The sequence below is a fragment of the Bufo bufo genome, chromosome 4 (genome assembly GCF_905171765.1).
Source record: "Bufo bufo chromosome 4, aBufBuf1.1, whole genome shotgun sequence".
NCBI classification, from domain to species: domain Eukaryota; kingdom Metazoa; phylum Chordata; class Amphibia; order Anura; family Bufonidae; genus Bufo; species Bufo bufo.
Window position 1 is genome coordinate 60,464,605 of NC_053392.1, and position 144,179 is coordinate 60,608,783.

The 144,179-nt window shown below is 46.9% G+C and overlaps 1 protein-coding gene across 5 annotated transcripts; it reads left to right on the top strand.

Moving 5' to 3' along the window:
• The first annotated feature begins 21,694 nt into the window (after positions 1 to 21,694).
• LOC120997286 (CD2 associated protein) lies at positions 21,695 to 109,902 on the top strand. 5 transcript variants are annotated; one of them, XM_040427311.1, is made up of 18 exons: positions 21,695 to 21,927; positions 45,613 to 45,773; positions 58,407 to 58,554; positions 59,513 to 59,613; positions 62,058 to 62,178; positions 66,637 to 66,836; positions 67,130 to 67,217; positions 68,036 to 68,130; positions 68,673 to 68,771; positions 79,743 to 79,779; positions 81,372 to 81,437; positions 82,584 to 82,743; positions 90,744 to 90,886; positions 95,252 to 95,373; positions 95,688 to 95,777; positions 97,012 to 97,214; positions 100,440 to 100,503; positions 109,155 to 109,902. In XM_040427311.1, exons 1-18 carry the CDS (start codon positions 21,924 to 21,926, stop codon positions 109,194 to 109,196), a joined length of 1,944 nt encoding a protein of 647 aa, XP_040283245.1. In that variant the 5' UTR covers positions 21,695 to 21,923; the 3' UTR covers positions 109,197 to 109,902. The 5 variants fall into 5 exon arrangements, with proteins under 5 accessions (XP_040283245.1, XP_040283248.1, XP_040283249.1 ...); XM_040427314.1 differs by having other exon boundaries at positions 66,640 to 66,836; XM_040427315.1 differs by having other exon boundaries at positions 66,640 to 66,836; positions 81,375 to 81,437.
• The last annotated feature ends 34,277 nt before the right edge of the window (positions 109,903 to 144,179 follow it).

Consider the following 144,179-nt stretch of genomic DNA (forward strand, 5'->3'; position numbering starts at 1 on the left):
CATTGAAAAGGAATGTCTCCGTGATGACGTCACAATGTTATCAAGCTAGACAGCGCGGTGATGTGACCACTGATGACATCACCGCGCCCGCCCAGCGTGATAACGTCACACGTCAGTGCTCGCAAGATTTTTTCTTCAATCAAGATGGCCGCGATGGCCTCTACGCAAGCAAATGGATGAGGTGAGTATATACACTGCTCAAAAAAATAAAGGGAACACAAAAATAACACATCCTAGATCTGAATTAATTAAATATTCTTCTGAAATACTTTGTTCTTTACATAGTTGAATGTGCTGACAACAAAATCACACAAAAAAAAAAATGGAAATCATATTTTTGAACCCATGGAGGTCTGGATTTGGAGTCACCGTCAAAATTAAAGTGGAAAAACACACTACAGGCTGATCCAACTTTGATGTAATGTCCTTAAAACAAGTCAAAATGAGGCTCAGTAGTGTGTGTGGCCTCCACGTGCCTGTATGACCTCCCTACAACGCCTGTGCATGCTCCTGATGAGGTGGCGGACGGTCTCCTGAGGGATCTCCTCCCATACCTGGACTAAAGCATCTGCCAACTCCTGGACAGTCTGTGGTGCAACGTGACGTTGGTGGATAGAGCGAGACGTGATGTCCCAGATGTGCTCAATTGGATTCAGGTCTGGGGAACGGGCGGGCCAGTCCATAGCATCAATGCCTTCGTCTTCCAGGAACTGCTGACACACTCCAGACACATGAGGTCTAGCATTGTCTTGCATTAGGAGGAACCCAGGGCCAACCGCACCAGCATATGGTCTCACAAGGGGTCTGAGGATCTCATCTCGGTACCTAATGGCAGTCAGGCTACCTCTGGCGAGCACATGGAGGGCTGTGCGGCCCTCCAAAGAAATGCCACCCCACACCATTACTGACCTAATGCCAAACCGGTCATGCTAGTGGATGTTGCAGGCAGCAGAACGTTCTCCACGGCGTCTCCAGACTCTGTCACGTCTGTCACATGTGCTCAGTGTGAACCTGCTTTCATCTGTGAAGAGCACAGGGCGCCAGTGACGAATTTGCCAATCTTGGTGTTTTCTGGCAAATGCCAAACGTCCTGCACGGTGTTGGGCTGTAAGCACAACCCCCACCGTGGACATCGGGCCCTCATATCACCCTCATGGAGTCTGTTTCTGACCGTTTGAGCAGACACATGCACATTTGTGGCCTGCTGGAGGTCATTTTGCAGGGCTCTGGCAGTGCTCCTCCTGTTCCTCCTTGCACAAAGGTGAAGGTAGGGGTCCTGCTGCTGGGTTGTTGCCCTCCTACGGCCTCCTCCACGTCTCCTGATGTACTGGCCTGTCTCCTGGTAGTGCCTCCATGCTCTGGACACTACGCTGACAGACACAGCAAACCTTCTTGCCACAGCTCGCATTGATGTGCCATCCTGGATAAGCTGCACTACCTGAGCCACTTGTGTGGGTTGTAGACTCCGTCTCACGCTACCACTAGAGTGAAAGCACCGGCAGCATTCAAAAGTGACCAAAACATCAGCCAGGAAGCATAGGAACTGAGAAGTGGTCAGGTCACCACCTGCAGAACCACTCCTTTATTGGGGGTGTCTTGCTAATTGCCTATAATTTCCATCTGTTGTCTATCCCATTTGCACAACAGCATGTGAAATTGATTGTCACTCAGTGTTGCTTCCTAAGTGGACAGTTTGATTTCACAGAAGTGTGATTGACTTGGAGTTACATTGTGTTGTTTAAGTGTTCCCTTTATTTTTTTGAGCAGTGTATTTTTGGTTCTTTACCGACATTTCATGAAAAATTCATTAAATACCATGAAGAGCGAGAAAAAAGAAGTCCTCTTGGTTAACTTCAATTTGCTTAACACTAGTTACTACAATAAAACACAGTCTATGGGTGGTTACCAAAATGAGGCACAGGCTCTTGGTGGTTACCACATTGAGGCACAGTCTCTTGGTGGTTACTACAATGAGCTGCAGTCTCTTGGTGGTTACTACAATGAAGTGCAGTCTCTTGATGGTTACTACAATGAGGTATAGTCTATTGGTGGTTACTACAATAAGACACAGTCTCTTGGTGGTTACTATAATCAGGTACAGTCTCCTGGCAATTACTACAATGAGGTACAGTCTCTTGGTGGTAAATACAATGATGTGCATTCTCTTGGTGGTTAGCACAATGAGCTACAGTCTCTTGGTGGTTACTACAATGGGGCACAGTCTCTTGGTGGTTACTACAATGGGACACAGTCTCTTGGTAGTTACTACAATGGGACACAGTCTCTTGGTGGTTACTACAATGGGACACAGTCTCTTGGTGGTTACTACAATGGGACACAGTCTCTTGGTGGTTACTACAATGGGGCACAGTCTCTTGGTGGTTACTACAAAGGGGCACAGTCTATTGGTGGTTACTACAATGGGGCACAGTCTCTTGGTGGTTACTACTAGTGATGGCCTTGCGGTTCGCCAGGGGGTCGGTTCGCGGCGAACTTTGCTCGTTCGCGATTCGCCGAACATGCAAACATATGGCGATATTCGCGCCCGCCATATTCTTTTACATTGTGAAGAACTTTGACCCATGACACATCCATCAGGTGGTACAGGACAGCCAATTGAGACGTTTCAGCACATGGACATACCCCCTACCTTATAAATAGACCTGATCTGGCCGCCATTTTACATTCAGTCTTTTGTCAGTGTAGGGAGAGGTTGCTGTGTGGAGCAGGGACAGACTGTTAGGGACACCAAACACTATCAAATAGGTCCAAGGTAAAAGAGGAGAGAATATTTAAAAGAAGAAAAACTGCTACAAGAGGACATAGTTTTAAATTAGAGGGGCAAAGGTTTAAAAGTAATATCAGGAAGTATTACTTTACTGAGAGAGTAGTGGATGCATGGAATAGCCTTCCTGCAGAAGTGGCTCTTATAACTTTTTTTTTTTTTATATATAATTACTAAATGCTATCTTTTTGTTTTTAATGATTTTGGCCACTTCTGCTGAGGCAGAGCTTGTTAAGAGCTCATTTGCATCAGTTCCCTCCCAGAATTCCAGAGGAGCATGTATGGCCTATAAGTCTCCTCACACTGATTAAGGTGCTCTGATGCCTGACCCGGACACAGGCCTCCTACCCAGTTAAGCCAGTACTCTCTGCTCTGAACTGATGAGGGGCAATCACCCCGAAACAGCTGTCTGCAGATGAGGTGCTGGCTTATTTAATATCCAAGTCATGTCTAAAGGCTTATTTTAAGAGCTGAACATTGACTTACCGTATTTTTCGCCCTATAAGACGCACTTTTTCCCCCCTAAAAGTGGTGGGAAAGTGCCCCTGCGTCTTATGGGGCGAATGTTGGCAATTTACATCGCAGACTGCGATGTATTAGTGAGGAGGGACTGTAGTAGGCGGGGAGAGCGGCGGGGCAGTGCAGGCACTGTACTCTGGCCCCGCAGCTCAGTATGTACTGCATTATACCTAGTGTTAATCATCAGATCTAAACTGAATAATGATGCGCTCCCCCTGCTCCCCATTTATGAATGAAGTAGGCGGAGCAGGCACGTGACCTCAGTGAGTTACGGCCGCCCGGCCTGCTTGCTAGCTGCTAGTGCTTACTACAGGAGCGTGACGTGTACCGGTAAGTACGGTACACATGGGGAGCGCATCATTATTCAGTTTAGATCTGATTATTAACACTACGTATAATAATACAGTACATACTGAGCTGCGGGGCCAGAGTACAGTGCCTGCACTGCCCCGCCGCTCTCCCCGCCTACTACAGGATTCTGTGAATGGGATAATGATGGGGGGGGGGGCGAGGGGGGGGTCTGTGGATGGCATTATAATGGGGGGATCTGTGGATGGGACTGTTATGGGGGGGATCTGTGGATGACACATATAGCAGTGCCATCCACAGATCCACCACCCCATAACAGTGCCATCCACAGATCCCCCCCCATCATAATGCATCCACAGATCCCCCCCATCATCATAATGCCATCCACAGATCCCCCCCACCATCATAATGCCATCCACAGATCCCCCCACCATCATAATGCTATCCACAGACCCCCCCCATCATAATGCCATCCACAGCTCCCCCCATAACAGTGCCATCCACAGACCCCCCACATAACAGTGCCATCCACAAATCCCCCACCCCATAACAATGCATCATCCACAGATCCCCCATAATAGTGTCATGCACAGACCGCCATTATTTCAAACCCACCAAAAGCACACCTTTTGGTTAAACATTTTTTTTTCTTATTTTCCTCCTCAAAAACCTAGGTGCATCTTATGGGCCAGTGCGTCTTATAGGGCGAAAAATACGGGTATAGGATAGCTGCCTTACATCTGGTGGCATTAGATGCAGAGCTTGTTAAGAGCTCATTTGCATCTCTTCCCTCCCAGAATTCCAGAGGAGCATGTATGGCCTATAAGTCTCCTCACACTGATTAAGGTGCTCTCTCCCTAAGGAGAGTAGTTCCCCCCTGAAGAGGGGTGTAATACACTTATAATATACTTTCTAACATAGAAAGCATATTATAGTGGATTTGTATTGTGCAGCAGTGTTGAGCGATACTGCAGCTACACAGAGTGACAAACGCAATTAGAAAAAATTATTATAACTGGTATAATATACCAGTCGCCCCCCAAAAAAACGGATAGAAACGGGGTGTTATATACCAATAATATACTTTCTATATAGTGCATTTGGGTACAGCAGCATTTGTTTGCGGTTTTACTGCGTTCCCTCTGCTACACACAGTGACAAACGGTATTGTAAAAAATAATTATAACTGGTGTTCACATGCGAAAATTATATTGCCGATATTTCGCATTTTAAAAAATAATGAATGGAGATCGCAAATTTAAATAATACATCTGGTATGTCACTGTCCGTGTTGTGGGACTATTTGTGCACTTCTAGTAATTGTTTCTTGGCTGCAAATATAAGCCGAAGGTTTTTCAGGTTTGCCTGCCATTAAAATAAATGGGACCCACCGTGAACTTGCGGTTCGCGAACATTTAATCGCGTTCGCAAACTGTCCCGGCAGATGTTCGTCCATCACTAGTTACTACAATGGGGCACAGTCTTCTTGGTGGTTACTACAATGGAGCACAGTCTCTTGGTGGTTACTACAATGGGACACAGTCTCTTGGTGGTTACTACAATGGGGCACAGTCTCTTGCTGGATGCTACAATGGGGCACAGTCTCTTGGTGGTTACTACAATGGGGCACAGTCTCTTGGTGGTTACTACAATGGGGCATGATAGGAATCTCAACGTCCCACTTGGTACCCCTGGCACCAATACTTCTAGTATCGGCTTGGTTTGAGTCTTGTTCTGACGTCAGGAGAGCGCTTCACTCAGTAGGGAATAAAAGACACAACAGTGATGTACTGAATGAACACTCTGAGGTTTATTTTTAATGCACACAGGTTATATAGAGGGGGCTTTACCCCCCTTATTAGCATATCATCGTAAGTTATGTATTCAACCTATCATATTAACACGTTCTATTCTACAGACAGAAAAAGAGAAACAAAAACGGAACTTCCATATTAGGAATATTGTCCGGGAGTAGTGCCAAAGAGATAAAATTCAGGGTTACAGAGAAAACAAACTTAACAGCAATCAGATTAGAAGCAATCAGAGTTAGTTTCTAACAGAGAAATGAAACTACAGCAAAAAGCAGAATTGGTTTTGACATATATAAAAAAAAAACATGGATTCCTTTCAGGGCACAGTGTTCTTGGTGGTTACTACAATGGGGCACAGTCTCTTGGTGGTTACTACAATGGGGCACAGTCTCTTGGTGGTTACTACAATGGGGCACAGTCTCTTGGTGGTTAATACAATGGGGCACAGTCTTCTTGGTGGTTACTACAATGGGGCACAGTCTTCTTGGTGGTTAATACAATGGGGCACAGTCTTATTGGTGGTTACTACAATGGGGCACAGTCTTCTTGGTGGTTACTACAATGGGGCACAGTCTCTTGGTGGTTACTACAATGAGGCACAGTTTCTTGGTGGTTATTACAATGGGACACAGTCTCTTGGTGGTTACTACAATGAGGCACAGTTTCTTGGTTGCTTTAATGTGGTATTGGTGCTGGTGGATATTTTAAATTGCAGTATGGTACCTGTTTGCTGCCTCTGGCGAGGTGTTTTGTGCTGCAGTGTAGTATTTGGTGCTGCTAGTGAGTATTATGTGTGCTTCACAGTGGTATCAGTTTGTCAATGCAATGTCCTATGGGTATTACACGGTGGTATGAGTTCATTGGTGAGGCCCGAGGAGAAAAGGTTTAAGAAGCCCTGAGGGAAACTTGCTCTCCATTATAATTTCCTTACATATTCTGTATTTTGCTTTTTGTCCATGTTTAAAATCTCGGTTTGCTGTCAGTGAATGTAAATACAGAGGCTGAAAACCTGATGTGATCACGTCCTGCTCACACAGGTTACAAAGCAAGAGCTCTGATCCACAAGTATAGAAGTGGCCTTTTCTTACATATTCGCTATGGCACAATACCTCACGCTGAGCATGCTTTCTGTGGTCATGATGGAAAGAAGCAGGTTTTTCCTGATGAGCTGTGGTTTCCTCTAAATTGTTGATGAACTCACAGCATTGAAATCTGAGCAGACTAGAAAAAAGAGAGAGGCTCTAAATATAAAACCAGCTCCCTGCATGAATATGTACCGTAGACGTGTATATAGGCTCTAATAACTGGTGGCGCTCGCTCAGCCCCCCCTGTAAAGGTCAGTCATGTGGTGCATGAAATCCTGGAAAACTGTGAATATAGTCATAGTGAGGGTTTATCCACATGACTGGTTGGGCAGCCTTCTTTAACCCCTTAATAAGTGCCTATGTATACTTTTCTTTATTCCAAAACAAAAAGAGAGAGTTTTGTGCATACAGCTCTGAGGCAGGCCTTTGTGTCGCCATAGTTACAGAATACAAACTATATGTAGTTTGTGCATACATGAACATTAATAATATGTAATATACAATGAAGGACTGTAAAAGGGTCAGAAAGTTATGGGGGAACTACTTACACACTCAGCAGGGGGTTGCAGGACACAGCCATAGCAGGGGAACAATCTCCAGGCACTTTTTCCTACAGAGAATAAGGTTCGGACCTACCATACTACAGCCTCCATGCCAGAAGTGGTCCGCCACCAACTGTGTACTCAGAGCGGTCTATCAATACTTGGGGTATTGTATCCGCCACCACTTGTGTAGTAAGGGCGGTCTATCAGCCACCACAGTATATATGTATTACTAGGGGTAGTCCTGCGGTATATATGTATTACTAGGGGTAGTCCTGCGGTATATATGTATTACTAGGGGTAGTCCTGCGGTATATATCTGTTACTAGGGGTAGTCCTGCGGTATATATCTGTTACTAGCGGTAGTCCTTCGGTATATAAGTATTACTAAGAGTAGTCCTGCAGTATTTATCCATTACTAGCATTAGACCTGCAGTATATATGTATTACTAGAGGTAGTTCTGAGGTATACATGTATTACTAGGAGTAGTCCTGCAGTGTATATCTGTTACTAGGGGTAGTCCTGCGGTATATATGTATTACTAGGGGTAGTCCTGCGGTATATATCTGTTACTAGGGGTAGTCCTGCGGTATATATCAGTTAGGCCTCTTTCACACTTGCGTTGTCCGGATCCGTTGTGTACTCCATTTGCCGGAATTACACGCCGGATCCGTAACAACGCAAGTGAACTGAAAGCATTTGAAGACGGATCCGTCTTCAAAATGCGTTCAGTGTTGCTATGGCAGCCAGGACGCTATTAAAGTCCTGGCTGCCGTAGTAGTAGTGGGGAGCGGGGGAGCAGTATACTTACCGTCCGTGCGGCTCCCGGGGCGCTCCAGAATGACGTCAGAGCGCCCCATGCGCATGGATGACGTGATCCATGCGATCACGTCATCCATGCGCGTGGGGCGCCCTGACGTCACTCTGAAGCGCCCCGGGAGCCGCACGGACGGTAAGTATACTGCTCCCCCGCTCCCCGCTACACTTTACCATGGCTGCCAGGACTTTAGTGTTCTTGCAGCCATGGTAACCATTCAGAAAAAGCTAAACGTCGGATCCGGTAATGTTACTAGGGGTAGTCATGTAGTATATATCTATTACTAGGGGTAGTCCTGCGGTATATATGTATTACTAGGGGTAGTCCTGTGGTATATATCCATTACTAGGGGTAGTCCTGCGGTATATCTGTATTACTAGGGGTAGTCCTGCAGTATATATCCATTACTAGGGGTAGTCCTGCAATATATATCAGTTACTAGGGGTAGTCCTGCAGTATATATATATCAGTTATTAGGGGTAGTCCTGCAGTATATATCCATTACTAGGGGTAGTACTGCAGTATATATCCATTACTAGGGGTAGTCTTGTAGTATATATCTATTACGAGGGTTAGTCGTGAGGTATATATCTGTTACTAGGGGTAGTCTTGTAGTATATATCAATTACTAGGGGTAGTCCTGCGGTATATATGTATTACTAGGGCTAGTCCTGCAGCATATATCGGTTATTAGGGGTAGTCCTGCAGTATATATCCATTACTAGGGGTAGTCCTGCAGTATATATCAGTACTAGGGGTAGTCCTGCAGTATATATCGGTTACTAGGGGTAGTCCTGCAGTATATATTGGTTACTAGGGGTAGTCCTGCAGTATATATCCATTACGAGGGGTAGTCCTGTAGTATATATCTATTACTAGGGATAGTCCTGTGGTATATATCTGTTGCTAGGGGTATTCCTAAGGTATATATTGGTTACTAGGGGTAGTCCTGCGGTATATATTGGTTACTAGGGGTAGTCCTGCGGGATATATTCATTACTATGGATAGTCCTGTGGTATATATCCATTACTAGGGGTAGTCCTGCGATGTATATGTATTACTAGGGGTAGTCCTGCGGTATATATATATTACTAGGGATAGTCCTGCAGTATATATCGGTTACAAGGGGTAGTCCTGTAGTGTATATCTATTACGAGCGATAGTCCTGCGGTTTATATCTGTTACTAGGGGTAGTCTTGTGGTATATATGTATTACTAGGGGTAGTCCTGCAGTATATATCTATTACTAGGAGTAGTCCTGCAGTATATATCCATTACTAGGGATAGCCCTGCGGTATATATCTGTTACTAGGGGTAGTCCTATAGTGTGTGTATATATATATATATATATATTACTAGGGGTAGTCCTGCGGTATATATCTATTACTAGGGGTAGTCCTGCGGTATATATGTATTAGTAGTGGTAGTCCTGCGGTATATATGTATTAGTAGTGGTAGTCCTGTGGTATATATGTATTATTAGGAGTATTCCTGCGGTATATGTTTTTTACTAGTGGTAGTCCTGCGGTATATATGTATTATTAGGGGTAGTCCTGTGGTATATACACTGCGTGCAGAATTATTAGGCAAATGAGTATTTTGACCACATCATCCTCTTTATGCATGTTGTCTTACTCCAAGCTGTATAGGCTCGAAAGCCTACTACCAATTAAGCATATTAGGTGATGTGCATCTCTGTAATGAGAAGGGGTGTGGTCTAATGACATCAACACCCTATATTAGGTGTGCATAATTATTAGGCAACTTCCTTTCCTTTGGCAAAATGGGTCAAAAGAAGGACTTGACAGGCTCAGAAAAGTCAAAAATAGTGAGATATCTTGCAGAGGGATGCAGCACTCTTAAAATTGCAAAGCTTCTGAAGCGTGATCATCGAACAATCAAGCGTTTCATTCAAAATAGTCAACAGGGTCGCAAGAAGCGTGTGGAAAAACCAAGGCGCAAAATAACTGCCCATGAACTGAGAAAAGTCAAGCGTGCAGCTGCCAAGATGCCACTTGCCACCAGTTTGGCCTATTTCAGAGCTGCAACATCACTGGAGTGCCCAAAAGCACAAGGTGTGCAATACTCAGAGACATGGCCAAGGTAAGAAAGGCTGAAAGACGACCACCACTGAACAAGACACACAAGCTGAAACGTCAAGACTGGGCCAAGAAATATCTCAAGACTGATTTTTCTAAGGTTTTATGGACTGATGAAATGAGAGTGAGTCTTGATGGGCCAGATGGATGGGCCCGTGGCTGGATTGGTAAAGGGCAGAGAGCTCCAGTCCGACTCAGACGCCAGCAAGGTGGAGGTGGAGTACTGGTTTGGGCTGGTATCATCAAAGATGAGCTTGTGGGGCCTTTTCGGGTTGAGGATGGAGTCAAGCTCAACTCCCAGTCCTACTGCCAGTTTCTGGAAGACACCTTCTTCAAGCAGTGGTACAGGAAGAAGTCTGCATCCTTCAAGAAAAACATGATTTTCATGCAGGACAATGCTCCATCACACGCGTCCAAGTACTCCACAGCGTGGCTGGCAAGAAAGGGTATAAAAGAAGAAAATCTAATGACATGGCCTCCTTGTTCACCTGATCTGAACCCCATTGAGAACCTGTGGTCCATCATCAAATGTGAGATTTACAAGGAGGGCAAACAGTACACCTCTCTGAACAGTGTCTGGGAGGCTGTGGTTGCTGCTGCACGCAATGTTGATGGTGAACAGACCAAAACACTGACAGAATCCATGGATGGCAGGCTTTTGAGTGTCCTTGCAAAGAAAGGTGGCTATATTGGTCACTGATTTGTTTTTGTTTTGTTTTTGAATGTCAGAAATTTATATTTGTGAATGTTGAGATGTTATATTGGTTTCACTGGTAAAAATAAATAATTGAAATGGGTATATATTTGTTTTTTGTTAAGTTGCCTAATAATTATGCACAGTAATAGTCACCTGCACACACAGATATCCCCCTAAAATAGCTAAAACTAAAAACAAACTAAAAACTACTTCCAAAAATATTCAGCTTTGATATTAATGAGTTTTTTGGGTTCATTGAGAACATGGTTGTTGTTCAATAATAAAATTAATCCTCAAAAATACAACTTGCCTAATAATTCTGCACTCCCTGTATGTATTACTAGGGGTAGTCCTGCTGTATACATATGTATTACTAGGGGTAGTCCTGCAGTATATATCCATTACTAGGGGTAGCCCTGCGGTATTTATCTATTACTAGGGGTAGTCCTGCAGTGTATATCCATTGCTATTGGTAGTCCTGCGGTATATATGTATTATTAGGGGTATTCCTGTGGTATATATGTATTACTAGGGGTAGTCCTGCTGTATACATATGTATTACTAGGGGTAGTCCTGCGGTATATATCCATTACTAGGGGTAGTCCTTCCGTATTTATCTATTACTAGGGGTAGTCCTGCGGTATATATATATATTACTAGGAGTAGTCCTGCGGTATATATATTACTAGGGGTAGTCCTGCAGTGTATATCCATTACTAGTGGTAATCCTGCGGTATATATGTATTATTAGGGGTATTCCTGCGGTATATATGTATTACTAGGGCTAGTCCTGCTGTATACATATGTATTACTAGGGGTAGTTCTGCAGTGTATATCCATTACTAGTGGTAGTCCTGCGGTATATATGTATTATTAGGGGTATTCCTGCGGTATATATGTATTACTAGGGGTAGTCCTGCTGCTATATATATATATATTACTAGGGGTAGTCCTGCGGTATATATGTATTACTAGGGGTAGTCCTTCGGTATATATGTATTACTAGGGGTAGTCCTGCTGCTATATATATGTATTACTAGGGGTAGTCCTGCGGTATATATGTATTACTAGGGGTAGTCCTTTGGTATATATGTATTAATAGGGGTAGTCCTGTGGTATATATGTATTACTAGGGTTAGTCCTGCTGTATACATATGTATTACTAGGGGTAGTCCTGTGGTATATATGTATTACTAGGTGTAGTCCTGCTGTATACATATGTATTACTAGGGGTAGTCCTACGGTATATATCCATTACTAGGGGTAGTCCTGCAGTATATATCCATTACTAGTGGTAGTCCTGTGGTATATACGGTATATATCCATTACTAGGGGTAGTCTTGCGGTATATATCTATCACTAGGGGTAGTCCTGTGGTATATATGTATTACTAGGTGTAGTCCTGCTGTATACATATGTATTACTAGGGGTAGTCCTTCGGTATATATCCATTACTAGGGGTAGTCCTGTGGTATATATCCATTACTAGGGGTAGTCCTGTGGTATACAGTACAAACCAAAAGTTTGGACACACCTTCTCATTCAAAGAGTTTTCTTTATTTTCATGACTATGAAGGCATCAAAACTATGAATTAACACGTGGAATTATATACATAACAAACAAGTGTGAAACAACTGAAAATATGTCATATTCTAGGTTCTTCAAAGTAGCCACCTTTTGCTTTGATTACTGCTTTGCACACTCTTGGCATTCTCTTGATGAGCTTCAAGAGGTAGTCCCCTGAAATGGTCTTCCAACAGTCTTGAAGGAGTTCCCAGAGATGCTTAGCACTTGTTGGCCCTTTTGCCTTCACTCTGCGGTCCAGCTCACCCCAAACCATCTCGATTGGGTTCAGGTCCGGTGACTGTGGAGGCCAGGTCATCTGGCGCAGCACCCCATCACTCTCCTTCATGGTCAAAAAGCCCTTACTTTCAAAGTTTTCCCAATTTTTCGGCTGACTGACTGACCTTCATTTCTTAAAGTAATGATGGCCACTCGTTTTTCTGTACTTAGCTGCTTTTTTCTTGCCATAATACAAATTCTAACAGTCTATTCAGTAGGACTATCAGCTGTGTATCCACCTAACTTCTCCTCAACGCCACTGATGGTCCCAACCCCATTTAAAAGGCAAGAAATCCCACTTATTAAACCTGACAGGGCACACCTGTGAAGTGAAAACCATTTCAGGGGACTACCTCTTGAAGCTCATCAAGAGAATGGCAAGAGTGTGCAAAGCAGTAATCAAAGCAAAAGGTGGCTACTTTGAAGAACCTAGAATATGACATATTTTCAGTTGTTTCACACTTGTTTGTTATATATATAATTCCACATGTGTTAATTCATAGTTTTGATGCCTTCAGTGTGAATCTACAATTTTCATAGTCATGAAAATAAAGAAAACTCTTTGAATGAGAAGGTGTGTCCAAACTTTTGGTCTGTACTGTATATTATTATCTATTATAAAAGCGCCATTCATTCCATAGCGCTGTACATATGAGAAGAGGTATACATACATAATACAGACAATTGCACTAATCATAAACAAGACGAGTTACAAACTGGTACAGAAGGAGAGAAGGCCCTGCCCGTGAGGGCTTACAATCTACATCAGGGGTAGGCAACCTCCGGCACTCCAGGTGTTGTGAAACTACAACTCCCAGCATGCATACTTGCTCTGCTCTTCTCAGAACTCTCATAGAAATGAATGGAGCATGCTGGGAATTGTAGTTTCACAACAGCTGGAGTGACGGAGGTTGCTGATCCCTGATCTACATGGTATGGGAGAGGGACACAGTAGGTGCGGGTGAAGTTGGTCATGGCGGTATGGAGGCAGCAGGGTCACTGGTTGTAGGCTTGTCTGAAGAGGCGGGTTTTCAGGTTTCTTTTGAAGGATTCCACTGTAGGTGAGAGTCTGATATGTTGGGGTAGCGAGTTCCAGAGTATGGAGGATGCACGGGAGAAATCTTGGAGGCGATTGTGGGAAGAGGCAATAAGAGGAGAGGAGAGAAGGAGGTCTTGTCAGGATCGGAGAGTGCGTGTGGGGGTGTATCAGGAAAGTAGCTCCGAGATGTAGGGAGGGGACAGGTTATGGACGGCCTTGTATGTATTTGTTAGTACTTTAAAGTGAATTCGCTGGGCAATGGGGAGCCAGTGAAGGGATTGGCAGAGGGGAGAGGCAGAGGAGTAATAGGGTGAGAGGTGGATTAGTCGGGCAGCAGAGTTGAGGATAGATTGGAGGGGTGCGAGAGCGCTAGATGGAAGGCCACAGAGGAGAGTGTTACAGTAGTCTAGGCGGGAGATGATGAGGGCATGTACAAACATTTTCGCAGATTCAAAGTTGAGGAAAGCATATCCATTACTAGGGGTATTACTGCTGTATATATCCATTACTATGGGTAGTCCTGCGGTATATATCCATTACTAAGGGTAGTCCTGTTGCATATATCCATTACTAGGGGAATTACTGCAGTATATATCCATTACTAGGGGTAGTTCTGCGGTATATATCTGTTACTAGGGGTATTACTGCAGTATATATCCATTACTATGGGTAGTCCTGCGGTATATATGTATTATTAGGGGTATTCCTGCGGTATATATGTATTACTAGGGGTAGTCCTGCAGTATATATCCATTACTAGGGGTAGTCCTTCGGTATTTATCTATTACTAGGGGTAGTCCTGCGGTATATATATATATATTACTAGGGCTAGTCCTGCTGTATACATATGTATTACTAGGGGTATTCCTGCAGTGTATATCCATTACGAATGGTAGTCCTGCGGTATATATGTATTATTAGGGGTATTCCTGCAGTATATATGTATTACTAGGGGTAGTCCTGCGGTATATATGTATTACTAGGGGTATTCCTGCGGTATATATGTATTACTAGGGGTAGTCCTGCTGCTATATATATGTATTACTAGGGGTAGTCCTGCGGTATATATGTATTACTTGGGGTAGTCCTGCGGTATATATGTATTACTTGGGGTAGTCCTTCGGTATATACCGTATGTATTACTAGGGGTATTCCTGCTGCTATATATATGTATTAATAAGGGTAGTCCTACGGTATATATCCATTACTAGGGGTAGTCCTGCAGTATATATCCATTACTAGGGGTAGTCTTGCGGTATATATCTATCACTAGGGGTAGTCCTGTGGTATATATGTATTACTAGGTGTAGTCCTGCTGTATACATATGTATTACTAGGGGTAGTCCTTCGGTATATATCCATTACTAGGGGTAGTCCTGTGGTATATATCCATTACTAGGGGTAGTCCTGTGGTATATATCCATTACTAGGGGTAGTCCTGTGGTATATATCCATTACTAGGGGTAGTCCTGTGGTATATATCCATTACTAGGGGTAGTCCTGTGGTATATATCCATTACTAGGGGTAGTCCTGTGGTATATATCCATTAATAGGGGTAGTCCTGCGGTATATATCTATTACTAGGGGTAGTCCTGCGGTATATATCTGTTACTACATATTTACTAGGAACACCATACTAATACGGTGTTGGACCCCCTTTTGGCTTCAGAACTGCCTTAATTCTACGTGGCATTGATTCAACAAGGTGCTGATAGCATTCTTTAGAAATGTTGGCCCATATTGATAGGATAGCATCTTGCAGTTGATGGAGATTTGAGGGATGCACATCCAGGGCACGAAGCTCCCGTTCCACCACATCCCAAAGATGCTCTATTGGGTTGAGATCTGGTGACTGTGGGGGCCATTTTAGTACAGTGAACTCATTGTCATGTTCAAGAAACCAATTGGAAATGATTCGATCTTTGTGACATGGTGCATTATCCTGCTGGAAGTAGCCATCAGAGGATGGATACATGTTCTCATTCTGTTTACGCCAAATTCGGACTCTACCATTTGAATGTCTCAACAGAAATCGAGACTCATCAGACCAGGCAACATTTTTCCAGTCTTCAACAGTCCAATTTTGGTGAGCTCGTGCAAATTGTAGCCTCTTTTTCCTATTTGTAGTGGAGATGAGTGGTACCCGGTGGGGTCTTCTGCTGTTGTAGCCCATCCGCCTCAAGGTTGTGCGTGTTGTGGCCTCACAAATGCTTTGCTGCATACCTCGGTTGTAACGAGTGGTTATTTCAGTCAACGTTGCTCTTCTATCAGCTTGAATCAGTCGGCCCATTCTCCTCTGACCTCCAGCCTCCACAAGGCATTTTTGCCCACAGGACTGCCGCATACTGGATGTTTTTCCCTTTTCACACCATTCTTTGTAAACCCTAGAAATGGTTGTGCGTGAAAATCCCAGTAACTGAGCAGATTGTGAAATACTCAGACCGGCCCGTCTGGCAGCAACAACCATGCCACACTCAAAATTGCTTAAAGGGACTCTGTCACCACTTTCTAACCCCCCCTTTTAAAAGTATTGTTCTCTCCATGGCGCCCTTGTGATTACAAAGGTGTTGTTATAACATAAATTCGCCGTCTCGTTTTGATAAAAATACCTTTTATCTAACCTGTCAATCTTGTGGATAAGGTGCCCAGGGCGTTTCTGAAGGTCTGAAGCTGCCGCCCGCCGCCGCCGTTGGTGCCCAGCTCCTCCCCTGATCCTTTCAGCGCCGCCTGAATGTAAAGAAATCCGCCTCCGGCTCTCGCTCAGTGCCCCCTCCTCCTTTTCAAAGATCCCGCGCGTGCGCACAGGCCTGTGCCTGATGCGCCCGTGCGGACATTTAGAATCAGCCTCATTGAGCGAAGTGCGCATGCGCGCACTTCGCTCAACCTCCTCATAAGACGAGCACTGCAGCCAGCCACTCAGAGCCTGCCAAGCGCTGTATGGAGCCGCAGGCTCTGAGTGGCTGGCTGCAGTGCTCGTCTTATGAGGAGGTTGAGCGAAGTGCGCGCATGCGCACTTCGCTCAATGAGGCTGATTCTAAATGTCCGCACGGGCGCATCAGGCACAGGCCTGTGCGCACGCGCGGGATCTTTGAAAAGGAGGAGGGGGCACTGAGCGAGAGCCGGAGGCGGATTTCTTTACATTCAGGCGGCGCTGAAAGGATCAGGGGAGGAGCTGGGCACCAACGGCGGCGGCGGCGGGCGGCAGCTTCAGACCTTCAGAAACGCCCTGGGCACCTTATCCACAAGATTGACAGGTTAGATAAAAGGTATTTTTATCAAAACGAGACGGCGAATTTATGTTATAACAACACCTTTGTAATCACAAGGGCGCCATGGAGAGAACAATACTTTTAAAAGGGGGGGTTAGAAAGTGGTGACAGAGTCCCTTTAAATCACCTTTCTTTCCCATTCTGACATTCAGTTTGGAGTTCAGGAGATTGTCTTGACCAGGAGCACACCCCTAAATGCATTGAAGCAACTGCCATGTGATTGGTTGACTAGATAATTGCATTAATGAGAAATAGAACAGGTGTTCCTAATAATTCTTTAGGCGAGTGTATATATATATATATATATATATATATATATATATATATATACCGCAGGACTACCCCTAGTAACAGATACAGTTGTGAACCCTTTGGAATGATATGGATTTCTGCGCAAATTGGTCATAAAATGTGATCTGATCTTCATCTAAGTCACAACAATAGACAATCACAATCTGCTTAAACTAATAACACACAAAAAATTACATGTTACCATGTTTTTATTGAACACACCATGTAAACATTCACAGTGCAGGTGGAAAAAGTATGTGAACCCCTAGACTAATGACATCTCCAAGAGCTAATCGGAGTGAGGTATCAGCCAACTGGAGTCCAATCAATGAGATGAGATTGGAGGTGTTGGTTACAGCTGCCCTGCCCTATAAAAAACACACACCAGTTCTCGGTTTGCTTTCCACAAGAAGCATTGCCTGATGTGAATGATGCCTCGCACAAAAGAGCTCTCAGAAGACCTACGATTAAGAATTGTTGACTTGCATAAAGCTGGAAAGGGTTATAAAGTATCTCCAAAAGCCTTGCTGTTCATCAGTCCACGGTAAGACAAATTGTCTATAAATGGAGAAAGTTCAGCACTGCTGCTACTCTCCCTAGGAGTGGCCGTCCTGTAAAGATGACTGCAAAAGCACAGCGTAGACTGCTCAATGAGGTGAAGAAGAATCCTAGAGTGTCAGCTAAAGACTTACAAAAGTCTCTGGCATATGCTAACATCCCTGTTAGCGAATCTACGATACGTAAAACACTAAACAAGAATGGATTTCATGGGAGTATACCACAGAGGAAGACACTGCTGTCCAAAAAAAACATTGCTGCACATTTACAGTTTGCACAAGAGCACCTGGATGTTCCACAGCAGTACTGGCAAAATATTCTGTGGACAGATGAAACAAAAGTTGAGTTGTTTGGAAGAAACACACAACACTATGTGTGGAGAAAAAGAGGCCCAGCACACCAACATCAAAACCTCACCCCAACTGAGAAGTATGGTGGTGGAGGCATCATGGTTTGGGGCTGATCTGCTGCGTCAGGGCCTGGACGGATTGGTATCATCGAAGGAAAAATGAATTCCCAAGTATATCAAGACATTTTGCAGGAGAACTTAAGGCCATCTGTCCACCAGCTGAAGCTCAAAAGAAGATGGGTGTTGCAACAGGACAACGACCCAAAGCATAGAAGCAAAACAACAACAGAATGGCTTAAACAGAAGAAAATACGCCTTCTGGAGTGGCCCAGTCAGAGTCCTGACCTCAACCCGATTGAGATGCTGGGACATGACCTCAAGAAAGCGATTCACACCAGACATCCCAAGAATATTGCTGAACTGAAACAGTTCTGTAAAGAGGAATGGTCAAGAATTACTCCTGACCGTTGTGCACGTCTGATCTGCAACTACAGGAAACGTTTGGTTGAAGTTATTGCTGCCAAAGGAGGTTCAACCAGTTATTAAATCCAAGGGTTCACATACTTTTTCCACCTGCACTGTGAATGTTTACATGGTGTGTTCAATAAAAACATGGTAACATTTAATTCTTTGTGTGTTATTAGTTTAAGCAGACTGCGATTGTCTATTGTTGTGACTTAGATGAAGATCAGATCACATTTTATGTCCAATTTGTGCAGAAATCCATATCATTACAAAGGGTTCACATACTTTTTCTTGCAACTGTATACACCGCAGGACTATCCCTAGTAATACATATATACCGCAGGACTACCCAGGGGCGTAGCTAAAGGCTCATGGGCCCTGGTCTAAAGGTTCAGCTTGGGCCCCCCCCCTTCCCTCAGTGTTTTGTTGCTAGGGAAGCACATAGCCTTCACGCTGCCTGTGGCAAAAATTTTAACAGTAGATTACCCTCCCAACCCCATCATGACAAATTCTTGACCCAAGCCCTTCCCTCCAGCCAGAGCTATAACTTGACCAGTATGCACTTTCTATAATACTGGTGTCTTCTTATGGGGCGCAAGGGTCTTTGGGCCCCCTCAGGCTCCTGGGCCCGGTAGCGACTGCTACCTCTGCACCCCCTATAGCTACGCCCCTGGGACTACCTCTAGTAATACATATATACCGCAGGACTACCCCTAGTAATACATATATACCGCAGGACTACCCCTAGTAATACATATATACCGCAGGACTACCCCTAGTAATACATATATACCGCAGGACTACCCCTAGTAACAGATATATACTGCAGGACTACCCCTAGTAACAGATATATACCGCAGGACTACCCCTAGTAACAGATATATACCGCAGGACTACCCCTAGTAATACATATATACCGCAGGACTACCCCTAGTAATACATATATACCGCAGGACTACCCCTAGTAACAGATATATACCACAGGACTACCCCTAGTAACAGATATATACCGCAGGACTACCCCTAGTAATACATATATACCGCAGGACTACCCCTAGTAACAGATATATACTGCAGGACTACCCCTAGTAATACATATATACCGCAGGACTACCCCTAGTAATACATATATACCGCAGGACTACCCCTAGTAACAGATATATACCGCAGGACTACCCCTAGTAATACATATATACCGCAGGACTACCCCTAGTAATACATATATACTGCAGGACTACCCCTAGTAATACATATATACCGCAGGACTACCCCTAGTAATACATATATACTGCAGGACTACCCCTAGTAACAGATATATACCGCAGGACTACCCCTAGTAATACATATATACTGCAGGACTACCCCTAGTAACTGATATATACTGCAGGACTACCCCTAGTAATACATATATACCGCAGGACTACCCCTAGTAACAGATATATACCGCAGGACTACCCCTAGTAACAGATATATACCGCAGGACTACCCCTAGTAATACATATATACCGCAGGACTACCCCTAGTAATACATATATACCGCAGGACTACCCCTAGTAATACATATATACCGCAGGACTACCCCTAGTAACAGATATATACCGCAGGACTACCCCTAGTAACAGATATATACCACAGGACTACCCCTAGTAACAGATATATACCGCAGGACTACCCCTAGTAATACATATATACCGCAGGACTACCCCTAGTAACAGATATATACTGCAGGACTACCCCTAGTAATACATATATACCGCAGGACTACCCCTAGTAATACATATATACCGCAGGACTACCCCTAGTAACAGATATATACTGCAGGACTACCCCTAGTAATACATATATACCGCAGGACTACCCCTAGTAACAGATATATACCGCAGGACTATCCCTAGTAATACATATATACCACAGGACTACCCCTAGTAATACATATATACCGCAGGACTACCCCTAGTAACAGATATATACCGCAGGACTACCCCTAGTAACAGATATATACCACAGGACTACCCCTAGTAATACATATATACTGCAGGACTACCCCTAGTAACAGATATATACCGCAGGACTACCCCTAGTAACAGATATATACCACAGGACTACCCCTAGTAATACATATATACTGCAGGACTACCCCTAGTAACAGATATATACCGCAGGACTACCCCTAGTAACAGATATATACCACAGGACTACCCCTAGTAATACATATATACAGCAGGACTACCCCTAGTAACAGATATATACCGCAGGACTACCCCTAGTAACAGATATATACCGCAGGACTACCCCTAGTAATACATATATACCACAGGACTACCCCTAGTAATACATATATACCGCAGGACTACCCCTAGTAATACATATATACCACAGGACTACCCCTAGTAATACATATATACCACAGGACTACCCCTAGTAACAGATATATACCGCAGGACTACCCCTAGTAACAGATATATACCACAGGACTACCCCTAGTAATACATATATACTGCAGGACTACCCCTAGTAACAGATATATACAGCAGGACTACCCCTAGTAACAGATATATACCGCAGGACTACCCCTAGTAACAGATATATACAGCAGGACTACCCCTAGTAATACATATATACCACAGGACTACCCCTAGTAACAGATATATACTGCAGGACTACCCCTAGTAATACATATATACCGCAGGACTACCCCTAGTAATACATATATACAGCAGGACTACCCCTAGTAATACATATATACCGCAGGACTACCCCTAGTAATACATATATACCGCAGGACTACCCCTAGTAATACATATAGTAACAGTATACTGCAGGACTACCCCTAGTAATACATATATACCGCAGGACTACCCCTAGTAATACATATATACCGCAGGACTACCCCTAGTAATACATATAGTAACAGTATGCTGCAGGACTACCCCTAGTAATACATGTATGCTGCAGGACTACCCCTAGTAATACATGTATGCTGCAGGACGACCCCTAGTAATACAGATATATAAGGGTGGTCTGGTCCCGCAGGACAGTATCGCGCAGACGAGCACACAGCCCACACAGAGAAGGGACCAGGCTTTGGGACTGATGACGTAGCAGGCGGTGACGTCAGCACACCTGGTAACAGCGGGCAGGCCGGAGTCTCCCTGTGTGGAAAGCAGGGAATGGAGCCAGGACTTGGAGAGGAGGGCTGCCATTGGCTGGCGCCCGTCACGTGACAGCTCCGGGGCTCCGAGCTGGCGTTCTAGTTTAGTAGTCGTCTCGTTGGCGGACGCTGCGGCTGTGTCAGCGCAGGGCGGCGGGCGGGAGGCTGACGTGACACGGTGTGGTGGATCCCGGGGACTGGACTGAGCGGATTTTGATGGGCTGAGAGCGCTGAGCGTGGGGAGTGAGAGGCCGGAGCGGGACTGCTCCCCGCACCCTGACGGCAGGCAGCATGGGTAAGTAGTTCTCCCGGACACGGGCCTGGGCGAGGAGACACACCTGGGGAGGTCACGTGACCCGCCCTGGCCGGAGGGAGGGGGGCGCTGTGCTCTGCCTGGCAGGACTAGCGGACCCCAACTTTTCCTGTCAGGATGGGGGGGCGGGTGACATCCAGGTGCAGTCATGTGACGTGTATGGTGAGGGGGGCTCTTAAAGGGCTTGTCTTGTTTGTACCTCCCCCATAGGGTGTGTGTGGGGGCAGAAATTCCCCTCTAACGCTTATTCCTGAGCTTCCTGTGCCTTGTATGACGTGTATGGTACAAATCAAGAAGAAGCAGGACTGTGGGGTCCCTGGTGGTCCGGCTGTGTGGGTCACTCTGGTATCTGATCTGCTTGGTTGCTATGGGCAACGTAGATCTTTGTAGAATGTTTGCCCCCCCAGATATTGAGGCCATAATATGGATGTGGGAGCGTGTCCTCGTTATGCCTGTCCCTAGTTTTCGGCAGGGCACTCCTTTTGAAATCTCTCTCCTTCTGACATCCCCTGTGCACATGCATGCTCGGCTCAGCAGCCCCTGTGCACATGCATGCTCGGCTGGGAAGAGGGGAATAATAACCCTCAGCCGGACTCCTAGTGGTGGCTTATTTCCTGGGAACAGATCAGGCCTGCTGACATCTCATCAGCCCGCTCCTTCTTTGCTTCACATTGGCCCTCAGGTACAGTCCTCCATACATATTAGATGGTCGCCCGGTGGTGCCCGCTGACGAGTCACCTGACTGGCATCTGGTCTTCCTCTCTTAGGTGCCAGTCAGGTGATTCGAGAGGTGTTTTTTTGACACGGTGCCAATAGTCAATGGCTCTGGCCTCATACATAGTGGGAATCGCCCCCACTGCATACAGGACTGGTCTGGGGTGAGTCGCTGGTCATCTCAGGCTCTGATCACTCGTTTATAGGGGTATCGGGGGGGCGTCCTATAATATTAGGTGACCCCCCCATCCCTTGTATCGGGGACTCTCTGGAGGTTTCTGTATGTGGTGGAACATTCTGTAGATTGGTTTTCTCTGTATTTGTCTGTGCTGCTCCAGGACTGAGGTCAGTGATGGACACTGTGGAGACGTCCTGGTCGGCAGCCGGTGGGAATAGATCTCGGCAGTAGTCCTGCTGGATCAGTCATGGGCATGGTTCTCACCTGAGCGTTTTACAGCGCGTACGAACGCGCTGTAAAACGCCCTATGCCCCAAGAAGTACAGGAGCTTTGGGGTGTACGCCTCTGTTGTCAATAGCAAAAACGCGCGTACGACTGCGTTTCCAAATACAAAAACGCCCCAAAATACGCCCGATAAAAACGCCTGTAAACAGCGCTTATCGGATACGCTCAGGTGTGAACCCAGCCTTAGGAGTGGTAGGTGGCAGTAAGGACTACTGTAGGTTGTATTATTGCCGATAGAGTCTCTGTGGGAAGTCTTCTCCAGCGTTCCTGTTCTATCGTGCGGCCCCATAGAAATGAATGGGTCCGCAATTCCGTTCCCCAAAATGCGGAACAGAATTGCAGACGTGTGAATAGACCCTAATGGTAACCTTATTTCTCAGAGGGTCCTAAATGTGGCGTCACTGGTACCCCATAGGAATGGGGGAGCGAGGCGGGGGCGGCCACCTCTGCCGGGGGAGCGAGGCGGGGACGGCCACCTCCTGCAGGGTGGGGGTGATGGTGGTGGGGGGGGGGAAGGAGGAGGATCGGCCTCTTCTCCACCAAGCTCATTACCCCTTTCCTCTTTGGGTTGAATATAGCATTGGTTGGAAAATTCCCTTCTGACACCTGACTTCTTAGAAAAAAAATTTGAAATTTCCTCTTTCTTCTCCCCTAAGGCCTAGTTCACACTTCAGTGATTTCGAGCCCAAACCAGTGGTGAAGCCTCCACAGAGATCGGTTGTGATGGAAAGATTTCCTCCTGTTCTGTGTGTTTGACCCGCACCTGGTTTTGGCTCATTCAGATGAGCGGGTGCGGACCCATGCATTTCAATGGGGCTGCGAAAGATGTGAACAACACACAGTGTATTGTCCGCAATTGCAGACAAGAATAGGCATTTCTATCACGGGGCCGGCCAGGTGCGGTCCGCAAAACGCAGACATCCGGAAGGAAGTTAGGTGACACTTAATGTGTTTGTTCATCAGGTGGTCCCATCCGTGGCACATGCAGCAGGTTGTCCCGTGCACACAGGGATGTGGTGCAGAAGAATGATCGCAGTAGTGATTGTTCATCCCCATACAGGGGAAGGGATCCCAGTCATTGGCTTACTTTCACCCATGTTGATAGGATGTATGTGCTGTCAATCCTCTTTTTAGGGTGTTTGATTCCGCACCCCGTGGAGGGTCAGCTCCTGATTTCCCCCATTGGATGATGGTGGGGGTAATCCTTGTGCGTGGGTCCAGCCTCCGATCTCGCAGAATCACGTTTGATTTTAATCCATTGTGTGAACCTGCCCTTAGGGTTTCGTGGTTGGATTTGCCTGTGGCCATCGGACACGTATTGACTAAAGGATCCATGACAGACATCCAAAGCTGACATTGGGATTTCTGCTCTGGATGTGTGGTTTCAGATGAATGCAGCTGTTTTACAGTGGCAGGAATTACTGCAGTAAGTGCGCTGTGTGTGAATCTGACATAGGAGGCCCTTCCGTGCCGTCCTGCCGAGCTCCCGGCGATGACGTCCCTTAGCGCGGCGGATTCCCTATAGCCAGGCCTTGCGTTTCTGAAGGGTTTACTCTCTAAACGGGGAAGGTGAGTGCTGGGAATGGACGGGCTGGCACATTCCTTTACCGGGGTAGGATGTTTGACAGTTAATGCAGCTGATCAATGACTACACGCCGGATCCAGACGGGCCAGCGATAAGACCTAGTGTGTATAATGCAACGAGATTTAAAGGGGGTTTTCCAGACTCCCGCTATCGATGACCTATCCTCAGGTGAGAATCTGACACCCCGCATCCCCATCCGACTCTGGAACTAGCACTTTGAATGGAACACAAAGCAGACAGCTCCGTTCACAGTGTAGTGGCCGTGCTGGGTACTGCAGTTCATCTCCCATTCACTTCAATGGTAACTGAGCTGCAGTAACCAGGTATGGCCACTACACTTTGAACGGCGCTGTCTGCTTCCTGTTCAATTCCAGATCTAGTTCTGGCGATGGAGGCTGCAGGTGTCACACCCTCACCGATCAGATATTAATGTCACCTATCCTGAGGATAGGTCATCAATATCAGGAGCCTGGAAAATTCCTTTAAATGCGTTGTGCACTTTTTTGTTGTTTGAAGGATCTCATGGAAGGTGTTCTGCTGTTTGAACCCCCAGGCGCCACCACAGGTGAACTAATGTATTACATGGTGCACATCATGTAATAAATCGGTGGGCTGGTTGTGCCGGGTCCTCCATTGTACTGGATTCGTGATGATGCTTCAGTACGGATATTTTTGTTCTTTGTAGGCTTACTACGGTATGGTCACGGGGCCATTTTTTGTTCAGAATATTCTTTAATGTCTTCACCTGCATTTGGATAGGTTGAGTTGTAGGGCTCGTTCACAGGAGCGGATGCCATGCGGGTAATCTGCTGCGTGAGAGAGAGCCAAGCCCCGCTCCGGACAGCAGAGACCCGGAGCAGTAACATGATTGATAATGCTCGGTGCCTCTCTGTGATCTTTTTACTACGAAATCACAATGACAGCTTTATCTGACTGTGATTTTGTAGTAAAAAGGCCACAGAGGGACGGAGCATTGTCAATCATGTTACTGCTCCGGGTCTCTGCTGTCCAGAACGGGGCTTGGCTCTCTCTCACGCAGCAGATTACCCGCACGGCATCCGCTCCTGTGAACGAGCCCGTAGGAAGAGTTCTCGCCGCTCAGAATCCTCCTCTTTGACCGGGGAGGACATGTATTTCATGGATCTTGCATGGTAGAAGTCTGGCTGGTGTCTCCTTCTTGCAGCAAAATCGTCTACACCTTCTGATGAAACAATCCCATTAAAGGGGTTGTCCTTGGTACAGGTATTGATGACCTACCCTTAGGATAGGTCATCAATATCAGATCGGTGGGGTCCAACCCCCGGCATAGCCACCGATCAACTGTTTTGGGCAGCCGCAGTGCAGGGAGCTGGAAGCAGAAGGCCCCGTACACTGTGGGGGTCACCATGTTGGGGTCGGATCCGAGCTGCAGTGCCGTAAACTACGCAATGTACAGAGACTACTGCTTCCACTCTATTGATCATGGATCATCAGTATCTGTAGCCTGGACAACCCCTTTAACATGAGGTTTTGGTGCCGTGGTTTCAGGCCGTCACCCAGCTTTTCACAGACCTTGAAACTTGAAAGACACTTGGGCTGCGTTCACACTGCACTCTGTGTCCGTTTGGCGTATATGCGTCAGGAAAGCTCTTAAAACGTTATGTCAAATACACTGCTCAAAAAAATAAAGGGAACACAAAAATAACACATCCTAGATCTGAATTAATTAAATATTCTTCTGAAATACTTTGTTGTTTACATAGTTGAATGTGCTGACAACAAAATCACACCAAAAAAAAAAATGGAAATCATATTTTTGAACCCATGGAGGTCTGGATTTGGAGTCACCCTCAAAATTAAAGTGGAAAAACACACTACAGGCTGATCCAACTTTGATGTAATGTCCTTAAAACAAGTCAAAATGAGGCTCAGTAGTGTGTGTGGCCTCCACGTGCCTGTATGACCTCCCTACAACGCCTGTGCATGCTCCTGATGAGGTGGCAGACGGTCTCCTGAGGGATCTCCTCCCAGACCTGGACTAAAGCATCTGCCAACTCCTGGACAGTCTGTGGTGCAACGTGACGTTGGTGGATAGAGCGAGACATGATGTCCCAGATGTGCTCAATTGGATTCAGGCCTGGGGAACGGGCGGGCCAGTCCATAGCATCAATGCCTTCGTCTTGCAGGAACTGCTGACACACTCCAGCCACATGAGGTCTAGCATTGTCTTGCATTAGGAGGAACCCAGGGCCAACCGCACCAGCATATGGTCTCACAAGGGGTCTGAGTATCTCATCTCAGTACCTAATGGCAGTCAGGCTACCTCTGGCGAGCACATGGAGGGCTGTGCGGCCCTCCAAAGAAATGCCACCCCACACCATTACTGACCTAATGCCAAACCGGTCATGCTGGAGGATGTTGCAGGCAGCAGAACGTTCTCCACGGCATCTCCAGACTCTGTGACGTCTGTCACATGTGCTCAGTGTGAACCTGCTTTCATCTGTGAAGAGCACAGGGCGCCAGTGGCGAATTTGCCAATCTTAGTGTTTTCTTGCAAATGCCAAACGTCCTGCACGGTGTTGGGCTGTAAGCACAACCCCCACCTATGGACGTCGGGCCCTCATATCACCATCATGGAGTCTTTTTCTGACCGTTTGAGCAGACACATGCACATTTGTGGCCTGCTGGAGGTCATTTTGCAGGGCTCTGGCAGTGCTCCTTCTGTTCCTCCTTGCACAAAGGCGGAGGTAGCGGTCCTGCTGCTGGGTTGTTGCCCTCCTACGGCCTCCTCCACGTCTCCTGATGTACTGGCCTGTCTCCTGGTAGCGCCTCCATGCTCTGGACACTACGCTGACAGACACAGCAAACCTTCTTGCCACAGCTCGCATTGATGTGCAATCTTGGATAAGCTGCACTACCTGAGCCACTTGTGTGGGTTGTAGACTCCGTCTCATGCTACCACTAGAGTGAAAGCACCGGCAGCATTCAAAAGTGACCAAAACATCAGCCAGGAAGCATAGGAACTGAGAAGTGGTCAGGTCACCACCTGCAGAACCACTCCTTTATTGGGGGTGTCTTGCTAATTGCCTATAATTTCCACCTGTTGTCTATCCCATTTGCACAACAGCATGTGAAATTGATTGTCAGTCAGTGTTGCTTCCTAATTGGACAGTTTGATTTCACAGAAGTGTGATTGACTTGGAGTTACATTGTGTTGTTTAAGTGTTCCCTTTATTTTTTTGAGCAGTGTATATCCATAGGCCAACGTGTGCCAGGCGTGTACTTTTGGCCTCCATCTGGCTGGTACACATCGGTCTCCAGGTGACGTGTGCCAGTGGCGTACACCGGCAAATCCTGCATCACAGTGACTCCTGGTACAGTCAGTTCCTATCTGATTGTGGTGCTGTTGCACTGTGCTCATATCATCAGGCTGGGTCAGTCCACAGATACAGCCCGTGTGAATCAGCCCTCCGTTCTGGTATTGTAATCATGGTCAGCGATGTCTGTCAGCTCCGTTGTGGGAGGACAGGAATAAAATAGAATTGAAAGGGTAAGATTGATGTTGTGCGCCCCTGGCTGCAGCCTTTGAGGGGTGCAGGGAGAGGCTGTCGTCCTGGAAGAAGGGGTGTTACACAGTTTTAGTTTGGGTAGGATGAGGACGAGGCTGTCCAGCGCAGATAAGGATCACTCTTGCGCTGTGATTAGCGGGAAGTGACGGCCGTGGAGTCCTGGGGTGTGAGTTTTGTCCTGGATTAGCCTCTCTGCAGTAGGCGGCCGCTCCCGGATTAGGAGTACAGGGGAGAGCAGCGTCACTGGGAATAAAGCCGGGTTTAGGGTCCATTCACACATCCATATGTGTTTTGCGGATCCGCAAAACATTGACACCGGCAATGTGCGTTCCGCATTTTTCGGACCACACGTCGCTGGCACTCTCATAGAAAATGCCTTACAAGAATAGGACATGTTCTATTTATTTTTCATTTTTTGCAGATCTGAAAGTGCGGCTCCATTGAAAATGAATAGGTCCACACCTGTTCCGCAAAATTGCTTAACGGATGCGGACCCATTTTGCGGACGTGTGAATGGGATCTTACACAAGGCAATTGTCGGGCCGATTATCAGGAACGGACATAAAGGCAGGTTTACACTCGTGCACATCGCCGTAGCTCTTTTTGCTGCCTGCAAATTGCGGATTTGCAAAACACAGACATCGGCCGCGTGCGCTGCGCTTTTTGCGTAACGGAACGTCCTGCGGATAGCGCACGGTGTGCTTTCCGCATCTTTTACGACCCCGTTGAAGTGAATGGGTCCGCATCCAACCCGCAAAAAATGCGGATCGAATGCGGTCAAAAAACACCTTCATGTGCATGAGCTACATTAGGCTGCGTTCACACAACAAAAAGTCTTGATATTAATATTTGATATAAAATTTACAGTTTTTGGGGGGACGGTGGCGGGGGGGGGGGGGGGGGGGGGTGTGTGTGTGGCCTCTTTCACACAAGCCATACGGATTTTGTCAGGATCAGGGCTCGTGCACATGAAAGTGGAGTGTTTTGCAGTTCCCAGATTGTGGATCCGCCGAGCACGGATACTGGCAGTGTGCGTTTTGCGGAACGGCTGGCCGCTAATAAACCAATCCTATCCTTGTCTGTAATGCGGACAATTTTAGGACCGGTTCTATTTATTTATTTTCTGGAACTGCCACGCAGACATGCGGACACGGAATGCACGCAGAGTCATTTCCGTCTTTGAACGGTTCCACATATGGGCCGCAAAAAAAGCGGAACAGACATGGACAAAAAATAAGTTTGTGTGCATGAGCCCTGAAGCTGATAGTTTTTTTTAGGCAGGTGCAATTTTTTATTTTTCTCCTGAGATTGTGTTCAGTGTTTCCGGTTTTTCTGTGTTGGATCCGGATTGCGTCTGGTTTTTCATGCACGTGATCTCTAGAACCGGCGGTGTCGGCTGTGGCGCTGTATCCCCCCCCCCCCGTCCATGGGAGGAGGGATGGAGGTGTCTGCTGCATGTTAGTGGGCTCCCAGGCTGGCGGTGCTGCTCGTTTCTTCCTCCCTGTAATTTGGGGGTTGTATGGTGGGGAAGGGCGTAGAATCGCCTCGGACCCATCTGTTGTCATTGCGGGGGACGCCCTTGTGATTCCCACTATAGCCATGAATTGCTGCTAAGATCTTGAGTCATTACTTACCAACACTCCCTCCTCTCCTTCTCTTGCGTCTCAGGAATGCGCTACCTCACCGCCTCGTTACACTTCCGTGGTTTTCGGACTGTATATAAAAGGCCTCTTGTAGCAGAATAGGACCAGGTGCCAAGTCCTCTTTAAACTGGGCTGATTTAAAATGACGACCATCAACCTCACTGCGCTGCTCTACAGTAGATGGTAATGATGTCATCCTGCCTATGATATGTCATCATGGCTGAGCTGCCGGACAGGAAATCTCGCCAAATGCTGGAGCGCTGTGTGTCGCGAGGCCCTGTCCTCTGCAAATGGAGGCAACCAGTGCTGCCCACATTCTAGGACAAGTTACTTGTGGCCGCCTTAAATTATTCCCAGAGAACCCCTTTAAGTCTTGTTTTTCTTTTGGGGACTCCCGGGGCCAGAGATCTGTATCCAGTTTACTTTTCTACCATCCCTTGCGCCATACAATCCATTCCCCCCCCCTGTAGGGTTTGACTGAGCTGCAGTACCGGACACAGCCACATCCGTGTGTATGGTGTGCCTGAGTAATCCTGGAGAATCCCTTTAAGTGACTGCTTCAGACACTTTTCCTGCCCTGGTACGGAGAGGGGCGGCAGGAGGAAGTGGTGTTTGGGGCCATGCATCCACTTCGTGCTTTCCGGCTGCAGCATGTGTCTTGGCTCAGATTTACATCTTTCAGCAGTCGCTTTCCTGTAGTCACTTTGCATTTTCTTCCTCAAACTTGGGCTTCCTGAGAAACAAATAGAAGCCATTAAAGCTGAGGACTGACTGTCTGTACTCCGCAGAATCCATCTCTAACCTTATTAAACCTGCTGGGGTTTATATCGCCTGCAGCGCACTGTTCACATCCGTGTAGTGATATGTGCAGTCTGCTGTGTAATAAAATCACATCGGTAAGATGAGTTTGGATGCCTAGTATCCAGCTGAAAAGGACAGTTGGGAGGAGCATTTTGATGGTGCTGCTCTCTCAGCCAGTCAGCATTGCTGAAAATGCTCCCAGCGATGCTGATTGGCTGGTCCTCACCAATGTCCTTTTCAGCTGGATTCCAGGCACTTCATACAGTCTCCTAAACTTTGCCCTGAGAGCTGTGTTGTTTGGGCCCTCGGCACCTGCTAGTTGGGGGCCCTCTCCATTATTGGGAATGATCAGGATTTATTTTGCTACACTGCAAACAGCCTGGACTGAAACAGTACAAATTCTATGGCCTATTACACAAGCATTCATCTGGCAGTGTAATACTGCCCCAGATTGCCTGAGCAAACGTTCGTTCATTGGGCAATTGTTGTTTATTTTTTTTTATTTTAATTTTTTTTTAAGCACGCTTAAAAATCAGTGTTTGCCGGCGGCAGGTTGTGCTGTCTAATTACGATCTGCTGCCGGCAGACCACTAGACTGTATAGGGGCGAACAATGACATTAGCAATCGCTCCTCCCCATACTGTGGAGGAGATCGCTGCATGGAGCTAGCAGGAAGGAACTCTTCTCTCCCAACAATCGCTTGCTCAATCGTCCTTAAGCCTCTGTTCACACTAACGTTGCGAGCCTCAAGGGCTTCCGTCATATTGGACAGGAAGAACAGCAGATGGGTTCAGCGCTCCCATCCCCCCCCCCTGTATTTCTGCTTCTCTTGACTGAAGGAAGAATTGATAGACATGTGGATGGAGCCGTACATGTACCGAAGCTGCTGCTGCCGGGGTGTCCTGGACAGGTCTGCAGGTGGAGTAGCATTTGTTGTACTCCGTGCAGAGATGTCAGCAGCGGCATTATTAATAGTGTAAGCACCAAAAGCTCTGCAGTCACTTCCTCCACGTGGCGGGCAGGAAATCTGACGTCACCCGCAGGTGCTGCCCCGGACCAACGTCTGTTGTTTGTACCCACAAACACCTGTAAGCAGCAGGCAGAGGGGGAACGTGTGCCCTGTTCAGTCACAACCCGGGCCTCGGCTGTGACTTGTTTGTATTGTATATTGCCCATTTCCTATGACCTTCTATGCTTTTGACATCCCTTTTCCAAGTGCCATGCTGGAGGACATGGAAGACATAGGAGGGGGGCACTGAGACCACTCTTCATGAGCCAGGGGAAAACAAAATGTCTCATTACTTTCCCTGCAACTTTGATAAATGCTTCCCCAAGGCTTCATTCACACGACCGTATTTTTTCCACACATCTTTTTTGCAGGACCGCGGAACGGAAAAACGGATGTACATCTGCACACGGTGTGCGGTCTTTTGCAGGACCGCGCAACGGAAATACGGATGTACGTCGGCACACAGTGTGCGGTCCGCATCTTTTGCAGCCCCATTGAAATAAATTGGTCCGCACCCGTTCTGCGGAACGGATGCGGACCTATTCGTACTGTCGTGTGATTGAGTCCTTAGGAATATACGTTTGAGGTAGTTTTGTTTCTATGGCTCCTATTCAGAGCTGTGTGTTTCCATGGTTACACACTGATCTTGTAATTTCCCTACATACGTGTATTAGGTTAGCGATTTGTAGAAGATGGAGTATGACTACAGGATCAGACGACACAGCTTGTTTGTAGTCTGTTACCGTGGAGACAGAAGTTTGCACAGGAACTTTATACACAAAATGGAAGGAGACTATTTACAAAGTAGCTTTATTTTTTACTTAAAGGGGTTGTCTCACTTCAGTAAATGGCTTTAATCATGTAGAGAAAGTTAATACAAAGCCCTTACTAATGTATTGTGATTCTCCATATTGTCTCCTTTTCTGGCTGGATTCATTTTTCCATCACATTATAAACTGCTAGTTTCCATGGTTATGACCACCTCAGCGGTGGTCATGCCTGCTCCTTGCCTGAACTTGGGTTCCAGTGAAGGTATGCTTTTTTGACTGTTTGCCTGTGTACTGAACTTCTTCCTGTTAACCGATTCTGATACCATCTGCTGCCTGCCCTGACCTCGGATTAGTTCACGGAATTGTACGATCTCTTCCTGCCTTGACCTCTGCCTGTTTACCGACTACGAGTATTGCCTGATCCCTTGGTGCTTTGCGTCGGTGTCTGACCTTCGTGGGTCAGCAGCCAAGTACATTAACTATTATAAGAGCTAGCAGCCTGCTGGGTCACCTGCAGCGAAGGCCAGATCCCTGTGTAGGGGTTAAAGGGTGAAAACCGGGGAACCGCCAGGATGACTCCCTTAGGACTAGCCCAAAGTCATATCGGCTAGTTGATGCAATGGATCCACACCCGTTACAACTGCTACATTTCTAGCAAAGCAGTTTAGTCTATGTAATGAGGATTGCAATATCGTATGATGTCCTGTCTTACAGCAAGCAGGAGACCAGGAGTCGGGATTCTTTGGTTGGCAATGACTCGATCGGTACAAGGAGCATAGTGACAGCGTAACTTAAAGGGGTATTCCCATTACATACAATTGGGGCATATCGTTAGGATATGCCCCCATTGTCTGAGAGGTGCGGGTCCCACCTCTGTGTTAAGGCTGCCTGGGGTCTGATGTAGGCCCCAAACCAGCCTTGAGTAATTTCCAGCAGGCTGGTCAATGTCAGAATAGCATTGCCATTAAAATGCAATGCACTCAAAAAGCTGTCTTAGGCTGGGTTCACACGGGCGAGATTTCCGCACGGGTGCAATGCGTGAAGTGAACACATTGCACCCGCACTGAAACCGAACTCATTCATTTCTATGGGGCTGTGCACATGAGCGGTGATTTTTCACGCATCACTTGTGTGTTGCGTGAAAATCGCAGCATGCTCTATATTGTGCGTTTTACACGCAACGCAGGCCTCATAGCAAGCAGATGCGGTGCGATTTTCACGTACGGTTGCTAGGAGACTATCGGGATGGGGACCCGATCATTATTATTTTCCCTTATAACATGGTTATAAGGGAAAATAATAGCATTCTGAATACAGAATGCTTAGTAAAATAGTGATGGAGGGGTTAAAAAATAAATAAAGTAATTTAACTCGCCTTAATCCACTTGTTTGCGCAGCCGGCATCTCTTCTGTCTTCATCTGTGAGGTAAAGGACCTGTGGTGAGGTCACTGCGCTCATCACATGGTCCGTCAGATGATCCATCTCCATGGTGATGGATCATGTGATGAGCGCAGTGACGTCACCACAGGTCCTTTACCTCACAGATGAAGACAGAAGAGATGCCGGCTGCGCGAACAAGTGGATTAAGGTGAGTTTAATTACTTTTTATTTTATTTTTAACCCCTCCAGTGCTATTGTACTATGCATTCTGTATTAAGAATGCTATTATTTTCCCTTATAACCATGTTATAAGGGAAAATAATACAATCTACACAACACCTAACCCAAACTGAACTTCAGTGAAGAAGTCCGGGTCTGTGTAGCACATTAATTTTTTTTTATCACGCGCGTGCAAAACACATTGCACCCGCACGATAAAAACAGAACGCAATCGCAGTCAAAACTGACTGCAATTGGGTACCTATTCGCGCGGGTTTGCCGCAATGCACCCGGGACGCATCCTGAGCCAAAACATGACGCCCATGTGAACCCAGCCTTATAGTCCTCTTGTGGGACTATTGAGTGGTTAAAAAACAAACTAAAACATTTATTCAATAAAAAGACGCATTAAAATTAATTTTTTTTCAATGAGAAAAATTAAAAAATCTTCCCCATATGTTTGGTATTGTCACGTCCGTTACGACCCGGACTACATAAATATCAATTGCTAATTTATTCTTAGTTGCCACCAAAAAAACTTAATAACAAGCGATCAAAAAGCGCCATTTACTCCAAAATGATGCCAATGAAAAAATGCAAGTCGTCCCCCAAAAATTAAACCCTCACACAACTCCATATAAAGAAAAAAAAAAAAGTTATGGGTCTTGGGAAGTGGCAATGCAAAAAAAAAAATTTTCTTAAAAAAAAAAGGGGATTTTATTGCAAAAACATAAAAAAAAAAAAAATACATGTATTTGGTATCACTGTAATCGTACTGACCCAGAGAATAAAGATATTATGTTTTTTATACCGAAAAATGAATGCTGTAAAATTTATAGCGTAATAACGCAGTGGCAGTATTGCTGTTTTTCCCATCTCCCTCACAGAAAGAGTTTTTAGGCTACATGCACACAAACGTTGTTTCCGTGTCCATTCCATTTATTTTATTTTTTTGCGGATAGGATGCGGACCCATTCATTTCAATGGGTCAGCAAAAAAATGCGGACAGCACACCGTGTGCTATCCGTATCAGTATGTCCGTTCCGTAGCCCTGCAAAAAAAATAGAACATGTCCTATTCTTGTCCGTTTTAGGCATTGTTACAATGGATCCGCAAAAAAACAAAAAACGGATGGCATACGGATGTGTTTTTTTTTTTTTTTTTTGCGGACCGCAAAACACATACGGTTGTGTGCATGTATCCTTAATAAAAGTTAATTACAAATTTATATGTACCCCAAAATGGCGCCATTAAAAACTACAACTTATCCCGCAAAAAAGAAGCCCTCATAAAGATATATAGACGGAAAAATAAAAAAGTTATAGCTCTTGGAACGCGACAACTAAAAAGAAGAAAAACGCTTGGTCAGTAATTCCCAAAACAGGCTGGTCACTAAGGAGTTAATTAAATTAACAAGCCTATGGGAAAGATGGAAGGGGAGTAACACAACCGCAGGATCTGACTACAATCAAGGCTTGCAGTCTGTTACCATAGAGACACATAGGTCTGCATAGGATCTGTAGGCACAAAGGGGGACATTTATTAAGACCAGTGATTGATACGCCGGTCTTAATCCCTGTGCGCTGACGGATGCACCAGAGTTATGTTGAGGCGCAGCCTCTACATAAGTTTGGCGCTTGCTGCCGCCGACCGCGCGACATGCTTTAATCTACGCCGGCTCCCTTGTTGCTGTAGATTAAGGCAGGGCTCCACAAATCCCAGGCGCCAGGTCGCCATGGCGATCAGGAATTTTGTCCTGGCGCCTGGGTATTTGCCCTCACATGGCTGCCCCCCAGTAATCCGGGGCGCTCCCGGTGTTCCGTTAGGTTTCCCTACCTCGTGAGATTTCCCTACCCTCGTCAAAAACTGACGTGGAAAATGATGAATGAGACGGGTCTCGCTCCCCGCCCACACCACACCACGCGGGGTAAAGTCCCAGATTTTTCTGCAAAACACCTTTGCGACAAAATCTGCAACATCTACAGGTGAAACTCGAAAAATTTGAATATCGTGCAAAGTTCATTTATTTCAGAGTTTCACCTGTATATGCCAAAAAGTGTTTCAGATACATTGGAGTATTTAAAAAATGAAAAGAAGGTTGCAAGAATGTACATACCCTCTAAAAACATATAAGGTGCGTCCAAAAGTAGGGTCTGATAAGAACGCCGGCTTTGCCTCCCGGGTGGATTTGGTTGTAACTTGCTGTCTGTACGAGGAAAATATATTTTCTGTGAAAACAAATCCTTTTTCTGTCACATTGCCGAAAGATAAGTGGACCTGGAGCGGTATAACCTGTCACCGTGCGGTATAATATAACCACCAAGTGCCCGACTGCACCTCTACTTACTACTTTAAGGGTATCCTGTGACTGATGTAAGAAATGAAAATCGGACATCATACACAGGTGAAACTCAAATAATTAGAATATCGTGCAAAGTTCATTTATTTCAGTAATGCAACTTAAAAAGTGAAACTAACATATGAGACTCATTACAGGCAAAGCGAGAGATTCCAAGCCTTTATTTGTTATAATTTGGATGGTTGTGGCTTACAGCTTATGAAACCCCAAAGTCACATTCTCAGAAAATTTGAATATTACATAAAATCAATTTTAAAAAAAGGATGTTAAATAGAAAAATGTAGGACCTCTGAAATGTATAATCATGCATATGTACTCGGTGCTTGGTTTGGGCCCCTCAGTGCGGCGTGGCATGGATGCTATCGGCCTATGGCACTGCCGAGGTGTTATAGAAGACCAGGATGCTTCAGCCTTCAGATCTTCAGCATTGTTCGGTCTCGTGTCTCTCTTCTTTCTCTTGGCAATGGCCCATAGATTCTCTATGGGGTTCAGGTCAGGCGAGTTTGCTGGCCAATCAAGCGCAGTAATCCCATGGTCATTGAACCAGGTTTTGGTACTTCTGGCAGTGTGGACAGGGGCCAAGTCCTGCTGGAAAATGAAGTCACCATCTCCATAAAGCTCGTCTGCGGAAGGAAGCATGAAGTCCTCCAAAATCTCCTGGTAGACGGCTGTGTTGACTCTGGATATAATGAAGCACAGTGGACCAACACCAGCAGATGACATGGCTCCCCAAATCAGCACAGACTGTGGAAACTTCACACCGGACTTCAAGCATCTTGCATTGGGCGCCTCTCCATTCTTCCTCCAGACCAGTTCTTTTTTTTTTTTTTTTTTTTTTTCTTTAGCCCAGGTAAGACTCTTCTGACATTTAGAGGTTTGACAAAAGAAATACGACATTTGAAGCCCATGTCCAGGATCCGTCTGTGTGTGGTGGCTCTTGATGCACTAACTCCAGCCTCAGTCCACTCCTTGTGAAAGTCCCTAACACTTTTGAAGGGCCTTTTCCTGACCATCCTCTCCAGGCTGCGGTCATCCCTGCTGCTTGTGCACCTTTGTCTTCCAGACTTGTCCCTTCCACATACTTTTCTATTAACGTGCTCTGATACAGCACTTTGGGAACATCCCACTTCTTTTGCAATTACCTTTTGAGGCTTTCCCTCCGTATGGAGGGTGTCAATGATGGTTTTGTGCACAACTGTCCGGTCAGCAGTCTTTCCCACGATTGTCTCTGTTCCTACCACACCCCAGCTTGCACTCTGCCTGGTCCTTTTTGGCCCCCTCCTTCTCTATCACTGCTGTATTCTGCCTCCCTTCTTTGCTCTGCCCTGTCCTGTTTGCTCTCTTCCCTGGCTCGCCCACTGCTCTCTTCTGTTTACTTCTCCAATAGCTCACCCACTTTTTTGTTTTTGTTTGGCCTCTTCAAGTCTCTCTTGCTTTGCTGAGTTTGCACCCCAAGGCTAGCCCACTTCTTAGTTTGTTTTGCCCTCTCAAAGCTAGCTCACGGCTTTTAGTTTTGCCTGCTCGCCCACTGCTTTGCTCTGCTTGCCGGCTCGCCTCTTGCCCCCTAGCCGCTCACCCCCACTTCTATCTTCATGACCTTTCCCTTGGTTCCAGTGTTATCTCGCCATCTACTACTCACTGCACTTGGCCCGTACACGGCTCAGGTGATACCAGGAGGTTTTTCTTTCGTTTCCTTGTTCTATTTCTGCCGGTGACACAATCGTGTGCGGGGCATCTGTTTGCTAAACATATCCCAGGGTTGGGTTGTGCATACCTGTGGTGGTGGGGGAGGTGCACTCCAGGTAAGCACATCTGTAAAGTGGGTCACGAGGTATCCGGACAATGCCAGGCCTTCATGTGTGTCAGAGGACAGTATTATTCCTCTCAGCTGTGTTTTCTATAAGCACGACCTGCTTTGTAAAAAGTAATAGAGGATGGAAGAGTCTGCGCGTGAGCGCCACTTGTCTGTATTTTTAGATGAAGCAACAGTCATTGGCTGGTTCCATCCAATTCAATGCAATGCAAGGTGGCAGCAGTTGAATAGGAGTATTGATTCCACAGGGTGGCGCCACATGTGCTACCTATAACTCCTTGTTTATATAGCCTCCTGAGTGGCCTAATGGTGCCATGACAAATCTTTACAGACAACTCTTTAAGAAAATGCTAATTTGTAAAAAAAATGAAAATTCTTTGTCAAAAAAGATTTGGAAGAAAACTGTAGTTATTTTATAAGATTGGCTTGTTGAATAAAACCGCCAAGTACTAACACTGACTCTTTATCTCTCTGTTTTTCCAGAAACGGCAGTTCTCAAACTGACCACTAGGGTGATAACTGTAGAGTGCATTCACACGACCGTATGTATTTTGCGGATCTGCAAAATATGGATGAAGTCTGTTACGTCCGTGTTGCATCAATTTTTATTTATTTATTTTTGCTGACCCGTTGACTTCAATTAGTCCGTGAACTGCATTTTGTGGCCAAGTGTAAGGCGTGTTCTGTCTCTTGCAGAACTGACATCTGTGTGTTTTCTGCCTCCGTATGTCCGTTCAGCAAAAAATAGAACATGTCCTATTCTTGGCTGCAAATGCAGACCAAGGAACCCATTAAAGTCAACGGGTCCGCAAAAAAATCGGATGCAACACGGACGTTACATGGACATCACCCACGTTTTGTAAACTGCAAAATACGTTCGATCGTGTAACTGCACCTTTACTGTGAATATTATCAGCTACCAAAAGAGGTCCAAGGAAGGACAACTGGTGATGTGGTATACATGGTTTTGCCTAGGCCATCCATATAGGAAAGCTGAGTCTTCTGTGCTTTCCTATATGGTTGTTGGTGGTGGGGGAGGAGGGGGGGTAGGTGCCTTAAAGGGGGGTTGTACACTCCATTACTATTGATGGCCATCGATATTTGTTCAGTGGGGGTCTGGCGGGGGCTTGGGATGTCAATCAAATGTGCTTCAGTAGCTCCAGCACAGGACAGTGGACAGACCTAGTTACCACAGTGCGGCTACCATCAACATCAGAGGAAGTAGTGCTGCTGCCATCGACTTCAGTGGGGGCAGCGCTGCAGTAAACCGCTCCGTCCTTAGTCTTTTCAGTGTGTGTTTTTTTTTTTTTTTTTGCTGGGTTCTTGCTGTAGGTTGCAAGGATACAATATATATTCTAAACCTTACAATTCACCGAAAATTCATAAAATGTGTCTTATGTAGCAAATACCAATTAGCGCTTCCATTACGGAAGCGATCATTAGTACAGGAGGACCGGGAAGTGGTCAATACAGGGCTCTCCCTGTGGGCACTGTACTTCCTGGTTCTCTGCCACATGCTATGCTGTTACTGCAGAATGTGAGGACATCGGCGCGCTCGGTGACGTCGGGACACAGCATGGCAGGAAGAGCGCCGGGTCTCGGGAGCGGTAGCCAGAACAGGAGAGGCGAGTTGATTTTTTTTTTTTTTTTTTTTTTTGGCTGTGCTGAGCTCTGATTAACATGGGGGGAGGGGGTTTGATCTGAGGTCTTTATCACATTGGGGGGGGGTCTGATATGAGGTCTGATTGGAGGTCAGATCTGGGCTCTGAATGGGGGGTCTTTTTCACATTGTGGGTCTTATTAATATGGGGGTATGAGCTGAGGTCTAATGAAAAATATTTTTGTATTTTCTTCCTCTAAATCCTGGGTGCATCATATAGGGCGAAAAATACTGTATATGTCATCAAACCCGTCCTGAGCTACGAAGCCTCTTATGTAATCTGTGATAGGTTCTCTGTCTTCACATCTCACAATTAACGGAGTAGGACGACACGTGGGTTAATACCTACTACACTTACCATCCCAACAGTAAGGCCCCTTTCACACGGGTGAGATTTCCGCGCAGATGCGATGCGGGAGGTGAACGCATTGCCCCCGCACTGAATCCGGACCCATTCATTTCTATGGGGCTGTGCACATGAGCTGTGATTTTCACGCATCACTTGTGCGTTGCGTGAAAATCGCAGCATGCTCCTCTTTGTGCGTTTTTCACGTAACGCAGGCCCCATAGAAATGAATGGGGTTGCGTGAAAATCGCAAGCATCCACAAGCAAGTGCGGATGCGGTGCGATTTTCACGCACTGTTGCTAGGAGACGATCGGGATGGGGACCCGATCATTATTATTTTCTCTTATAACATGGTTATAAGGGAAAATAATAGCATTCTGAATACAGAATGCATAGTAAAACATCGGTGGAGGGGTTAAAAAAATAAAAAAATTTTTTTTAACTCCCCTTAATCCACTTGTTCGCGTAGCCGGCATCTCCTTCTGTCTTCATCTGATCTCTGTGCAGCAACAGGACCTTTGGTGACGTCATTCTGGTCATCACATGATCCATCACCATGGTAAAAGATCATGTGACGTACCATGTGATGACCGGAGTGACGTCATCAAAGGTCCTGTTGCTGCACAGAGTTCAGATGAAGACAGAAGGAGATGCCGGCATCGCGAACAAGTGGATTAAGGCGAGTTAAATTATTATTTATTTATTTTTTAACCCCTCCAGCGCTATTGTACTATGCATTCTGTATTCAGAATGCTATTATTTTCCCTTATAACCATGTTATAAGGGGAAATAATACAATCTACAGAACACCGATCCCAAGTCCGAACTTCTGTGAAGAAGTTCGGGTTTGGGTACCAAATACGCGCAATTTTTCTCACGGGAGTGCAAAACGCATTACAATGTTTTGCACTCGTGCGGAAAAATCGCGGGTGTTCCCGCAACGCCTGTGTGAAAGAGGCCTAAAGTATTGGCGGGGGCCATTTGATCTCCAAAGTCACACATTTTCAGAGCAGACGTTACATATATTTTCCATTGCCCTCGGTAACGCCGGCCGTTCTTGTGACACGTATGTACTTTTCCATCATGTTTTCTTTGAACTATTTATATAAAGGACGTATGTATGTATGTTCCGCGATCACTCAAACGCAACCATCGATTTCAACGAAACTTGGTATACACATCCCTTGCTACCTGGACAAAAAAATCTTGTGGGGGTCTCGGCTCCCTAGGACGTACCGTTCCTGAGATATAGATATATATATATATATATATATATATATATATATATATATATATATATATATATATATATATAAAAAATTACCTGCATTAGCCAATACAAGCCTTTAAGTCTTTCTCTTCATATCCCAACAGAAGCTCGTAGGCCCTTAGTCTCCACATACACACAGTTTTACTCCAGGTTTCCATAACAACCCAGCCATTTATCTTCACTGCTGTAGGTCAGCTTTAGGCTAGGGCTACATGATGAGATGTGTCGCGTGACACATAGGGCACAACTACACTGCTACGTGTATCGCGCGACAATTTTTATAATTATAGTCTATGCTGTTGCACTGTGACATGTGACATGCTGCGACTGCGACAGTCGCAGAAAAAAACATGGATGGATTTTTTGCAACTGTTGTCGCAGTTGCAGCATGTCACGTGTCGCAGTGCGACACCATAGCCTGGCGGGCCCCTAAGGAGGTCACTGTCAAGGGGCAACTGCTGTGGAGGTCACTGTTAAGGCAGCAGGGTACTGTGAGGTCACTGTTAAGGGAGCAGGGTACTGTGAGGTCACTGTTAAGGCAGCAGGGTACTGTGAGGTCACTGTTAAGGCAGCAGGGTACTGTGAGGTCACTGTTAAGGGAGCAGGGTACTGTGAGGTCACTGTTAAGGCAGCAGGGTACTGTGAGGTCACTGTTAAGGGAGCAGGGTACTGTGAGGTCACTGTTAAGGGAGCAGGGTACTGTGAGGTCACTGTTAAGGGAGCAGGGTACTGTGAGGTCACTGTTAAGGGAGCAGGGTACTGTGAGGTCACTGTTAAGGGAGCAGGGTACTGTGAGGTCACTGTTAAGGGAGCAGGGTACTGTGAGGTCACTGTTAAGGGAGCAGGGTACTGTGAGGTCACTGTTAGAGGGGCGGGCTGCTGTGAAGGTCCCATTTTAAAGTGGCGGGGCACTGTGGGGGGGGCTCAGTGTTAATGAGTGAGGGGCAGTGGAGGTCACTGTTATAGGGGGATACTGTCGATCTTTTAACGACACACAGAAACGTTAAATGAAATATGCGTGAAGCCGGGTCCTTCTGCTAGCCTTGCTCCGTTTTCACATCCCTATGGTCGTCCGCACACGGAGGGTTTTCAGCAGTAGAAATGATAGCGAAGTGATAGATGGGATGAAGTGAAACTTGCTGAGCCCCATGTTTGCCGTCTGCTGTTACTTCCTATCCGGGTTCCTGTAATCGCTGATCTGTCTCGGGTTCCAGGCGATCACGTCTGTCATTGTATGAACAATGCAGGTTCTTGCCTGGCGAAATGGGGTGAAGATTAATGTAGAATAGGACCCCCCACCCCCAAAAAATAGGGAGTGAGATGGGTAATGTCCGCGGGTTCATTGGTGCTGGGGGTTTAGTTTTTGCTTCCCATTCCTTGCCATGTGTCGACTGTCCACAATATATGATAAATGTATGATTGCTGGGACCCCCACAATCACTGGAACAGGTCCGGAACCCCCCCCCCCAATTCCACCATTCCAGGACCACGGCCAGGTGGAGTCTGAACGGAGCTGTACACAGCAATCGCTGTCAGTTCCAAAGACTCAGATCGCCGGCCGTCAACACCCGTCACCCCCGCCGATCAGCTGTATGAAGAGAAGGCAGGTGCCATGTCCTCTCTCCTTCCTTGCCATAGCAGCAGCAGGAGACAGGAGACTGTACATGCGCATGGCACTTGGCTTCTCTTCCTACAGCTGATCGGGTGTCGGACCTGACTTCTCCTGAGGATCGGTCATCAATATTGAAAGCCTGGAAACCCCCTTTAACTTTGATCGGTTCGTGGTCCGCATTTTGCAAACATGGTCTAATGTTTTGCAAAATGGACATGAAAACGGAAATCACACGAACGATGTTCAAAAAGACAGAACGTGTCCGATACTTGGCCACAGCAGACCCAATGACATGTGAGTCCGTAAAAAAAAAAAAAAAATGGAGATACAAAGCGGGCAGTATCTGCAATATGTGGGCTGCAAAATACATATGGTCATGTGCATGCGGCCTTAGACACGTCTGGAAATACGTCTCGCAAATGGCGGTAAATTCCTTCCAGTTCTTACGTACGAGTTACTTCTTATAGTCCAGACATGAAGCGTGCAGTCGGAGAGTAAGGCCTAGTTCACACTACAGTATGTCGATTTCAGTGTTTTGCGGTCCGTTTTTCACGGATCTGTTGTTCCGTTTTTTGTTTCCGTTTTTTCCTTTCTGTTTTTCCGTATGGCATATACAGTAATTACATAGAAAAAATTGGGCTAGGCATAACATTTTCAATAGATGGTTCAGCAAAAACGGAACGGATACGGAAGACATACGGATGCATTTCCGTATGTTCCGTTTTTTTTGCGGACCCATTGACTTGAATAGAGCCATGGAACGTGATTTGTGGGCAATAATAGGACATGTTCTATCTTTCAACGGAACGGAAAAACAGAAACGGAATGCATACGGAGTACATTCCGTTCTTTTTTGCGGAACCATTGAAATGAATGGTACCGTATACGGAACACAAAAAAAGTCCCGTACACTCGCAAAAAAAACGTTCGTGTGAACTTGGCCTAAGACGTCTCTTATGAGGCCTGGTCCTATTGCTGACACTTGGATGTGAGGACAGAGGAGCCGGACTTCTCATCGTCTTCCAGCTCACAATATTTGCTCAGAGCCGCGGTCTTAAAGGGGTTGTCCGGGTTCAGAGCTCAACCCGGACATATCCCTGTTTTCACCCAGGCCGCCCCCCTGATATGAGCATTGGATTATTTCATGCTCCGGCGCTCTCCTGTGCTTAATCGCGCAGGGCAAGGGAATTTTCTTGAGATCTGGTGAGGTACCGGGCTCTCCATGGGGTGAGCTAAGCGGAGCCAAACAGATCCGTCCTGACACACAATGTAAGTCAATGGGGACGGATCCATTTTCTATGACACGATCTGGCAGAATAGAAAACGGATCCGTCCTCCCTTGACTTTTAATGGTGTTCAAGACGGATCCGTCTTGTCTGTTACAGATAATACAAACGGATCCGTTCTGAACGGATGCAGACGGTTGTGATGTCTGAACCGATCCGCACAAAACGCGAATGTGAAAGTAGCCTTGCTAGGTTTTTATTAATCTTCATTATTTGTCCTGTCCATTACGTTGGTAAATTTCATCTGTAAAGCCGTCCATAGACGTGCGAGTGAAGGTTTATATTGTGACGTTATCGTCGTCTGTTCTGCAGAGCTTCACCTACCAAAGTCCAGCCGCTCCTGACTTTTCCGGTAGTCTCATGTACAAAAAAGGCTACGTTCAGATTTGGAGAATCTGTTGCAGATTTTCGGTGTGGATTCCACAACCAACACAATACAGTGCAGCACGTGCAGGGGAAATGAGGGGCGGACGGGTTGGATTTCACCCTGTTCAGTCCCCAGTTCACTGACCACTTCAGCAAGGGGCATTTATCTTGTAGAGAAAGTTACTACAAGCCACTTACTAATGTATTGTGATTGTCCATATTGCCTCCTTTTGCTGGCTGGATTCATTTTTCCATCACATTATACACTAGTTTCCATGGTTACGACCACCCTGCAATCCATCAGAGGTGGCTGTGCTAGCACATTATAGGAAAAAGCGCCAGCCTCTTTGTGCTTTTTCCTATAGTGTGCTACCACGGCCACCTCTGTCAGGAGAGACAGCTGTTGGCCAAGTGAGTGAGTGAAGGTGTATGGGCATGTAGCTGTCATTAACTCATCATCCTCTAAAGATCATGAGATGGCTCTGCTTGTTTTTGCCCAGTCTACACAGCAAAGCTGACAAATGAGCGGCAGAAAACAGGAAGTCTCAGCTGATTTTATTTATATATATTTGGAATGAAACCCTGATTTTTAAATGATTCCATTGTTTGACAGTACCTTCCGTTTGTACCCCAGGCCTGATGTCTGCACCAGACAGCCCTGGGCAGATGCTGGCTTTGGGTTTATGGCTGTATGGGTGAACATGATTTATACTCGTCAGGCCACGTACCCAAGTGGCACCATTATGGTGTAAAATCTGACTAATGTGGACATGAATACGGCTGAACTGCTGTCTCAAACCCTTTTCTCTGTGTCCTTCCAGTTGAATACGCTGTGGAATACGACTATGATGCGGTACACGAGGACGAGCTGACTCTGCGGGTCGGGAACATCATCAAAAATGTCAAGAAGCTGGATGAGGAGGGTTGGATGGAAGGGGATCTCAATGGCAAACGAGGGGCTTTTCCTGATAACTTTGTTAAGGTAAGCAGAGAAGTGCCCCCACCTCCCCAAAACGAGTGCCGTGTCCCACGATAACCAACCCTGATGCTGCTTTCATTCCCCAAAACGCCCCTAAAGAAATGAGCGTTGCATCCTGATTGGTTGCTGTAGGCAATGCCTTTCCCTTGTACTAGTGCTTGTAACTCTTCTCTAGAAATCCACGTTCAGAGGGTGTGTTCACTGTGTGACTTACCGTAGTGGACTCTGCTCCTTTGATCGGACCACACCATGATTTTATAATCTGGTGCGTCTCTGCCCGACCTCAGCTGTAATGTGTACTCGCTTGTTGCTGCCAGTACAAACCATTACAGATGATGTCGGGGAGAGACACTCGGCAAAATAAGTCCTCATGCAGTCCGGTCAAAGGAGCAGAGTCCACTACGGTAAGTCGCGGTCCCACACGGGACGTGTTTCACACTGAAAATTTTTGGAGAGGTAAAGAAGGCAGTTTTGCGGTAAATTGATGTGCAAAAATGATTGTGTTTGCTTAGACTTTTGCCATATGGACAATGGTTGACAGACCTGTCAATAAGGGCATATAGAAGATCAGTGGAATACAGCTGCTGGACACATACGTCATAAATGTCCAGTAGATGCAGGTCCCACCTCTGGCTCGGGAACGGGGGTGAATGGAGGGGTCACCGCACATGCAGTTTGTAAAATGCCCAATTACTCTTACTGTTTATACATTGGAGATGGTCATGCTTGTGTGGCCACTTCTCCATTGGCATGAGACCGGGCTCGTACCTGTCGGACATTTACTGCCTATCCTGTGTCTGCGGGAAGCACCCCTGTAAGCGCCCTCTAGTGGTGGCTGCAGACAAGCCAGAAAGTAGTGCACATGGTTCTCCGTAATGGCCACTGTCGGTGGTGTCCACATTCTCTATATTTTACATGCCGTAACGTTTTTTAATTTGGCGACCAAATACTGTCACTTGGCTCCTCATTTAGAGGCCAGAGAAGCTCCTGCCTGGCATTGTAGCTCCGTCCCATCCACCAGAAGTACTGAGCTGGGGCCAGTAAACGGACACCGAGCGCTGCGGCTCCATCAGCCACCTGATCGGTGGGGGTGCAGGAGTCAGGCCCTGGTCCAGGTCTGGCATAGCACTGGCCTGCTGGACCCCCATTCACTATAATGGGATCTAAACGCTGGTTTTCTTCCAGAAAAATACCGCTGCATGCCAGAAACCCTGTGGATTCCATTTTGGTCACGGGATCGGGCGGACCCCAGCGGTCTTTGGTTATGCCGGATATGGTAATTCTGACACTGTTCCTCCGCCAGAACAGACCACTAGAATACAGTACCGTACATGTGAACATAGCCTCATCAGTACGTAGGCCTGGAAAACTCTTAACGGTGAGGAGTGCATTCACACAACCGTATTTTCTCTCCACTCCCAATTCGGATTATTTGTGGATCACACGGAAAAAAATGCGGACAGCGCACAGATGTCATCCGTGCGGCATAGACGCAATTGTAGAACACGTCCTATTCTTGTCCTCAAACTGGAAACCTGACTGCAAGGAGACGATCCCGGACCGTAAAGTATGCGCGATCCGTATTTTGTGGATCCAAGATTTTCAGACCGTAAAAACGGACACGGTCGTGTTACTGCAGCTTTACATGATAGTGGTGTCATTGAACTGTAATATAGGAGTCCCCAGGGACAGGTGGTCTCAGGGCCGGACTGCTTTGCGCAGTGGCATGTGCGAGGCTGATATGTTGTCTCTTTTATTATGTTAGACCAGGCATGCTCGACCTGCGGCCTCAAACTACAACTCCCACAATGCCCTGCTGTAGACTGTTTGGGCATGCTGGGAGTTGTAATTTTGCAACAGCTGGAGGGCCGCAGGTTGAGCATGCCCGTGTTAGATCGTACATGTATTTTGTGCAGACCTCAAGCTAGTCAAGCACAGTGGATATTTTTCAGCAGACTCTGCCAATTTGTACAAAATGATCTCCTTTGTCGGGGTAGGGATCTGTGCTCCTCCCCAAATACATTGGTCGCGTTTCCTTCCAGAGAGTATTTTTATAAGGGAACCTAGTTGTCGGCAGACAGCCGGTTATGTGTAAGGAGCCTTTGTCGGGGGGCAGAGGTGACCACGTAACGCCGGGCCCTTATGTGGTACATCATGCTGGTGATCGGAGCCCTAAGCTAATTGACGTTCCCATCATCTGTATAACCCCACCGATGGACCTCTGGAATTTCAGAGAGACTGAGGGGACGATGCTGTTGTGTCCTTCCAGCAGGGAAATATGTCATCCAGATGTCTTCAGTCACGCGCACATGGCTTATATTCTTGGATTAAATTTTTGGGCCGCATGTGATAGATGAGACGTTCATTCCTCACTGTGCAGGGGATATTGCAAGCCATTATGTAACACTTGCGAACTATAACACTCAGCATGCTCTGACAGCCGCAGGCTGGGAGTTGTAGTTTAACAGCTGGCAAACCCAACCACCGGATGCACAACACTGAGGTATGTCAAGAATAGTGGACTCCTCTCTGCTCCAGCATGTCCAGCGGACTACTAACTCTTTCCTCTATTAGACTGTGGGTCGAGTGCCGATGTAGGAGAGGTTAGAATATGGCATCTGATATGGGTGGAGATTTGGATTTTTTTGTCCCTTGTAAGTTCACAAAGCAATAGTTCACCGGTGGTCTAGAGTAGTGGAAAGGTTGGTAATGAATGCCTCACGGGTGGTCTAGGGCAGTGGAGAGGTTGATAATGAATGCCTCACGGGTGGTCTAGGGCAGTGGAGAGGTTGATAATGAATGCCTCACGGGTGGTCTAGGGCAGTGGAGAGGTTGATAATGAATGCCTCACCGGTAGTTTTAATACAGGCCTCCCTGTTGGCTCAGCATAGCGGAGGGGTTTAAAGGGTCAGTTTAGAAAAACTATTTTCATTTACCCTGTTCGGGAATTCTGGTTTAACAGAGGGGTGTCTTCTGGTCACGTTCCTCATCTCATGGCTGGAATGGAGACCAATTAGAGAAGACCTGCCCTGTGTTATACAGACAATCCATCGGTATGAATAGGCCCTGTGTAATTCTTTATTTCCCCTGTGGGGGGCGCTGCAGGGAAAGTGGGCATTTACTGCCAGGTTTATCACGGGTGACAGCCGATCAGCAGGAGGGGGTGCACTTTGAAGTGCTTATTGTCAAGTGACCCTTCTAAGAAGTGGAGACCCCCTTTAATGCCTGCATCCCTGGTGGTGTAGTGTTGAGCTCATCAGTTCCCTGCCCTCCACTAATTGCACAGATGTGCGCCCCCTGCTGGTCGGGGTGTCCTGGCTCTGACAGCCTGGCTCTCCTGTATGGAGGTTGTGCTGGCAGGTCGCAGGGTGTAATGTGAGCTGGATGCGCAGGCCGGGGAGTCTGGGCAGGAAGAGCTCTGCATTGTTAGCATAGTTTATCAGATAAGAAATCTGGGAACATTCCTGCAGGGGGGGCCGTCCACCCTCCTCTACCTATAGACCATACACTGCATATGCCGGCAGCGGGGAGCAGGCATACCCTACTCCCCAATCCTGTGTTTCTGTCCAGGTGAGGCTGGGCACGGTACTTGGCATGGGGCCATTGCCTCTGGCGCAGTTCACATTGTCTTTAGTCATTTGCCAATACATGCAGGAAGCAGCCAGTAAGTTATCCTTCCAGTCTCAGTGGTGCAGCTTCATGTATACCACAGGCACTACTGAGGTAGTGAAATTGCCCTGCCGACACACTTCGAACTGCTCCTTTGCCCCCCCATGCTTTATACTGCAGCTCTCCTGTGGCGACCATATGGTATGCAAGGGCCCTCTTTTCTGCTGCACACATATTGATAGGATATGCCCTAAATGTCCTGTAGGTGCAGGTCCCACCCATGGGACCTGCTCCAATATTAAGAACGGGCCCCCCTGGGAATGGAGAGGGCACCGCGCATGCGCGCTCTCCTTTCACTGCTATGAGACTCCTGAAATTGGCCGAGCGCGCCCGCACCTATCAGACTTTGTGTTGATATGCCATAAATGTCCAGATGGGATAAATCAGTGTATAAAAAGTTCTGTAACTTTCAGATATACTTGTCTTTCAATCTTTTCTTGCTGTCAGTGACTGGAAACATTCTTGTTTACATCTTGAGGTTGAAAACCTGTAGAGAAACCCTCATGCCTTTTTTAAAAGGTTTTTTTTCCGGGTCTAATATATTGATAGCCCGTCCTCAGGCAGGGTAGGTCATCAGTATCAGATTGGTGGCCGTCTGACTCCCGGCACCCCTGCCCATCAGCGGTTGGAAGAGGCTGCGGCACTCTCGTGAACGCTGCGGCCTCTTCCTAGTCCTGTGATGTCACGTTCATTAGTCACATGACCTACGTGCAGCTCAGTCCTATTCAAGTGAATAGGACTGGGCTGCAATACCAAGCACAGCCACTATACCATGGACGGCGCTGTACTTGGTGAGCTGTGAGGAGCCCGCTGCAGCCTCGTCAAATAACTGATTGGCAGGGGTTCCGGACCCCCACCACCCACTAATTAGATATTGACTTATGCTGAGGATAGGTCTTTAATATTTAACACCCGGATTGGGGTACTTTCACACTAGCGTCAAGGAACTCCAGCAGACTGTTCCGGCGGGTGAACAGCCTGACGGATCCGTGCTGCCGCTAGTGCACGCCTGTCCCCAGACCTCCGCTCCGGTATAATGGGGGCGGGCCGGAGTTCTGGTGGCAGCATGGCAAACATGTCGTAGTTTTATTCCGGCCGCCTCACTGCATGTTTGCCTGCTGCCACCAAAACTCCGGCCCGCCCCCATTATAGTCAATTGGGGCTGGAGCGGACCTCCGGCGGCACGCGTGCACTAGCGTCAGCGCGGATCCGACAGGCTGTTCACCCGCTGAAGTTCCTTGCCGCAAGTGTGAAACTAGCCTTACCCCTTTAACCGGAAAAGTTTACAACAATTGCGTCCCTCTAAAAAGTTCTCTGGACTCTAGGTGGATGCATTTTACCTGCACTGATACATTGTAACAAACTATCGGCACAGGAGACTTGCAGTTGTGGTCAGGTCACTGCTATGTGTGATCATTCCTCGCAGACAAGTCCTATCATGACACCCGTCCCCTCCCACAGGCAGCGCTCGGTGCAGGGCGTGTGCTGCCGCAAAACTACAAGTCTCCTTCTCAGGAATATTTATATAAATGACACCGGACGATGGTGGTTATTGTACTTTATGGGATTATCCGGCTGGAGGTGACGCACGCTCAGAACGATGCCTCGTGTAACGGTAAGCTGCGGCGTCCTGTATGGTCAGGGGTCTCTTTGGTCACATCAGGAATGCAAATCTAAAAGTATGTTCGATCGGAAGTCAAACACGCACACAGATGTAGCAGAGCTGGATGTGTTTAGTTCCCTAGATTAGATTGTTAGCTGCAATCTTCTGACCAGCTGCTAATCACAAAGTGTAGGGGGCTGCTGCTTGGACCCCATGACGTCACCTGTCAACCTGGCATGCTTTAATCTTCCAAATTCCCCAGATCTCCCCCTGATTACCTCAAAGCCCCTCACCTCTTACAGGATCTGCTGCCGAGGTCTTGGTGCCACCTAGCACAGCACACCTTCAGAGGTCTTGAGTCCATGCCTTGGCGGGTCAGAGGCTCAGAGCCGTTCTGGTGTCACAAGAAGAACCTGCACAATATTGGCCAATCATGTACTGGTTGATTAGTGTAAAAACTGCAGCAAATCTAAGTTGGCAGAGCTGCAGTGTAAAGCACGGCGGATAGAGACCACCACAAATAGTTGTGCACAGGACAGCTGAACTGGAGTCATCCTCACAGCTGTGCAATAGGGGAGCAGAGCTAAAAGGGGAGAAGCAGCCGACACTTTCTGGTGCAGTGGTAGAGGTCGGTTCACCTGCTGCCGTTGCACTCGCTGAACTGGAGTTTGCACTTCTCTTCCATGTGGCTGATCGGCCAAGATGAGCCATGTTATGGGTCACTGTGGACCATCCAATCAGCCAGTAGGGGTTTACGAGAGTCGAATATTAATGACAGGACAGGTCATCATTATCTGATCGGTGGGGGTCCGACTCGCACCACCCCCTCCAGTCAATGTGCTTTTCTTCATGGCATCACCCCTCTGACCAATCTCTTCTTCTTATTGTCCTCTCTACCCCTGTACAGCCTTTGTTGACCCCAGTAGGAGGGGGCGACATGTGCTTTTCTTTATGACATCACCCCTTTTACCAATCACCGCCTGTTGCTGTCATCTCTACCTCCATACAGCCTCCAGAGACCCCATGGGGGGGATACATGTGCTTTTCTTCATGGCATCACCCCTCTGACCAATCTCTTCTTGTTACTGGCCTCTCTACCAGTACAGCCTCCATTGATCCGAGGTTCACAGTGGTGTGAGAAGCAGGAGCTTTTCTTCATGCCATCACCCATCTAATGAGTCAGTCGGTCTATGTGGTCTATCTTCTAATATGGTGGTGGGCAGAAAGCAGTGGCCTATCTCCTCACCCCCTGCTCCTAATGGTTTTTGGTCTTTTCACCGATGCTACGTGCCTATGGACACAGGCGTAAGTGACCTACATGAACTCTGCACACATTATAGGTATTCTGTGTCTGCCGGGGTCAGACTTTTTTAACCACAATCATGACTATTTAAAATATTTTTGGGCAAAACACGTTACGCTTTGATGCGAAATCGCATGAAGGCGCTATGAATGTAATCTCTGTGCTGAGAGAGGCGATGATAACAGAACGCCGGTATAACCTGGAGAGACTAAACGGTCCGCCCCGTCCTCGGGTGTATTAGAGGAGGGTGCAGGAGTTTTCGGGAGGAGTGTGACAGCGATGGGTTGATTGGAGAGCGGTCGTTGTGCTGATTCATCCTTTATGATACACTCTGTTTACAAGATGGAGGCTATAAATGTCCGTGTACCTTGTACACCTTGGGCCCATTCACTGTATTGTGAGCGCAGGCGTCTCCTCGTGACTAATACCTCACATCAGCGGGGGCCCTCTGTTCACGATCCTCATGTTTGATAAGTGTCTCTTGCTCTGGAGGACCTGTCCTGTATTACACAGATGTACACTGTGTAATGCTTTATTTCCCCTGTGGGGGCGCTGCATTGAAACTGATCACGCTACTTTCACATCAGCGTTTTCCCTTTCTGCTATTGAGATCCGCTAGGATATGCCCCCATTGTCTGATAGGTGCGGGTCTCACCTCTGGGACCCGCACCTACAACAAGAACTGAGCCGGAAAATTAATGGAGGGCGCACTGCGCAGGCGTAGCCGGCCTCCATTCATTTCAAGCGCTGGCTCGGCTATTTCTGTCTGCCTGATAGAAATTAATGAGAGCAGGGGCCGCGCGTGCATGGTGCGCTCCCCTTCACTTGTATGCAGGGTGGATAAAAATCTATGATTTTAAAAAAAAAAAATCAAAAAAATCAGATTTTTTTGGATTTAAATCAGATTTTTTAATATAAAATGCTTTTTGAGGAAAATATATTACCATCCAAAGGTTATTTCATTATGAAATAAAGATTACTTTTTTAATTATGTAGAATAAGGCTGTATATGTTTAATTTTTTGTTAAATTCCATTAATCCATTCACAATGTCCGGCTCTTCCAGAGGTTTTTGTAAGATTACTGGGTAGTTTCTCTGCCTACAAGATCTTATCACAGATGCTTGGTTTAATTTTGGAGTTCTCAAAACTGAATTTATAACATGAAAAGAGTTGAGAAAAAGATCTTAATCCTAACTTCTACAAACCTATAAATACAGAATCAACCCCTTCAGTGCTAGGTGTAAAGTTCAGTGAATAGAATATAAACAATATTTTTCTGATTGTTTGGAGTGGAATAGATCTGCACAAGAAGAAAGTGAAACTATATATCTTAAAATATATATATATATATTTTCTTTAGCCAAATTAGTTAACAAACATGGATGTTTAAAGGGCTTCTGTCACCCCACTAAAGTCTTTTTTTTTTTTTTTTTTTTTGGGCTAGTTAAATTACTTATACTGCGATATATGAAAATATAATGCTCTTACTTACTTTGCTTCAGCAGTTTCTTCTAAAAACGAACTTTTATAATATGTAAATTAGGTCTCTACCAGCAAGTAGGGCGGCTACTTGCTGGTAGCAGCTGCAGAAAACCGCCCCCTCGCCGTGTTGATTGACAGAGCCAGTATGACGTCTTCTCTTTCGGTGATGTCATCGGTGCAGGCGCACTGAGGGAGTTCTGAGGAGGCGAGCCTCCTCATCTCAGAGCGCCTACGCCGAATCAACACAGGCGCGCGATTTTTGAAATACTGACAGTGACGGCCGGAGGAGGAGATCCCGGCTGGCCCTGTCAATCAACACGACGAGGGGGCGGATTTCTGCAGCTGCTACCAGCAAGTAGCCGCCCTACTTGCTGGTAGAGACCTAATTTACATATTATAAAAGTTCGTTTTTAGAAGAAACTGCTGGATCAAAGTAAGTAAGAGCATTATATTTTCATATATCGCAGTATAAGTAATTTAACTAGCCCAAAAAAAAAAAAGACTTGTGGGGTGACAGAAGCCCTTTAAGCAAATAACATGCTGTAATGTTATTGTTTCAGTTGAATAAATCCTATTTAAATCGTTATTATTAAGGTAATGATTATTTTTCTCCTTCCTAAGTACAACAGAAAAATTGTCCAAATATGAATCTTTATGTAAAAAACTATGATTTAAATCAAGCCTTACTGACTAGTGATTTTAAATCGTGATTTAAATCGGTTTGATTTAAATCGAATCCACCCTGCTTGTATGGGACCAGCGCTTGGTGGTGGATGGACCCCGGGGTCCTCCAGCCACAGCTCTCCCTGCTCCGTTCTCCTTGTAGTTGCAGGTCCCAGAGGTGGGACCCGCGCCTACAGTATCAGACAATGGGGGCATATCCTAGCGATATGCCCCCATTGTATGTAATGGGAATACCCCTTTAAGTTATTCAGTCCTCACTAGAAGAAATCTGCCAGCACACGTATCTGTGGGGTCAGCCGGACACCGGGGTCTGTTTAAAGGGGTTGTCTCTTACTTCAGCAAGTAGCATTTATCATGTAGAGAAGGTTAGCACAAGGCTCTTACTAATGTATTGTGATTATCCATATTGCCTCCTTTGCTGGCTGGATTCTTTTCTCCATTACATTATAAACTGCTCGTTTCCATGGTTACGTCCACCCTGCAATCCATCAGCGGTGGTCGTGCTTGCACACTATAGGAAAAATCGTCGGCCTCTCCGGTGGCCGGGACAGTGGGAGCGCACATAGGCAGGCGTGCGGAGCAGCTCCCATCCCGATCACCTCGTATCTGCACCGCTGATGGATTGCAGGGTGGTCGTAACCATGGAAACGAGCAGTGTATAATGTGATGGAAAAATTAGTCCAGCCAGCAAAGGAAGCAACATGGACAATCACAATACATTAGTAAGAGCCCTGTGTTAACCTTCTCTACATGATAAATGCTACTTGCTGAAGTGAGACAACCCCTTTAAGTGAAATCGGGATCGAGCATCGTTTAACATGACTAGAAATAATTGTTAGTATTGGTATGTGTTTGCCGCTTATCCTTTACTTTCCCTGACGGCAAGCATGGATGTCTGTTGGGTGATGAAGCTTTCGAACCTGAAATGTGACTGCGTCGCTTCATAATTTTTCAGTTTTCTTATTATCTGCTCGTTTCTGCAGAATAAAATATTACACAAGGAAACCTGTTTAAAGGGGTATCCCCCATGGATGTTAAAGTGGATGCCCGAGTGTACTGATGAACGTGACATCACTGGCCTAGGAAGAGACCACAGAGCTGATTGGCGGGTTTGAGGGGGATTGGACCCTGAGGACAAGTTGGCGGGGGTGCCGAGCGCCTGGACCTCTGCCAATCTGATACTGACGACCTATCTCCAAGGATATTAAACTCCCAGAAAACCCCTTTAACAGCTAAGCTGCTTCTGCAATTTCCACACCAGGGAATAGGCGTTACAGGAACGGCGCGGCCCTGGCGGCTGTTTCTGTAACCCCGCCCACCTCTGTCCGATGTCAGAGATGGGAATACCCTTTTAGTGTGTAATATTCCTTATATAGATTCCCCTAATATCGCCTTGTCGTCATCCCCTCCGCTTCCTTGTTGGCAGGTCTGACCTGTTTGCTTCTCCACAGGCAGCAGGACTGTTGGGTTGGGGGTTATATTAGGGAATTGCTAGGTATGCTGCTTATAAAAACCAAAGCAGAGGAGCGGCCCCTGCAGCGAGGGCCGGGTCGTGTTCTAGTAAAACCAGTGACTGCCGTCATTAACGGCTAATTACAGCTTTATGACCGTCCTTAATAACACACAACAGCAACACCCGGAATTTCACCTTCTCCATTAGTGTAATACACAGCGGACCCCATTATTATGTCCAATCTCCACTTTCAACATCGGCAGCGTGTAGTTCATGATGGAAGTCGTGTGCTGAGCTGGCTCGGTGAGTATATAAGGTGTGCTGAGCTGGCTCGGTGAGTATATAAGGTGTGCTGAGCTGGCTCGGTGAGTATATAACGTGTGCTGAGCTGGCTCGGTGAGTATATAAGGTGTGCTGAACTGGCTCGGTGAGGTATATAGCGTGTGCTGAGCTGGCTCGGTGAGTATATAGCATGTGCTGAGCTGGCTCGGTGAGTATATAGCATGTGCTGAGCTGGCTCGATGAGTATATAACGTGTGTTGAGCTGGCTCAGTGGGTATATAAGGTATGCTGAGCTGGCTCGGTGAGTATAAAAGGTGTGCTAAGCTGGCTCGGTGGCTATATGAGGTGTCCTGAGCTGGCTCGGTGGGTATATAAAGTGTGCGATAGGCTGTCGGCACACATTTCCCTCGTTACGGTGATGGGTACAAGGAGCGATTTATCAGAGTTGTAAAAGGGTTGATTATTGGCCTTTGGGCCGAGGGTGGCGGTATTTCTGAGACTGCGCCGTGTAAACTGTTCTCTGCTGCTGTGGTAATAGTGTATGGTGAGTGGACAAACGGCGCCATTGTGAATAAGCGACATGGAAACTGTGGAGCGCCATGTGCCACTAATGTGAGAGGTGAACGGCAGATATTAAGGTGGGCGAGAGCGGACCGACACGCTACAGGGGAGCAGCTCAACCCCAAAATGACCCAGGGGCCACCAGACGTGTGTCTAACACAAGAGCTCAGTGACCCTACAGTGTATGGGGCTCCGGAGCAGACGGACGGTCACTGCACCTCTGATAATAAAGCTACATTGATAGAAAAGGCTTCCATTTTGGACTCCGCTGATTGGTAAAGGGTTGTCTTCTCCGATGCGTCACATTTTCTGCTCCGTTGAATGGATAAATGTTGGCGAGAAACATCAAAGAACAAACACCCTGCAAGCATTGCTGGAAGAACACAAGCTGGTGGTGGCAGCGTTATGTGGAAGGCTCTCTCCACTGATTAGGGTATGGATCCATCCTTGTAGATCACGTCCACCCATATATGCTGATTGTCTTCCCTGGGGTGGATGGGATCTACCAGCAACAGAACGACATGTCACACGGCTAGAAATGTCTGACATTGCTTGGAAGAACATGGCCAAGACTTCCAAGTACTACCCTGCCCCCTAATTCCCCAGACTTGAGCATCTGTGGGACCACCTCGATGGTCGTGTCCACTCTATGGATCCTCCCCCACGCCCCCTCCAGCTGTGGGACGCACCTCAGTCAGCATGGCTCCGCATACCGGGGACAACCTACCAGGACCTTATGGAGTCTCCCCCAGCCCGTCTAGCTGCTGTCCGTGGTTACTCTGGATATTAGCTGGTGGTCATAATAATCTGACCTGAAAAGTTCTTAGTTGACGAGAGGAACCTTGGGCTGTGAGCCTGTAACTGGCTGCAGACCTCCACATAGAAATACATTTATTAAAAACAGTTTTTTTACATTCTTTGTTTGCAGTACAAACAGTCGTCTTTAACCTCTTAAAGGCCACAGCCGAGCACTTCGGCTTGCAGTAGGAGTACATTGCAGTGCCACACAGTGCAGTCAGTGTAGTAGCCGTAACATTTTTTTTTTATTTTTTGTAATATTTTAGTAAATCTTTTGCCACTAGTGCAGAGCGTGCATGTGTATGTGGACGTCGGGTGAGAATGCTTGTATGCATGGCTGGCTTTATAAATGATCCTGGTACCTTTCTGTCCTCTTGGTCACCCGCTGCCTGCATCGCTTCCATTCCTGCGCCTCCTGATAGCGATCAGTCACGGCCGTATCTGCTTCCATCACTGGTCTGACCTGCAGCTCTGGCTTCTATTTTCTGCCTCGTTTTTCCGGGCAGGCGACTTCCGTCCTGGTAAGCTTGTAAGTGCCTGTACACTCAGCAGCACTGTGCGGACATCTGCACACGGTTTGACCACGAACAGGTGAAAATCGCATCTTTTACCTGTACAAACCGCGAAACCGGATTGCGGCAGCGCATGGCGACGTCGCACGCAGTTCTGGCAGCCATGTTGGTGGTCACCCAGCTATATTGTTATGTTCTTAAAACGACTCAAGGACTCTGCGTGTTTTTCTAAATTCTTATTTATTTATTTATTTATTTATTTTTTGCTTTGTTTTCTGTTCCCTGCAGGAAATTAAGAAGGACGCCGAACCAAAGGAGGAGCCTATACCTAAGAGGGAAAAGTCTGGAAACGTCGCCAGCCTGGTGCAGCGGATGAGTGTGATCGGGATTCCTGGCATGGGACCACCGCCGCCTCCAAACAAGTCCCTCAAGAAAAGTATGGTCTTCTGTAATGAATATTCATACAAAACCAGTGGTAGCATCCCGGCAGGAGTGAGCCCGATACTGGGCTATGCCTGAAGGGGTGTCTGGGTCTTGCTTCGCCCCCTCAGGCCCTGCACTAGTTTGTGGGTCCAGGGGCGGTCCTGAGAATTGGGGGGGAGGGGGGGAGGGGGGGGGGGGGGGTCTCCTGGTGAATACACTTGAGTGATAATCTATGTGTGCATTCTGTCTGCTGCTAGGAGCCATTTTTGTGCCCTTCTGTCTCATAGTAGCCCAGACCTGTAGCTGTAATGTGCTGCCCGTACAAAGCGGGCCTACAGCTAATAAGAAGCATTGGCCCACATTGCACCTGCCCGGTGCTCACTACTAGACATATTGAAGGATTTTGTGACGGAACCCTGATCTTTCTTTCTAATAGTCCATTTTCCTCTTTGTAAACATCCATGTATGAATATGGTGTCCGCTGCGGGCGCAATCCCATCCGCTTTTACGGCCTGCTCCATCTCGTGGGTGGGGGACTTTCAGTCTATACCTCTGGTGGAAACTTTTTGCACTAGCTGAGATGTAGAGTCTCTACGTATAAACTCTTGGGTCCTTGCGGCTCGGGGAGTTTATCCGTATTGGCAGCTGCTCCTCTGTCTGGCGGTATATACTGTATACAGCATATACTGTAAGCTGCGTCTCATGTTGTTAGGGAGGTGTTCTGAGATGGGCAAAGGAAAATGTAAGGACTCTAACCACAAAGTATATTTCCATCCTATGTCGTCTTCTGGTCCTTGCTGATTGTTGCATGGTACCCGAAAAGGATGACCACCTTCGCAGTAAACGGGTCTGTAGCTCCTCGAGGCCGACCGCTTTCATTTGGGGCTTTGGCTGGGCAGTGCAGGGGGTATGTGTGTTGAGGTACAGTGTGCCCCCCACGCCTTATGATTTTCCCTTTTTTTTCCTTCTAGAATCCAAGAAAAGGCAATGTAAAGTGGTATTCGAATACATTCCACAGAACGAGGACGAACTGGAGCTTAAATTGGGAGAAGTCCTGGAAATCACCGAGGAGGTGAGCCGCGTGTGTTATGTAGGGGATCTATTCAGTAGTACTAGGTCATCTCCATCTCTGTTGAAAGGGACATTGCTGGCATATCGCTAGGATATACCATCAATGTTAGATAGGTGCGGCTTCCACCTCTGGACCTGCTTCTGTCTACAGTAAGGGGCCCCAAAGGAGAGCAAACGGCGCACGCACAGCTTGCGGTGCTTTCCATTTGTCACTATGGGGGTTCTGAAAATAGTTGTGAGCCCCCTGCCATTTTTGGGAGTTCTATAGCTGTACATGTGCGGCTGCTCTCGGTTTACATATGGGGTCCCGGACCTGCACCTATCGGTCGTTGATGGCATATCCTATCATGAATACCCCTGACAGGTCCCTTCTCCATAAGCTGATTTCAAGGGGTTCCACTGAGAGGACCCCAACATCATATTATCGTCTTGAAGAGCCTTCATGAAGGATTAGATGCTGACCATCCATATCTATGGCCTGGCCTGGTCACCTTCATAGAATGGCGCTCCTTTCTGCAGCTCTTATGAATGTATATCTAGACACCCCTAACTAAGCACCTTCCATAGCTCTGCCACTTCAGCATCCGTCAGCTCCGCTCAACTTTTTCAGCATGTGGGTTACAGAAACCATATACTTTCTATGGGTCCGTGCAGAACTGAGCGGATGAAAGCCGAAGGTTTCAGTTTAGGTACCCTTTAAGATTAGATACTACAAAATCAGCTCTGCTACATCTGCAGTAAACAAAGGGTGTGAGGCGCGTGCAGTCTGTGTACTATGGAGGCTGATACTACTTGGTTTTTCCATTCCTTCTGTACGTGTTTCCTCTGCAGAAGACGATGATATATATTTTTCCTCTCCTCCACTGTACGTCGCTGCACAGGTGAGCAGAACGGACCCCCGATTAGACTATGACGCTGACTGACAACATGGTGCTGGAGGATTTAATTTGAGCGTAATTAATATGGACTGCATGATTAAATGGAGCAGGAGAAAAACAGGACCCCCCTTCTCGTGACCGGTGATCGCTATCCAGTGAATAGAGGAGAACCCCTTTTAGTTTTGATTTTCTTCTGCCGTCATAAAAACTGGGCGAGAAATGGTTTCGATCGGAATAGATGATTTAGAAATCGCTTGGTTAGTCGGCGGAGAGTCGCCCAGTATTAGGTGCTGTAGTCCTTAGTGGGCGATGAGTGCGGTTTTAAGTTGTGCCTCTATAATTAAGTAGCAGTTGGGCAATGTGGTGTTGGGGCCTAGACTGGAGTGACGCACTAAAAAACGCAGTAAAAAACGGTTAAGTTTCCCTCTCTGGTAGCGCCCCCTGCTGTCTATCCTTTTCTGGAGATGGACTACATTGCTCAGTAACTTCCCTGCTCCCCTCCCCCGGTGTAGAGATCTCATAGTGAAGCGACCTAGACGCCATTCATTCATGAATAGAGGTCATCTCTATATCGCTCTCTAGACAGCGTAGAAGAACACTCTGGCGGCCTTCCATACCATAATTATCTCTGGGGCTATATGTGAAGGACTACTTTCTTTGCAGGGGGGAAGGGGTTAACAAGAGCTAACTGCATTGCTTCCTGGTAGATGCAGGTGGTGCTGGTTGAAGTACTCGCCCACCCCCCCAGAAAGGGAAGAAATTCCTCCAGATAATTGAGTAAAAAATAAAAAAAAAAGCTTTACATTTGTGGGATAATCCCTTTAAGATGACAAGTGCCGCCCCTGCCAGTCTCAACCAGTGAATGTGATCAGGCAGAAAACCCCGCATGGCCGGGGACCGGCTCTCGGGTGGTGTCCGCTGCAGCTTGTGGTCCACAACGCGGTCCTGTTCACTGTTACTAGTTGTGATGTAGCAGGGGAGCATTGCAATATTATGTCGCACCGCTATAGGTCGTCATGTCGGCCTAGCTTACACTGGCGTTTCAAGTTTGTCGTTGCGCCCACTTTATTAAGAGGCTCACTGCGCAGGTGAGGAGGCACAGACAGGAGCCAAATTGGGTGCCATTTTCATATTGATAAAGGGGTTCTCCGGGATTTTGATATTAATGGCCTATCCTCTGAATAAGTCATCGATATCAGATCGGTGGGGGGAGCGACTCTTCACCGATCAGCTGGGGCCTGACAGAACCTAGGTGACGCTCAGCCCCCTTCAAGTGAGTGAGCCTGAGCTGCAATACCAAGCACGGCCACTATCCAATGTACGGCGCTGTGAGGAGGCTGCCCAGTGGACGCACCTTTTAATGAGATGGGCATCAGTGTCGTGCAGATTTCCAGCTTCTGGGTGTAAACTAAGAGGTTTCTATTGCCTAACAGCAAGCAGAGATTAAAAAAAAAAAATAGGAACAATGTAAACAAGATTAAATTCAGAAATTCCTGGGTCTTGTGAAGGGTAAATTGCAGAATCCCAGGAGTTGTACTTACTGACGGATGTTGTGTTCTTTATCGAGGTCGAGGAAGGCTGGTGGAGTGGGACCAGTAATGGACGATCGGGGCTGTTTCCATCCAACTTTGTGAAAGAACTGGAGCTGTCCGACGACGGAGAGAGTCAGGAAAGCTCTGAAGACCCAGGTAACGTCTTGCTTCGGGTACCCCGCTGTCAGGGAAGGCAGAAAGGTTTTTCACCCCTGCTGTATTTTCTGTTCTAAGGGAGAGTTCACATTGGCGTTACGGAATTCACATTGGCGTTATGGCTGTCGACAGGACTTTTTTTTTTTTTTTTTCCAGCACCGTTATTTGTGCCCATAATCGTGTATCAACGGAATACCTCTTAAAGGGGTCAGTTTTGCACGCTGTCCTAAAATTCTGGAACCTATAACGGAATTTCATAACACCAATGCGAACCCACGCTTAGATACACAGCAGCGCTGCCTCTAGTGGTTGTGGTGGGGGATCACAACCCCTTGCATGCTGCTTCTTTCCTTCTGACCTGTTGAGGGGACAGTATTAGGCTACCTGCACATGGGTAATATAGCACAATTTCAGTTTTTCCGCACCAAATCTTTACAAAAAAAAAAAAAACGCATTTAAAACTTGCGGATTTAATGCGGTTTTGCTGCAGATCTCACCCATGCATTGAAGAATTGACATGACAGATCAATTTCTGCACTGAATGAAAAAAGCAAAGTGTACATGAGATTTGTTTAATGTCAAACTTTGCTGGTGCTGGACTTTGGGGCGTGCCCGGCTATTCCCGTACTTCCCATAGCAGTAAATGGAGCTGTGGCCATGCATGCACGGTGCGCTTTCCATTCACCGCTGCAGCACTTCCAAAAACAGCTGAGCTCGCTCGCTCGACTATGTTCGGAACTTCCATAGCAATGAATGAAGGGCATGCGTGGTGCGCTCTGCTTCACTTTTGGAACCCATTTTGGAGATAGGTGCGAGTCCCACCTCCAGCACCCGCTACTATCTCTCCTATCTGACATTAAAGGCATATCCTAGCAATATGCCATCAAAGTCCCACATGGGAATCCCTTTAAAAAACAAACAAACAAACCCCCCCAACAAAAAAAAACAGATTACTAAGGGTCCAGTCACACGTCCGTAGTGTATTGTGGATCCTCAATACACCCGGCTGGCACCCCCCCATAGAATGCCCATTCTTGTCCGCAATTGCGGATGAGGACCCATTTGCGGAAGTGTGAATGGACCCTTAGGGCTCATTCAGACGGCCATATGCTATCTGCAAAAATGCGGATCCGTTTTTTTTTTGCGGATTAGATGCTGACCCATTCATTTCTATGGGGCCCTTTTCTATTCCACGGTTCCGCAAAACAAATGAAACCTGTCCTATACGTGAAAATCAGGACATGGCCCCATTGAAGTCTATGGGTCTGCAAAAATACTGAATGCTATCCGTTTTTTTTGCGGATCCGCAAAAAAAAGGATAGCATTCAGTATTTTTGCGGACAGCATACGGCTGTCTGAATGAGCCCTTAGACGGAGACCCGATTACCCTAAATTGGACGTGAACGTGTCCTGTGTATGAAAATGTACACCCTGTCTGTTTTACAATTTTATTTTATTTTTTTCTCATATGAATAGTCAAAAAAAATTCTTAAAGCATGAATTATGTGTAATTAAAATAAGAAAATCAACCCGCTTTGTTCTAGGAAATAAAAATAAAATCTGCAAAAAATCACCTCGCCAGCCCAACAAACAGAAACTTGTAGCCAATATATGAACGTGTGTTAAAAATGATGGCAGACTGGGCCTGGTCCTGAAATACCCGTGGTAATTATTAGCACGCTCTATCCGTCAGGACACCGGCGGGAAGCGCTCCTCCCTGTGCCCGGGGGTCTTATTACTTGCAGCGTAGTCTGTGATCCGCCATAGACCACTTACCAGCTCTCACCGCATCTGCTTTTCCTTATCCTCTCATCTCCTGGCAGATTGTGGATTTAACCCTTACACGTACCCCTCCTAAGTTCATGTCCTGCCTGCAGGCGTAGCCTCTTGCATTAGGAGGGATCTTGGGCAGACGAGGCTCGCCCGGAAATCAATACAATGTAGTCATTGCATATGTTTTGAATCGAGCTGGCAGCATTTGTTCTGCGTGGCACCTTTGCCAAATATTTGCCCAGTTAAAGCATTACTAGAGCAGCGTGCGTCGTCGCCGCCTGCCTCCTAATGAGTCCTAGGATCACTCGCTAAGTTCCTATTGTCAGCACATCCGGGCTGAAGGCTTGTACTTGGCTTCAGGGCCTGGCACAGGGAGCCTGTGACGTTACTGGGTTTCTGTATTTTAATCACTGGCGTTCCCCAGCATTTTATATAGTCTCCCGGTTTGCATTGAGCCGCTGATTGGACCCAGTGTCCGGACGCCACTTTTACCTATTGATCGGCGACTGCGAGCTTCACCCCTTGTTGATCAGTACCACTTCTTTTCATCTCCCAAGTGTTTTCCATTCCTAAAGATTGGGAGGTGACGATTAGCACTTGAAGAAGTTTCTTCAGCTGCAGACACATTGCTTCATGCTTGTCTGCCATGCCAGATTGTCTGGGAGCCTCTGAAATGAAGGAGTCGATGGCAGATGCTACCGGGTTGAGCCTCCTGCATCTCTCCTAATTTCAATGGGAGCTGTATAAATTGCAGCGAGCTCCCCCTGGTGGCGCCCTCAGAATATTTGGGGTATTCCCATTTTACACGCTTATGGCATATCCACAGGGCATGACATAATTGCCTGATAGATGCAGGTCCCAGCTCTGGGCCATCAACTGACCAGGGTCCCCTGACCCCCGTCCAGCCAGGTGAGGCTGCCGCATCAAACGCAGAATGATTGGAGGTGGCCATTCACAGCAAAGACGGACAAAGGTGTGTGACCTATTGATGGGTGCGGATTACAGAGGTGGGACCTACATTCCTCAGACAGTTACAGCTGAGATTGGAATACCCCTTTAATTCTGTATGTACTCTGCTGGCACTGTATATGTAGGACATTACTGGCAGTATTGCCTTGTTTATGTGGGACACCCTGCAATCAGTGTTCTTGCCCTGCAGGCATGGGGAGCGCTCCGCCATCTCTGGTTACTTTACCAGCCCTGTTTATTGCAGACATGCCATTGCCTTCAGCAGAGGAGGTGAAATCTGCGTTTTAGAACCCGCAGCATGCTATCAGACATGCGCCTACGTAAGTACGGGGAATGCGGGTATGGTTTTGCTTTATGGCACTGCTGCGTTACTTACCCCTGCAGTCCAGTTAGGAAACAGGATAACTAAGGGGGGGGGGGGAGACTATTTCATATGGTAGTACCCTCTGCCAGGAAATGAGAAGGAAGCAGTGGCATACAAGCAGCACGCCCTTTGCCATGCTTGGCGGAGCACATGCCCAGCAGACCAGAACATATGCCAGCTGCTTATGACGCAGTCCTGTAACCCCGTGCAATCTGGACTAAAACAATGGGCCATATTTTATAGGCTTAATTCAATAAGAAATGTCCGGATTATCTTTGCCCGGTGACCCAGAGATCACAATAAAGCAGCCCCCCTCCCTCGGGCCCAGCTTTCCCATACAACAGATGGCACGTACTGCACTTTCTGCTTTGCTGTGTCGTAAGCCAATGACTCTGATATGAAACGGCAGACAAAGGAGCAGCCAGGGATAGGGAAGGGGGGGGCGGCCGGACAGTAGCTACGTAATATGGTCAAAATATGGCATTTCGGCTAGTGGATCAACACTTGGATGTCTAACCAGTCAGACCAGTACCAGTGTGGAAGCGTTTCTGCCAATCACCGTGATGGCAGAGCTTAAAAACCAGCCATCATCCTGTGGCAGAGCATGCTGGGGGTCGTAGGTTTCCCAACAGCCAAGAAGACACATGTAAATTGAGATCACCATCTTGCAGAGCATTGCTATAACTCCTGCCATCTGTCAAAAAAGAGAACTGAATACAAGCAAGAGACGGACGTGCACGACACGTTATCAAGATCTCTGCTTGCAGTCATTCATTTGGACCTTTCATGTATGGTAATTCCACAGGATGAAAAATCCATCCTGGCCGTGGTGGTGATCACAGAGGTGCGCTGCTCGTTACAGTTCTCATGTAATAGGCATGGCCTCTGTGTGGAGATGTAGGTATGAAGGGTGTATCCTACCTTTTACGCGGTTCCCATAGAAGTGAATGGAAAGAGCCGCACGCATGCAGCCGTGTCTTCAGTTATTCTGCACCTGGATGTGTCGACTGCCTCACTAGACGGGTCGGGGATCCCGATCTTCACATCGGGTCAGGTTACCAGAGGTGGGACCCGATTCAGGGAGAGATACCATACATGTCTAAGGGTCCTTTTAAAAGACGCAGTTACAGCCCTGAATGATTGGCGATCAGTGATGCACAAGTCGATCAGCACTCATTTAACGGGTCTGTTCCTGCTTAGGACTCTTTTTGGTTCCACGTGAAAGCTGCGATGTCCCGACAGACATGCTTTGCTGCCTAACGGCTTAATAATCTGCATGTGTAAAAGGGCCCTTAGTTTGGAGTGCCCCTTTAAAGGCTCTTGATATTCATGTGTCGTTTTTTTTTTTCCAGCAGAACCTGCAGCTGCCTCTGTCGCCTCCCCTGCATCTCCCATCATTTCTCCAGCCGTTAACCCCGAAGTGCCTCCTCTGTCTGTGGCACAGCCAAAGAAAGTCATGGGAGTCGGTTTTGGAGACATTTTCAAAGAAGGCTCTGTGAAGCTTAAAACGCGGATACCCAACCCTGAACCCGACATGAAAAAGCCTGAGAAGGTAAATGGGCTGAATGCGGTATGCAGTACCCGGATGTCAGGGGAGACGCTGCCTGCTATCACATGTCCGTAGTCCAGCGGACGGAGGGCGTTATCTCTCCTCCAGCATCGAGTCCTCTTTGGCATTCTGCTTTTAATGAATGATTGCATGGAAAATATTGTGGGGGGGGGGAGGCGAGGCAAAAATCTGTTCTAAAATCTTGCTCCGCCCCCCACCCCCCCACGCTGCTCTCTCCCAGCTTCTGTGATGGATTGTCCATTGGGGCCATTCTGATTCCCATTACTCTTTTTCAGCCATTACCTACTCCAACGCCACCGACAAAAGTAGCTCGCACTTTAAGTTCAGAGCCCTCCAGGACAGAAACAGACAGCAGACCTAAAGGTAGGTTTTGTCTCTGTGTGATATATGGGTTGTAGGTGTCTGTATCGGACATCTGGACCGGCGGAGACTTGATAAGTATTGCTTTGAGGTTGAGCTAAAGCCCTTCTTTTTTGGCGAGGGAATAGCTGCATGTGGGGTGGCCCAAAATATTATATGCCTTGCCTCTCTCCAGCAAGACGACGTATTTACCTGTTAAATGACCCATCTCGCACTTTGGGGTCATATCACTAGGATATGCCACCAAGGTCTGACAGGTGCAGGTCCCACCTCTGGGACCCCCACTTATCTCTAGAACAAGGCCTCCAACGTGAAGGAGGATGCACCACACAAGCTCAGTCACCTCTCCATTTACCAGCGCTCAAATATTTTCGACACTCCCCTAGAAGTGAAAGGAGGGTGGGTGCGCTTGTGCTGTGAGCACTTTTTCACATTGGGGGCCTTGTTCTAGAGAGAACTGCAAATCCTAGGGATATGCCACCAAATGGGCCAAGCCCTTTAAATCCCCCATTGTTCCTCGGCCACCAATCCAGTGCTCCCTGTTTACTAGGCTGAAGCTTTGGTACATGGGACGGCTGCAGCCAGTTGCTGGCCTCAGAGTTGGACCTGATTGGATGGGAGTTATGTTTTTTATTCTGGAATATTCTTTACATTTCATATACTTCTTAGAAGCTTATAGTTGTTTGAAAATCTATAAACTGTAAGAATCTCTTGGCAATTTTCTACACAATAGACACTTCATTTTGTTTTATTAGAAATTCATGGTTTGTCGGATTATATGGTTATTTACTTCTGCTCCCAATTATTTCACATCCTAACAGCCAAAGAGATGTGTCGGGCGCTGTACAACTACGACGCGACCAATGATGATGAGCTTAGTTTTAAAGATGGTGACATCATCCACCTAATAAGTAAGGTAAGTTTTTGACTTTGGTTTAAACATCAAAAGGTTTCACTTGTCCAGTAGATTGGCGAAAGATGCTGTCAACTGGAGTACTGGTCTGTGCAAGAATGAGAGGGGGGGGGGGGGGGGGCGGCGTTAGCAAGCTACCCCCACTTAGCCATACCTGGAAGAGGAACCTTACTTACCTGCTTCCTGGCACTGGCTCCCTGCTCCTGCACTGCCTGGCTCCCTCGCCGGAAACATGCAGTCAATCACTGGCCGTGGCGGTGACCGGATCCTCTTGCATCTTGTGACCATTTGTCATGATGTAAGGGGAGGCGGTCACCGCCGCGGGCAGTAATTGGCAGTAACCAGTTGCTTGCAGCGTTGGGAGCCCAGCGGAGCATCGCAGGCCTGCAGGATGGGGAGCAGGTAGGTAAGCTTCTCTTTACAGGTCCAGCAATGGGGAGGGGGGTTGCCTAAATTCTTGCACAACCCCTTTGTGTTATGCGCCGTTATGTTTCACTGTAAATGAAATCCATATTTACCCTCTTATTTTCATGCCGTGTTCTTAGGACACAGGAGATCCGGGCTGGTGGAGAGGTGAGCTCAACGGAAAGGAAGGAGTTTTTCCTGACAACTTTGCTGCTATAATCCAAGATTCTGAAAAGGAAGTAAGTGGAACACGAGTAATGTTATAACAACGGCTTTTATAAAAATAAAAAAATAAAAACTTTGTAAGAAGAAACAAACAGATTTTTGCTTTGTGTCACCATATTCTGTGCTCTAAGTTTTTTATTTTTTCCCCCTATATATATTTCACGTCTTCCGAGCTGAATGAGGTCTCACTTTTTGCACGGTGATCTGTACTTTTTATAGTCATACCATTTTGGAGTGTATGCCTTTTTGATCACTTTATTACATTTTTTAGGGGGTGGTGAAGTGACAAAACAAGGTACAATTGACCATGGCGACTTAGGAATGAAATGTCTATGATCGGCATTATCCCCGATCACAGACATTAGCCTCGGGTGTTTGCTGCGGGAAACAGCAGAAACCCAGCTGCTGCTTTAACCCCTTATCGCATAAAGCCGTACATGTATGGCATTATACACTCCTGCGGTGAGCCCGCTCCATACACGGCAGCTGCCGGTTGTATTATACAGCAGGCACCCCGCCGTAATGACAGGGAAAGGCTCTCGTGCCAAACCCCGTCATTTCACCCCTCAGATGCCGTGATCAACAGCTATGTCCATTGGAACGTGGGGAGGAAAAATGAAAATAGGCCTTTTTTTTTAGGGGGTTAAAGACCCGAATTTCATTGTACATGCATGGCGGAGACCGGAAGGGGGTTAACCATAGTCAGTCTGGCAAGCAAGATAGATTGCACACATGCAGTATATATTACATTATACGATGTGTCATGGGTTCACTACATCATTACAAGTGTCGTGCCCCATGAGTCAACATAACCCTACAGAGAGGAAGAGCAAATAGCCACAAGGTGTTAAAGCTGTAATCTAGTCACACGGCAGTGGGGGCGGCATCCGGGGATAGAAGTAATAAATGGTACAGTACATACATTAGAGATGTCAGAAGAAAGTACATGATTCACATAGAGTGCCGCTGCTGCCGCCTACCGCAGACGTAAGAGGCACAGATATTTTTTCTACCTTTTTGTATTTCTACCGCCTTTTTTGTCATATCGATAATAGTGGGGCAGATTTACTAATCCTATAGATGATGTAAACTCAAGACTGTCTAGACCTGCTATAGATTAATGCAGGGGCCTAGGCAGGATGATGGATGTGGTGCAGAGATAGACACTTGTGTAACGTCAGACCAACTTTTGGGTTAGGGCTCTTTCACACCTGCGTTGTTGTGTTCCGGCATAGAGTTCCGTCGTCGGGGCTCTATGCTGGAAGAATCCTGATCAGTTTTATCCCCATGCATTCTGAATGGAGAGAAATCCGTTCAGGATGCATCAGGATGTCTTCAGTTCCGGACCGGAACGTTTTTTGGCCGGAGAAAATACCACAGCATGCTGCGCTTTTTGCTCCGGCCAAAAATCCTGAACACTTGCCGCAAGGCCGGATCCGGAATTAATGCTCATTGAAAGGCATTAATCCGGCCGGCCTTAAGCTAAACGTCGTTTCGGCGCATTGCCGGATCCGACCTTTAGCTTTTTCTGAATGGTTACCATGGCTGCAAGGACGCTAAAGTCCTGGCAGCCATGGTAAAGTGTAGTGGGGAGCGGGGAAGCAGTATACTTACCGTCCATGCGGCTCCCGGGGCGCTCCAGAGTGACGTCAGGGCGCCCCACGCGCATGGATGACGTGATCACATGGATCACGTCATCCATGCGCATGGGGCGCTCTGACATCATTCTGGAGCGCCCCGGGAGCCGCACGGACTGTAAGTATACTGCTCCCCCGCTCCCCACTACTACTATGGCAGCCAGGACTTTAATAGCGTCCTGGCTGCCATAGTAACACTGAAAGCATTTTCAAATGCTTTCAGTTCACTTGCGTTTTTCCGGATCCGGCGGGCACCTCCGGCAAATGGAGTACACACCGGATCCGGACAACGCAAGTGTGAAAGAGCCATGAGAGATATTTTTCCGCGGAATTATGGCGCATGTTAGGTCTTTCCCCTTTCCCACAAGGTCACACCCCATTCTGGTAAATTCCTCCATCTCCAGAATAGGCGTAAATAATGTATCTTAATCTACATGCGCCAAATTGTGCCACATTTTGGTGCAAATTATGCCAGAATTTAGTGGGCCAGTATGTTGTGTATTTAAGTAGACACAGCTCTGACCATCCGCACTTGTTTTTTTGTTTTACACAATACCAGCATATTTAAAAAAAAATTTAAAAAAATCATGTTTTAGTGTCTCCATAGTCTGAGCCCCATAGGTTTTTTTTTTTTTTTAATGTTTTGGGCGATTGTCTTAAGTAAAGTATCATTTTTGCGGGATAAGATGACGGTTTGATTGGTACTATTTTAGGGTGCATATGACTTTTTGATCGCTTGCTATTACACTTTTTGTGATGTAAGGTGACAAAAATGGCTTTTTTGACACTTTTTTTTTTTTTACGGGGTTCATCTGAGGGGTTAGGTCATGTGGTATTTTTATAGAGCAGGTTGTTAGGGACGCGGTGATAACTAATATGTCTACTTTTTCTTTTTTTCCCTATTTTTTTACTATTCTCTTTTTTACTTTATTTTGGGAAAAGGACGTCACAGCAGCGCGTGGACCCAATGCCCCCACCAGCCCCCCCCCTTCCATGTCTGAGGCCTGCACATACCGCGGCTGGCATGGGTTAACGCGCAGGCGCATACAGCAGGAGTCTGGCTATCGGTGACTGCCGGACCTCCTGCACCCGCCCGATCACCATGACGTACATGTACTTCTCTGAGCTTTAAGTCACGTCCAGAGATGACGTACTTGTACGTCATCGGGCGTTAAGGGATTAATATGTTCTGGCTTGGTGGACCCGGTTATTACATTAGCAGTTGCAGGCTCTAGTCATACGTCTTTTGATTGTGTGTCAGTACCATGGGTTGACCAGTAGAGGGAGACATCTGAAATATGTCAAATATTGTAGATTGTAAGCCCTCACGGGCAGGGCCCTCTCTCCTTCTGTACCAGTCTGTAACTCGTCTTGTTCGTGCTTAGTGCAATTGTCTGTATTATGTATGTGCACCGCTTATCATATGTACAGCGCTATGGAATGAATGGCGCTTTAATAATAAATAATAATAATAACATGGGAGGCCTGTAAGGCATTCATAAGGGGGTTGTATATCCAGCGGGTTAGCCGGCATAAAACAAAATCTAGAAGCGCCTTAAAGCTGCTTCAAAAGTCAGTTGTGGAGACGGAAATTCGGTTTGTTGAGTCTTCTACCCATGAGAATGAGACTTTGTGGTTGGCAGCGCAGGTAGCCTTAAAGGAACATTTACTGCATACCGCTGACAATAGACACTTCTTTCTCAGGCAGAAGTACTTTGAGGCTGGGGAGGGCTTTGGCAGGTTGCTAGCTAGAATAGTACGGGCGCAAGATGGACCTTCCAGAGTGCGGGCTATTCAGAATGCTGAAGGTTCATTGGTCACTGCTGATATTGATATACTGTAAGTGTTTCACTCTTAATACAAGCATCTATAGAAGTCCAAATTGTCAAGGGGCCCAGAAGACCTAGCGCACTATCTCGCTGGCATCTCTGTCCCCAAGCTCTTGAGGGAGCATGCGATCTGTCTGGACCAGCCTCTTAGGTTGGAGGAACCGGAGTTGGCGCTTCAGTCGTACCCGAATGAAAAGGCCCATGGCGTGGACGGCTTACCGGCGGAGCTCTTTAAGAAGTGTAGTACTGTCTTACTACCTCCGCTCTTGGAAGTATTTATAGAGGCCTTTCAGAGGGGAAGATGGTCTGATTTATTGAGGGAGGCAACAGTCGTGGTCCTGCCGAAACCAGGAAAAGACCTGTCTCGTCCTGAATCATACAGACCTATTTCCTTACTGACCTCTGACGTTAAAGTGTAACTGTCATTCTTTTATTTTATTTTTGTAATGTATAGAAATAGCTCTAAAATGGCCCATTAGATAGCATTGAATGGCAATATCTGAGAAGTGTTGTGGGCTTTGGGGATACTTTTATTTCTTGGGTCCAGTTGCTATATCAAAGCCCTGTGGTGCGCAAGGTTGTCCCCTCTCTCCCCTTCTCTTTGCGTGCCCCAGAGCTGCGTAATATAAATGCCCCTACAGTGCCTCCAGCATTATTATCTCCTATTTCTCGCCCAGTTTCCTTGGGGGACACAGAAGACCTTGGGTATAGCTCATCTCCATAGGAGGCGTGACACTAAGTGAAAGCTGTTAAGCCCCTCCTCCACAGCTATACCCTCAGCCTGGAGAGAGAGGCAGCCAGTTTTTTGCTTAGTGTCCAAGGAGGCAAGACACTCCCTGCTCTGCAGGGCTGCTTTCTCCTTGTTTCAATTTTAGATTTTTACTTTTTCCTTTTCTTTTTGTTCCAGATCATCAGGGATAACAGAGACGCACTAGACCTCTCTGTTCTCCCGGGGTTGAGTTGCGCCAGTGCCGGTCACCCGCACTGCTGCCTCCCCCACAGAAGGCAAGGTGGACCAGGGCAGCCCAGCTCCCCTGCATCCCGCCAGCGCAAGGGTCGCCCGCACGCCAAGTCCCTCTCCAGCGTCCTGCCACTACGGTGCCAGTAGCTGAAGGGGCGACCCTGCTGGAATGGACCGAGGGTGAAAACGGCTGTGGTAAGAGAGAGGCTTCTCCAGCCCTACGTCCCCCACCCCCCCACCCTGGTCTCCTGCGTGCCTGACCCCCATTCTGGGCCTCTAGTCCCCTGCTGGATCTATGCTGGCCCCTGGGGTGCCGCAGAGCGGCAATCTCCTTCTGCCTCCCCCCCCTGCCTGGCTCCCATAGACATGCAGCCAGTGGCTGTCTCCACAGCCAGCTACAGAAGCGGCAATATAGTTTATTCTCTATCAGCACAGGCACCCGGTCTCTGGGTCCCCCCCCATCTCCCACCGGAGTGTTGCTCCTGACTGCTGTGGAGTAAGGCCTCGCCTCCGGCCGACATCGGTATTCCGGTGCGGCCGGGCGCCGCAAAAATCTTAGCCCAGGCCGGCGGGGTGGGCTCCCGCGGCCGGCAAGCCGCCATTCCGAGCCCCTGACTCTTCCGGCCGGCGGGGTGCTCCCGCGGCCGGCTTTGGGCTTGATGTCTATGCCCAGCAGGCCCCGGCTGACCGTTGGTGCCGGTGTGCACCCGCGGCCGGTTTTGATGCGCCACTCCTCAGGTCCCGGCGGTACATACCGGGCGCCGCAAATTTAGACCCCGGCTTTACGGCCTACTAGGCCGCAAAATTCCGGCCTCTGGTGGAGGGGGCGGGAACTTCTCCAGGCGCGAATTCTTCCCGCCGGGAGGTTCCTCCGCCCCCAGGGGATCGCAGCGCCGCCCTCCAGGCCGGATCCATGTTAACCCCTTGGGTACAGGCCGGCTCCCAATGGGCCTGTATGGCTGGCCCCCCTTTTCCTGACTATCTGTGCCCCTATAGGTGGCCCCCCTTTAGCCTCAGAGAGGCTGTGTTTTTTAATGAAAAAAAAAAAAAAAAAAAAAAGAAATAATAATAACAGATTTCTATTGGACTGCGCTGGACGCTGCAGCCTCATCAGTAGTGCTGCATGTCTGCATGCCCTCTTTCCACAAGTGGCATAGTGTTGCGCTCCCAACCTGCGTCGGTGCTAGGGCATTTCCCTTTTTAGGCGGTTTTTCCTTCCCTCTTCCAGGATACGGCGCTGGCCAAGTGCATGCGGCCCTTCCGTAGGCAGCATTCATCATCTCTCCAGTTACGGTGCCTGCCATGTGCATCCCCCCCCTCCTTGGCGGGATACTGCACTCTCCCTGGCTGCCGGCTGGCCATGTGCATGACCCCCTATTTAGGCGGAATACTGCACCTTCACCGGATACGGTGCTGGCCATGTGCATGACCCCCTTCCATAGGCGGAATGCTGCACTCTCTATGGATTTGCTGCCGGCCATGTGCGTGACCCCCTTCTCTAGGCGGAACGCTGCACTCTCACTGGATTCACTGCCGGCCATGTGCGTGACCCCCTTCCATGGGCGGAACGCAGCGTTCTCACTGGATTCGCTGTCGGCCATGTGCGTGACCTCCTTCTCTAGGTGGAACGCTGCACTCTCACTGGTTTCACTGCCGGCCATGTGCGTGACCCCCTTCCATGGGCGGAACGCAGCGCTCTCACTGGATTCGCTGTCGGCCATGTGCGTGACCCCCTTCTTAGGCGGAACGCTACACTCTCACTGGATCTGTTGTCGATCATGTGCATGACCCCCCTTTTTAGGAGGAATACTGCACTCTCACCGGATACGGTACTGGCTATGTGCACGACCCCCTTCCATAGGCGGAACGCTGCACTCTCTCTGATGTGCTATGATGTACTTATGTACTATGTTACTATACTGCACTCTCACTGGTTTCGCTGCCGGCCATAGGCATGACTCAGGCAGCATACATACATCCCTCCGTCTGTGGTTGTTTTCTCGCAGGTACGTTGCTGGCCATGTGCATGTACCCCATACATGGCGGGGTGCTTGCACTCTCGCTGGATCCGCTGTCGGCCATATGCATGACCCCTCTTCCGTGGGCGGTGTACGCACTCTCGCTGAATTCGCTGCCTGCCATGGGCATGCCTTCCTTCCTCAGGTGACATACACACATTCTCTGACTGTGTTTGTCTCTCACCAGTACGATGCTGGCCATGTGTATGACTCCCATACATGGCGGGTGCACGCACTCTCCCTGGATGAGATGCTGACCATGTGCATTACCCCCCCTTTTTTTCTGGGCGGCATGCTACACTCTCACCGGATACCTTGCTGGCCATGAGCATTGCCCTCTAACATTTGTGGAACGCTTGCACTCCCATTGGATACGGTGCTGGCCTTGTGCGTGGCCACCCCTCATTCCATGGGCAGAATTTGGCACGCTCATGAGATTCACGGCTGTCCTTGTATGGCTGTGCTGGACTTGTACATGTCCCCCTTCATTGGCAGAGTAGTTGCACTCTCGCTAAGTCAGTGTTGGGTGTATTATTGCACACTCACTTAATGCTAGGATAACCCTGTGCATGTTCCCCTTTCACTAGGTGGACCTCCTGCGTTCATGCTGGATTATAGGGTATGTCCTGCTTCTCTGAGGTAGGTACGGCCTTAGGCATCACTCCCTTTTGGGACCGGCCTTTGCACTCTTGCCGACTGCAGTTTGCCAGGTACAATTTCCCCCCTTTCGGGGCGGACTGCTTGCGTTCCATCGCATGCTATACTAGGCTTGTGCATAACTCCCTTTCAGGTTGCACTTTGCAATTCCGTACATGCTGTGGCACTCTGTGGCGAGCCCCCCTTTTTCGCTAAATTAACCTTTTTGCAGTGAGCGGACGTTCTTGTGCGTTTGGGCCGTGTATGCCTTCTCCACCTGTAGGTGGGTTGGCCTTCTCACTGCTTACGGGCTGCTCGTACGTATGCCTCATCTACTTCCTGCGGCATACTTTTGTTTTCTTGGGATACGATGCTTGCCGCAAACCTTGCACTCGTCTCTAAGGAGTTCATTCTGTCCACCTGACCCGGACGGGCTCTACTTGCTCTCTGCTGCACGGAGCTGGGTGGTACTCATTCATTTAGTTGGCCCTTCATCCCAGGGAGTGTTCGTGGTTCCTAGATGCGTGCCCATTCGTCCTTCCGCGGTATTGCTTCCCTGCGCTAGTGGTCACATGGTCGAGAGTGCGGTTGTCTGGAGCGCCCCTCGAATTCTTCGTTGGCTCTGGCAGGACTGCGGTTCCCTTGCCTGCTGCAATTTCCTCCTCTTCGGATGTAGTGTGGTATGAGTCCTTCCTCTTGGCGCCTCTACGCTACAGTCTGATCTGCTACCAGGTGCGGGCCGCTTTTCTCGGGAAGGTCACCCAAATTCTCTTGGGTGCTCGATTACCCAGGTCCGGAGGACCTCCGCCTTGGGTTCTTCAGGGTATTCGCCTTCTGAGAGGCGGTGAACCGGGCATCTCACAGTGTAGCAGGGTTCTGCTTTTGAGCTGTCCTATGGCTTCCCTGTTGCCCACTCCTCCGTTCGGTTGGAGGGTGTTATGCCGGCCTCTGTCTCGACTACCTTATCTCGCCGGCTCTGTTTGGCTCCCGCTCGGTACAGATCACTCTGATGTGGCTTCTGTCCCGCCAGACTTCAGAGGTTGTTCCTTCACTGTCCTCCCCTCTGGGGAGAGCATGGTTGTTCATGTGGATGGTTCCGGTGTTCCTTTTGGCCTCGTACTGTCTCCCTTGTTCACACTGGCTGTATTAGCTGTGCCTATTTACCGAGTCTACCGCGTTCTGTCCTCCCGCTGAGTGCAGATTGCGTGGTCCATTCTAAGACAATGGTCCTGCTGTAGACTTACCTTCTCGGTAACTTGGGGGGACTACCTTTCGGTCCAGATTGTCCTTTGATCTCCTACACCGGGACTGTAGAACATGGCTACATCAGCATGGACTTTAGCCTGTCTTGTCCTGGCATCTGGCGGATGCTGGGCGGACCCTTTTGGTTCCTTTCCGTCTGTCCTTCTGCTCCCCCACTCGGGTGGATACGGGACAACGTTGCTCGGGGGCCGACGGGACCAGTTTTGTCGACTTCTGCCCATGTTACTGGTCTGCGCCTGATCACATTTGGTTTTTCGCCCGCTTGCCAGGCGACTCCAGCGGGTTCGCTACTGTCCGCTCCTGGCTGTATTTCGTCCAGGATCTGTCGTAAGACTTATGGTTTTTTTTTTTTTTTTTTTTTATCTGGGTTCTGTGGGAAGCTGTGCATTCCCCACTCTGACTTTTTCTCTCCCCATGGTTGTCTTTTTTCCAGTCCGGCCTAGACCTGGGACTGGGATTCCTTTACTTGAGGTATCAAGTGTCAGCGCTGTTCTTCCTCTTCCAGGGTTCCCCGGCCCTCTGGGCCTGTCAAGACCTTCTTACTCGAAATGGCTCTTTGGTTCCTCTGTACTGTCCTTCGGTACCGCCCTGGGAACTACATACTGAGTTCTCGGCGCTCCAATCTTGTCCTTGGAGCCGTTACAGAAGTTCTCTCTACCCCGCCTGTCCTGTACGGTTGTGTTTCCGTATCAGTCGTGTCTCTGACGGGTGCCTGAATGGCCCCTTTTTGTTCTGAGCCTTCTGTCTTTTCCCAGGACAGGGCTGTTCTACATCCCGTTCCTTCCTTCTGAAGGTGGTGTTTGCCTTTCGCTTCAACACTTCACCGATTTGGACGTTGTTTGGGCCTTGCAGTTTTTACTTGGAGATCTCCGACTCTTGTCGACGTTCGGTCTCTTGGGTTTCCTGGAGGTCCGCGCTTAGAGTTGAGGACTCCAGGGTGGTTTTCCTCCGCTTTATCAGATTGGCTATTGCTGAGGTTACTGCACCGAGGGCAGGATTCTGCCTTTGCTGTCACCGTTCATTTCACCAGAGCGGTCGGTGCCTCCTGGGCCGGAGGCATTGGGCTTCGGCCATGCATTTGAGCAAGGCGGCCACAGGTCTTCCTTGCACGCTTTACAGAGTTCTACAGGGTGCATACTCTGGCTTCGGTGTATGCTGCCTTGGTCCGCCTGGGTCTGCAGGCGGCGGTTCCTTGATGCCTTCGGGTGCTTCGCCTTGGAGCTGTGGTCCCTCCCCTTTTGGACTGCTTTTGAACGTCCCAAGGTCTTCTGTGTCCCCCAAGGAAACTGGGCGAGAAAACGAGATTTTTGTATAACTTACCAGTAAAATCTCTTTCTCGCTCTTTCCTTGGGGGACACAGCACCCACCCATTCGTTGTTTTTCTCTACACGGTTTCCGAGTTTGTGTTACCCGTTGGGTAGTTGGCTTGTTGGTTCCTTGTTGGACTTTGCCTTTTCTCACTGCTTGGACACGCAACTGGCTGCCTCTCTCTCCAGGCTGAGGGTATAGCTGTGGAGGAGGGGCTTAACAGCTTTCACTTAGTGTCACGCCTCCTATGGAGATGAGCTATACCCAAGGTCTTCTGTGTCCCCCAAGGAAAGAGCGAGAAAGAGATTTTACTGGTAAGTTATACAAAAATCTAGTTTTTCCCCCTGGTAAAAATGCCACTATAGTGCCCCAGGATTAAAATGCCCCCCTCCCAGTGCATCCAGTAATGCCCCATATAGTGCCCTCATTAACAAATGCCCTGATAATGCCCACTATTGGGCCTCAGTGTCCCCAGTGCCACTAGTAATGGCCCTTATACTGTCCCCTGTATTAAAAATTCCTCTAGAGTTCCCCAATTATGCTGCCAGTTATCTCTCCCAAGTAAACAACAGTATTAATGTCCCCCAAAGTGCCTCTCCATTAGTAATGCTCTCCACTAGTAATGTCCTTCACAGTGCCCTTTCAACAGTAAACCCCCCCCCCCCCACAGTTCCCTTCCAGTAGTAAAGTCCCCTACAGTTCCCCTCCAGTAGTAAAGTCCCCTACAGTTCCCCTCCAGTAGTGTCCATCATAGTGCTCCCATTGAGTAATGCCCCAAAGTGCCCCTTCAGTATTATGTCCCCAATGCCCCCTGTAGTGCTATCCTTCCTGTTAGTAAAGGTCCCCAAGTTGGCAGTGAAAAAAAAACAACTAATACTCACCTGTATCCCACGTTCGCCAGTGTTCACGATGCAGGCCACAACCTCTTCTGGTCTACGGCCACATCGCTTCACTGTGTCCCGGCACAGGCAGGCGTGATTATGTCATCATGCACGCCTGCGCGGGTATTTACTACCTCACAGGCTTCAGGCCTTCTAAGACTTAAGCCTTTGAGGGTAATTGGCGGAGTGGCAGAGTACTATAATCTCCAGTGCCCCGCCGCAGTTTTGAACTGCAGTGGCGGGTCTAGTCGCAAATGGCGACAAGAATAAAGAGTCTTGTCGCAATTTGTAAATTCTAACTCGCATTGGCGTCCATTTTGGTCTCCATCTGGAGCACTGAATAATAATAATAATCCAGTATTTGCCCTTGACTAGTGCTTTGACTATTCAGCATCAAGCATTTAAAGCGGTCTTATATACTTGATAATCATAAGGGATTTTTATTCTTACAGAAGCCAAAGAAGCCCCCGCCACCTACAAAAAGCCCGGGTATGTACTACCTTGTACTTTTGTTTTTAGATGTGCAAATTGTCTAATGATTTGTGTTATGTGAGTGAATAAGAGGCTGCAGTCGGATTCATCACACAGGGAGAGCTACGGGGGTATTACTATATGTAATCACATCATTTACCGGGGAGTACCATATGTGCCTACATAACTTACAGTGAGAGGCACAATGGCAGTACTGTCTGAACCTGTTAGAGAGAGAGTGAGGCAGTACTTTCTGTGTCTGTATCATTACATGGGGAGACATGGAGGCAGTATTGGCTGTACCCTCATTATTACGTGGAGAGAGAGAGAGGCAGTATTTTCTGTTCCTGTATCATTTACATGGACAGGGAGGCAGTACTACCGGCACCTGCATCATTACATGGAGAGACAGGAAGGCAGTACTATCTGAAACGACATAATTTTTATGGAGAGCCAGGGAGGTAGTGCTATCTGTACCTATATCATTTACATAGGCATAGAGGCAGTACTATCTGTACCAATATCATTATATAGAGAGACAGGGAGGCAGTGTTAGCTGTGCCCACATCATTACATGGAGAGACAGGGAGGCAGTACTATCTGTACCAATATCATTATATAGAGAGACAGGGAGGCAGTGTTAGCTGTGCCCACATCATTACATGGAGAGACAGGGAGGCAGTACTATCTGTACCAATATCATTATATAGAGAGACAGGGAGGCAGTGTTAGCTGTGCCCACATCATTACATGGAGAGACAGGGAGGCACTACTATCTGTGCCTATATCCTTTACATGGAGACACATGGAGGCAGTACTATCTGTACCCATATCATTTACATAGAGAGGCAGGGAGGCATTTCTATCTGTACCTATATAATTTATGCAGGGAGGCAGTACTATCTGTACCTATATCATTACATAGAGATGCAGGGAGGCAGTACTATCTGTGCCCACATGTTATACAGTGAGAGACAGGGAGGCAGTACTATCTGTGCCCACATGTTATACAGTGAGAGACAGGGAGGCAGTACTATCTGTGCCCACATGTTATACAGTGAGAGACAGGGAGGCAGTACTATCTGTGCCCACATGTTATACAGTGAGAGACAGGGAGGCAGTACTATCTGTGCCCACATGTTATACAGTGAGAGACAGGGAGGCAGTACTATCTGTGCCCACATGTTATACAGTGAGAGACAGGGAGGCAGTACTATCTGTGCCCACATGTTATACAGTGAGAGACAGGGAGGCAGTACTATCTGTGCCCACATCATTACATGGAGAGACAGGGAGGCAGTACTATCTGTGCCCACATGTTATACAGTGAGAGACAGGGAGACAGTACTATCTGTGCCCACATCATTACATGGAGAGACAGGGAGGCAGTACTATCTGTGCCTAAATAATTTATATACAGGGAGAGACCTGGAGAATTATTCTGCCATTGCAGGCAGTACTGTTTTTGATGATCACTTTGCTTTCTACTGGCTTGTTCCTATGCAGTTGATGCAAAGGCACCACCATTCTGGTACATGGGTGTAATATAAAGAAAAATGTAATTTAAGGAAATTGCCAGATTTGTCACACTCATATTCTCATTATCCCGGTAGTGCCAAAGCCGGAGCTTCATCTAGGAGAGAAGAGGTTTACTCCAACAAAACCAGAAGAGAAAGGTGAGTGTGGGGGCGACTGTATAGGAGGCGGAGGTTTGGAGGACGGTAGTTTGCATGGTCACACAAATAATTGCTAAAAGACTTGTCTTCTCACAGGAGCAGCTCCGGGAGGGGTTACTCATTTCACTGCTTCATGTATTCATTAATCAGTGTTAATTTGGCTTGATCAATTAGATCAAAACATCTAAGAGTTTTCCATCTGAAATAATTGCTTCTTAATTGAAGGTTTTTCCTTAGCCCTTAAAGGGCTTCTTGGGGAATATTGACATTTTCGCTGTTGCCAGTAGCCTACGTTACTAAGCTGAGGATTTACACGTAACTTCTCCCCACTGCTCCGGTCTTCTGTGCTGCCTCCAGTGCATCCTCTTTCCGGTCCCCACAATGTTTGTATCTGGCGCAGCATGGGCATGGGCGCATGTTTGGCCACAGCCAAAAGTGCCACGTCACTGGCTGCAGTGGAGCATGTGACCATGCTCATGCTGTGCCGCATGTAGACACTGCAGGGACCAGAACGCGGATGCACCGGAGGCGGTACAGAGGAGCAGCTAAGTGTTAATCCTCATCTTAGAGAGGCAGACTGCTTGCAATTGCTAAAATGTCATTATATCCGGAGAACCCGAGCAAGTTTAAAGGGAATTTCCACCTTTTAACACTGTGATGCCTTCAAGTCCAAATTTCAGTTTATAAATTTCTCATTGCGTCTGTATAGCGGTCCAAATCCCCTGCATAACCAAAGCATCCTTGTTACCTGCAGTCACCACTAGAGGGAGCGTACTGCATGGTGTTAGACCACGCTCCCTCTAGTGGTGGCCAGCGCATTTTAACTCTGTGCAGGAGATCTGGTGCTCTGTATCAGGAAAAACAGATCTGGCCTCTATAATGAAGAGATTACATTCTATGGATAGCTTGGTCATCTAACCCCTTTCAGTACTGTAAGTACAATGGCAATCGATTGACCAGCACAGGTCCTGCTCCCAGCACCCCGGGTATAACTTTTTGTTTTTGCCAGGAGAAGCAGAGACCAGCCAGGACGGGGACACGGTAGCATTACCTGGCTCCCATTTAGATAATTGGCCATCCATGTAACACATAGACAGCTGGAATCCTCACTAGAGTCTCTCTAATCTTCCCATCTTATCATTACAGATGAAAAGCCATCTCTGGAACCTAAGCCTTCCAAACCAGCCGCTCCTCAGGTACCTCCCAAGAAGCCCATACTTGTAAACAAGTCAAATAGCCTAGTGAAGCCAGCCACCATCCCACCCAAACGACCAGAAAAGCCAGCTTTCTCCACTCCTCCATCCAAGTAAGTTTCTATGGGTTGTAGGTCTCTCTCGGCCGCAGCCTCCCTATTTAAAAAAAAACCTAAAACAAAACAGCCCTACGCATCACGAAAAAGGTGTAAAAACAATTTTAATAACCCAAGAAATGAGGGTAGGGCCTACAAAGCACCACACTCGCACATGTCTAGTCATTTAGGACATAAATACTCTGTCCGTTAAGGGGTTAAAGAGAGAGGAGAGATTTGTGCGCTGAGGACATGGCCTGGAGTAGTTTTGCAGGTTCGTGGTAGGTAGTATTCGAGGCTCCTTGAATCCTCTTCTCTCCAGTCACTGGAGCGATATTGATGTCTCGGTGGCATCTTCACTCTTCATTTAATTTGCGATCGACAGACTGAGTGCAATGTGTTCTCATTTAAAATTTCCCCTAATGGAGGAGGCCATCCTGCGCAGTCAGTGGAGCGTGTGCATGCTGTGTATTGATTATGTAGATTAGTTGTGTCCCCAGTGCCCGGTATGTAAGTACATCCTGACTGAGATGGGGTGTTGGATGCCTATAGTCCATTGGTTTACTATTACCATCGTTTATCACCTATTTAATTTGACACAAAGTGGTGACCAGCGTCTTATTGTACTGCTGTGGAACTGCAAGTCTCAGAATGTCCTGTGGTTAGTTAGAACGCTCGATGTATCATTATGTAGGTAGGTGATAATTGATGGTGGAGATTTGACTGCTGCAGCCATTCACTGTCCTCTGTAGTCTATTTACCTCATACAACCCTATAAATCATGGAGCCGTATTTTGGTTTCCATTGTCTTATATGGGGGTTGAGTTCCTTTAGGGCGCATTCACATGACCGTAGTTATTTGCGGTCAGCAAAACACTGATACCGGCCCGTGTGCGTTCCGCAATTTGGGATAGAAATGCCTATAATTGCCCGCAATTGCGGACAAGAAACTAGATTTTTGTACTCGCTGTAAAATCTTTTTCTCTTCCATTGATTGGGGGACACAGGCTTGACCATGGGTATAGCTGCTGCCACTAGAAGGTGGACACTAAGCACAAAGGTGTGAGCTCCTCCCTTCAGCTATACCCTTCCTACAGGGACTAAGCTAAAACTGTGCAAAAGCAGGAGGAGAAGCAAGAAAAAACAGGAAAACCAAACCATGAACAAACCCAGAACTACACAGGCCACAAAGAGGCCCGTAAAAAGAATGGGTGGGAGCAGTGTCCCCCAATGAACGAAAGAGAAACAGATTTTATGGTAAGTACAAAAATCTAGTTTTCTCATCCATATCATTGGGGGGCACAGGCTTGACCATGGGACGTTATAGAGCAGTCCTAAGGGTAAACGCAGAAACCCTCCAGCCAATCGGAGAACCGCCGTCGGCAAAACTCTACGCCCCAGAGAAGCGTCAGAAGACTTAAAGGTGTGCACTCCTGTACAATTGTGAAAGGGTGTGCAAAGACGACCAGGTAGCCGCCCTGCACACCTGAAGGGCCGAAGCCCCATGATGCACTGCCCAAGAAGCAGAATGAGCAGTAACCCGGAAGTGTGGGGCCCGGTCACCGATGCGGTATGCTTCCACAATGGCCAGCCAGCCCTCGTCTCGGCCCCTCTGGAATGACAAAAACGGAATCCGTCCATCGGAAAGATGATGTTTGAGAGGGATAAATGCGAACGGCCCAAACCAAATCCAGAGCGTGGAGCTACTGCTCACGAGGATGAGACGGGGCAGGACAAAAGGAAGGGAGAATCTCTTCATTGAGATGGAATGCCGACACTACCTTCGGAAGGACTGGACAGGGCGAAGGACTACTTTGTCCTGATGGAGGATTAGGAAGGGCAACCGACAGGAAAGAGCACCTATGGATGGAAGTGATGGCCACCTTGTAGGATAGGAAGCGAAGGGGACACCTGCTGCAAAGGCTCAAACGGTGAGGACTGGAGAGCACTAGATTAAGGTCCCAAGGATTCAACGGAGAACGGTAAGGGGGCGCAGCGTGCGCTACCCCCTGCAGAAAGGTCCGAACCGCAGAAAGCAAAGACAAGTTCTGCTGATAAAGAATGGAAAGGGCTGAAACTTGCCCTTTTGAGGGAACTGAGAGCCAGCCCCAAGTCCATGCCCGACTGCCGGAAAGACAAGAGTCGCGGCAACGAGAACAGAATAGGAGACTGCTGGTGGCGTTCGCACCAACTAAAATAGGATTTCCAGGTCCTGTGATAGATCCAGGAGGATGGCGACTTCTTGGCACGAATCATGGTCTGGACAACAGCATCCAAAAAACCCCGAACCCTTAGTACGGCAGCTTCAACAGCCATGCCGTTAAGTGTAAAGACCTTAAATTTTGGGTGGAAGATCGGTCCCTGCGACAAGAGGTCCTCCCGAAGGGGAAGAGACCAGGGTTCGTTGATGAGGAGGGCGACTAGGGATGCATACCATACTCTGTCTGGCCAGTCCGGGGCCACGAGAATGACGGGGCAGACCTTCGGACCTGATTTTCCAGAAAAGACGTGGAATGAGTGGAAGAGGGAGGGAACACGTAAGGAAACATAAATGGACTCCATGGGATCACTAGGGCATCCGACGCCCGAGCCAGAGGATCCTTGGATCTCGTGACAAAGTTCTCTACCTTGCGGTTGAAGCGTGAGGCCATGAGATCCACATCCAGCCGACCCCACGGTTTGCAGATCGCCTGTGGATGCAGAGCCCATTCGCCAGGATAGTCTCTCCCGGCTGAGAAAGTTGGCGATCCAGTTGTCGATGCTGGGGATGTGATCTGCAGACAGAGCTGGGACATGGCTCTCTGCCCAGGTGAGGATGAGCACTGCTTCCGACATGGCTGCGGGGCTCCGGGTGCCGCCCTGGTGGTTTAGGTATGAGACTGGTGTGGAGTTGTCGGACTGAACCCAAACTGGACACCCCTGGAGACGGTCCGTCCAATGAACCAGAGAGACTAATCGCCTGCAATTCCAGAATATTGATCTGGAGCATTCCTCGCAGGACCCTGAACAGAGAGATTGTCCAGAACTCTCCTCCCCCCCTTCAGCCACGGAGATTGGCGTCCGTCGCCAAAACTATCCAGCTGAGGGGAAGGAAGGAGCGGCCCGGGGTCCGCATCGGGGACGTCCACAACCACCAAACAGCCCAGCGCGTCGGGGCAGGGAGACGGATGAGTCGATCCAGGGAGTTTGGGGAACAGTCCCAAATGGTCAGAATATGCCTTGAAGAGTCCTTTTTATGGAACTGAGCATAAGGCACTGCTTCGAAGGAAGAGACCTTGTGGCCCAGAGCCCTCATGCACTGACTAATGAGAAGAGGTATAGGGCTTGGAGCGAGGATGCCAGGGAGGGCGAGGCTTGAAAGATGGCTTGCGCTTCTTACCTGGGGCCGCTTAGGGCTGGAAGAACTCCGAAAGGGCCGAAAGAGGTCTGCGCTGCTTTGACCTGCTGAAGCGCACCCTGTTCTGTGGCAAATGGGTGCTTTTGCCCCTGTGGCATCAGAGATAATCTCATCCAAACGCTTGCTGAAAAGTCTGCTACCAGTAGAGGGACGTTAAGGCCCATTTTGAAGCATTATCTGCTGCCCAGCAAGATAGCCAAAGGGTACCTAAAGGGCTAAAGAGCGGGCTATAAGAACTGGCGTGGGAAAGCTGCAATGCAATATATGAAAGTTCCTCCGAGGGGTCCCCAGAGATGAGGCCCTGACGTAGCTTGTTTGCCCACTCTGTCATAGTCCTGCTAACGTTACTTTCACACTGCCGTTTCTGGGTCCGCCTGTGAGATCCGTTTCAGGGCTCTCATAAGCGGCCCCAAACGGATCAGTTCAGCCCCAATGCATTCTGAATGGATGCGGATCCGTTCAGAATGCATCAGTTTGGCTCCGTTCCGCCTCCATTCCGCCCTGGAGGCGGACACCAAAACGCTGCTTGCAGCGTTTTGCTGTCCGCCTGGCGGTGCGGAGCCAAACGGATCCGTCCTGACTTGCAATGTAAGTCAATGGGGACGGATCCGTTTGCATTGACACCATATTGGTGCAATTGTAAACGGATCCGTCCCCCATTGACTTTCAATGTAAAGTCAGGACGGATCCGTTTGACTTACACTTAGACCTTTATTTTGACTAAGTTATGCAGACGGATCCGTACTGAACGGATACCATCGTTTGCATTTATAGGTGCGGATCCGTCTGTGCAGATACCAGACGGATCCGCACCTAACGCAGGTGTGAAAGTAGCCTAACCCGGCGCAGAGCAATGCCAACTGCCTCAAAGGAAGATTTGGCAAAACATTGCAATTTTTTTATCCCTGGGGTCCGAAAAGGAAGCCCCTTCCGCCATAGGTAAGGTGGTATGCTTAACAAGGAGGGATACCAGAGGGTCAACAATGAGAGGACGACCAATTTTTCGTTAAATCCTACGGAAAGGGATATAAGACATCTAAGCATTTTGATATGGCTACATTCACACGACCGGATCCGCCCAAAAAAAAACTGACGTCCGTATGGCATCCGTTTTTTTTGCGGATCCTTTGTAACAATGCCTATCCTTGTCCACAAAATGACAAGAATAGGACAGGTTCTATTTTACAGTTTTTTTTGCGTTGCTACGGAACGGACATATGGATGCGGATAGCACACGGTGTGCCGTCCGCATTTTTTGCGGACACATTGGAATGAATGGGTCTGCATCCTATCTGCAAAAAAAAGGAACGGACACAGAAACAAAATACATTTGTGTGAATGTAGTCTAAAGCAAAACGCCTGTCAGGGAAGTTCCACTCCTTGGAAAGGGAGGAATCAAACTCCATGATGGTTGGGGAAAGATTTTGGCGAGCAACGGGATCACCTGAAGGGAAAACTAGAGCCGGCAGAGGAGGGCATAGGATCCTCAACCTGTAAGGTTTCAATAACCGCTGCAATGAGATTTGTCTACCATAGCGGACAGTTTAGAAGACTCTTCCTCTCCTCAGGTGAGACAAAGTCAGCGTCTGAAGACCTTTCGTCAGAACACGCCTCTTCTACTGAGGACACGTCGGAGCGAGACTCCCTGGGAGGTGGCAGAGAGATGGAGCAGACTCCCTTCGAGGAGACGGTGGTCTGGCCAGTTTTGTAGGACGTTCGCGATGGGGATTAGCAGAGAGGTCTGACTTGTCAGAAGATGGCTGTGTGGCCAAACACCCCAGTATTTCCACAATGGCCTTGTTGGAATGAGAAATGTCCTGTACCATCTTAGCCAGGGAGTGCACCCACTTCGGTTCTACCATGGGCTGGGCAGGATGGGTGACTGGGTCAGCGTCAGTGCCACTTGGCGGTGGAGCAGAGCACGAGGAGCAGAGGCGATCCAACTGACACAATAAGAATTTTGAGTGACAAGAAGCACAGGCAAAATGTCGCACAGAAGTGACCACCTGCTTTGGGGCCGGGGGTAAGGGCTCGGACATAGTGAGTGACAGGTAGGAGGATGAGGGGAGTAGTTAGACCCTGTAGGAAGGGGAGACAGAGCTTACCCGGCCGGTGTCCCTTACTGCAGCTTGTCCGGAGATGCCTTGTGCCAGAGTCCCGCAGAGGATCTCCTGAAGCAGAAGGTGGGCGGAGCGCAGAAAAAAGTGGCAAGAATTCGCGCCAGGATGCCAGATGAAGGAGGGGGGAAGCGGGGAGAACTTCATGCCCCACCCCCACTACTGGATGCAGCCCCCAACGCTAACTAGGGGAAGCGCTGGCCCGAGCCACCTGACTCCTCTAAGAGGTCTCCTCCCCCCTTCTGGGATAGCGGTGCTGCCACTAGAAGCCCTGGAAAAAGGGGTATGCCGGCCGGGTGGGAAGCACCCGCGGGGAGCCGGATTGGGATTAGGCCGCAGAGAAGTCGGGGCCTCAATTACAAGCGGCCCCAGTGGAGGAAAGGACCCAGAACGCCGCGATAAGGGAGAGAAGGGCCTGTAGAAAGTAAGGCATTGCGAGCACTGAGGGCTTCCCTTCACCCCCCCCCCGACAGAAGATGACGCAAGGCAGGGACAAGCCCTTCGTGGGGGTCATTCACATAAGGTACATAAGGTAACCTGAGAGGGAGTAGGAAGAAGGGGGATTGGGGCCAAGCATACTCCCCCGTCTGGTGTGTTCTGCCCCCTGGTTCCAGCCAGATCACTACCTTCGGTGTGCGGCCCCTTGGAGAGGACTGATACACCGGAAACAGAGGGGACTTATCGTGGGCGGCCACGGTGACCCCAAAGCTGGCGGGATGCAGAGGCTTTGGGAACCTCTGGTCCTCCTTGTCTTCTGTAGACCGGGAATGAGCACGGGCTTGGGGACCCCCTGTTCTCCCGTCTCCTGGGTGGGCGTGCAGGCAGCTAGGACTGCCTGTAACCCTGCTAGAAGGAAAATAAGAGAAAAAATCAAAAATCTGCAAAGCAGGGAGCTCTGCCCCCTACTGACACTAAGCTAAAAACAGTTTTAGCTTAGTCCCTGTAGGAAGGGTATAGCTGAAGGGAGGAGCTCACACCTTTGTGCTTCGTGTCTGCCTCCTAGTGGCAACAGCTATACCCATGGTCAAGGCTGTGTCCCCCAATGACACGGATGAGAAATAGGACTCGCTCTATCTTTTTTGCGGGTCCGCGGAACAGAACTACAAATGCGGACCACATCCTCCCAAGATGCTAATATATATATATATATATATAATTAGTGTGTGTATAGATGTCCATAAAACACATCTGATGTGGAAAAGATATCTCTTATCAGATCATGGCTCAGCCATGAAACACCCATTATGAAGGGTTTTGGAACCGCGCTGCTCTGGACCAAGTCTCCCGATAAACGTGGATAGCAGAGGATGAGCCCCTTTCTCCCAACACCCAAAGGATCCAATCTTCAAAAGATCTCCTCCTCTAAGGGTTTAAATGGGATAGGCAGAATAGTGAAGCACCCTTTGCAGTTTTTTCTTAAAAGGTTTTATTATACTCACAAGAGTTGGTAGACAAAAAGCATATAATACAAAATATCAGAACGTCAGGTTCCTGCCCGACCCGGGTTTCGCTGTCTCGCTTCCTCAGGGGCATCTGCTGTGCATGCTTGCAGGAAGCGAGACAGCGAAACCCGGGTCGGGCAGGAACCTGACGTTCTGATATTTTGTATTATATGCTTTTTGTCTACCAACTCTTGTGAGTATAATAAAACCTTTTAAGAAAAAACTGCAAAGGGTGCTTCACTATTCTGCCTATCCCATTTAAACCCTTAGAGGAGGAGATCTTTTGAAGATTGGATCCTTTGGGTGTTGGGAGAAAGGGGCTCATCCTCTGCTATCCACGTTTATCGGGAGACTTGGTCCAGAGCAGCGCGGTTCCAAAACCCTTCATATTGTATTCACCAGTGTGTATGACCTACCACACTACTCCGGGACCAGCAGCAGCGCAAGTAATTTGTCGGTGTTGGGACACAGGACTGACTTTTCATTTTGCTATGAAACACCCATTGTTCCTCAGACAGACGTGTTTAGAGAAACCAGTACACTCCCTATAGATAAATCCATGTCTCTAAACAATAATTAAAAGTATAATGTTCTCTATATATTCACTTTTAACACATTGAACTTGCCATGAACCCATCTTGGTTTTTTCAGGTTCATGCTCATCACACGCTGTTAAAGGCATTGCTCATCCATATTGAATATAGTATCATCAGATACATTGTACACTTATGAAAATGCACAACAATGTGCAGGGTCTGCTTTCATCAGTGTGGATGCCCATGTGGCATAGGTACAGTAGGTTTAGTGTAGGACCTGCCTGACTGAGGCCACCTTGGCGCTGGTAGGTAGGCACAGATGTGTTTTGATCAAAATATATTGGCTATTAGTCAGATTTTATAATTAGGGTGAGGGCTTAGTCCATATATTATGTTCACAGTGCTATGAGAAGTTCTTCTGTTATTATCTGACAGCTCCACCTAGAGGATTGTAATAGGCATTACAGATGAACATATTGCATTGACTGTACTGCAGATAAATAGCCTTGCACTCATTTCTTCTTAGGATTAATGGAGACTCTTCTCTCAGCCGGCCAAAGTCTGAGCCAGAACCGTTCAGCAAAACGAAAATGGATCTGGAACATATTCTGAGTCGACCAAAATCTGTGGAGGTTGAGCCGAGTGCAGTGAAAAGCCCAAGAGAACACGGTAAGTAGATAGAGGTATGGCGACTGTCTATATGTGGAGACCTGGAGGAAGTCTGTCTCCTAGTGCATGACCTCTGTGTGCGGAGTGGATGTTCATCATCACTGCTGTCCCCCTGTCTGATGTGTGGAGAGAGGACCCAAACCTTGCTCATTCTCTCCATGAAACTTGCCGCTTTACTCCACACATTTTTATTTCTTTTTATTTCCCATTCAGTTTGCATGCTTCATGTGACCAGGAGCGTGCACTTCATCACTGGCTCTTCTTGCTGAGGTTTTTGACATGCATTTAGGTGTTTTACCTCTAAGCAAGGGCAGGGCCAATATTAGTGGCACATACATACATTATCAATACCTAATATGTGGGGTCCCAGCTCCCTGGACCTATGCAGACCAGCGGTTTAAAGGGGCAGCGGCGCTTGGCCTGTGATATCGCGTCCAAATCCTTCCACCCCTAAGTCCCATTCAAGTGTGTATTTTGTTATCCTACTGATTTCATCAAAAGTTTTTCTCTATCTCAGTGGAAGAGGTAGGTTCATTATTCTGAGACTTTTGGGGGTCCTAGCAGTCCTTTTTCAACAGTTAGACCTTTAGCACATCCAGGTAGAGTGCCTTAAATTGGTATTCACTTCAGAAAATGGCACTTGTCATGTAGAGAAAGTTAATAGAAGGCCCTTACTAATGTATTGGGATTGTCCATGTTGCCTCCTTTGCTGGCTGGATTCATTTTTCCATCACATTACACACTGCTAGTCTCCAGGGGTTACGACCACCTTGCAGTCCAACAGTGGTGGCTGGCCTTGCATGCGCAGCAGCTCCCATCTCGTGTCTGGCCGTAACCCCCTGGAGACTAGCAGTGTATTAAAGGCACCGGCTTCTCTGGCGGCTGGGACCATGGGAAGTGCACGTAGGCCGGGGCCTTTTCCTATAGTCTGCAAGCACGACCACCACTGCTGGATTGCAGGGTGGTCATAACCATGGAAACGAGAAGTGTATAACATGATGGAAAATCGAATGAAGCCAGCAAAGGAGGCAATATGGACAATCACAATACATTACTAAGTTCCTTGTATTAACTTTCTCTACATGATAAAGGTCATATGCTGAAGTGACAAAACCCCTTTAATTAGTCAGGAGAAACCATCAAGTCAGACTGCAATTTCTGTTTTCTACGGAAGATAGAGGCCGGTCTAGAAAACTCAACCGCGCTGTCCGTTAACAAATACCAGTTTGCAGCATCATCAGCTCTGCTTACAGACGCTGAACCTGCAGGAAGCCAGGGACTGTGCCGCCTGTGAGCTCAAAGGTAATCCGTTGAGTTTTCACTGTGACTGTGGATATGATGAAGAATGATGGTCGTAAAGATTGTCCCGTGATATTGGAAGAAGAGGAGGCTCCTGTTCAGCCAGACTCAGGACAGTGAGGAGCAGGAGGGACACGGATCACCTCCTGGGGGACACAGATATCTATATAGATTTCTCTACTTTTACTGTAGATATATGAGAAAATAGGACGAGAAGAAAGGAGGAGATGATGGGATAAAGTGGTGAGGTAGTTCATGTTTAGTGTCCCTTAAGGTGCACCCCACGTCAGCGTCCAGTCTTTATTGGTGACATCATGGCTCCAGGGTGGGGGGCAGGGGGCAGTTCTCCATCTGCCTGCTTTCTGCTTATCTCAGCATGGCTGCACTCTTTGGTTGTTTTCTTCAAGTGTTTTTTTTTTATTTTTTATTTTTTTTCTGCTTTGCTAAAGTAATTTTTATTTCACAATCTTTGTTCTAGACATTCCTCTCCTTGACTTTTCTTTCCAGATTTTGTTTCCTCTCCTGTATCCCTTCTTTCGTATCTGGAACTTCCCCTACCCTTCTCCATTTTGGTAAGATCATGTTCTCTCACCAGAGTCCTCAGTTTGCTTAGATAAATTTCTGGTATCAAGATCCTGCTCCTGCTGGTATTGTGAAAGTGAACATCAATGCAAGTCTACTTACAAGTCTGAACCACTTCAGGCTCTTGTGCTTCTCTTTATGGAATCAATGCTGTTTGTGTAATGCAGAACTCCAAATCCCCATGTAGAGACAGGTAAATGTTAAACTTCCTGCTGCCTACAGCCACCACTAGAGGGAACTTGTGAGCTACTGCATGACCCCCATAATAACACAGTATGCCATAAGCTCCCTCTAGTGTTGGCTGCAAGCAGTAGGTATTTTTTAAAGGTGACATATTGCCAGGTGCAGGTCCCAGAGGTGGCACCCACCCTTCTCTCCAGAAGGGGCCCCCCAAAGTGAAGGAGAGCACACTGCACAAGTCCCAATCCAATGAATGGAGAGGTGGCTGCACTTGCACGGTGTGATCTTCTTCACGATCTATATTCGGAACTCCCATGAAAGTGAATGACGAGTGCCTGCGCTTTAGCGGTGTGCTCTTCTTTACTGAGAGGGTGGGGGGCCTTCTTGAGACAGGAGTGGGACCCACATTTATGTGACATTAATGGGCAAGTGGCCCATATTCTAACGATATGCCACCAATGCCTGAGATGAGACAAACCATTTTAACTGCCTCTACAAGGAGCTCGGGGCTGTCTATGAGAAAACGAGCCACGACCTGCATTTTTTAATTCGGCCTTTTTTCTGTGCAGAGCTGATGCTGTAGTAGCAGTCTCGATTTTCTCTCTTTTCCGTCACCTGGGGAGCAGACGGACTCCTTATCTCTGCTCTCTGACCTTATAAACACTCATAGCTCAGTCCTTATCTTACTAATAAGAATGTGGCTTCAATAGTGTTTGACCTTTTTAGTAATTTAGAGATGAGGATAAGTACAAATCACACAGTTAGAAAAAGAGTGAACGCTTTGTAAAAGTGGCTCAATATCTTTAAAAAAAAAAAAAAAGGCCAATTGAAAGTATTATTTTTAGACAAAAACGAGTAAAATGCAATCATAAACAAAAATTGCTTCCAAAGGTGCACATAGCCTTTAAGAAATGCCAAACATTGGAACAGAAAACAGGGTGATGAATAGCGGGCACACTGTTTTGTACGGCACGCGGGGTTCCTCTTTTACATATCTTTTATACGTGTCGTTGTCAGCGAGTGTTTCCATTGTGCAGGATCCACAATCTTGAACTCCGCCAGGACGGTAGGGTGGTCTGCGCTCTGTGATCCTTCGATCAGAGATGATGCTTGGAGCTCTGCATCTCCAGAAGAACATCGCAGGGCTGTGAGCTGAGCTGGAATATTCACACACAGCAGATTTGTTGCGACTGTGCCATGTATCTGAATGTGGCTCAGCGCTCCTCCCTTTATTCCTTCCCCTCTTTCTCCACGGCTATCTATTACATTTCCCTTTTATGAGCCCCACTAATTTTACCGCTGCAGGTGGACATTGCTGTATTAAGGTAATGTGTAGCGGACTGCCGCTCTGGAGGAACACGCTCACTTTGCATGATAATATGCTGCCGCTTATGCATTTTTCACTGCACCGCATTTTCAGACGCACTGCCACGTATTTTACCAAATGGGTGCATTAAAGGGGTTGTGTGGAATTATAACTATTATATATGGGCTATGTCCTGTGGCTCATTCCCCATCAAGTAAATGGGACTCGGCTTATACGTCACAGTACCAGACGGACTCCAGGGTGCTGCTTCTTTGGGGGGAGGAGAATACTTTTTTTCAATCCTTTAAAGATGTGTCAACAGAAAATGTCCTATTGTTTAAATAATGTTTTTATGTTAAACATTTTTAATGAATTTTTGGTGACTGTATTGACATGGAAAATCAAAAATATCTGTATTTAAACAAAAAAAAAACCCATAAAGTTCAGCAGTCGTCACCACGTCCTGCCCTGTACAGATCACTTTACTGCAGTTATCAAGGATTACAGTGACTGATATCACCTCTGTGTACAGATAGCAAAGGATCCAGCATTTACAGCAGGTGATATCACCATGCCTATACAACTCAATGAGGTCCTCTCCTGACCATTGTCTACGGCCCATGGGGCCTCGGTTTAGGTGGGTTATTTGTTTGCCCTGTTTTCTTCTAACATTTTATCTCGGGTCATAAGCGCTTTTGTTTTCAGGTGACCCGACGGGTGTAAGTTCACCTCGTGCTGGTTTTCAGTTCCTCGCTTCCTTCTCTCTCTTTACGCCTGGAGCCGAATTCGGTAATTTCTGTAGCCGCAGAACAGTGCATGGCGGGAGCTCAGATGCTGCCAACCTTTTTGATCACATGACTGACAGCAGGGTGGGGCCAAACCGTTGTCAGTTTGAAATAGCAACCGGAAAGTTTTTATTTTATTTTTAGAAAAGTGCTCTGGATGTGACTGTAGAAAATGTGGTGCTTGCTAATGGCCGCGCTCTTTCTGTTCTGCAGGTCCTTCCGAAGTCAGTTTTGACGATGTTCTCACTACCTCAGAAAACCTCACCCACCCCACTGCCAGCAGACCAAAGATGCCCGGCAAGAGACCCCCGGGGCGTTTCAATGGGTTGCATTCTGTAAGTACAGCGAATGGCTGTAGCCACTTTCTATGGTGGGGGAGGGGGGGGGGGGGGTGTATTGTGTGCAGATAATTTAGTTTGATGGGATTGGTGTCATTTTATCCTTGGGCGCGGTGCACACTGGTGTGATGACACCAACTACAGTGATTCCTAGACCGCAGTGGTAAAAGCCTTGCTTTCCTAGCATTAGTACCTAGCGTTTAAAGGGGCAGGCCCCTGCAGTGTGGCAGTGAGGTCTGTGATGAGGTTGCCTTCATTGCCTGATGACGCCAGACTGACTTATCAAATTGTGTTTTTTTTTTTGCTTATAGCCACAAAATAAAGACTTGACTGAGAACCAAAAGGTACATCATGAGCAAGAGGAGGAAAGTGCCAAACCATTGACGCCAGAAGTAAAGAAGGTATCCGACAATGAGGTTCCCTGTTATATGCATTAAAGGGGTTGTCTCTCCTCAGCAAGTGGCATTTATCATGTAGAGAAAGTTAATACAAGACACTTACTAATGCATTGTGATTGTCCATATTGCTTCCCTTGTTGGCTGGATTCATTTTTCCATCGCATTTTACACTGCTCGTTTCCATGGTTACGACCACCCTGCAATCCAACAGTGGTGGTCCTGCTTGCACTACTATAGGTAAAAGTGCAGGGAGCGCACAGCAGATTGTCGGGGAGGAAGCGTTCCTTCCCGATAGTCGGCTGCTCGTTTTACATGCAGCGATCTCCTCCACAGTATGAGGTTGAGGGTTTATGTCAGTATGATTCTGTAGACGTAACGTCCATCAGTCTAATGCCGTGCACTCCTGCAAGACGAACAGTGTCCAGAATGGAGAATCGCGCTCACACACTAAGCGTGATTACCGCACTGGGCATGCTCGTGTGAACCAGCCCTTAGGGCTCCTTGGAGTGGCTGTTGTGTGAATCCCGTCACCCCTGCCATCTTTTGCTCTATGCAGCATCGTCACGACTCGCAAGCTGCGCCCCTCCCCCCCCTCATTATGGCAGCTCTTAGACAATGCAAAGTACATTGGCTTGTTGGTTCTAGATATCGGTGGAGGTCCCAGGGTCAGGTCCTGCACATCTGATCAGTACGTGATAAATAGGTGTAAGGTCCGTGGAGAGCAGAAAACCAGATATCTTCTAGTTTACCTTCAAAGAAAAACTTCCAGCACGTACTAGGTATAAAAGATTGCTTCGTCTTTATTCCATGCCACTCGCAACAATTTATTCCATGGCACCTCCCGATACCTCCCATCAGATCGACATGTTTCGAACCATAAGGTTCTTACTCATGATCTGATGAGTTCGAACACCTTTATGGAGATCCACCCCAATCAGGTTCGTGATTGGGGTGGATCTCCATAAAGGTGCTCGAACTCGGTTAGTCATCAGATCATAAGTAAGAACCTTATGGTTCGAAACATGTTGATCTGATGGGAGGTATCGGGAGGTGCCATGGAATAAATTGTTGCGAGTGGCATGGAATAAAGACGAAGCAATCTTTTATACCTAGTGCGTGCTGGAAGTTTTTCTTTGAAGGTTCATTATATAGAGCTGGCCTTGCACGGTGGATATCTAGTGAGCTGGACTTTTTACTTTTTAGCTTCTAATTTACCTTTATTTTATTTTTATTTCAGCCATTAGTGACCGCAGCCACCGCACCAATATTCTCACCCTTGTCAATTGTGTGCAAACCCAACCTCGTCCCCTTGAGCCCTGTCGCTGCGGACTTCAAACCAAAGCTTGATCTTGTGGATGGAAGGAAGAACGAGGTGGAGGAATTAAGAGCCCAGATCAGCGAGCTGCTAACTATAGTGGACGCGCTCAGGAAAGAACATAGGTACCCAGGGCTGGGTGTTATATTGCACTGTATGATGTAGGGGGAAGATAGATCTGTTAAGTTGTTTTTTTTTTTTTTTTTTTTCTTTTATTCTGGTATTATAATTAGGGTTAAGCAATCGGTTTAGATTGCTCTATCTGAACCCGATTCCTCTAAAAACTTTAAGAATATCGGTTCTGTCCTCCTGTAAAATGTACTGCCGTGTCTGTTTATTCTCCTAAATTACTGTATGAAAGCACTAAGCCGAACTCTGCTTTGTGCCTCATTAACCCCTTAGTGACCAAGCCTGTTTGGGCCTTAAAGACCAAGCCAGATATTGGAAATCTGACATGTGTCACTTTAGCAGAGAATAACTTCGTAAAGGTTTCGCACATCAAAGTAATTCTGACATGGTCTTCTCGTCACATATTGTACTTTACGTAGGTGGTAAAATTTTACCGATAAAATATGCGTATCTTTATTAAAAAATGTAAAATTTTTCAACTGCAATATTTCGCATACATGCATAAATACTATTCAATATTTTTATCAGAAATAGATTTCCACATTTTTACTTTATTTTGGCTGCACTTCCAAAAAACTTACTTTTTTTATTTTTATTTAGGACACTTACCATTTTAACATAAATTAATGTTTTTTTGAAGTACATATTTTTTCCTGCAACAAGCCAAGTTTACAGAGGCTTATAAGTGTCCGAATAATAGTTCCCCCCCCCCAAAAGTGCCCCCATTTTGAAAACTAGACCCCTTAACGTATTCATCGAAGGGTGTATTGAGTTTTTTTTTACCCCCCTAGGCTTTTAAAGAAATTAATGCTAAGGTGAAGAGAAATTAAATTTAAATTTTTTACACAAAACTGTCAATTTAAAGACTTTTTTTTTTTTTTCTACGAAGCACGTGAAAATGAAGAAGTACACCCTAAAATGTATCACCCCGTTTCTCCCGTCTTCAGAAATACCCCCATTGTGGCCCTAATCCTATGTCTTGACACACGGCAGGGCCCAAACATGAAGGAGCACCCAGTGGCTTTCAGATAATAAACTGAAAATGGTTCAGGTCCCATTGCACACTTGTAATGGCGTCGAGCTGCAAAATAATAGAAAACCCTTATAAATGACCCCATTTTAAAAACGAGATCCCTTAAAGCATGCATCTAGCGGTGTAGTGAGCATGCCGAGTGCAAAATTATTATAGGCTGAAATAATGCGTCTATATGGTTTTATTCAAATTGTTGATAAAATTTTCACAGGAAATTGGAGGAAAAAATCTTTTTAGTTGGGTAACCGTGTTACTGTCTTAGAAACATTCTTATCTTTGTGGCGCGTACAGATGAGAAGTGAAGCTGTGCACTTATAAGGGAGGCAGATTTCTAAAAAGGCATTTGCCTGTACGTATGACTGTCTCGCCAAACGGAAAAAAAGAAAAAAAACTGAACTGTAGTGAAAGGCAAAAAGTCCAAGAAAAAGGAGCAAAATGTCTCCAACTATGTTTCAAATTCCAGTTTGTTCAGAACACAAACAAAGAATAATATTTGGGTGATAAACGTTCTGTAGTAAATACTATAATCTCAGCCTCAAAAACAAAAAACATTTTTATTAAGGTGAATCGTTAAAAGAGGGTAAATTTATCTTTATTAGGTTAAAAACCAGGCAAGCAGGGAACCCAAGATGTAGAGAGGGACTTGGTTAGATGCCATCTACATATAGGGTAACCTGAAATACAACCTAGGGTTTGCTCACCATCCTGTGTGTAGGTGAGTATCAGCAGACCTAGACTTGCTGGGACGACCACAAAGGGCAGGGACTCAAATTACCAGACTGATCAGTGGATGGAAGCAAACGTCTGATGAGTAGAACCAGTATATAGCCGTGGAACGATGCCACGGTGTTACTGCCCTACCGAATGAGCTCTATCTCAGTAATGTATTCGCTCGACGTGGGCATAACACCCCACGTTTCCTCAGGAGCGATAAGAGTTACACTTCACTGCCAGTTAACATATTGTACCTGCACTATTACGTGCAGGCACCGGCGCTGTGATTGGCCGTACGCGGGTCCTTAATGAAAATAATTGACCGTTAATGACTGATGCCCACTGACGGACCGCCAGTAACAGACTGACACAGGGTCTCTAATGAAAATAATTGACAGTCACTGACGGACGCCTAATGACTGACACCCACTGATTGTCAGTTACGGACGGACAGTTTATAATCCCCCCCCCCACAGTAAATCGCACAGCCAGGACAGAAGTCTCTCACAGATTAACTGCGCTGAGGGGAGAGAGAAGCACTGCCCATGCCCTGGCTCTGTTTAGTAAATATAATGGATGTAATCTCCGGTTTAGGGTCCATTCACACATCCGTGTGTGTTTTGCGGATCCGCAAAACACATCCAGCGGCAATGTGCGTTCCGCATTTTGCCGGCACTAAGAGAATATGCCTATTCTTGTCCGCTATTGCGGACAAGAATAGGACATGTTCCATTTTTTCAGGATCGGAATTGCGGACCCAGAAATGCGGGTCCGCAATTCCGGATCGTGCGGCCCCATAGAAATGTATGGGTCCGCAATTCCATTCCGCATAATTGCGGATGTGTGAATGGAGCCTTATGGTCCCTGACGGTTACTGTGCTGTGCGCCATTTTGTCATTTTTTTTTTTTATTGGGGGGAGGGAGGGGGCTCCTGCCCTTTAGTAATAACATTGGGGGCCATATTGCGCCGATCGGGGTACTACAGGACCCGATCGGGGCATAAATAATTACACTCTCTCCTCTCCTGAGGAGAGAGAACCAGTGCAGGGGCGGCCGGCTTATAGTGTGCGCATGCGCCGGGTCGCCGCCATCTTTTTTGAGGGCAGGGGGGGGGGGGGTCGAGGATCGGGACCCAGCTTTGCTTAGCATTTTCAGTGATCAGAGACTGCTTGTCACGGTCTCTGATCACTGCCCTGAACCCTCAGCTATGATGTGGGCACGAATCTTTAGCGCTTGACTTAAGCGCTAACTTGGGCTGAAGTGCCGCTGTAAAAAGGTGGCGCTCCAGCCCAAGGCCCATTAGTGACGGCCGTAAAAACACATATGGGTGGTCACTAAGGGGTTCAGCTTTGTTTTTTGATATAGTAATTTATGTGAATAAATGAAGTGATGCATGAGGCGAGACGAAGTAAGTGTTTTCTCCGGAAAGGAGCTAGTTTTATATGGACTTTTTAACCTTTTTTTCTTTCCCTAGGAATGAGCTGGATAAAATAAAAAGAGATTTAGAGGAGGAAAGAATGCGGCGGAGCGGTTTAGAGGTGAGTGCATTTTGTAACTAGAGCATTACTTAACATTTACTTTGAAGGTTAGGGGCCTAAGGACCAAGGGAGTCATTTCTGAAACAGAAATACACATATATCGGGCATATTTCTGTCTACGACTTTTCCCGGCTCACGCCAGATCTAAAAAGGGGACCCGTCTCATTTACAATTTTCAAACCGCTAGGAAGTTGTCTTACATTTAGAAGCTGCAGTGGATACGCCAAAGTTATGTAGAGGCTGGCGCCTCTTCATAACTCCGGTGGATCCACTGCCAGTGCAGGGCTTTATTAACCCCTTAAGGACCCTGCCATTTTTTTGCTAATCTGACATATGTCACTTTGTCAGGCACCCTCAAACTGCGGCCCTCCAGCTGTTGCAAAACTATAACTCCCAGCATGCCCGAACAGCCTACAGCAGGGCATTGTGGGAGTTGTAATTTTACAACAGCTGGAGGGCCGCAGTTTGAGGATGTCTGCTTTATGTGGGGATAACTTTAAAACACTTTTACTTATCCAGGCCATTCTGAGATTGTTTTCTCGTCACCTATTGTACTTCATGACACTGGTAAATTGGAGTCAAAATATTTCATTTTTATTTATAAAAAAATAAAAATTTGCAATTTTAAAAATGGCTATTTCTCTACTTTTAAAACCTATAGTAATACCTCCTAAAATAGTTATTACTTTACGTTTCCCATATCTCTATTTCATGTTTGGTTCATTTTGTAAATTACATTTTCTTTTTTTTGGGACGTTAGAAGGCTTAGAAATTTAGAAGCAAATCTTTAAATGTTTAGGAAAATTTACAAAACCCACTTTTTCAGGACCAGTTCAGGTCTGAAGTCACTTTGTGAGGCTTACATAATAGAAACCACCCATAAATGGCCCCATTTTAGAAACTACACCCCTCAAGGTATTCAAAACTGATTTTCTCGCTTATATCATTGGGGGACACAGACCATGGTATAGCTGCTTGCTGCCAGTAGGAGGTGACACTAGGCTGAAAACTGTTAGCTCCTCCCCTGCCAGCTATACCCCCTCCGGCCAGGAGAGAGCTCTGTTTTTAGCTTGGTGTCGTAGGAGGCAGACCCCCTGCTCTGCAGGGTGGCTGTTATTTTTTTTATATTTTTTTTTTTTCCCCCTTTTAGGCACAGTCGGTCCGTTCTTCCGCCGGGCGGCTGGAGGGGGGCGGAGCCTACTTTTCCCGCCCCGCTTCCCTTCCTGCCTGCCTGGCCGTGCATGCGGTTCCCAGCCTGAGAGGGACATCTTCTTGGGTCTGCTCCCTCCTCTTCAGACTGGCCTGCTCGCCGCAGACCACCTCAACCCGCTGCATCCTGCTCCTGGGGACACGTCCAGCAAGGGTTAACTCTGCTCCACTCTAGTAGGACCAGCGCTGCTCTCCTCCTCTGTACTCTCTTTGGCTCCCAGACACCTGTCACGTCGGACCCAGCGGATCCCGCGCCCCAAGTCCCCTGTACGGCTACCCATTATGCCTGCACTTCCTGTATTGTGAAGTTTCCTAGGGGCCAGGCAATCCCCCTCTGTGCCTCATGACCTATCCAAGATCTCCGAATCCACCCTTTCCTTAATGGGTCGCTTGGTAGAGATGTAGTCACCTACACAACCTGCTCTCTCAGGGCGCACCATCCAGGAGCAGACACCCCAGCAAGCGTCCCAGGCAGGAACGCCTCTCCTCTTTGGAGGCATCGCCTTCGCCTCCTCCCCCCGGTTCGCTGTCCAAGGCGTCCTTGTTGGTTGGGGACCCTTAAGTTCGAAGGGGAACTCGCAGAGTCGAATACGGATCTGGATCCGGACCGCTCGTCCCAGATGGCTGCCTTAGTGGACAGTCTGGTTTTGGCATTCCGGGACACCTTCCAACTTCAAGAGAAGGGCCCCTCCTCCAGTCACCAGGGAGTTTCTTTCCTGCGTACCAAGCAGACTCCCAAATCGTTCCCGTCCACGACGACTTTTCCGTTCTCACCACTAAAGCAGCCAGGTTCACATTTCCTGATCCCCAATCTTCTTAATCCTTTCCCCCCAGATAGGGTGGGTAAGTGGTCTTCCCCTCCAAAGGTGGACCCGCCGGTGGCTTGCCTGGCCAAGAATACCACTATTCCGGGTGCGGACGGCTCCTCTCTGCAGGACCCGGTGGACCAACGGGTTGAATCGCTTGCGAAGTCGGTCTTTTCAGCCACCGGTTCGGCACTCCCCGCCCCATTTTCGCTTTGGCGTGGGTGGCTAAGGCGGTTTCCGAATGGGCCCTGCGCTTACATCAGGACTTAGACTTTGTGAGGCTGCTCTGGACGCGGGCTTCATGGTCGTTCGGTCCTCCGCCTTTGCCATCTCCATTCGGCGGGAACTCTGGCTAAAGGCCTGGCAGGCCGATTTCTTCTTCCAAGCGCTCCCTTCTATCTCTTCCTTTCGCTGGTTCTCGTCTTTTTGGGCCCAAACTTGCCGAAATAATTTCTGAGGGCAAGAGCACCCATCTTCCGCAGCCCAAACCCAAGCGTTCTTCTTGACCGCGTCCTCCCGCGCAACGCCAGTCCCTTCACCGCTTCACGGGCACCCGCCCGGCGGCTCCTTAGACCGCAAGGCAGTCCACCACGGAGCAAAGGCGGAAGCCTTCGTTCAAACCACAGCCCGCCTGGGGTCCCTGAGCGCAGCCTCAGCGCTCTTCCTCTGGCAAGCAGTCCCCGGCATGAAGGTGCGCCCCCACCTTCCTGGGTGGGGGGTCGGCTCCTTCATTTTCTGGAGGTTTGGCAGGCCCACATATCAGACGCCTGGGCATTCGAGGTGGTCACTTCGGGCTACAAGTCGGAGTTCAAATCCATGCCTCCAAACGGTTTTTTTCTGTCCCGTCCCCCCAGGGAGCCAGCTTGGGCGGGGGCCTTTTTTCCAGGCGGTTCACGATCTGCTGGTCAGGGGAGTTATCTCCCCGATTCCGGCGAAGGACCGGTTTTCAGGTTTTTACTCCAACCTCTTCATTGTGCCCAAGAAGGAATGGGCGGTCCGCCTGGTGTTGGACCTAAAGATGGTGAACAGTTACCTTCGAGTGCGCCGTTTTCGCATGGAGTCCCTTCGCTCCGTGATAGCTTCCTTGGTGCAAGGGAAATGGCTGGCTTCCGTGAATATCCAGGACGCCTACCTACATGTTCCCATCGCGATCGCCCACCAGCGTTTTTTGCGCTTCGTGGTCCACTCAGACCACTACCAGTTTGTCGCCCTGCCGTTCGGTCTGGCGACTGCGCCGAGGGTGTTTACCAAGGTGCTCTCTCCGCTTATGGGCCTTCTTCGCTCCAGAGGCATCACCTTGCTTCCATACCTGGACGACATTCTCATCAAAGCGTCGTCGATCCGGCAGTGCGAGGAGAGTCTGCAGATCACCTTGGACACTCTCGCCCACTTTGGGTGGATAGTGAACCTTCGGAAGTCCTCCCTGGTCCCGTCCACTCGGATTCGGTTCCTCGGTATGATTCTGGACTCCGGAGCAGCCCGGGTGCGCCTCTCAGCGGACAAGGTGAAGGACTTTCGCAGCGCGGTGCTCCGGTTGATTCGGCAGCGCACTGTCTCCATCCGGGTTTGTATGCGGGTGTTGGGTTTTATGGTGGCCTCGTTCGAGGCGGTGCCATTTGATCAATTTCACACCCGGTCTTTTCAGCGAGCGATCCTCTCGACCTGGGACAAGTCCCAGGAGTCCTTGGATCGTCTGTTTTCCGTTCCTCAACAGGTTCGGTTGGACCTCCATTGGTGGCTCTCCCCAACTCACCTGGAGGTGGGGGAAGTCCTTCCTTCCGATCAGGTGGACAGTCATTATGACCGACGCCAGTCTTCAGGGTTGGGGAGGGGTCTTTGGCACTCAGACAGTCCAGGGCGTATGGTCTCCGTCAGAGTCCAGACTGTCCATCAATGTCTAGGAACTTCGTGCGACTTTCCTCTCACTGCGCCATTGGTCTCCCCTCCTGCGGGGGGCCTTCATGTCCGGGTCCAGACGGACAATGCCACAGCTTTGGTGTATGTCAACCATCAGGGGGGGACTCGCAGCTCGACAGTCATGTCGGAAGCGGCAAGGATGCTCAGGTGGGCGGAGGCTCATGTTCCGGCTCTGTCGGCAGTCCACACCCGGCGTGGTCAATTGGACGGCAGACTTCCTGAGCCGGACTACGATAGACCCCGGGGAATGGTCTCTCCATCCGGAAGTATTCGGCGCCCTCTGTCGTCGCTGGGGACGGCCAGACGTGGATCTGATGGCCTCCAGCCTCAATCACAAGCTTCCGTGCTACTTCGCCCGCGCAAGGGATCCCGCAGCTTGCGGGGTGGACGCTCTCGTGGCACCGTGGGACGGGTTCACTTTCCTCTGTCTTTCTGCCGTTGTCCCTCCTGCCTCAGATTCTCCGCAGGATCAAGTGGGAGGGCATTCAGACTCTGCTGACCGCTCCTGACTGGCCGCACCGAGCATGGTATTTGGATCTTGTCCTACTACTAGGGGACGCTTCGGACCCGCTCCCTCTCAGACCCGATCTTCTATCGCAAGGGCCCGTCTTCCACCAGAGTTTAGATACTCTACGTTTGACGGCGTGGCTCTTGAAACCTTCCTTTTAAAGCAGCAGGGTTTTTCCGATGCGGTGGTTCGGACGCTCATTATGGCCAGGAAGCCTACCTCTTACAGGATCTATTATAGAACCTGGAAGTCCTTCCTTCGGTTCTGTGAAGAGCGGGACCTGTCTCCCAGATCCTTCTCCCTGCCGGTCGTTCTGGCCATCCTTCAGTCCGGACTGGAACTGGGCATGGCGCTCAGCTCCTTGAAGGGCCAGGTGTCGGCCCTTTCTATTTTCTTTCAACGTTCCTTGGCGGGGATGGGTCCTGTTAAGACTTTCCTTCAGGGCGTTGCACACACCGCTCCGCCCTACCGTCCCCCGCTACATCCGTGGGACCTCAATTTCGTATTGGGGGTTCTTCAAGCTTCTCCCTTTGAACCCCTGCGGGAGGTTTCCCCCCACCTGCTGTCCTGGAAAGTGGCCTTCCTGGTGGCCATCACATCCATACGAAGAGTTTCAGAGCTGGCAGCTCTGTCATGCCGTGAACCATTCCTAGTCTTTCATCAGGACAAGGTGGTTTTCCGTCCGGTCCCTTCCTTCTTGCCCAAGGTAGTGTCGGCTTTTCACGTCAATGAGGACATTGTCCTGGGCCCTCCCATCTGAGAGAGGTGTCGTTGCACCATTTGGATGTGGTGCGGGCTCTGCGGATTTACCTTTGGGCCGTAGCCCCCTTTCGGCGCCTGGACGCCTTGTTCGTCCTTCCGGAGGGTTCTAGGAAGGGATTGGCAGCTTCGAAGGTGACGATCTCCCGGTGGATTCGCTGCACTATTTTGGAATGTTACCGCGTTTGGGACAGGACGCCCCCTCCTGGGATCATTGCCCACTCTACCAGGGCACTTGGGTCCTCCTGGGCTCACTTTCACCAGGCGTCGGCGCTCAGTTGTGTAAAGCCGTGACCTGGTCTTCCCTCCACACTTTTACGAAGTTTTACAGGGTTCACACTCTCGCTTCTGCGGACGCCGCTCTGGGCCGCCTGGTCTTGCAGGCCGCGGTGTGATGAGTCACAAGTTTTTCTACCACCTTCACTCTGTTTTGTGTTTTCTCCCCAGGGACTGCTTTGGAACGTCCCATGGTCTGTGTCCCCCAATGATAAGCGAGAAAACGAGATTTTGTGAAACTCACCTGTAAAATCAGTTTCTCGCTTGATTCATTGGGGGACACAGCACCCACCCAGTTTTCCTAGTGTTCGGTTTAGCCGCCAGGTTCCCTGGGGACTTGTTCTGTTTGGGTCCGTTGACCGTGTGCGTTTGTTGTTATGGTAATATCCTTCTGCTTCTCCTACTGCTTTTGCACAAACTGAGAGCTCTCTCCTGGCCGGAGGGGGTATAGCTGGCGGGGGAGGAGCTAACAGTTTTCAGCCTAGTGTCTCCTCCTAGTGGCAGCAAGCAGCTATACCATGGTCTGTGTCCCCCAATGAATCAAGCGAGAAACAGATTTTACAGGTGAGTTTCACAAAATCTCGTTTTACAAACTTTCTTAACCCTTTAGGTGTTCTACAAGAATTAAAGCAAAATGTAGATGAAATTTCAGAATTTCACTTTTTTGGCAGATTTTCCATTTTAATCCATTTTTTCCGCTAACAAAGCAAGGGTTAACAGCCAAACAAAACTATTTATTACCCTGATTCTGTAGTTTATAGAAACACCCTACATGTGGTTGTAAACTGCTGTACGGGCACACGGCAGGGCGCAGAAGGAAAGGAACGCCATATGGTTTTTGGAAGGCAGATTTCACTGGGATAATTTTAAGTTGCCATGTCACATTTGAAGACCCCCTGATGGACCCCTAGAGTACAAACTCCAAAAACGTGACCCCCATTTTGGAAACTACAGGATAAGGTGGCAGTTTTGTTGGTACTATTTTAGGGTACATATGATTTTTGGTTGCTCTATATTACACTTTTTGTGAGGCAAGGTAACAAAAAAAATAGCTGTTTTGGCACCATTTTTATTTTTTGTTATTTACAATGTTCATCTGACAGGTTAGATGATGTGGTATTTTTAGTTTTTATAGAGCAGGTTGTTACGGATGCGACAATACTAAATATGTCTTGTTTCAGAAACATAATAAAGCATTTTTGAAAAAAAAAAAATTTTGTGTCTCCATATTCTGAAACCATCGTTTTTTTTTGTTTGTTTTTTTGTCTTATGTAGGGCTAATTTTTTTTCCGTATGAGATGATGGTTTGGTACTATTTTGGGGTGCATATGACTTTTTGATCGCTTGGTATTACACTTTTTGTGATGTTAGGTGACAAAAATTTACTTTATTGACACACTTTATTTAGATTTTTTTACGGTGTTCTTCTGAGGGGTTAGGTCATGTGATATTTTTATAGAGCAGGTTGTTACGGACGTGGCGATACCTAATAATAATATGTCTACTTTTTCATTTTATTTATTTTATTTATTTTTTTACTTTATTTTGGGAAAGGGACTTTTTTTTTTTTTTTACTTGAAACTTTACATTTTTTTTTAAAACTTTAACTTTTTTTTTTTTTTACTATATTTTTTGTCCCACTCTGGGTCTGATCCCCTTTACAATGCATCACAATACTTCTGTATTGTGATGCATTGGCTATAAGTGTATTACACGGTGTAATACACTTGCAGCCTGCTTGCCTGTGAGATACAGATGCTGGATCTCCCAGGCTCTCACGGAAAGCAGCCACAATGCCTAAGTAAGGCATCGGGTCCCCGTCACAACAGCACGGTGACCTGATAGAAGCTCCCTCCCTCTCCACACATAGCACGTGCCGCGGTCAGCGCAGACCGCGGTGCATCTATGGTTAATGCATCGGCATCTGTGTTTTCACAGATGCCCGCGCTTACAGCAGGGGTCCAGCTATCAGTGACTGCCAGACCTCTGCCGCTGATCGGGCAGGTGCAGCTCCTGCACCGTACGATCAGCCTGCCGTACATGTACGGTGCTGGTCCTTAAGTCACGTCCACCAGCGTCGTACATGTGGAAGTCCTTTATGGGGTTAAGGCTGCGTTGTTGTTTTCGGCTTTTGAGATCCGGCAGAGGTTCTCAATTCCGGAAAAAAACATTTCCGTTTAGTCCTCATGCATTCTGAATGGAAACAGATCTGTTCTGGATGCATCAGGATGTCTTCAGTTCCGTCAGCAATCCGTTTTGTGACCGGACACAAAACCACTGCAAGCTGCGGTTTAGTGTCCGATCATAAAAACGGGGAAGAAAAATGGATCCGGCACTGAAAACATTGTAAGGGTACTGTCACACTAGCGTTTTTGTTTTCCGGTATTGAGTTCAGTCACAGGGGCTCAATACCGGAAAAAATAACTGATCAGTTTTATCCTAATGCATTCTGAATGGAGAGCAATCCATTCAGGATGCATCAGTTCAGTCCCTCTTACGTTTTTTGGACGGAGAAAATACCGCAGAATGCTGCAGTTTTCTCTCCAGCCAAAAATACTGAACACTTGCCGAAACGCCGGCATTAATTTACATTAGTGCCGGATCCGGCATTAAGTGTTCCGGCAAAGACCTTTTTAAATGTGCAAAAAAAATTAATACCGGATCTGTTTTTCCAGGTGACACCGCAAAGAGGGATCCGGTATTTCAATGTATTTGTCAGACTGATCCGGATCCGTCTGACAAATGCCATCAGTTTGCGTCCGGATTGCCAGATCCGGAAGCAGTTCCGGCGACGGAACTGCCTGCCGGAATCCTCTGCCGCAAGTGTGAAAGTACCCTTAGCCAATGGTGACAGATCAATTTTTTTTTTTAGGAGCCTAAAAAAAACTGATCCATCACCTATTGACTTTCAATGTATTTAGTGACTGATCTGTTTGTTTTTTTTTTGATTTCACACAACCACTTCCTAACGTAACGGATGCATCCTCTTCCGGATCTCCATACCGGAATTCACGACGCAAGGCTGAAAGTAGCCCAAGACCGGCGTCTATAACGCTGCTCCAAGTGTTTACCCTAATAGGGAAGGGTTGCTGCCCCTTATGTCTTATGGGCTCGTTCTACTGACGTTCTTTACAGTGTAAACCCATAGTAACTTCTTTTTGGTTTGCCCCTTGCAGAGTGAAATAGAGAAGCTGAAGAAGGCCATACAGTCGTCATGAAGCCTGGTTCCTGCATCTTCACAGTTTAAAGTCCTTAACAGATAGCTGGTGATCTGTTTTTTCCACATTCACTGACGCATGATTAAACCTTTTCTATTATATGGACCCCCCTTTTTTTCTTTTTTTTTTTACCCAAAGACAATTATTTTCCTGATATTTTTATTTTTTTGCCAATAAGATAAATGGGGCCTTAACTTCTTACTGTGCTGGAGCCGCGACCCTCCTGTGCATAACTGGGTTTGCTTGAATATACTACTGAACTTGTTTGTAAAGAGAGGGATTTGTGTATCAGACTTTTATTAAATACTTGTAATTTTTATATTAAAAAACAAACCTATGTCTATGCTCTGAATAAGGAGATGTCTTTGCAAAAACAAAAAACAAAAAAAAATGTAATATAGTCCTATCAGGGGTCTCCAAATAGCCTTGGTTCTTCGCTGGCTGATATTTTCCTACACTTGGAAAGGGAAATATATCGGTTTTATTTTTTATTTTATTTTTTTCTCTACATTTTAGCTTTCTTTACCCAGAATCGCCCACGGTTGTGCCTGCGCGCAGCTCGAGTATTAATAACAAGCTGTGTATAATTAGATTTATATGAAATAGTTATATATATATATACTGTATGTTGGAAGCATCTCATATATGCATTTAAAAAAAAAAAACGATATATACCTGGACATCAAGCCACTTGCACTAGGATATATACAAGGGATTGTGTTAGACTGTGTAAAGTCTTGAGATGGGTGCGTTCGAAACAGGGGGCATGCCGCTAAAGGGTTAATGTGTAGGGTGCTAAGGAGGATTGCTGCCTCGCTGACACAGAACTGTGCTGCCCTGTTAAAAATAAGTTATTGTCATGCATAAGGACTTTATCAGTTTTCAAGATCCCTGCTTGCTGTGACTGAAAGTAAATGTCCATGGTTGTCGATCAGTGGCCACGTGATGGATGCGCGGCTCATTCCTGGACAATTCTTATCACATGACCATGACAGTGAAAGTCACTATTTAATGACAGCAAGCAGGGGTCTTAAAGGCTGTGTACACCTTTTGGAGGCATTGTACTCGTTTTGAGCTTAAAGTAATTTTTTCAATTGGTCTTTATAAAAAAAAAAAAAGAAAATGAGCCCTTTTGTCTGTACATCCTTGAGATTCTTTAGTAGCAGGATCTGAATTTTCACTCTGTTCCGTCAGGCAGCTCAGCGAACGGCTCCTTATCTCTGACCTTTTTATAAACCCTCATTATAGCTCAGCTCTTATGTTACTGATATGAATGTGGCTTAAATCAGTGTTTATGACTGTTTGATAATTTAGAGAAGTTTTATTAGATGACCGGCTCAAAGTGAAAGTACCAGTCACACAGACTATGGCTACTTTCACACTATCGTTTTTCCTGGATACATCAGGGTTCAGCAAAAACGCTTCCGTTACTGATAATACAACCGTCTGCCTCCGTTCAGAATGGATCCGGTTGTATTATCTGTAACATAGCCAAGACGGATCCGTCATGAACTCCATTGAAAGTCAGTGGGGGACGGATCCGTTTTCTATTGTGTCAGAGAAAACGGATCCGTCCCCATTGACTTGCATTGTGGGTCATGACGGACGGAAAGCAAACCGCAGCATGCTGCTCTCTGGTATGAGAATGGAACGGATTGCATTTTGGAGGATTCCGTACTGTTCAGTTACGTTTTGTCCCCCATTGACAATGAATGGGGACAAAATGGAAGCGTTTTTTTCCTATGACAGATCTCAATACCGGAAAATATTAACGCTAGTGTGAAAGTATAGATTTTAAAGGGTGGCTCCCCTTTCCTGGTGATGTAAAGGTGCTCCAAACTGATGATGCACCCTAGTCACATTAAATAGAATCTTAAGGATATATATATATATATATATATATATATATATGGGCAGTCACCCATTAGGAATCACATAAGGACAACAAAAAGACAATTTATTTGACGCTGAATTCAATAATAGATGTACTAAAAAATTCATAATCATTAAAATTGTAGCAATAAAATAATAAGTGATGGTGATCTGATACACTGCCCTTGAATTGGCTTATATACCTTTATATTGGGCAACCTCGGCTGGTCCAGTGTGACGGTATCAATAGTGTGAAAGTAGCCTATAACGGTGAACAGAACGGCTCAATTTATTTTTTATAAAGACCGATTGAAAAAGTGATTTTTAGCCCAAAATAAATAAAATGCAGTCATAAAAAAATAGCCCCCAAAGATGTACAAAGCCTTCAAGGCCGTCAGGAATGGATGGAGATATAATACCCTGTTTGGGGGGTCTGTGTTGGAGACGCTCTGGGTTAACCTTTTGAGTGCCTCTTACAGATGCCCCCCGTTTAGAGCGCCGCAGTCTCGTGAGGTGCACCCTGATCAATGCCGTTGAGTAGGAGCGTTGCATTGGATTATTCCCAAGATCACCCACAAATCTCATTCCACCCATTTACTCTCCCTCCTCCTTTGTACAGATGAGATCCGCCGCTCTCACGCGGGGCTGCCTTTTTTTTTTTTTTTTTTTTTTTTTTTTTAAGCCTGCCGTAGACAAGAGGCTGTTTAGCACTATGCAATACTTTATACGGTTTTTAACCCTTTCCCGATAGTGAGTGAGTGTCATAAGTGTTTGTCCCCACTTCATTGAGATATAAATGTGTATATATTTAATTATGAAAACAAACCCAAACCCTTCGGCCATGTAACCGGATATACAGCTGGTTTCAGATTTGGGTTTTTCACTCATTTTCTTGACTTCTTAGGTATATGTGATTGACTATGGAGGAATCGCTAATCCATGTCTTGTCTGATTTGTAATTATTTTTGTTAATATTTCTTCCACTGTCTATGGTCCTCTTGAAGGGCTCGTCCACCCCAAGTAAATATATGTCCTTGAATCTCCTTGTGTCAAGTAGTCAAATAAGCAGGTCATTAGATTCATAGGGCAGATGTCGGATTTGAACATGCCTGATCCTTTTTCTTACTCGTACGTCTGACAGCGACTTACTCCCCTCACTCCAATCAGAACCTAGGCCGAGGGGTCAGGAGAGAGTTGTGTCCAAACTAGCTGGCCCCATCTTGGGGTGCATCATTCAAACAACCATATGCATTTTGCGGTGGATCCGCAAAAAAGGATGATTTCCATGTTGCATCCCTTTTTTTTTTTTTTCAGACCCATTCTAACAATGCCTAATCTTGTCAGCAAAACGGACAAGAATACGATGTGTTTTATCTTTTTTGCGGGGCCGCGGAACGGACATACGGTGTGCTATCTGCGTTTTTGTGGCCCAACGAAATGCAAAAATTGTGGATCGGATGCGGGACCAAAAATACAGTTGTGTGAATGTCGCCTTAATTTTAGTGACTGTATGTCTGGAAAATGTTATGTCTGGTGAGGTACATCCGCCTAAGGCTACTTTCACATATGCGATTTCCTTTCCGATTTTGAGATCCGGCAGAGGTTTTCAAAACCAGAGGGAAACGTTGCAGCTTGATTTAATATAACTGGTTGCCTCCGTTCCGTTCGGTTGTATTAAATTGAAAGTGAACAAACCGGAACCGGCACTAACACTTTTGTAAGCCAATGGGTGCCGGATCCGTGTTTTTTTTTCCTGTCTGGAAAAAAAACAAAAAAAAAAAACGGATCCGGCACTATTGACTTGCATTGTTTTCAGCGCCGGCATTTAAAGTTTCCCAAACCAGACACAGAACTGCAGTTTGCAGCGGTTTTGTGTCCGGTCACAGAACGCAACAAACTGGAAACTGTTTTGAGATCCTCTGCTGGATCTCCAAACCGGAAAGGAAATTGCATATGTGAACGTAGCCTAACGCCGCGGAGATCTCTGCTTCTGCCATGTCAATACCATTCAGGAGAGGCCAAATTGGTTGCTACCAACCAAAAGTAAGCCATGGTTCAGCGGACTATTTGACAGAAAAGGAAAACCTAAACTAAAGCGAACACCCTGTCGTTTTTAGGTTCAGAATTCTGTGCTGACAAATGACTTCATATGCTTTCTATAGCGGGCAGCGCTCCCAGCATGCTCTATTATCCTTAGGATAGGTCATCAATATCAGATCTGCGAAGGGTCTGACTCCCAGAACCCCTGTTTGAAGAGAACGCAGTGCTCGTACCAGCTCTGCTTTCTCTTCACTATTTACCTGCTCGCCATCGCAACTGCAGCGGCGAGCAGTGTAAGTAGAACGAAGCCGTTCCCCTTTTCACTTCAGTGGGACAGCTCCTTCCTGTTCAAGCCAGTCTGGTATTGATGACCTACCCTAAGCCACCACTAGGGAGAGCTCACTGCCTGCTGTGCTATTAGTAAGAGCAGTATATGAACAGTATGCACAAAGCTCCCCCTAGTGGTGGCTGCACCTAACCAGAATTTTTTTTTTTACTCTTACCTCTCGTTACACAGGGGATTTGCAGCTCAGAAAATCCCCTCTGATCGCTGTAAATATGTGCAGAATTTTGAACTAGATAAAAAGAAAATTGGGTAAAAGTTAATTTTAAAGATTTATATTTACTGGATTTTTATTATTTTTTTTTTTTTTTTTACTTTCAAGGACAGTGCTCTATAATGAAAGTGATCCACTGCTATCCAGGATCATACAGAGATGACTGCTGTGTCTTAATTGAGCCATTGGCTGTGATGTCAAACTGGGAACAAGGCTGAGTAAATGCAAAGACTGCAAGTCCCAGCGAGCCTAGAGTGCTGGGATTTGTAGTCCTCCCATTAGGCCACAGGTGGCTTATCTCTGCTTGCTCAGGCTGGTTTCTGTCTCCAGGCGTTTGCAATGTTAGACAATCAGTGTAGTAATAATAATGATGATATTCAATTTAATGGCCTTTTTTCATGTAGCAATAAATTTGATATAAGTGCAATGGGGACGGTTGAAGTAATTCTCTGTAAGCTGCTATGAATGTTTCCAGCTACCGGAGGCGTCGCGTTAATGTCCGTTTTTATGTCAAACATTCCAGATCCCACAAAAGCTGCTTATGTCAGCGCATTGAATTGACTGTTTACAGGTGCTGTAATATAATGCATGCTTTCAGGGCAGTTAATAAAAATGATTGCATTTTCCAAAAAGTCTCTCTCGTCTTCATTAAATCTGCGTCCCCAAACCCTTGGTCTGTGCCATGATGGATGTACAGGACCATACCTTTCTAACAAAGCTGCCTTGTATCTCTCATGGGTCCAGAGATCTCCCCATTCACTGCTGCAATTGTTACAGATTTCCATGCAAATTTCTGTGCATTTCTGCAGCATAGCCGCCCCAGAATCCACAATGTGTAATTGCGGATTTGAGGCGGTTTTATTGCAGATCTCGCCCTTCCATTGAAGGGGGAAATACGCTGCAAAAACCACAAACCTAATTGACATGCTGCAGATTTGCAAATCCACACGGCGGGTCAATTTCTGTAATATCGTACACTTTGCAGGTACTGTACTACTCTGCGGTTTTTACGCACTAGAATCCATGCGGGGGAAAAAATGCATGTATTCCGCAATGTGTGCAGGTGGCCTTACCGCCACAGCTTCTAAGATATGGCTGGTGGCAGTTAAATATGTAAACTGAGCGTGTGCGACCACCTGAGTGAGGTGGAGGGAGAACTTGGGGAAAAGAACAAACGGCAGGTCGCTCTATACAGGTGCATTTTATTAAATAACTTGGCGGGGGCTATACAAAAATTTTAATGACGTGCAATTACAAAAGTATTCCGATCCAGGCGCTGCTTTGAAAAATGTAGAATTATTTTTTGTGGCACAACCCCTTTTAAGTGATTGCAACCAAAAGTGGCTGCCTTTTTCCAGGAACAGCGCCACATCTGGATACAAAACGAAACCAATCTTATAGCCTTATTATTCCTATTATTATAAAGGGGCCACGTAGCAGATCGGTTTCTTGCCACCTTAAAGGGGTTCTGCAGTTTGTTTAAACTGATGATCTATGCCAGTGGTGGCGAACCTGTGGCATGGGTGCCAGAGGCGGCACTCAGAGCCCTCTCTGTGGGCACCCGCACCCTGGAAAAAGTCTATGGTGTATCGATATGCCTTAGACTTTTCCTGCCATTCATCAGCACAGGGCGCACTATGAACAGCACAGGCAGGGCACTGAATGTAGGCAGGCTATTATAGCTAAATTATAGAGTACTTGGAAGATATAATATATTGGACTGTAGTATTCAGGTTAAATTGCCGTATTGGCACTTTGCGATTAAAAAAGTGGGTTTTGGGTTGCAGTTTGGGCACTCGGTCTGTAAAAGGTTCACCATCACTGATCTATGCTCCGGATAGATCATCAGCATCTGATTGGTGGGGGTCCGACACCCAGGACCCCTGCCTATCAGCTGTTTGAGAAGGCAGCGGCGTTGGCAGTAGCGCCGCGGCCTTCTCACTGTTATCGCTGGCCCAGTGACGTCACGACTAGTATCAACTGGCCTGGGCGCGAATGAGCTCTGTTCACTTGAATGGAGCTTAGCCCCGCCCAGGCCAGTGATACTAGTCGTGATGTCACTGGGCCAGCGGTAAACAGCGAGAAGGCCGCGGCACTACTGCCAGCACTGCTGCCTTCTCAAACAGCTGATCGGCAGGGGTCCTGGGTGTTGGACCCCCACCAATCAGATGCTGATGATCTATCCGATCAGATGCTGATGATCAAAGTGCAGAACCCCTTTAAATTATCCATAATGTCCATCCTATTCTTCTATTACATTGTTGGCTGAACTTGATGTCTGTGAAAAATGAGGAAAATAACAAACAGCAGATGGCGCTATACAGATACATTTTATTCAATAGCTCAGTGGCTATGCAAAGTTGTTAATGACATGTAATCACAAAAGTATTCAGATCCAGGTGCTGGTTTGAAAAATGAAGAATATGTTTCGTGACACAACCCCCTTTATGTCACAAAACATATTCTTCATTTTTCAAACCAGCACCTGGATCGGAATACTTTTGTGATTACATGTCATTAACAACTTTGCATAGCCACTGAGCTATTGAATAAAATGTATCTGTATAGCGCCATCTGCTGTTTGTTGTTTTCCTCATTTTTTTTGTCTGTCTCACTGAGCAGGTTGAAAGTACTCGGTTTAAATCTTCAACTGCCACCGGCCATGTGTTCTGATAGAAGCTGTGGCAGGTACAGGGAGAGAGCTGCAGCAGAAAGGACACTCACTGAGCTGCAAAGAGTCTGGTAGAACCAGTGGCATAGCGTGGTTTGCCAGCACCCGGGGCAAGCCATGTACTGCGCCCCCCCCCCCCCCCTCTCTCCATCATGTGGACACGCCCCTTTTTACAGATAATGTAGCAGTCCTATGTAATAGCACAGTGATAACTCTCTGAGTACAGATAATGTAGCAGTCCTATGTAATAGCACAGTGATAACTCTGAGTACAGATAATGTAGTAGATGGGTGTGAGCCCCCAGAATTCAGGACACGCACAGTGTGACCTGAAGTCTGGGGCCGGGCTGAGGCAGTGTGGGCCAAATTCTATTCTATTCCCTACCTGAAACAGATATTTGGATGGACATTACATACATTGCTACGAAATATACAGTAGAATACAGCACCATACCTGTTACATCTAGTGACGTCTCCTGGGATGTAGACTTTCCTCAACATCTTCATTCGGAGATAGGACCGCCATGACACCTTCTTTCAGCCGCGTCTCATCTCTGCAGAGTGTTATTATTATTATAATATAATGGCCCCCTCTGTAATATTAGATTATGTAATGGGCCATTATATATTATTATAATACGGAGGGGGTCATTATATATAATTATACAGGGGGGCCTTTATATATGTAATAATACAGAGGGGCCATTATATATAATAATTATACAGGGGGGCCATTATTAATGGCCCCTCTGTATAATTATATATAATGGCCCCCCTGTATAATTAATATATTTAATGGCTCCTCTGTATAATATGCAATTGCCCCTCTTTATAATATATATTGGCCCCTCTGTATAATATGTAATGGCCCCCATTCTTTCCCCCTCCTCCACAGTGCCCCCAGTACTTACATAAAAATAATAAATACTCCCCTCTCTCCATCGCCTCTTGTAGCCTTTGCTCAGGCGTCCCGGTGCAGGCGGTCAGGAACACATCACCGCGCCCTCCTGCGCCGCGTCATCACATCATCTCGTAACCCCGGCGCAGGAGGTCACGGTGATGTAATCGCGATCTCCTGCTCTATTCTACTGCTTTATAGGCGCCTGGCCTGAAGCTTATGAGGCAGAACGGAGGGGATGGGAGCCATAGGCTTCCATCACCCTCCTTATACTGCCTGCTGCTTGGCGCCCCCTACAATTTGGCGCCCAGGGCAACGTTCCCACACACACACACACACACACACACACACACACCCTACACCCTACACCCTACACCACTGGGTAGAACGATAAAAGCAATGAATGTGGGGATCGCTGGTTCCACTTGAGGTCCAGGGCTGCGTCTAGCTTTGTGAGGAAGAGAACTATATGATGTCTGATTTTCATTTTTTTTTTTTTCATCAATCATGGTATAACCCCTTTTAAGTGATAACTTCAGAATTGTCGCCTGGATAGAATGTACCTAATCTCCTAGTGAATCTTTACAGGAAACTGAGAAAATGGTCATGCCGTTCTCCACCACTAGATGTCACCAATGTACCAAGTGTCCTCTAAGGAGTCAGGAAAGTGGCTGCGTATTGATATACAGGTGAAACTCGAAAAATTAGAATATCGTGCAATGGTCATTTATTTCAGTAATGCAACTTAAAAGGTCAAACTAACATATGAGATAGACTCATTATATGCAAAGCGAGAGATTCCAAGCCTTTATTTGTTATAATTGGGATGAAGTCACAATTTTGAAGTACCCTTTGCTCGGAGTATGGATTAATTAGGTGACTAGAGTGTGACACTTTGAGCCTAGCATATTGAACCTTTTCACAAAATTCTAATTTTAAGCTGCATTAATGCATTTCCTTTTAATTTGCATTACTGAAATAAATGGACTTTTGCACGATATTAAAATTTTTCGAGTTTCACCTGTAGTTTCATAGTTGGTAAGGTGCAGATCTGTCTAGTCTAACCTATAATCCTATCATGTAGCAAGGTAAAAAAAAACACATTAGGTATCATGGACACGACCATTGGCTGTTTTGCATTCCGCAAATTGCGGATCCGCGAAACTCTGATAACGGCTGTGTGCGTTCTGCATTTTGCGGAACGTCCGGCCCATAATAGAACGATCCTATCCTTGTCCGTAATGCAGAGAAGAATAGGACATGTTCTATAATTTTGCAGACCGCACAAGATGTGCTGTCCGCATCTTTTGTGGCCTCATTGAAGTGAATGGGTCCACATCCGACCTGCAAAAAATGCTGATTAGATGCAGACCAAAAAAATGTTCGTGTGCATAGCCCTTAGGCCTCATGCGCACGATCGTTCCGTTTTTTGCGGTCTAATTTGGGATTTTCAACTTCTAGCCAGTTTTCAAAAGTGGTGAATAAAAGGCAGGGATTATGGGAAGTGGCGAGGGCTCCTGCAGCCAGACAGATATGCTATAATTTATGCCAGAAGTTAGCACTACCGGAGAATGAAAAAACACTTGGAAAACTTAATGCGACTGAGATACAGTAGTAGTAGACTAGTATGAAATGCTGATGCTTAGTCAATGATCACAGACCAGGTGGTGCCCCATTTTATTTTTGGTTCTGCAGCAGGGTATATGATGAGGCAGGGTCATATTAATACTGGGTGACATCTCCCCTTGTCACACAGGCTGGCACTCTGGCATGGTAGCGGTCATACAGATGCTGGATGTCCTCCTGTGGTCATTCCAAGCTCTTTCATCTTGGAGCTGTAGTTTAGTCAAGGTGGTTGTTGGCTGTTGTACATGGAAGATCCATTGCCCCATCCAGTCCCAGACATTCTTGATGGGGGAGAGATCTGGTGATGGAGATGGCCAGAGGAGCTGCTGGATATCCTGAAGAGCTATTGTGTGAGTGGCCGTTAGCTTGTTGGAATAACACGTCTTCCGAGTCAAGAAAGGCAGTGAGACTCCTGGACAGACTGAAGACTTGTCAGTGTTCACTTCACAAATAACAGAAGGAACATGGTAGCTAATGGCACACCACACCATGACACCTGGTGTTGGTCCTGTGTGTCTCCGCACACTACACATAATGGCAGTAGGTGCCCTCCAGCCATCATTCGTACCAAAGCAGAACCTGCTTTCATTACTGAACACTACTGTTTGACTTTCATGCCTCCAATGGGCTCTCTCGTGGCACCAGCACAGGCATTCATGGAATTGATGTGCGGTCAGCGGCATACGAACTAGTGGAGTGTGTGATTGCGGTCCTGCTTCGAGTAGATGGTTTCTTATGGTCCAGGCAGTTACTGCAGTACCAATTTGTGATGCCATGGCTGTCTTTTAAGATACAGCAGCTCTTCTTATATGGCGATCTTGACATGTGTAACGACCCAGAGTGGGATTACCACTTCTTCACCCCGCTACTGTCTCTAATGGGCTAATATAATGTCATCTTGTGTATTTATTTCAGGTCCACTACACTGTGAATTCCTATTTCTAATGTAACTGTTTATTTGGTGTAATATGCCTGGTTCACTAGCAGGTGGCAGCAAACATGGCAGAGCTACAGTTAGGTAGAATGGAGTTTCCCATTCCATTCTAGCCCCCCCCCCCCCTCCTCCTCCTCCTCCTCCTCTGTGGAGGAGTAGGCAAATCCCAGTTTCTGGTTAGTCTGGCTTACCCCCTGTTAGGGGAAGGAGGGTATGCTGGGCACGTCTCTGCTGGACTTGCCCAAGCCAAGCCAGCCAGAGCACCTTCAGCTCTTCTGGATGTGGAGGCCACAGCTTAGAGCCTCAGGAGACAGGAGAGAGTTCCCTGGCATAATTAAGAGACAGACTACAAAGAGAGAAGTAGCAGCATAAAGAAGAAGCCAGGTTATACAGCAAGCCTGTCAGCACAGCAGAGCCAGAGAGCAACAGATGTAGCAAAAATGAGTTTGCCTGCCAGAGTTTTAATGCCAAAGCCTGCTGGGGACCAAGATAAAGTTTGAAGATTGTGTCTGCTGAAAGTTTACCAAACATCACAAGGTCTGGACTCAATTATTTCTTCAAATTCCTCAACTATTCCCCCCTATATGTCTGCTTCGTAGCCAAAGCCTGGTGTCCAGCCGTATCCAGGTAAGAGCACCGTGACACTCACACACATAAAAGGGATATTTTAGGCCACCCTATACCAGTCAGCCATTCCCACACCTGGCTCCCACACGTTGCACATGCATTTGTCTGTCTTGACCATCCAGAATTCTCTACCCTCCTCTGACCCCTGTTGACACCACTGATGCACTACAGAAACTTCTCGTCCAACTCTGAGATTTGATGTGTTGACCACCTAGCTTCTAGTAGGCCCTTTTTAAAGTAAGTTAATTGCCGAATGCTGCACACCTTCATCTAACAGAGTGAACTCCTCAACACCACCTAATCAACAGTCCTGTAAAAGAAGATGAAAAACAGTGCTGTCATACAAAAATAAAAGTGATGCCAGACAAAAAAACAAACATCTGTGGAGCTTCTGGATGTAAAATAAGGATCTTGGAACTTTGATATGGACTCCTTTTTAGGTGTTTTTAGGATCTACACCAGCTCATGGTTTCCGTAGAGTTGAAATTCGGACAGAAAGTGCACCACATTTATTAAAAGGCTTCTCCTCGATTTACATATTCATGACCTATTCTCAGGATGGTTCATCAGTTTGAGATTGGCGAGGATCCGACTCCCGGGACCCCCCCTCAATCAGTTGCTTGAGGAGGCCACAGCGCTCTTGTGAGTGCTGTGGTTTCCTCCCAGTTTACCAAGCACAGTACCGTGGTATTGCAGCTCAGCCACATTCACTTGACTGATAAACGTGACGTCACATTGCCTGAGAGGAGGCCTCAGTGCTCACAGAGTGCAGAGGCATCTTTGTACAGCTGATCAGCAGGGCTCCTGGGAGTCGAGACCTTTAATAGGAAAGGTCATCAATATGTAAATTATGAAGAATCCGTTTAACCCTCTGACGACATGTACCGCATGGCGGATGTCTTCTCTTTAAAGATGGAGCCCGCTTTGGAGCGGGCACCATAGCTGCTGGGTGCCTGCTGTTTCACGGGGCTAACGTCTATGATCAGCGATAACACCGATTGCAGACATTTAACTCATCCGATGTCAGTTGTGACCACAGCATCTAAGGTGGCTTTCCCTGGGAGCACTGTGCTTCTGTGCCCCGAATGGCTTCCCTGTGCTGTGATCGTAGAAGCCGTTCATTGCTGTTGATAGGCTGCAGCCTGTACAAGGCTACCAGGCATATCACAGGTATACTCCAATGTTGGCCTGCAGGTGGCAGTACAACATTGAAATATACTGAATTTCCCATACACTAATATATTAAATCACATTAGTATTTGGGGGAAAATCAATCTAATAATAACACATTCAGGTAACCTTGGAGGGTTTAAAAAAAAACTTGAAAAAAAAAGATTTTAAAAATATAAAAAAAATATATAAAAATTCAAATCACCCCCTTTCCCCCTGATAAAAATAAAGATAATAAATATCGCCGTGTTCCAAAATAACTGAACTATTAAAATATAAAAGTATTTGTCCCATACGGTGAACGCTGTAACAGAGAAAAAAGGCTGATTTGCATTTTTTTTTGTTGTTTCACCTAGTAACAAAATTAAATAAAAAGTGGTCAAAAAGTCATATACTCCAAAATGGTGTCAATAAAATCTACAAAAAATGATCCACATGACTCCGTAGACTTAACTATAATAAGTTATGGGGGTCAGAATATGGCAATGCAAATCAAAAATTATACAAATGTGGTATCACTGTAATCATACTGAAGGGAAGAGGTCAGTCTTAACTCATGGGGATCGCTGTAAAAACTAAACCCATAAAATTGTGGCAGAATTGTGTTTTTCCCCCATTTCACCCCATTTGGAATTTTCCAGCTTCCCACTAAGTTGTAAGCAATATTTAATGGTGCCATCAGAAAGTACTAAAAAAAAGTCCTCATATGGCTATGTACAGTAAAAATAAAAAAGTTATGGCTCTGGGAAGTAATAAAATGAAAACGGAAAATCGGCATGTTCTCAAAGGGTTTAGAGGCCTGTGCCTATTAATAATTTTGATTATGCGCTGACAGACTTTATACTAAAACTGGCATATGTAATGCCACCCAGTATGTTCTTGCTGGTATCTATGACTCTTTTGATGCATTCTATTATTTTATTTGGCTTGGCAGCAGCTGCCTGGCACTGGTCACTAGTTATGTTTAATGTCCACCAATATCTCCAAGTCTGTTTCACCTGCAGTTTAACCTGATATTTTATTGTTTAATACACAATTAGGCTTTTTGTTTTTTCGGCCCAAGGGCGTGACATTTCAGCTTCATTTGTACAGTACGGATCTAGGTGTACCTGAGCTGAAGTCTCTTTTGCATGGTCTATAAGTAGAGATGGCCTTGCGGTTCGCCCGGCGGTCGTTTCGCGGCAAATCTTGCTCGTTCGCGATTCGCCGAACATGCAAACATATGGCGATGTCCGATGGCGCCATATTCTTTTGCATTGCGCCAAACTTTGACCAATCCATCAGGTGGGACAGGACAGCCAATTGAGACGTTTCGGCACATGGACACACCCCCAACCCTATAACAGAACCCGATCTGGCAGCCATTTTACATTCTGTGTTTTGCCAGTGTAGGGAGAGGTTGCTGTGTGGAGCAGGGACAGACTGTTAGGGACACCAAACGCTAGCTAATAGGGCCACAAATGTCCTTTTAAGGACTGGTATAGGTGTGCTATCGCTATACTTTCTAACATAGAAAGTATATTATAGTGCATTTGAATTGTGCAGCAGTTGTATAGAGGGACAAACGCTATTGGAACAACTAATTGCAACTGGTGTGATATACCTGTTGCCCCCCCAAAAAAATGATTAAAGGGGTATGATATACCTTCTTCCACAAAATACTGATTGAGGGCTGCAATATACCTGTTGCCCCAAATAAACAGGGTGGTATAACTGTTGTGGCAAAAAATAATAATTGAGGGGTGTGATATACCTGCTTCCACAAAATACCAATTAAGGGGTTTCATATACCTTCTTCCACCAAATATTGATTGAGGGCTGCGATATACCTGCTTCCACAAAATACTGATTAAAGGGAGTCTTTCACCTACACTGACCATTATAGAACACTAACACCATGATCTGCATTGTAGTCCCCATATTGGAATGCTACTTACCGTATAGTTGTCCGTCGCCTATTTTCACAAAAAAAAACACTTTTATTCAATATGTTAATTAGGTTCTGAAGGTGCCCAGGGGCAGTGTTCAAGCGGCCTTTGCCCAGACCCCTCGGCCCTCCATAGGTTCTTCAGAAATACAGCGCCGTACACAAGATTCGCCGCGCCTGCGCACTTTATTCCCCATTATGGGCAGAGGCACAAGAGCATTTAATGCGCAGGTGCCGGCCCGTACATCTAGCTGGCCTTGTGCCTCGTCCCATAATGGGGAATGAAGTGCGCAGGCATGGCGAATCTTGTGAACGGCGCTGGTGCTGGATTTCTGAAGAACCTAGGGCGGGCCAGAGGGGTGAAAGGGGAGGGGTTTCATATGAAAGCGACGAGGGGCCTGGGCACCTTAATAAACATATTGAATAAAAGTGTTTTTTAGTGAAAATAAGTGACGGACAGCTATACGGTAAGTAGCATTCCAATATGGGGACTATAAGGCAGATCATGGTGTTAGTGTTCTATAATGGTCAGTTTAGGTGAAAGACTCCCTTTAAGGGGTTCGATATACCTGTTTCCACCAAATACTGATTGAGGGCTGCGATATACCTGTTTCCACCAAATACTGATTGAGGGCTGCGTTATACCTGCTTCCACTAAATACTGATTGAGGCCTGCGATGTATCTGCTTCCACCAAATATTGATTGAGGCCTGCAATATACCTGCTTCCACAAATACTGCTCTTCTCTAGGGACTTAGGCACAGGGTCATTTTGAAAATGATAGGCAGAGGAAGAGGCAGACCGTTCCGCAGGGGTGGTAGGGGTCGGGTAGGTGCTTCTGCACCCTCCTCATCCTCTTTATCTGCACCCTCCTCACTCTCTGCTGTGTGCACCCCCAAATCCCCCACCACCACCATAGCCCATCCACTCGAGTCAGAGGAATTATTTTCCCATCCATTCCCAGACCATACCGATGCGCAGCCATTCTTGACATCGGATGAGGAAGAGTAGGTAGCAATGGCCGCCACCCAGCGGTCTGACGAGAGTACCCAGATCAGCCCAAGGAGGGAGGTCCCAGCTGTTGCTGCCTACTTCGAGATCTCAAATGTCAGTGGTGGTAAAGGTGACGATGATGATGTGTCGATGGATGTCACGTGGGTGCTCACAAGAGAGGAAGAGGAGGGGAGTTCAGAGGGAGAGACGGAGCAGCAGATAGGGAGGAGAAGGAGGAGAAGCAGGCAGAGCTTGCAGGGCACAGGAGGCAAAACGCAGACTGCCAACATGCACGGTCAATTCTGGCACTCCCAGGACGCCAGCAAATGGCTCCGCAGTGTGGGCTATTGTCAGCTGCTGACAATAGTGTTGCCATCTGCAGCCTGTGTTGTCAATGCATAAGTCGCGGTATGCCCAACACTCACCTAGGGACGACCGCCTTAAGAAGGCACCTGGCCTCCCATCATCGAGCCCAGTAGGAGCAACGCCGTCAGAACCCACAAAGCCACACTCCCGGCGCTCCACGTCCTACCTCTTCTCCTTCTCCTCTCTCCTCCCATTTGTCCTCCACTCCACCTTCCACTATGCGGTCGTCGCGTTCTTCTGGCAGAAGGCAGGCTTCCGTGGCCCAAATGTTTGAGCGTAAAAAGTTGATGACGCTGGATAACCCTCTTGCCCAATGGCTGACCGCTGGCTTGTTGGAACTGCTAGCCCGCCAACTACTGCCATATAAATTGGTGGACTCGGAGGCCTTTAGAAAATTTGGAAATATTTCTCCCAGAAGGGCATTCCAGAGGTATATGGCCACGTTCAGCGGCAAAGTGAATATATCTCTGGCACACAGTGTCGGTGCCAAGATACATCTGACCACAGACAGGTGTTCTAGCAAACACGGGCAGGTAGGGTACATAACTTTTACTGCCCACAGGGTGAACCTTCTGACGGCTGTCAAGCATGTAACCCGTGGTTCCCGTGTGGATTTGGTGTTACCGGCAAGTATTGCATGGAGGTCTGCCTTTTCTTCTCCTCCTCCTACTCCATCCTCCGTCTCCTCCTCGGCTGACTCCTCCTTTTCCACTGATACCGCCTCTTCCACTGCACCCCCCAAGCTCCCCAGAACCTATTCGACATCCCAGGTGAGACGTTGCCATGCTGTGCTGCGGCTGTTGTGCCTGGAAGCCAAGAGCCAAACCGGTCCTGCACTGCTATCAGCTCTGCGGTCACAGGCCGATCAGTAGCTAAAACCGGTCAATTTGACAGTTGAAGCACCAAAAAACAACTATATCATAAATATCTCGCAAGGAGTTATTTGTATTATCACCTATACAGCTCAAAGAGCAACCACACAGAGAGTAATTCTAATTAATTATTCTTTATTGGATATCCAAAACATTAGATGGTATATCAGTTAAAACATATACAAAAACAGCACATACTGGGAACACAACGGTGTTACAATAAATGTATAAAAACAGAGTAAGCTCCAAACCAATGAGGGACGAGTATCCCCCCATACACAATAAAGCAATATCAATTTGGTGGGGCGCATATAGCGATAATAGCATCCAGAGCATACATACACAAACACTCCAAACATTTAAGGGAGTGTAAGCCTGGTGCGGGGGAGAAAACACAGTAAAGTGCAAGTGCAATGAATACCTACTGACCCTGGTCTGAAACAGCCGCCCGACGATCGTTTCGCAAAATGCTTCCGCTTGGGGCCTGATTTGACAGTTGGTAAAGTGGTGTGCGACAACGGTGCCAATCTGCTGAGCGCGTTGAAACAGGTAAAAATGACACACGGTGCCATGCATGGCACACGTCCTGAACTTAGTTGTGCAACGATTCGTTGCCAAACAACTACTTGTACGTAAGATCACCAAACTGGTCAGTCGCAGCCAGGGGCGCCATCAGTGACATCGTACCTTACGCCTTCTTTCTGGAGCGTGCATTGCGTCATGTCATTGATCAAGCCATCGAGGAGCAGGAGCAGGAAGATGAGGAAGTCACAATGCTGAATGAATTCCCAGGGGAGACTACTCCATCTGAGACAAGTCAGCAGGAGTCTGAAGAGGAGTCAGAGGAGGATGGTGGCTAGGGGGAGAAGCAGGAGGAGCAAGAAGAGCAGGCTTTGAGGGGGACTTTCAACTTTTCGGGGATCCCTGTTGTTGTCCGTGGCTGGGGGGAGGAGACCGAGGACGACATTCTCCTGGGCGATGAGCAGGAGCCAGGCCGCTCCACCACTTCCAATTTATTTCAAATGGGGGCCTTTATGCTCCAGTGTTTGAAGAGGGACCCCCGTATAGAAAGCATAAAGGTCAAGGCCCAGTACTGGGTGGCAATGTACTTAGACCCCCGATACAAACACAAAATGGCGGACATGTTACCAGCATCACAGAGGGCTATCAGAATGAAGCATTTCCAGGCCTTGCTGCTGTAGATGCTGCATTCTGCTGTTGCGGGCGCTGGCAGAGGATTTTCCACTCACAGTGAAACAGGTGCGGGTACCAATCCTACCGCGCCTGCAAGAAGAGGGCGGTTTGAAGATGTGTTGGTCACTTCAGATATGATATCATTCTTGCAGCCAACCCATCTACAGCTGCCCTCTGGATCCAGCCTCAGGGAACGCCTAGACCGACAGGTGTCCGACTACATCGGGTTAACGGCCGATGTGGACGCTCTGAGAAGCGAGGAACCCCTGGACTACGGGTGTGCAGGCTTGACCTGTGGCCAGAGCTGGCACAATTTGCCAGGGAACTCCTGGCTTGCCCCTCGTCGAGTGTCCTGTCTGAAAGGACGTTCAGCACAGCAGGGGGGATCGTGACCGATAAGCGCACTCGCCTAGCTCACGACAGTGTGGACTACCTCACATTTCTAAAAATGAATGAGGCATGGCCCTCAGAGGAATTCAACACCTGGGACAACGTGTAATTGAATTTCCTCATGCCAGTCCAGACATATCCTCCACCACCCAGAACAAAGAATGGTCCTTGACTTGTCTTATGTATATACAGCGGCATAAAAGGCCTTTTCTGTCAGGTGAATGCCTAACTTTTGGTGCCTGTACTGGCCTACAGTAAAAATGTTATCCAGTGACCGCCTGATGTACCTCCAGCCACATAATCACTTGTTCTTTTCTGTCGGGTTAATGCCTCATTTTTGGGGTCTGTACTCCCGTGGACTAAAATAATTTTTTTCTAGGCTCCAGCAGGGCACATTTTTGAGAGGTTCCCGTTAAGACGCATAAAAATGGCCCCTGATTAAAATACATATTTTTTTGTGGGAATTTCTGCCTTTGATCCCCCTCTGGTATGTCACTGTCCATGTTGTGGGACTATTTGTGCACTTCTAGTAAGTATTTGGTGAATGTAAATATGACCTGAAGGTTTTTCAGGTTTGCCTGCCATTAAAGTGAATGGGGCCTGCCGCAAATGCGCGGTTCACGAACATTTGATCATCCATCACTACTTAGAATTTGCTGCTATGACTTAGGATTGAACAGTCCCTTCCCCAACTTCTCCCTTATTCTTCATGATTGAGACAAGATTTTCTCATCTCAAATCAAAAGCACTAACAATGAAGCATAATCTGTATCGGAAAAATGGCGCAAGTCATATAAAAAAAATTACATTAAAGGGGTTTGGCTCAGGTCAGAATGGTAGTGCCAAATTTATCACTGTGTAGCCATACGACATGGTTGTTCTAGTGGTGCAGTGGATTACCCAGGTGGTTAGGGATATTTTTGTAATTTTTTTTCATACAAGTTGGGAAAGGCAGGGCAGAGGGAGCAGACGAGGTGCTGAGTGGGGTTTGGAATTTATTTGTTTAGGTTACCAGACTTTTATAATGGAAGTCATTGAGAAGAGTGTTATTATCTTGTGAAATACAATGACCTGTCCTTTCATAATTGTGTATTCTGGAGGACATACAGTAGCTGCATGCGATCTACGGTACATAGACCGTTCCTTGTGCCACATATGGCACCTATCAGTGACCATAGAGTGAGCTGGAATAGGTGTTCAGAATGATGATCACATCATGACAGGCGTGTGCAGATCTTGTAGGAGGCAGTGACCTATTTATTCATAAGTTATGCGTATGAGTAGAGGGCTGAATATCAAAAAAACATGATGTGGGTGGGGATCGACCACCCCACAGGCTGTTCCAGCACAGATCAGCCTGGTAGATCTCACAGATTCAGCGTTGCCGGATCCTGTACTTCACGTGAAGTAGAGGATCCGGCAGGCTGCTCTGTGATTAAACAGCCTGCCAGATCCACCGTAAGGGGGTCCGGCAGCAATCCAGGCGATTTCCAACTAAAGTGCCGGGTTTCGACCGGAAGAAAACTGTTGCATGCACCAGTTTATGTCTGGCCGAAACCTGTAATTTTTCCCGGAAATCTAGAGGATCCAGCAGGCTGCTCTGTGTTTGAACAGCCTGCCAGATCCACAAACGTTGATGTGAACGAGGCCTTACCAAAACCGCAGTGCAGATTTTCGACTGTATGTACCTGCCAGTTATGCAGGGGTATAACACTCCGGGGGGAGGATGACACATTTTCTCTCCTGGGAATATATTGGTAATTACAGCCACTAGTTGTTGTAATCGGCAGGGCCAGTAAAATACCGGCCTTGCCGGTGAGATACCAGTTGGGTGGCAACCCTATTTCATAGTGAGCTATGTTGTGACAGATTCCCTTTAAGTCCCATGATGCATCACTTGTTCACATCAACATTTGTGGATCCGGCAGGCTGTTCCAGCACAGATAAGCCTGGCGGATCTCACAGATTCATCTTTGCCGGATCCTGTACTTCACGTGAAGTAGAGGATCCAGCAGGCTGCTCTGTGATTGAACAGTAGAGGATCCGGGAGGCTGCTCTGTGATTAAACAGCCTGCCAGATCCACCGTAAGGGGGTCCGGCAGCGATCCAGGCGATTTCCAGCTAAAGTGCCTGGTTTAGAAAATCGTTGCATGCACCAGTTTATGTCTGGCCAAAACCTGTAATTTTTTCCCGGAAATCTAGAGGATCCAGCAGGCTGCTCTGTGTTTGAACAGCCTGCCAGATCCACAACCGTTGATGTGAACGAGGCCTTACCAAAGCTGCAGTGCAGATTTTCGACTGTATGTACCTGCCAGTTATGCAGGGGTATACCACTCCGGGGGGAGGATGACACATTTGCTCTCCTGGGAATATATTGGTAATTACAGCCACTAGTTGTTACATTGTAGAAACCATACTGTAACAATAACTACCGTACTACTTATTTCTCGCCGCAGTTCTGTGCTACGTGTTTATCTCCTGTAGGTTCATTTGTGTCTGCGGGTCGTGCTTGACAGTAATTTTACATCCTCTGGGGGGCAGCTCCCTGCATGTTGTTGATCCATGGGCTATTGACTCGAATTTCAAGCTACGTAAATCAATACAGTTCTACAGCGGCGTAATCATTGCTCATGAGATGTCAATCAGTGGAGCCACACTACTCAATCAATGACTCGACTCAACCCCAAGACCTTTGCGGGAGTGAAACACACGCTCAAAACAAGTCATAGTGCATAAGTGGTGGAGAAAATATAGCAAAATACACAGATGTAGCATTTTTTTTTTTGTTATTTGTGCCATGATTGTTTACTATGTTTTTTTTCATTAACAAAAGCGTACAAAACCAACAAGTAACAAAACCAGCATTACATTACACTGGGTATAACGTATCAAATCACTATGCAGATGTCCACCAGGGTGAATGTATCTAAATATATTGACTAAAACATTATTGGGTCCACAATTTAAAGGGAATGTGTCACCTACTGTATACCTTTTATTTCTGCCAGTTTAAAACCAGATAGTGCACATAGACTTTTCATCTAATCTATTTTTATTTTCGGATTATAGATTGTTTACAGTATTTCCTGAACACGATTATGGAGTCGGCCATCTTGCCTACGTTGTTGTCAATAGAATCACAAGGATGACGACAGCAGCAGGAGAAGTGTGTGTTGATCTTGTAGGCAGCAGTGACTTTCTAGTTGAAGATAAGACGGAGGTGAGGACCATTGTGGTGAAGCAAGTTCGTATGTGTTTCTATCAATACATTTTCATTTCCATTTATTTAGATTTTCTTCAAAGATCTTGTGATGGGTATACTGTACGTATACATGCATAGTCAGTCTTGTATATTTGTAAAAAAAAAACACCTTTCAAGAAGGAAAAAACTTGAGTCTGATGTAGGCAACAAATGCTATATGACCTCTAGATACAAGAGGGCAGATCGTCAAAGGCGTCACATGCTGGTCATTCAGTGTGACATTTCTGTGAAAAGGTCACAGGGTCAGGGAATTTGTGGGGCATTTTCTTACAATTTCTTGTAAATTCCCCCTGTGTTATATGCTAAACGTGGAGGAATTATTTAGTGGATTACGCTGCATTGTGGAAGCCACTGAAGGTGCACAATTTATTGCGAGTCACAGCCCTGGAGGGATTTAGTCTGACGTCTCTGACTTGTCACTTTGATTTTGGGGACAGAGTCCTGACAGCTGGAGATTGATGAAATGTCTAAGGTAAAGGTCCGCCTCTATTGTTCAGCTGATACATCAATTTCAGAATGCCATCAGAGACTATACGTTCCCCTACACTGCGAGCTTCATGTCCAGCCCTGTAAATATCACATTTTTTTTCTCAAATTTTTCTACTTTTTGCAAAAACCACAAGAGGTCCATTCCGGAAGCATCGCAGAATTGTCTTTGGGCTAAACAGACAGTAGAAGTGTTCCCTTTTGGTATCTGCCAGATGCATTTTTTTTAGGATGAAAGTTGACATCACAGCAGCAGGAGTAGAGTATGTTTAATGTGTGGGAGGCAGTGACCTGTCTATTAATAAGATAGTTACTGAGGACAATGCTACACATGATGGGGTAGTGTCATAAAGCGAGCAGAGATAAAACACTCTTCAGCCAATCTGTACACAGAAATAATTGCAGCAGAAGGAGTAGAGTGTGTTGATTTTGTGGAAGGCAGTGACCTGTTCATTCATAGGACTTTTTGGTGAGCTCAAGGCTGCATGTGATGGGAATAGAGTCATGAAGTGGGCTGCAACAGAACACTCTCTGTAGCCAATGAGATGATGGGACTAATGCAACAGAAGAGGGTGTGCTGCTCTTGTGGGAGGTAGTGACCTGTCTATTCATGAGAATACAGGCGGGTTTACACTGGCCAAGGAGCAGCCGATTGTCAGGAAGGAAGCGTTCGTTGGTAATGAGTATTCACAGGGATAATCTGCCCGAATATTGTGCAGTGTAAATTCACCTTATGTTATTGAGGACAGTAGAGATGAGAGAATTGACTTCGGATAAAACATCCAAAGTCGATTCACATAAAACTTCGCTCAACGAAACTTTGCGAAGCCATAACTTTGGCTCATCGAAGCCAATACATTCTAATACTGTACGGAGCTCCTGCTCCGTACAGTATTTTGCCTCCTGCACACGAACGTGTGTGCCCCGTGGTCGTGCAGCGGATCGCGGACCCATTCACTTTAATAGGTCCGCGATCCGGCCGTTCCGCAAAAAGATAGGACATGTCCTATCTTTTTGCGGAACGGAAGTACGGGACGAAACCCCACGGAAGCACTCCGTAGTGCTTCCGTAGGGTTCCGTTCCGTGCTTTCGTTCCGCACCATTCCGCATCATCGGATTTGCGGACCCATTAAAGTGAATGGGTCCGCATCCGTGATGCGGAATGCCCACGGAACAGCACCCGTGTATTGAGGATCCGCAAATGCGGTCCGCAATACGGCAACAGGGCGCACACGTTCGTGTGCAGGAGGCCTTATAACGAAGTTTTATGCGAATCAACTTCGGATGTTTCGTCCGAAGTTGATTCGCTCATCTCTAGAGGACAGATTTAAATGTGATAAGGTATAGTCATAAGCCGATGGGGATAAAATACTCTGAAACAAATGAGATCAAAGGCATGATGACGGCATTAGGAGAAGAGTGGTATTATCTTGAGAAAGGCAGTGACCAGTCCTTTCATGACTGTCTATTCTGGAGGACATAGCTGCATGTGAGCTAAGATAGAAAGTTCCTTGTGCCACATAGTAAATGACACCTATAAGTAGCCATAAAGTGAGCTGGAATAGGTGATGGAAATGATGAGCACATCATGACAGGAGTGTGCAGATCTTGTAGGAGGCAGTGACCTATTTATGCTTATGAGGAGGGGGCTGATGAGGGTGGGGGATGAACCACTACCCAGCAGCCAATTGAATCACAAGAATGATGACAACAGCAGGAGAAGAATGTGTTGATCTTGTGGGCAGCAGTGACTTTCTAGCTGAAAATAACAAAGACGTGTACCTGTTAGGACCACTGTGGTGAAGCAAGTTCGTATGTGTTTCTATCAATACATTTTCACTTCCAATTATTCTGATTTTCTTCATTGTCTTATACCCACCAACTTATGAATTTGCAAAGCTCATTAAAAGCAGTGGAAGCTCTAGGGCTGGTAGAGGCAATATGCTCACCTGGTGCCCATAGCCTCAGGGCTGGTGCAAGGATTTTTGCCAACACAAGCGAAGCTACATTTTGGCGCCCCCCCTCGCAGCTCACCTGGCTCTGGTCCCGTCTCCTCTGTGCGGTCCTGGTATCTTCTCTCTGCTTCAGACAATCGCTGGTTTGAGGACCGTATTTTTCGCCCTCTAAGACCCACCAGCCCATAAGACGCACCTAGGTTTTAGAGGAGGATAATAAGAAAAAATATATTTTCCATTACACCTCAGGTCAGACCAGCAATCAGACCCCCAATGTTAATCAGACCTTAGCTCACAGCCCCAATCAGACCCCCAATGTTAATCAGACCTCAGATCAGACCCCCATGTCAGACATCAGACCCCATCCATGAGCCCATGTCAGCCATCATGCCGCTATGTAAGCTATCATGCCCCCATGTAAGCCATCATGCCCCCCATGTCAGCCATCAGCCCCCCATAGAAACATAGAAACATAGAATGTGTCGGCAGATAAGAACCATTTGGCCCATCTAGTCTGCCCAATATACTGAATACTATGGATAGCCCCTGGCCCTATCTTATATGAAGGATGGCCTTATGCCTATCCCATGCATGCTTAAACCCCTTCACTGTATTTGCAGCTACCACTTCTGCAGGAAGGCTATTCCATGCATCCACTACTCTCTCAGTAAAGTAATACTTCCTTGTATTACTTTTAAACCTTTGCCCCTCTAATTTAAAACTGTGTCCTCTTGTGGTAGTTTTTCTTCTTTTAAATATGCTCTCTTCCTTTACCGAGTTGATTCCCTTTATGTATTTAAAAGTTTCTATCATATCCCCTCTGTCTCTTCTTTCTTCCAAGCTATACATATTAAGGTCCTTTAACCTTTCCTGGTAATGGAATGAACAGAAACTGACTTTCTGTCCGTACATAAGACACTGTGTCAGTTGGAGAGTCAGAGTATCAGTCACATGAGACATCTGAGGACCAGAAGTGAGGTAATAACTTACAACTACAGCCACCAACGAGATTACCTTGACGACAATTTACATCATGCACTTACAATTTCAATATGCAAATAAGCACCTCTAATGCTACCAGATGTAAGATAGCTATCCTATAAGTCAATGTTCAGCTCTTAAAACAAGCCTTGAGACATAACTTGGATATTAATTAAGCCAGTACCTCATCTGCAGACAGCTGTTTCGGGGTGATTTCCCCTCATCAGCGCAGAGCAGCCCCCCATGTCACATTTCTCCCCCTCCATGTCACATCAGCCCTCCATGTCACATTTCTCCCCCTCCATGTCACATTTTTCCGCCCTCCCCCAGGGTGCGCCCTAAGGCAGCTGCTTGGTCTGCCTTATGGTAGCACCGGCCCTGCATAGCCTAGCTTGGTACATGAGAACAGGGTCAGTAGGTTTCATAGAGATATGAAGACATTTCCTTTTAAGTTGAAATTACATAGGTGAATGGATACCTCACTATACAAATAGATACTTCATCTCCTTCATAGTGATCCTGCCTGGTCCTGTCAATCATACAGGCAGTGAAGACATACTTACTCCTGGCCCTAAAAACTCCTGAAGTCTTGTGATTGCTCTTTTGCTTCACTGTTTGGCCCAGGCCTGGGCTGAACTATAAAGTGAATAGAAAGACTTCTGGAGACTTCAGGGCCAAGTATGCCTTCACTGCCTGGCCCCCGTCAGTCAAAGTGGTGGAAGCAGAGACTTAGGTGCAGCGGCAGGGGCGTAGCTATAGGTGGTGCAGAGGTAGCAGTCGCTACCGGGCCCAGGAGCATGAGGGGCCCCAAAGACCCTTGTGTCACATAAGAAGACACTGGTATTATAGAAAGTCCTTGATCGTCACATCTCTGGCTGGAGGGAAGGGGTTAGGTTGAGAATTTAGCTTGGGGGTGTGCTGTTTCAATTTTTGCCTCAGGCAGCACGAAGGTTATGTGCTCCTCTGCCTCTGGCCACAGAGCACTGAGGGAAGGGGGCCCCCAAGCTGAAAGCTTGCACCAGGGCCCATGAGCCTTTAGCTATGCCCCTGTGCAGCGGCAATACCCTTGTTGCACCTGGGGGCTAATCAGCATAAAATTAAAAGCCTAATGGAGCCAGCAATAATGACCAGTAAAAATAATGACCTATTAGTGCCCCCCAGTAAGAATAGTACTCCCCATTAGTGCCCCCAGTAAGAGTAATGCCCCCAGTAAGAAAAATGCCCCCCAGTAAAAATAATTCCTCATTAGTGCCCCCAGTAAGAGTAATGCCCTCATTAGTGCCCCCAGTAAGAGTAATGCCTTCATTAGTGCCCCCAGTAAGAGTAATGCTCCCCATTAGTGCCCCCAGTAAGAGTAATGCTCCCCATTAGTGACCCCCAGAAAGAGTAATGCTCCCCATTAGTGACCCCCAGAAAGAGTAATGCTCCCCATTAGTGACCCCCAGAAAGAGTAATGCTCCCCATTAGTGCCCCTAGTAAGAGTAATACCCCCATTAGTGCTCCCAGTAAGAGTAATGCCCCCCATTAGTGCCCCCTTCTGTGCTTCTGCAAAAAAAAAAAGAGCTCACCTTGTTCATTTGATGGCGCCGCAGTGAACGCTCACTGCTGACTGGAAGCTCAGGACAGGACCTGCGCTCCAGCGTGATGACATCTCGGAGGTCCTGTCCTCCAGTCAGCAGCGAGTGTTCCCCGCAGCATGAGCAAATAGAGGAAGTCAGTGTTTTTTTTAAAAAATTTTATTAACACAAGTGGGGGTTAAAGGCTGTACTAATGAGCACTCCACAATGGAAGCGCTCATTAGTAACAGTCCGCACAGGAAAATAATGACAATTAATATTGCTGGTAAAAAATACCGGCCTTGCCGGTGAGATACCAGCTGGGTGGCAACCCTATTTCATAGTGAGCTATGTGGTGACAGATTCCCTTTAAGTCCCATGATGCATCACTTGTTCACATCAACATTTGTGGATCCGGCAGGCTGTTCCAGCACAGATCAGCCTGGCGGATCTCACAGATTCATCTTTGCCGGATCCTGTACTTCACGTGAAGTAGAGGATCCAGCAGGCTGCTCTGTGATTGAACAGCCTGCCAGATCCACCGCAATGGGGTCCGGCGACGATCCAGGCGATTTCCAGCTAAAGTGCCGGGTTTAGACCGGAAGAAAATCGTTGCATGTACCAGTTTATGTCTGGCCAAAAACTGTAATTTTTCCCGGAAATCTAGAGGATCCAGCAGGCTGCTCTGTGCTTGAACAGCCTGCCAGATCCACAAACGTTGATGTGAACGAGGCCTTACCAAAACCGCAGTGCAGATTTTCGACTGTGTGTATCTGCCAGTTATGCAGGGGTACGTATAAAACTCTGGGTGGAGGATGACACATTTGCTCTCCTGGGAATATATTGGTGATTACAGCCACTATTTGTTACATTGTAGAAACCATATGCAGAGATCGGAGCACAGGGGCAATGTGAGTGTAGTGTATGGTGAGCCGATGGGGGTAGTAGTATTACTCACTGTTTTGTAGCTCCCTGGGCCGGCGTGCAGTGAAGGGAAGGACGGCACCAAATACCTCGGGGCACTCTCTATTTGTCCAGGGATCCCCAGCCAGATGGAAGCTGAGGTGCCCTTGATGGTGTAGATGCTTTGGAGTGCCTTGGTGGCAAGGTCCCTGGTGTTCGTGATGCCAGCAACATAAGGTGTGTTGAGAGAGAGAGTAGAAAGGATGAGGAGTGAATTGTTGTAACAACAGAGCTTTTACTTGATAAGGTTTGCCTTGAAATAAGTGATATCAATGCAGATAATTCCATGGTACAAAAGGGTATGCAAGCTGTGACTTCATACAACAGGCACGGTGTGACGGTGGTAGATAGCAGGCTCCAGCTCAAACTACAAGAGGATAACACTTTCCTTCAACTTATCTCACTTGCTTCAGGAATTCAGCCTTTCAGGTACTTTGATCTTTCTTTAAATGCGGAGATGTGCTTTTCGGACCTCGCCAATCAGATGTTCTCTGCTTATCCTGTTGTGACATGGAGGGCTGATGTGACATAGGGGGGTGATTTGACATGGAGGGGGAGAAATGTGACATGGGGGGCTTTTGGCTGACATGGGGGGCTTAAACCTTCAATAATAAAGTATTGGGATTTGAAAAAAAAGGATCTGCCCGTCTGGGCGGGTGTAAAAGGGGCAGTAAGCTGACAGGTCCATCTGCCATGACAAGCACTTAGCACCCTGTGGTTGCATCGTGGGAGGGGGGCAGGCAGGGGCGTCCACTCATTGTTTAACCTTTAAAATGCCACAGTCACTATTGGAGTGTCCAACATTACCCCCGATTTTGGGCAGTGCAGCTGTATAACCCAGCAGACCCTACGGTCTATGGACTATTGAGTCAGTAAGTCATCCACATTGTTGGTTCTGATGTTAAGACTTGTTGAATGATCCATCAGTAGGATATATGATAGGTGGAGACCAGTGTGGCAGGCGCAGCACTATGAAGTGCCTTTTGCGCTGTGGCATTAGAAGAATTTTGATATCTCTGACTTTTAGTCTAACCAGACTGTGTATTACACTGTAATTCCTCCATCGGCGTTCTATGGAAATAGTAGGTTTAAAGAGCACACCAAATGCTTGAAATAACTTCTTTATTGTCTTCAACTTTTCTTCATATATAACACTACCGCCTCCGCAGCAGATAGTCCATGTACATAACACGTGTTGAAAACATATCACAAAATGGCGGTATGCATAAGATGGTAGTTCAACTGTTCAATCTTATCATTCAACATAAAATGGTGGATATATTTCTCTCTTGAGTATCTGTACTCTCACTTTAAGTTATTTAAGGACTTTATGATCTCTCTGAGAGGTATATCTGAGGTATAAATATTAGTTATACCGCCACACTATGATAGGTGTGTGGTGGTATATGGTCACACCCAAATAAAGCAGAATTATTTTGTGAACTGGGAATTATAAAACATAACATTTACTAAATCATTTAAAATATGGTAAATACCACTGGGTGAGAGACAACAATTACATATACCTCCACTGTTACAAATCACAATAAGTGAAAAAAGGGTGGGTCTTACCACGTCTTGTGAGATCCACAACCAATGGAGGAAGGTCCTGGCAGTTGGAAATACCTAGGACCAGCGTGACCAAGGTGCTTGTGTTTAGGTGGCACTTTTAAACCTCCTAGTACACCCTATTATGGCTTTCCTGCCTATATGAGGGCTGGGGGCTGTTCTTATTGCCTGCCTAGCACACATGGAGCACCCGCCCCGACAGGGGCGACCCCACACCGAACCTTTCCCTCAGTATGGGTCTAGTATTCTACGTAACCCTAATTACAAAGCCCTACACGCCATGTTTCAGTCTTGCTTTTCAGACATCATCAGGGGACTTCACACAAGTATTCAGGGGTAACTAAAAACAGAATTACAAACATACACTTAGTATAGGTCACACATACTTCTGAGTACCAGATGTTAAACAACTTGCTAAAAGCTCAGATTACTTACTGAAAGATCAAGGTCGTTTTAGCCTCGTACCTTGCCTCTGGATAGTGGGTATTTCTTTTTTTTTTTTGTAAATTCTTTATTTAAGATTTTCCATTTTCATTTTCAATTACCAAGAATCAAAACAGTCATAAATCAGAGAATGAACGGAGTTCACCAAGTAGGGTGAAAATATAACAAATGGCAATTGTTAAGTAAAGAAGCACAGTACCCCAAGGGATACCACACAGACATATGTAAAACAATTTGAAAAAACTGGATCACAGACAGACAAATAAAGGAGAAGAAAGAAAGGGAAGGGATGAAATTATTAAAGAGAAAAGGAGGGTGAGGGGAGGGGAAGAGGGAGAGGAAAGATAACAACAGACCACGCTCTCACGTCTGGGATAAAAGTGTTCTGCATTCTGCGGAATCATAGAATTCCAACCAATGGCTCCAGGTTTTAGTAAACCTCTTCTCAGTGTGCCTTAATGACGAGGTGAGATCTTCCATTCTCATGGTCTCCTGGATTTTGTAGATCCACATGGAAACAGAGGGAACAGATGGTTGCCTCCAGAGAGACGGGATACAAGCTCTTGCAGCGTTTACTAGATGTCTTACCACAGACCTTTTATAGGAGGAGATAGGAATCTCGCACTGATGGAGCAGGAAGAAATCAGGCATCTTAGGGAGGGTATATGAGGTGAATTTAGATGTAATTGACCACACCGAATCCCAAAAAACCGAAAGATAAGGACAGCTCCAGAATGTGTGTAGAATAGTGCCTCTCTCTGAGCCACAGCGCCAACATAAAGGCGAGGTTTGCGGAAAAATGGAGTGAAGTCTAGTAGGGACCCTATACCAACGGGACATAAGTTTGAATCCAGCTTCCTGGACATTGCTAGCAATAGATGTTTTGTGAATGCATGTATACAATCTTAGTCTTTGTTCCGATGAGAGTGTAGTATCAAGATCCGCTTCCCATTGAGTGATAAAGTTGGGAGGGGGTTGATTGGTCGGATTGAGTAGTAGGTTGTACATTCGAGAAATGGTGCGTCTTGACACACCTGATTGGTCACATAGAAACTCAAAGTCTGTCTTGTCACGGACATAGGACTCTGCTGGAGGAAGAGTGGCCATGAAATGTTTAAGTTGACGAGACTGCCAGGGATTAATGTTAGGGGTACCAGACAACTCTGAGATTTGTTGGGGGGTGAGCCACAAATTCGAGGCGATCAGATGATGGGCCCTGAATTTGTTGCAATTCACCAGAACCCGAAAAGGACCGCGTTCCATCCCGGGGGGAAATTGTGGATTACCCAACAGAGGGAACATAGGAGAGGGGGAAGGAGAGATACTGGGGTGATTCTGAATAGAGGAGAAGACCTTCAGGGAGGGGCCTATGGTCGGGTGTAAACGGGCCTCTAGTGGTATGTGGGCGGCCAACCATGGAGTAGCAGGCAGTGGAGTAGACAGAAAAGACTGTTCGACTGAGATCCATTGTTTATAGGCTTTGTGGCGACACCAGTCTACAATTCTAAGGAGGTGAGATGCTCTGTGGTAGGAAATAAAGTCAGGTAGCCCTAGTCCTCCTTCCAGTTTGGGTCGAAAAAGTGTCGACCTGGCTATTCTGGACGGTTTGCCGGCCCAAATAAAATGAGACATTTTCAAAAGATTGTGAAAAAAGAGTCTAGGAATATGGACCGGAAGGGCTTGAAAGAAGTAAAGGATTTTTGGTAATATGTTCATTTTAAAAGATAGAAATCCTACCAAACCATGAAAACGTGTTTTTATGCCACCTGTCTAGGTCAGATTTTATGGTCTGGAAAAGAGGCGGGTAGTTAACCTGGTATAGGTCAGAGAGTGTAGGGGTCAAAAATATTCCAAGGTACTTTAGAGACGAGCGTGCCCATTTAAAGGGGAAGTTCTCTGAAATTGACGTGATCGTAGCGGACGGGAGAGTAATGTTTAAGGCTTCAGATTTCTGATAGTTAATCTTAAAGTTTGAAAGGTGGGCATATACTTTAAGCTCCCGCATCAGATTTGGGATGGTAACCCTTGGGTTGGTAAGGAAAAATAGGAGATCATCAGCGTAGGCTGCGACTTTATGTGAGGTCCCATGTATCTGTAATCCAGAAATATCGGGGTTCCCCCTTATGTGACACAGAAGCGGTTCTAGGCATATTACAAATATTAGAGGGGAAAGGGGGCAACCCTGTCTCGTTCCATTGCGGATGGACAGGGGCGAGGAAAATTGGCCATTCACTTTGACAACTGCCGTGGGATTGGAATAAAGATTAATAATTCTAGACATCATCTTCTCACCTAGTCCAATATGACGTAGGGTCTCAAACATGAATTTCCAATTAACCCTATCAAATGCCTTTTCGGCGTCAGTTGATAGGATTAATGTCGGGATCTTAGAGGTAACAGCTTGGTAAATCATGTTTATTGCTCTCGTTGTATTGTCTCGGGCTTCTCTTAAGGGTAAGAACCCAGTTTTGTCTAGATGGATTAATTTTTGGAGATGAGGCAGGAGGCGTGTAGCAAGTATTTCCGAGAACAGTTTTAGGTCCACATTAATTAGTGAGATGGGACGGTAGCTTTGGCATTGTGAAGGGTCCTTCCCTTCCTTGGGGACGACCGTAATGTGTGCTCTAAGGGTATCGTTGGGGAGAGAACGGGTCGTATCAAATGAGTTAAAGGCAGCTAAAAAAGGAGTAGATAAAATGTCCCCAAATTGTTTATAGTAGGGTAGCGTGAGTCCATCTGGACCAGGAGCCTTCCCCTTTGGGAATCTTTAATAGCAGCCTGTAACTCAGACAATGATATGGGGGTCTCTAATATCGAAATCGCCTCTGGGGGGAGAGATGAAAGGCCCGCAGACTCAAGGCAAGTCCTCATTGAGGGCATTGATCCATGGACAGTGGATTGATGGGAGTCATCTAAGTTATACAATGTGTGATAGTAGGATCTAAACGCTTCTGTTATTTCCCGTGGAAGGGAGACCTTTGAGCCAGAAAGGGTAGACACATGTGGAACATAAGAGCAAAGTCTGGTTTTCCGTAGAGCCCGGGCTAAGGTTCTGCCTGGTTTATTCCCATGTTCGTAATAGTGTCTACGGCATTTGACTAAGGTCGCCTTCGCTTTTGAGAGGCAAAGTGAACGAACCTGATCTCGGAGTTGGGTGAGCTCTGCTCCCAGCTGCGAGTCCAGGGTCTGTTTGTGTTGCTGTTCTAACGCGTGAATGCGTGACAGAAGGGAAGTTATTTTTGCCGCTCTTTCTTTTTTCAACTGGGAACCTAGTTTTATAAAGGAGCCTCGAATAAAGCATTTGTGGGCCTCCCAAATAGTAAGGGGATCACTCTCTGGAGCCACATTAGTCACAAAGTATTCAGTCAGGTCTTTCTGTATTTCAGAAGAGACCTGCAGGTCTTGTAAAAGTGAGTCATTTAATTGCCAATGCCAGGCCCTGGTTTGGTGAGTCGGGAAAGAAAGCGATATAGAGATCAGGGCATGGTCAGAAAAGGTTATTGGGTCGATCTCCGCCCTAGTGAGAAGGTCTAGTCTAGCATGATTCAGGAGGAAATAATCTAACCTGGAGTAGGAGTTATGAGGGTGAGAAAAGAACTTATAGTCTCGGGATGTCGGGTATAAGATGCGCCATGAGTCTAAAAGTTGCTGGGAGAAAAGGAGCTCTTTGAGCTTGGAAATGGTTGAGTGGAGATAAGAAACCTGACCCTTGGAGGAGTCCAAGCGAGGATCTAGAACGATGTTAAAGTCACCTCCAAGAATCAGGAGGCCCTCGGTGAAGTCCTCCAAGGCTCTAAGGGTCTTGGTCAGGAAACTAACCTGTCCCGTGTTAGGGGCGTAAACAGACGCCAGTGTAAGTGGGTATTTCTTATCCATGCCACATCATGGGAAATGTCCCATCTCAGCTTGTGTTTCACCTCAAACAGCGGTGATTTGGGTGAGCACTTGGTGATTGTTGTCCACCTCCTTATATTACCCCACCTCCAAGTGGGTGTACGCTCCCCTGATTACCTGCTCACCTGTCCGTATCCTCAGAGGTGCCTGTTAGTGCATGTGGATCTCACGCCGCTCGCGTGCGTTCCAACGGACCGGAAGCTGGAATCACATGGTGCGGGCTAACTGGAAGTGAGGTAAGGACCTGCGTCTGAGCGTCACCAGTTGCATAGCAACCTCCAAGCTCACATCCGCACGGCCCGATCAAACGGCAAATGATAACTTGCCTGCTTTTTATACATGCAGAATCGCAATTTGGATTTAAATTGGCAGGACAGCCAAACTCATGCCACGATATTCGGCCTAGTAGCAACCGGCATAACCATGGAGACAAATATATTTATTGTATGATATCTTTATCATGTCCATATTCCATACGTATTACCTATTAGTTTTTCTGACCAAATCATCCATCAAACTTCGCATGCTATTATATTCGAATAAGCATGTACGAGTTTAAGGGAAGTTTGGTCAGATTGCTCCACTCCTGTAGATTCCACTTATGAATGATGGGATCCTATTACAACATATTCACTATAGACAGAGATCATATAAAGCAACTATAGTTCTGTTGTTCGTTCAGGCCGGACGGGTGGACCGTCTTAAGGTAGAAGATCCACTTCGCTTCACATTGAAGGATCCTCCTGTCAAAGTCTCCCCGTCTCATTCCTGGCTTTATTTTTTCAATCCCCATGAAGGAGAGACAGTCTGGGCTCCCATCATGTTCAGTATTCACATGTTGTGCCACCGATGTGTCGCTACCGTTTTTTATGTCACTCAAATGCTCTCCTATCCTTCTCCTTAGTTCTCTACCTGTCTTACCGACATATTCTTTTCGGCAGTCACATGTGATTTTGTACACTAATCCCATAGTTCTGCAGTTAATGATGTAATTTACTGTATATGTTTTACCGGTGTTATTACTCCTGAATATTTTTGCCTTGGTCATGAAGGGGGACGCCACACATCCTCTACATTTAAAATTACCACTAATGCCCCTCTCAAGCCATGTTTTTTTAGGGGGCACTGGTGTATAGTGGCTATGCACCATCAGGTCACGGACACTTCTGCCGCGCCTATAGGTGATGCTGGGGTGCCCCCAGCCCTCATATAGGCAGGAAAGCCATAATAGGGTGTACTAGGAGGTATAAAAGTGCCACCTAAACACAAGCACCTTGGTCACGCTGGTCCTAGGTATTTCCAACTGCCAGGACCTTCCTCCATTAGTTGTGGATCTCACAAGACGAGGTAAGACCAACCCTTTTTTCACTTATTGTGATTTGTAACAGTGGAGGTATATGTAATTGTTGTCTCTCACCCAGTGGTATTTACCATATTTTAAATGATTTAGTAAACGTTATCTTTTATAATTCCCAGTTCACAAAATAATTCTGCCATATCTGAGGTATAACTAATAGTTCACTTGCAGTATGCAGTTAGCAGTGACTATTTGCAGATTGGTTGAGTATGATCTGGTAAGGTTGTTTGCAATTTGGATTGCAATATGTTTGTATGGTATTTGTAGTAGTTCACAGTTTGCAACTGTAGCTTGCAATGTGCAATTTGTATTTGTACTTTGCAATTGAATTTGTATGGTTGCAATTGTATTTGCAATTTGCATTTGCAATTTAATTTGAA

Bases quoted from the DNA above. Each gene is read 5' to 3' on its own strand.
- LOC120997286 (XM_040427311.1), top strand. The intron at 90,887-95,251 runs GTAAGTAGATAG...TCTGTTCTGCAG, and splicing joins GAAAAGCCCAAGAGAACACG to GTCCTTCCGAAGTCAGTTTT. The intron at 95,374-95,687 runs GTAAGTACAGCG...TTTTGCTTATAG, and splicing joins GTTTCAATGGGTTGCATTCT to CCACAAAATAAAGACTTGAC.